Source organism: Paramormyrops kingsleyae, chromosome 11 (assembly GCF_048594095.1).
Source record: "Paramormyrops kingsleyae isolate MSU_618 chromosome 11, PKINGS_0.4, whole genome shotgun sequence".
NCBI classification, from domain to species: Eukaryota; Metazoa; Chordata; class Actinopteri; order Osteoglossiformes; family Mormyridae; genus Paramormyrops; species Paramormyrops kingsleyae.
In genome coordinates this window covers 6,498,546-6,620,441 of record NC_132807.1, presented here as the reverse complement: position 1 = coordinate 6,620,441, position 121,896 = coordinate 6,498,546, and the positions used below count along the sequence as shown (strand labels likewise).

General features: G+C 44.8%; 5 protein-coding genes across 15 annotated transcripts in view; 3 read left to right on the top strand and 2 right to left on the bottom strand.

Moving 5' to 3' along the window:
• Nucleotides 1-14,934: 14,934 nt before the first annotated feature.
• On the top strand, nucleotides 14,935-42,758 carry sh3gl3a (SH3-domain GRB2-like 3a). 3 transcript variants are annotated; one of them, XM_023813891.2, is made up of 11 exons: nucleotides 14,936-15,208; nucleotides 36,001-36,069; nucleotides 36,201-36,273; nucleotides 36,680-36,823; nucleotides 37,411-37,544; nucleotides 37,908-38,066; nucleotides 39,192-39,295; nucleotides 39,400-39,524; nucleotides 40,064-40,096; nucleotides 40,616-40,669; nucleotides 40,886-42,758. In XM_023813891.2, exons 1-11 carry the CDS (start codon nucleotides 15,164-15,166, stop codon nucleotides 41,089-41,091), a joined length of 1,146 nt encoding a protein of 381 aa, XP_023669659.1. In that variant the 5' UTR covers nucleotides 14,936-15,163; the 3' UTR covers nucleotides 41,092-42,758. The 3 variants fall into 3 exon arrangements, with proteins under 3 accessions (XP_023669660.1, XP_023669659.1, XP_023669662.1); XM_023813894.2 differs by lacking the exon at nucleotides 14,936-15,208 and adding an exon at nucleotides 22,452-22,523; XM_023813892.2 differs by lacking the exons at nucleotides 40,064-40,096; nucleotides 40,616-40,669 and having other exon boundaries at nucleotides 14,935-15,208.
• A 254-nt stretch (nucleotides 42,759-43,012) lies between these two features.
• On the bottom strand, nucleotides 43,013-44,080 carry gjd6 (gap junction protein delta 6). The gene has a single exon (XM_023814059.1). The coding sequence runs from the start codon at nucleotides 44,078-44,080 to the stop codon at nucleotides 43,013-43,015; it is 1,068 nt and encodes a 355-aa protein (XP_023669827.1).
• Nucleotides 44,081-49,645: 5,565 nt separating this feature from the next.
• On the top strand, nucleotides 49,646-52,997 carry LOC111845021 (E3 ubiquitin-protein ligase MARCHF3). The gene is made up of 4 exons (XM_023814057.2): nucleotides 49,646-49,818; nucleotides 50,640-50,838; nucleotides 51,416-51,622; nucleotides 52,839-52,997. The coding sequence occupies exons 1-4, from the start codon at nucleotides 49,646-49,648 to the stop codon at nucleotides 52,995-52,997; spliced, it is 738 nt and encodes a 245-aa protein (XP_023669825.2).
• Nucleotides 52,998-53,304: 307 nt separating this feature from the next.
• On the bottom strand, nucleotides 53,305-60,472 carry lmnl3 (lamin L3). Of its 4 annotated transcripts, none has more exons than XM_023813865.2 (12): nucleotides 59,661-60,472; nucleotides 59,149-59,305; nucleotides 58,681-58,806; nucleotides 57,795-57,965; nucleotides 57,181-57,306; nucleotides 56,325-56,545; nucleotides 56,001-56,220; nucleotides 55,809-55,916; nucleotides 55,423-55,542; nucleotides 55,228-55,344; nucleotides 55,007-55,081; nucleotides 53,305-54,723 (listed from the first exon to the last, which is right to left on the bottom strand). In XM_023813865.2, the coding sequence occupies exons 1-11, from the start codon at nucleotides 60,062-60,064 to the stop codon at nucleotides 55,043-55,045; spliced, it is 1,809 nt and encodes a 602-aa protein (XP_023669633.1). In that variant the 5' UTR covers nucleotides 60,065-60,472; the 3' UTR covers nucleotides 53,305-54,723; nucleotides 55,007-55,042. The 4 variants fall into 4 exon arrangements, with proteins under 4 accessions (XP_023669633.1, XP_023669635.1, XP_023669632.1 ...); XM_023813867.2 differs by having other exon boundaries at nucleotides 55,228-55,341; XM_023813864.2 differs by lacking the exon at nucleotides 55,007-55,081.
• Nucleotides 60,473-64,557: 4,085 nt separating this feature from the next.
• The window catches only part of LOC111844921 (ADAMTS-like protein 3), a 76,514-nt gene continuing 19,175 nt past the window's right edge, over nucleotides 64,558-121,896 (top strand). The window contains exons 1-16 of one of the 6 annotated variants that reach the window (XM_072717922.1): nucleotides 64,558-64,808; nucleotides 65,824-65,868; nucleotides 66,763-66,878; nucleotides 74,255-74,374; nucleotides 103,607-103,734; nucleotides 106,033-106,078; nucleotides 107,346-107,582; nucleotides 112,018-112,144; nucleotides 115,052-115,126; nucleotides 117,299-117,456; nucleotides 118,179-118,290; nucleotides 118,384-118,522; nucleotides 118,833-118,883; nucleotides 119,442-119,646; nucleotides 119,798-119,945; nucleotides 120,240-120,324. In XM_072717922.1, the coding sequence (XP_072574023.1) occupies nucleotides 66,774-66,878; nucleotides 74,255-74,374; nucleotides 103,607-103,734; nucleotides 106,033-106,078; nucleotides 107,346-107,582; nucleotides 112,018-112,144; nucleotides 115,052-115,126; nucleotides 117,299-117,456; nucleotides 118,179-118,290; nucleotides 118,384-118,522; nucleotides 118,833-118,883; nucleotides 119,442-119,646; nucleotides 119,798-119,945; nucleotides 120,240-120,324 (1,736 nt within the window). In that variant the 5' untranslated portion in view covers nucleotides 64,558-64,808; nucleotides 65,824-65,868; nucleotides 66,763-66,773. Of the gene's footprint in view, nucleotides 64,809-65,073; nucleotides 65,130-65,823; nucleotides 65,869-66,762; nucleotides 66,879-72,371; nucleotides 72,393-74,254; nucleotides 74,375-103,606; nucleotides 103,735-106,032; nucleotides 106,079-107,345; nucleotides 107,583-112,017; nucleotides 112,145-112,705; nucleotides 114,881-115,051; nucleotides 115,127-117,298; nucleotides 117,457-118,178; nucleotides 118,291-118,383; nucleotides 118,523-118,832; nucleotides 118,884-119,441; nucleotides 119,647-119,797; nucleotides 119,946-120,239; nucleotides 120,325-121,896 lie in introns of those variants that run through there. The other 5 variants (XM_072717918.1, XM_072717917.1, XM_072717919.1 and 2 more) reach the window with 5 other exon arrangements.

Here is a 121,896-nt window from a genome sequence, read left to right as displayed (position 1 = left end):
CAGAAATGACGCCTGATCGGGTCACTAAATAATGCATTACTGGGGTTTTTGTTATGTAAAAAAGGGCAGGTTTTAGTTGCGGAGTTGGGGCACTAATACCACCTGACAGCCTCCCCCCTAGAATCCCCACAGTGTCGCCGTGACAACCGTGTAGCGCCCGTGATTGACAAGGACAAAAAGGAGAGTAATCTCATTTATGTTTTTGAATTGTCAACCATGGCAATGGGATTTGAAAATGAAAGGCAAACCTATGACTTTGAATGCAAGAGGTAAGGACTTTAACATGGCAACAGTGATTAAAAAACCAGGGGATGTCGCTGGCGGAGGGCGTCATGGTAGGGGATGCGCTCAATCAAACATTTAATTATTTACAATATGAAACAGTTGCTTTCAAGGCTCCTGAAAGTGTTTGAGGGGCAGCCTGTTAGCAGTTACTAAGCTACTTCCCATCAACTCTCACAAGTCAAGATGTATTAATAAGCTGCAGGGGGGTGGGGGGGGCTGCTTTTGTTCAAATGACACGTTACTGGAAGTGGGTGATTTTAAAAGGGGTGATTGAAAGCCTGAGCCCTGGAAGATGCTGACGCTGGAATTAAAGTTACCGCTCGTGTAATTAACCCGGACATCGTCAGCCCGGCTCGGGGCACTGCTGCTCCAAATCCCTCGCTCGGTGGGACGGGTAGCCGGTGACATTGCCCAGATGCAGCCGTACAGAGCCGGTCCACCAGAATGCCAGCAGAGGCCGAAGGAGATCATTCTGAACTCAATGTCGGAGTGCGGCTGTCGCTTACGAGTGCGTAAATACTAATGAGTGCATAAACACTAATGAGTGTGTAAGCACACAGAGGGATTGAGAAGGCTTGCTGTGGGTATCACAAGTTGGGAGCTTTGATGAGGAGACCCATGTTCCCAGAGCTGATCCAGACTCAACCTCAAAGCTGACTTCATCTGTTCATTCCCGACAAGGTAGCGAACATTCCAGAGAGACAGTAAATATACATATAATCACGAGGGGCGTTTCCTGTGTCTTCATGGTAAATCGAAATAAAATCACACAGAAATTAGTCTTTAAACACTCCTCCCCTCCGTATGAATGCAGGATCTTTTTTGTCCGTTCCTTAATTCTGCCGTGTCGTGGGTTTGGCATGGCCTGGACAGCTGGGTCTGGGCTCCCTGCTCTGTAAGTCTACTGGAGGGTCTTCACTTGCCGTCTGGGGAATGTTATAAGCCCCCACCTGGACGGAAAAACAGGCAAAGGTGGAGGAGCGGCAGTGCGCGACAGTGAAGGTACATGGGTCTTTTGATATTTGTTTGAGAATCAGTTCCACGACCTCCTTCTATAGGGACATCCTGAAAATTCTCTCACAAGTTTCTTTCATTAAACAAACACACTAAATACCTAACCTAACACCAGCTTGCCTTAAAAAAAATAGAAGCTTCTAAAGGTCTGCACAAAGTAATCATCAAACCGATTAAATAAAAACCTTTTGGATGGTTAGCATCTCAATGAGGGCGGCTGAAATCCCAGCAGTTATGTTTCCGCGTACGAACAGGGCCGATAATTTAAACGTACGTTGCGCACGAAAATGAGATCAGAGATGCTGCTTTGGCCCCAGATGCAAAAAAAAAGGCATTCAGTCAAATTCAACGAAGACACATTCCAGCAGAATTTGCGGAATTAGGGGAGGGGGCGGGGGGTCTGGTGTGGGAATTACGTCTTTGTCCACCAGCATCTGTTCCCAACAGTTTAAAATGCTCACCTACAGTTTCACTTTCTCTCTTTTTTTTTTTTCCTTTGACACAGCCACCCCAACAGAAATAGCCCCTGCTTCTCTGCCGTGAGTACGCTTTCATAGGTGTAATATAGCGGGGATTGAAGAACCTGACACGAGGACCCCTGCAGGAGCTTGATGGCGCCGCGAGTCGGCGAGCAGGTCAGCTGTGCCACAGTTCACTGGGGCTTCATTTCAGGTCCACAGCGGCTGGAGCTCGTGCTGTCTTCTCCATCGCCATCCCGGCAGGATCGGCCTGCGTAAAACGGTTTGCCGTGCAGGACCCATGCCCGCAGCTGCGGGAATAAAAATTCTAACTGGACTCCAACTAAGAGGAGTAACTCATGAGGAGTAAGTAAGGAGTGATCCGTGTGCCAAAAGTCCACCCAGAGAAACCGGCAATCACTTCACTTCGGCCCGACCTTGAGGTCTCGACCGGTGCACAAAGGCTCTGGAAGGTTCCCCTGGAGCTCTTAGTGCGGAAAACAAGAAGGGATACCTGGGAATTGAGCTGGGGGAAAAAAACAATCTGTGCTTATTAGCATGCAGCTTTTCTGACACCGTTTCCAACATGAGAAGAAGAACGGTCATTAAAACAGAAAAAAATGCATGATGTGGGGATATATAAATATCACGTATCCAAACTCACGAACCGGGGACAAGCCAGCGTGCACACTTTAAAAAGGCACTTAAATTACTTACGCTGCTCGCTACTGGGCAAAAATCAGGAGTGTTTTTCAGAGTGCGTGAATCGTGTCACCCCCCACCCCCCACCGCCACTCACTGCTTTTTAAAAAATGCAAAGGTTCAATATGGGCACTCAGCTACTCAATTACTCCCTGCACATTATTGTGGAAGACGATTTCAGAGATGGGGGGGGGGGAGCGGAGAGAGGAAGTGATGATACGTAACCACCACGGGTGGGTGACACCCGCGCACTGGCGTCCAAAGGCAACATGGGGGGGTCAGCAATCCAGAAGATCAAACACCTCACTGTGGAAGTTTTATTTTTGCCACTGTTCGGAAAAGTATTAATGCCATAATTAAGCTGGGGCTGGTGGGCGGGGGGGGGGGCGGGGGGATGTGCCCATTATGACGTGTACACAGAAGCAGATGTTGCATGTTTTATTATATTATTATATTTTAAAAAAAAAGAAGGGTCCACCAGTATGGGTCCACCAGTATGGGTTCACCAGTATGGGTCCACCAGTATGGGTCCACCAGTATGGGTCCACCAGTATGGGCAAATAAGCACCTGTCATGAGCCAAGTGGAGTGTTAAGTGTACAAATTGTGGAGGCAGAGGTAATGTTTCCACAGGGGTGACAGCTTTTGGTCTGGGATACGGTGTGGTCATGCCGCCATGGCCGGGGGGGCGGGAGCTACGGCAACGATTATTTACTGCCTGTCTGCCTCATTTCCCCAAATCCGTCCTGGCATTATGGGTCGATTTCCCCTCGTGCCGCCGCTGAGGGGGGCCGGCGTGGTGAAACAATGTGGGCCGCGGCCTTTTAGATCATCCCTCTGCTGCGCCAGCCTCCCGCCGCCCGCGGTCCGCCACGTCACGCTGCCTCGCCGCTGCCGTACATTAATATCGCAGGAAGAGCCGGGTCCCTGCGACACTATGATGAAAAATGCATCGCAAACTGGCTGCCCCAAGCTACTATGGCCGGGAACGATTTCCCGCTAATCTCAAACTCCGCTGAAGGAATGCTGATTCCGGAATATTAAGTTAACAGCTGAACAGAAATTGAACATTGTGACCTCGAGACTGTAGAGTGAGACTGATACAGACTATGTTCGTTCTCCATGTCCTCTCCTTGCCCAGCTAATGCAGTGATTGTGCATATCTGGCCTACAAGATTAATTATTTACTGAAATCACCTCTACAGGCCACACATAACATCGGTACAGACCTACGGCTGCCCTAATGGAACGCATTTTACTCCACGAGTCGGGACAGATGGTTAATATGCATCTCTGCTGATGGCTCGCATGTCCATGACAGCACTGTGTTCCAAAATACTGCAAAAATGTATTTTTTAGTTGAAGACATTTGCACAGCATGCTGTGTCAAATGAGAATGATCAGTGTTGCCTTTCTCTATCTCATGCTGGCCCGCTTGTGCATTTTTCATTTATTTTGACAAGTGGGTTTGTATGATTTAGCATATTTAGTGTGATTTGTGATTAACCTGAGGAGGACGATTAAGGTAGAACACTCAGGTAAGTGTACACAGATTTTTTTGTTTCATGTGACGTACATAAGGTGCTAATTAGTCAATTTTGATTACAAAATTTTAGTTTCACATTGTAAAAACTGTTGAACATGTTTAATAGGTATGATTGAATTTTACGAATGAAGAGGATATCATACTATTTTTTTCATTATGACCAATGTTGGCGTACCTATCTAAATGGGGACTTTCAATTCATTTCTATGGAAAAAAACGTAATCCCAGTCACGACACCCTTAACCCCTACCCAGTTCTAACCTTAACCAGAAGTAACGAAACATTTGGCATCTGGCATTTTAACTTTTTTGATTGCATTCACAAATATTTTATAAAATTTGTTATAAAAATGGCCACCTGAAAAATGTCCCCAACAGTAAGAAAGTTTCAGCTTTCACCACATTTTGGGGACATTTTGGTCACCAGACGTGATCTACAGTATGCAAACCCACACACACACACACACACACACACAAACCAGTCAGAAAGCTTTCCTTTAAACAAATAAATTTGAGCATAAATACAATTTTTGTGTAGAAGTATATTAATACTATTAGCAATTCAAGTGCCTAACTCAGTAAATGAACAAACGAATTTCATTTCGTTGCGGTACAGACGACAATAAATTGCTTGAATCTTGAATGCACGGTCAAAACGGCCCGAAAAATGCCGAGTTTAGCTGAATACGCTTTATGACATTTAAGAGGGTGTATCGCCATCTGCTGGTTACATGAGGTTAAATGATGTTTTAAATGGTCGGGATCTTTTGATAAATTTTTGTAAATTTTATGTACAAAAATTACCTCTGTTTGTCAATAAAAAGCAAGGACGTATGGACTGGGGGAAGGGGGGGGGGGGGGTGTCAACCATAATGTTTAAGTTAACTTCACCCCCCACCCCCAATAAAAAACTGTTACTTTGAAATTATTTTCTTTAGCGGAATAAATAATGTGTTTACTACTCTTCTGTAGCAAATACACGTAACATTCAACAATTTTGAAGTCCTCACATGACAAGGGACCTAGTCTATCGAGATGGATAGCTCATAATTTCTAAATAAATTTAAGTCTTAAGTGTATTTTCAGAACATAAATGCAGTAATTCATGAATCACACATCAATCAATTTTTCAGTTATCTAGATAATTTATTATCTGGCTACCTACATAACACCAGCCACGAAATCTTTCCAAAAATCACTCATGTATTATGGTGGTCAACTTTTAAAAATGCCATTAAATGTAAGGCTATTTAACTCACAATGAGAGAGAGAGTATGAATTACCCTAGATTACAGATTGTTATAGTTATGATGTGTACAAGTATCTTGATTCATTATATTAAACATATTAAATATGTGTGTATGTGTGTGTTTTTTTGTTCTAATTGATTTCAAACGTAATGTCAAGCTATTTCTTGTATAAAATTTGACCTAGTAATACCGTCAACACTTATTCATACATACAGTTTTAAGGGCTGGAATATTTTGTCAGCTAGTACCCTACCAAGTTGTGTCCTCCTGTATCAAACTCTCTCCTACACCCTTGAATAAGAGTACAGAGTCCCTTGGGAATAATTTTAACACTGCATGAACTGTTGAAACAATTTCCTCAAAAGTTTTCTTAGAACACAAACAGGATTTTAAAAAGATTTTTTTCTTTTAACCCTATGGAATGAACCAGGAAACACACAACCAAAAAGCAGGCCTGCCGCGGGGCAGCAGATTGCTGTGCCCATGCAGTCTCCACAGCAGCATGATGAAAAGGAACAAAAGTGAAGCTGACATGATTCTCATCAGCTGAGGTGCGGCTTTCCAGAGAGCAGATTTGAACACAGACAGCATCACAAGACGCCAAACTTGCTCTCGTTTCAGAGGCGCCCAAAAGAAACTCGCCTGAGCTCTGTGGGGGGGCGGCTGTAGATAAAATCATCCATACCCAAGTGATAATGACATATAGATTGTCTCCGCACAGCGTGTCGACAGGCCTGCTGCATGGCTCCAGTGTGAACCGGCTTCTCGCTCGGCAATCAATCTTTTATGGATGTAAATACTGCAAATTTCATTGGTCGGTACTGGATTTTATTGTCCATGGACTAATTATCTGTCTGACCTTGCCAGTGTACCATTTATTGAAATAAAGCACAGGCGTGGTATAGCTGATTATGAGCTGAGTACTAAAGAATTGCTTGAATGATTCAGTACACGATGTGTGCTTCATTTGACTACCTGCGATGAATAGTGTGTATCGGTTGTTTTTTAATACCCATGTGATGTTTCCTCAAGCAAATGAAGCCTTAAACATATGTCTCATGAAAACTAGGCCATAAAAAGGTGTTTGAGATCTTAGACTTTCTATTAATCAATATTTAGTGTCTTAAAAATCACACATTTATGTCTATAATTCGGCCTAACACTGGATATGAATAAATGCATGCAAACATTATTTGTACAGTGTTTACTAAGTAGCACAGTTCTTACTGTTCATCATAAGATTTTTCAGAGTTGACACAAATATAAATGCTCATGTTGAAATCATGTTGTATATTTTATAGCACTATGCGGTGGAAATCACATGACATGTATGTCTACTCTAAATATATGTTACACTTCCTTTACTGAAGTCATTATTTAGAAAGTTAATCATCGCAGCAGCGTTTCATTTGTCCATGTTAATTCTCAGGCCCGACGTTATAACACACAAAATAATTGACATTTTATGGTTATGGGCATTATTTAGAACTAAGTCTGCGTTGCTGATCGCACTATAGTGTGCTTCCAAGTCTGTCTTAAAGTTTCAGCAATAAATTGGCCACATTCATAAATAGAAACAAATGTGAGAGTAATTCTCCTTCAATTACACACAAAATCTTGGCCTGAAGTAAGGATGCACCGATCAGTACTGAAATAGGCTGTCAATCTGAATGTTTAATTTTGAGAATCGAGTCTAGCAGGGAAATAGGCCAATCAGCTAATTCAAATGTTTAAATTATTATAGGGAGCAGGAGATGAACTCCTATCAGGCAGGGTCATCCATAAGGAGTAAGGAAGTCTTTCAGGGGCTACTAGTGAGTGAGGAAATTAAATGATCAATCCACCCCCCCCCAAACCCCCTTGCTTGGCAAATTTACCATCAGGGTTGGGTGAGCACCAAAAATAAGTATTGGGACCGATAATTGGATTGAATCGGCTTGAAAAGAAAGCCAGTGGTATCACTCGTCCTTAGTTTGAAAGGTCCATCACCATCACTCTTAATCACTGGTGGACTCAGGGGGGACAAAGGGGGTCAAAACATTGCAAAAGTGCCCTTTAGAGTGGAAAAAATGCGGCCCTTCTCATGACCTATGGTGATGATCTAAGGTGTCCCCTTCATGTGAGAAGAGGTGCCCAAAGACGCCAAAAAATGTGATGAAATGTCTTGATGCGTGCCCTTCTAGAGCAGAAACCGTGATGCGGTGCCCTATACCATGCCTTTACCATGGTCTAAAGGGCCCCTATGGATTCCCTTCCAATGGAAATTAAGTGCCCTCGATTCCACCCCAGCAAAGTGTCCCAAAAGGTACCCTTTCCAGAGGAGGAAAGGAGACGCAGTGCTGTAACGGGTATTCCTAAGCTGCGAGAAAACATGAAGAAGTGCCCAAATAGGTGCCCTTTCCAGTGGAGGAAAGGAGACGCAGTGCTGTAACGGGTATTCCTAAGCTGCGAGAAAACATGAAGAAGTGCCCAAATAGGTGCCCTTTCCAGTGGAGGAAAGGAGACGCAGTGCTGTAACGGGTATTCCTAAGCTGCGAGAAAACATGAAGAAGTGCCCAAATAGGTGCCCTTTCCAGTGGAGGAAACGTGATGCATTGCTGGGTGTCTGTCCGAGTGTGAAAATCTATAGAGTTGTCCTAATGAATGTCCCTCCAGTGGAGACAGCGTGATGTAGGGCTGTATAAGGTGCCTTTACAATTGGGTGAACTTCAGGTGAGCCTCTTCATTTTTCCTTAACTGTTGAAGCTTGCTCACCTCAATACACTTTTTTCAGTGCCAATGAATGCTGCTGAATTTGGCTAAAGCAAACATGAAATAATCTAACGACTAAATCAGATCACAATACTTAGTAATGTTGTTAGCCCTGCTTACGAATCACATTTTTTGTTTTCAAAACAAAACATACAATACATACAATTTGGGATTTTGTTAAGAGTTTTATCGGTTTGCATTTAATTAATTGTATGAAATTTTTTCGTGATTGTCCATCATCGCATCAAACTCCAAATCCAGGTATGAGCCAGGAAACACCAGTGAATGTCTTGATGCATAAATGAAAGCAGTAATACACACATTTTCATAAAGAAGCACACATTTGTACCTTTGAGGGTACAATTACTTGTCACATGGGCTGTACTCTCAAGGGTCTGCTAACTGTACCCTAGCTGTAGGTAACTGTACCTCTTAGTCTAATTCAAGGTATGGAAATTGACTCTCAGAAACATTTTTGTACCATTGGGGGGACATTAATGTTGTTTGTACCTTAGGCAAGGTAAGGCAAGATTATATACGTAGCACAATTCAGACGCAAGGTTATTCAAAGTGCTTCACAAAGGCAGAAGTATACAAGACTGTACCAGCATGTACCCTTTTTCTGACAGTATCTGAAGGTGTCTAACCTATTAAATTGACTTTTTGCAAAGAGTATTTGCACGAATACTAAATAGGAAGTCTGGGTTTCCCTGCTTAGACTGCTGCCCCCGCGACCCGACCCGGAAAAGTGGTAGGAGATGGATGGATGAATGGATTAAATACCTGCAACAATATTTTACTGAATGTGAAAGCAGGTATTAAGCATATCAAGACAGTAGTTACTGGTTTTCCGGATAACTTAAGGTTTTCCAAAGAAAATATAAGATTTTTTTCATCCTATTTATTAGATTAAGACACGATAAGTTGACTGCTTCGGTTGTCGAAACGTGGTTGTTAAAATTGTTCACTGTTCTGCACGACGCCGTTTTGACCTGTGATTGTTTACCCACGCGAATATTCGCTGTTCAACACGCGAATGTTTTAATGGCCACCAGGGGGAAGTAATCTTACCCTCCCAAATACGCATACAGGAATATGTTGTGAATGTTGCCTATGCTTAGTATAAACACCAAAATTAAATTTTACACAATCTTCAAATTCAAATATTACATTGATTTAAAATGACCAGGATCTCATTACACCTGGCATGATAGATTAAGGAATATAAATTTTAAGAACATCGTTTACCAAACATTCAGAAAGAGGTCATGTTTACTGTAAATAATTCAACACTGGGTTTATCATTTTCAGGGTGGGATATTTTTATAGAGTGCCTGATGTTCCCATTTGAAAATACAGCAGTACCAATAAAAACAAACACTGTAAGTTGTCTTCTGAGGTTATAAAGTCAAGGGTGTGTTCCACCAAAATGAAAACAACTGACATCTCATCTGTGAGCATGAAGTAGACAACAAACCAAACTTTGACTGCATCTGCAGTTTTCATGTTTGCCTCGAAGTTACTGTATATGATCAAATGCCCTGCAGTGGGTGGATGTTTGGTTCTCTTGCATTAATATGCAAACTGATAACAAGCCTTGAGCCTACAGTCAAGTCAAGTCAAGAGTCAAGCCAAGTAGGTTTATTGTCTTCTCAGCCATATACACAGGACACAGTGAAACGAAACATTGTTCCTCCAGGACGAACACAAAGAACAAAAACAGAAAAAAAACACAAGAGTACCCAAATGCAGGCAGGGCAAAGTGTTGGACGCAGCGAGGCGGTGGGGACTTAGCGCACCACCATCTAGCTAGAAACTTTATTTGATGAAACCATCTGACCCTCGGTGGATTAGTAATGTGAGGAATCCCTGGTCATAATATCTGTTTATAAGAAACATAAGATCTTGTTCATTGTGGACCAGTGAACAGGACAGGAAACAGCAGCATGTGATCTTATTAAACAGGGTTAGGATGCATGTCACCAGGGGGTGCTGCATGCTTCATGGCATTACTGCAAATTTTAGGGTGTTTTCCCCTTGTGATCAATTTGCTTTTCTTAATGTTTTTTATGTGGTTTGATTAAGTCCAACTATCCAGAACATTTGCAACTAACGTTTTTTTTCAGAAACACCTGATTAGAGAAAGTGGATAGATAGAATCGTTTTGCATTACACTGAAACATGCAAGCTTCTTGTGATGTACTGTAGTAATCACTGATGCATCAGCTGTAGTTGTTTGTTCTCAAACGCCTCTCACATGTAGTGGGGACAGGATTTGATTCCACACCCCCAGAGGCATGAGAAACTAGTGCGCAGCCATCATGCCACCCAGAATTTGTGATATTAATGTCAAACTCTGTAACATTGTAAAAAATCTACATAAATAAAAATTACATGACTGTCATCAAAACAAAAAAAATGATACAGAATGAAGAAAAATATTTTCCCAGGAAAGAATCTTGTGTCAAAATATTTTACATGCACTAGCATAATTTGTGCCTAGAGCCATCTGACTACAAGCCAGTAATTTGTCATCATCACGGTGGTATTTTCTTTGTGTGACTTGCGCCATGTTTACTGGTATGTCTCTAGCATTTCTGTGTGCATTCAGCATTAGAAAGCAAAACAGATGGTCATAGTAATGTCCAGGCCTGTGCAATATCTCTCCGCTGCTATTTTCAATTTGATTAGAAACATCTTGCGCATTGGGGACCATTGAACAGGATAGGAAGTGGGAGCATGTGATCTGAGTTTGAAAGAAGAATTTTGTCATCATAATGAAAAACAATACAATAATTATGCTCAGCAAAGCTATCCATGCATTTTCCAGTTTGCCTCTACGTACAGATAAGATGTCCAGATAGTGTCCACCTTGTAAGGTCCTCCGAACTCTCTGTAAACTGCGACATCTATAAATCCTGCATTTCAGCCATATTTTCAGCCATATTTGACCCCATCAGTATTGATGTCTGCTCCATCCCAGCCTTACTGCTCCACCCGCATGCATCAGTGTATAATAAGACATATTGCTTTACTTTCCCATCATGCATAGCGCTCTTCCACAACATAGCATTTAACACCACCACACCTCAGCTTTAATCTTCGTACTGATGGCCCCTCCCACTTCTATTCTGGCTGAATTACTTTTTCATTATGAATGTTTTCTCCCTAAATCTACTATGGGAATTCTGCTTTATTTAAATACATTCTGCATTTGATAGGATAATGCCTGAGGAAATAAATAAAATAAAAAGTAGCACGGTATTTCGTGAGAGCACTAAGCTGTCCTGACACTGGGAGATGGAAGTGCATAAGCTTATGGGGATGTCAGAAGTCAGAGCATAGCAGGAATGACCAGTTTTACTTTTTGGATTGGGTTTTGAATTAAGCAATTTCTGTTGATGGCACTATCCACACCACTACCACAGGGTTTGGACAAGCCAGTGATTTTGCAAGCTGTATAATAAAGTGAATTATTCTTTCAGGAATACATTTATAGTGATAACATTAGCCATCATTGTTGTATCTGCCAAACCTGATTAAATAATATTTTTCACATATAATCTGTATTTTTGGATGTACATGTTCTCATTGCGTTGGGTGGGTCCCTCCCACAATCCAAAAACATGTGGCTAGGTGACCTGACATCCCTAAATTGCCCATATCATGCGACTGTGTGCTGTGTGTTTGTTAGTGTTGTAGTCAAGACTGCCTAAACCGAGACCAAGACATTGCCGAGACCGGAGGGTATCAAGACCAAGACACTGCCGAGACTTGAGGGTACCAAGACCAAGACCAAGACCAAGTCCAAGACCAAGACCAAGACACACTAAGGCGAGACCAAGACCAAGACTGGTCGAGACCAAGACCAAGACCAAGACCGAAAACAGACTAGGGCTAGAATCGACATCACATTACCCAGATCAACTGTAGAGAAAAAAGGCATTGCTGTAAAGTGTCATTACTCGTTAAATCAAATTCATGTTATCTTTTCAATTATATTGTCCGTATGTCCATATGTCTCTCATTTAAAATCTCCCAGATTTGTCGTAGTTACGAGATCTGATGGAAAATAATATTCTCAGCAATCCTCTCCTATAACCATTTTATCAGACCTCGTCAAGGGAAAGAGATGGGATGTACCAGAAAGATGTTCATATTACGTCTCTTATACCAGGGACAGAGGCCTCGGGTAAGCTATGAATACAGCTATGTAATGATCCTTTGCTTTGAATTGAAGAGAATGAGCCTCCAGATTGACTTGCACCTCCAAGACCGTGCTTTCTAATCAATGTAAAATACCTAATTTATTTGAATTATAACTATGCTATAGACTTCGCGGACATTTTCTGACATTTTTTTGCCGATGTATGATACGATGTGTATGATGTTTGTGGACTGTGAAGCACTGGCAGTGTCCGTGGAGAAAATGTATAAAATGTAACGTTTTTGAAATGGATGCATCTGACTGGTTGCATTTGAATTGAGGCGCGTAATAAATAATGATACTGTTCTGTGAGGATGTGCAGTTTTCTCTTTTTTTCCCCATCCCATCGAGACCGCTATGTCCGAGACCAAGACAAGACCGAGACCAAATAGAGTCGAGACCAAGACAAGACCGAGACCACAAAAAATTGGTCTCGAGACCAAGACCGGTCTCGAGAACTACAACACTAGTGTTTGTACCCTAAGATGAACTGACTTTCCATTGTCAGGGATTCCCTGCATTTTGCCCCATCCTGGAGAGGAGACCCCAGACCCTCCTGTGACCTTATACTGAATAAGTGGTGGAAAGATGGATGTTCTTTCATTGCATATTAATCCATCGCACATTAAGCTCCTGTAGCTCAACAAGTAGAGCATTGTGCAAAGGTCATAGGTTCAAATCCCGAGAAGCACACATAAAAATTGTAACCCCTCCCTGTTGCTTTGGATACAAATATCAGATAAATGTATGGATAAAAGCCTCTACAATACACAGAAATGCTAATATAAAATCATATTTGTGAAACCTGCAACTGTGGAAAGCAGTGCTAATAACTCAGTAGCAAATGATAAAATACAAAAATAACTGTTACATAATCAGCAGCTTACAATTCATATTGACACCATATTCTGCCATGTGCAGGTGTGCTACACTGATGTTTTTATAGATCGTTTTTTATGTTATTTGTTTGGAAATATTTCCTTTGTTATGCACAATCTGGTGTTGTAAAGTATTTGAGAGAATTTAATAATTACAGTGGTACCTCAGAACTCGAACTTAATCCGTTCAGAACACTGGATCGAATCCTAAGAAGTTTGAGTTCTGATCGAATTTTCCCCATAAGAAATAATGGAATACCAATTAATTGATTCCCGGCCCCAAAAAATTACACCTAAATATGTTTTTTTTTTTTTTAGCATTTAAACACAAAATAAACAGGATAAAACAAGAGCATATACTGTACTAAACACATCTAAGAACATTTATCAAAACGGTAATTTGTAAAGTAAGAAAATAAATGTATCATGTATTGTATCATCAATGTGTAAAGTTAAAAAAAAAACAAAGTGTCCTGCCCCGATCGTCCGCTCCTTCCGTGTGCCACGCCCCCTCGTTAGGAATCCCCGTGTGATCACCTGTTTCTGGTTGTTGTCATTAGCCCTCTATTTCGTCCGCGTTTCAGTTTGTTTCCCCAGTCCAGTCATTGTATTGTCCGTCTGCGTTTTGCCTGCCTTACCTGTAATTAAATCCCGTATTCTCCGACACCCTGACGTCTGCGCCTTTGTCCATCCCCGATCAGCACGGCAATATTATTATAATTAAATGTATTAATGATTTATTATTAATATTAAAATAATTAATAAGAAATCTTTATTTTTAAATGTATTATATTATATAATAAATAATGTTACTGTCTATCATTGTCTAAATGTATTTTTACTGTCTAAATATATGTATTCAGCTAGTGTAAACATGCAGGATGCTATTACAAGGAATGCGAGGCTGAGACTGAAGCCTTACCCTTTGTTTTCACTGAGAGACGTGCTGTGTGACTCATTTAAATTTGTGTTCACGGTTCGACTTCTGAGATTCAGATCGAGTTCTAGGTCATTTTTTTCCGAACTGGTTGGTTCGACTTTTAAGAAATGTGAGAACTGAGGTACCACTGTATTTGTATTAGACCTGCACGTGTATAAGAACAATGTGTTTAGTATATGGGAGGTGAGGGATTAATGAAATATTGTAATCATTATAGTATAAAAATTGCATTTATATAATTGTTACTGTAACTGTGTATTATATAAATTACTTACAAAACGATGCAAGGACAAATAGTTTGTCTAGTTAATAAATATAAGTGTGGCTGGGATTTTGGAATTGGAACCTAGGTAATAAAACCATATAAATATATACTTTCATGGAGATTTACAGTGAGTACAAATTAATGACAAAACTGGTTGAATATGAAACTGTTACTTGATAGAATATGGATGACCGTATTCCTAAATGTTTACATTTCAAGGTTCCTCACAAGATCTAAGAATTTTCTGAATACAGCATGGGCTAACGTTGTGCAAAACGACAAGTCAATTCTTCAGTTGCAGAATGGGAAAGAAAACAATAAAAATGTCAGCTTTCTTCGAAGATCTCAACTTATTTGGCAATGGTAAACGATCGCTCTCTCTATCTCTCTCTGTTTTCTTTATTTAGAGAATAAAAACATCTTGTCGAAAATAACCCAGAATAGCCTGCCGTTTTTCGGGGGAAAAACGCTGCTTATTCTATCAGATTGGGTAAATCCGTTATTCCGCCCTATGAGGTCGCGCGGCCCATGCCCAACGTCGCCCTTTCCCTGGAGCCTTCATTTGCATCAGCGCGCCGCTCTCCGCCAATCGGCGTCCACGCAGGACCTGGGCCGGGATCGCGCCTCCCAACAACTAGCATTCAGCGTTTGGTACGTCGCGGAGCGGCACTCGTTCTGGGGGGGGTGTCTCGGACACGCAGAGAAAGCCTGCAAGCCGTCGCAGCAGCATCAACAACGCCCCCCAGCAAACCCCCCTCCCCTCCCGCTCCCCCTTTCCATTGTCCTCCAGTTCAGTTTTTTATTTTTGTTTTGTGCGTGTTTCTACTTCTCCTTCCCCAGTCTGGCTAGGTGTCGTAAAGATTTGAAGGATGTCGGTGGCCGGGCTGAAGAAGCAGTTTCACAAAGCGAGTCAGGTAAGCAGACGCCCCGTCGCTAGTTGGCAGCTTCCTCCGTCGCTCGCTTGACGTTTTTATCTCATTTCGCGTTTGTCGGGATGGAAGCCGACCGTCTGGGGCTTGTCGGGTTTAAAGTACGCGGTGTTTTGAGGGATCCCAATTGCCTGGCACGCGCGCTAACAGCGTAGCCCCGGCGGCCCCGGGGACGCGCCGCGCGCGCTGCTGCTGCTAAGCGGGACTGGGCTCGGTGATGCTGCCGCTTTATTACCAGTCATTTATTTAGCCTGTTATTCGCTTTTGCTAGAACAAAGCTCATAAACTTATATTTCTTATGTGCGGATGATAGTTACACTATTGACTAATTAACTTGTTGAAAGTTGGGCAGACAGTGTCTTGTTTGTGCTTATATGTGTGTATATATGTGAGGGGGAGCCGGGAAAGATACGCCGGACTTGTTATGGACTTTGTGCGGCTCATTCCAAAATACAGTAGATAATTAGTTTATACTTGGTGTCAGTTACAGTAAACAGCTGTGGACTGGCTGTTTTACTTGGTCGTATATCACAGGTGTACAGTTATTCGGCGGGCACTTAGATTGAAAGTGTTTTAGTTGTGGAGGTAATTTTATCATCGCGTTAATGCCCTATTTGAAATGAAATGATTTCTGATTTGTGTAGCTTGTTGAGGTTCGTTGGGATCTGGTACTGCGTCTGCGTATGTGTGTGAGAGAGAGAGAGACAGAAAGAGTGAGAGAGAGTGTGTATCTTACTCTGGGTGGAAGTTTGGCAGCCTCAGTCTTAGCTGAAGAGTTTCACTGTAATCATGATTTGGCGAAAGGATGGTATTTTGTAGCATTAATCAACAGGCTATAAGAGCAGATCTGTTTCCAACGTGGTTTTGTCCTTCTCACTTATGTAGATGGGCTAGACGCCCTTTTGTATCTTTGTGTTCATTTGTTTTCATTTTTTTTCTAGGTTTCTTGCTTTGCTGAGAGACAGCCAACATTTTGATATTGCTTAAGAGGGAATTGGTGCACAGTAGAAAAAAAAAAGCAAGAACTAAGTTGAAAGTGGCAGCCTTTTGAGGAGGAAAAACATGTTTTCCTCTTCTTTGAGGCTTGCTCTTAAAGCTGAGGTTCAGGAACCACACAAGGGTCAGTTGTGTGTAGTGTAATAATGGTGAAGCTGTCCTGACATGGAGCATGTCACTCAGAAGGTTATTGTAGCAAAACATTTTGTCCACAAAAACTTCAGAATTTACTGACATTCAAGAAATAAAAAGATAAGCTCTGTAAGGTCTTCACAAGGCGACTTGCTGAGTTTACATTATTATCCTGAACAAGGTCTAGATGAAATACACTCCCAAGTTCCACAGTAACGTAATACTTCTCCATAGATTTCTCATGGACTGAGAATAGTTTCTCCAGCATCTTGTAGATACTGCACATTTATGAATATGAAATGTGTTATTTTAAGAACTCTGCACCCACATAAAGCTGAATTTCAGACCTGTTGGGTGAAATAAATTACCAGTTCTATGCATTCATTTGCTTTGGCATTTTATTACAAGTGGTAAAGGATTAACCAAATATTGTTTTGATGAAAAGTTATTTCCCAGTGAACCTTAACTAATTAAACATAAACAGTTTGAATCATTGGTCCTTCACTGAATGTTGTGACCAGACTCATTAGTATTTCAATGCTATTGCGTGACATGACATTACAGTGGGACTTTTAACACACATTGCTATATGATATCAAATTACGTTTGGATTTACATATCCTGGTGAAAATCAGATGAATTTTATACCTATGGAAGGTTGATAATTTGCAGAGTGCTTCATTCAGTGTGAACTTACAGCTTTGAAAAAATATTTTTAGCAATCTTTGCCCAGGCCAATCGTAAGCATGGAAAAACACAGGCATGTAAAAGGTAAGGGAAGGTATCCAAGCAAAACATTTATGTCAGTAAAAGATGGAATCAAAAGAAGCTGCTGTTTTATCATTTCAGAGCATTATTATAAGACTTGTTCATGACAATTTTTTGTACAATACAAATTGTAACTCAGGTTTTGATTGAAGTTGTGTCATGAGCCATTACTTGTGAGATTGATTGATTTACTATCTATCTATATCTAAGTCTGTAACAGACTAAAATTTATATCATTTTTCTGTGGTGCAAGTTTAAACTTGTTTGTTGTGTAACTGGCCTATGGTGTGTCTTATTCATACTGAAAGCATCTTCAAATTGTAGTGACTCATCCAAGAAAAGAGCTCTAGGGGAAATCATTTTTCTCCTTTTAGAAATGGTGGTTTCTTTAGATCTTTTCCCCGTAAAGTGTGAGCTGTAACATTAGTTAGAAAATCTTTGTTCGTTGAAGGACTTTTAAATAATATTCTATTTTCATCACATTTCTCAGCGGAATGCAAATCATTTATGTTAAATATAGTTCATGTATAGTACTATATAGTTCATATATAGTAGATAATTCATATTAAGCAGCGCATGAGCTTTTGCTAATGATCATTCAGTTTGTTATAAAATAATTTTTTTTCCAGACAAAGGGTCAGCATTGGCCTTTCAAAATGACCTGTTGTGTTAACCACTTTGTAGTTTTCTTTGGAAATTTAAATGACAGCATTGCCTGTAATTTGATATGTAAGATTGGGCTTAGCTGGGAAACAAACAAAAGGAAAATGATCTAGAAGATGAATACAGTGGATTATTGAAAAACTGTGGGATGTCTAATTCAGTATAACATACAGCAAACCAGCATGCAGCGTCATATTAATTGTCCCAAATCCCAGTTCCCTGCTCTGTTTATGCTGAGCCTTAGCAACTGGGCTGGCCTTCATTTGTTCCCGCTGAGCTCTCTGTACTTGTGACCTTGATTTGTCTGGGCGAGAGCCGGCACATTGGCTGCACAATTATTGAGTCGTGTTTTCTTCTCATTCATTTTTTTAACTTTAAAAACATGAATACAAGTCTGTTCATGAATGGTGCCAAGTAACCAAATCTGTTAAACCCTAAATAGTTGGGTGACTTGCAGTACTGCATCACTAGGCGATAAGCTGTCTGTGAGGGGAAGGTACCTGGTGAAGTTCCAGAAGTTTCAACAGGATTTACGATAAAATAGTTGAAATACAATAAGTAGTTCCATAACAAAAATTTGTTTGGAAGGGGATCATCCCCACTGAGTGCTGCTAAACACAGATCTTGGTGGATTAGTGCTGTAGCACACAAACAAATGCTTAACAGAAGTTTCTTGCTTTCGTTCAGTTTGGTAATTTTCGTTCAGTTTGGTCATTTAAAACAGCTCTGAGTAAGGGTGCTTGTACATAAGATGTTGGAAACAACCGGTTGCACGGTACCATGAACAGGACCACACAAGGACAGGGCTGGACTCCTGAAAAATCCTCCTGAATGGGACCCCCTCAACCCAAGACTACAATTATCAACACACATACAGTACTCATACCCCCCCTATGTCTGGACTCCTGAAAGTCCTCCCTTTTCTCCCCCTTATAGCTTGCCCTGACTCGGAATGGTGTTTCTGAGCCATCGCCGTGGCCAGATGCATTGTGGGCTGTCTCTGCTAATGGACTGGCTGTCTCTGCTAATGGAGAAACTGATTTGTGCTGCTTGGCGATGCCGTTTAAACGTGAGCCATTTAGAGTTGGAATGAAAAGGGCAGAAGTGGGAATGAGAACCTAACTTTGGAGTTTCATACAGTATCCATGGTGTCAATGCTGCAGCTGTAAGGTGGCTAAAATTATGGGGTTGTTTTGGAAGTGTGCTTATATATAAATATATAAAAAGAAAAAAAAAATTTTAGGCTTACCAAGATGGCATTTAAATGGGCATTAAATAGACCACAGGACATTAAAAGGAAGTCTGGTTATAGGGTTATGGTTTGTGTGGTGGCTCAGTGGGTAGCACTGTATTCTGACACGTACAGGCCTGGAAGCTTAATTCCTGCTTGGACCTTCTGTGTAGAGTTTGCACATAATCTCCCTATTTTCCCCAAGGTTCTCTGGTTTCCTCTTGCGATCCAAAAACATGTGATTAAGTGAATTGGTGTCTTTAAATTGCCCGTACCATGTGATTTTGTGTGATCGCGTGGCCTTTGATGGGCTGGCATCCCGTCCATGAATTCTTTATGGCTGGGTGGATATATAATAGGCGATGGACTAGAGTGGCGAACTGTTTTGCAGTAAACCTGCACTACTGCTGAAATAAACTGCTCTCTTGGCAATTGAAGAGTTGGCTGTAAATGGCAGGAAGCAGATTTTAAAAGTTTAATGTGCAGGATTTGGTAATACTGACTGTAGTTTTTATAAGGAAGTTGGAACACCCAGGGTGTCTTACACCTGTCCACCCATGTGTGTTTATGTATGTGCAACACATGGTTAGAATGGTGCTTGAATGTGAAATCAGTAACTTGTATTGAGAACAGAAAAAAACATTTTGCTCTATCCTTGTTTTCACAGCCACCGGACAGATCTTATGAATTCCTGTTGTGCAGAACATTCATTTTTTCCATATGTGTCATGAAAAGGGAAGTGCAATGGGGGCTTTTGGTCCCCATTAAACATGGGGGGGGGGGAAGTGGATACATTCCACTGTAGGTGTGAAGCTCACTGTCAGATTTGATTTTACAGAAAGTCTTGTTTTGACACCATTTGCGAGCGACACCCACTTGGTTTATGATATCTGCCCATCTCTGATAAGTGGATTGGCACAATCATCCACGTTCATTACAGCTGCATGATATATTGGTTAACATATGGGTATTGGCCGATATTTGTTAAAAATGAAGTCGCCAGCATTGATCTTGGCCGGTATTACCGGCTGATGTTTGTACTTCGGTGAATATTCAAAGTTAGCTGCACCAGAACTAAAGACATTACTAAAATAATGGAGATGATTTCATTGGGCGATCAGCCATTTTTCCATAATGGACGATGGGAGATTTTTCTTTTCACTTATATATTCTCTACAGTGTCCCAAGTCGGCAATACTTTGCTGATGTTTCACTGCCTGTATTTTATGATGCGGTTGCTTAAGAAGTAACATTACTAACCTCAGTTTCATTACAAATTTCTGGAACTCAGGTTAGCCTGTTATTGTTATTGGTAATGTTAGACAAAAATACATTGGCTATTGGAATAGGCCAGAATTTCCCCACTCATATTTGTTTCCATCAGGCTGGATAGCAATCTCTTTCACTATGAAAATCAAGTGCTTTGTTTCCAGAATTGGACCGTGTATGAGGACACCCACTTGCAATGGAGTTGGAAGATTAAAAAAATCTTTGCTGTTTGCACACATCATCCTGAAGTCTGTTCAGGATATTATTTGCTTTATGTGCCCTCATCTGTTGATTCAAATCATAGTTTTCACATAACCAACTGACCTTTCTGCATGTTGGATAGAATGAACTGAAGCTTAAATGTTACAGTTATGCAGATGTGAATTGTAACAGTAAAAACACAAAAGAGGAATAATGGAAGTATCATGTAAATTGCTATTGATTTTAAATTCCATTGTGCTACATCAATTAAAAAATGTGTGTTAATGTTGGTATGAATTAGCCCAAATGTGTTTTTTTTTTTGTGGTGAAGCAAGTAGTTTAATGTGTGCTGGCTGTAATCCAGTGTTAACCCTGAGCAGTAACCCTTACCTCCATAGGTTGTCGTTTTCTTGTAATAAAGAGGCTACTCTAGAAAAAAGCCTCGGCAGGGTTCAGAAAGTGCTGTGTGTTATTAAGGCTGTTCTAGTTTCTAATTCTTTAAATCCCAGTACAGTATTGTAGTTTCTACAGGCTCCTCTTTGGGTGGCAGTTTGTGAACAGAAATGCTCAATGCTGTGTGAATTGTAGGTCCTTACTGGAAAAAAGTAATCACTCAAATTTTGTTTACGATTTAAATGAAACCGCTTATTGTTCCATCCACTTATCCAAACATGGTGAGCCTGGAACCAATTCCAGAAAGGACAGAACATGGGGTAGGGAACGCCCAGGATGAACTATTCCAGATGCTGTATTATGGCAACCTTTAAATATCAGTCTTAACAGTAAAATTACAATGCTGTGAAACCAGTCCCATTGCAGCAAGAATCCCTTAAGCAGAAAAGCCACTGGCTACCTTGCTGAAGGCAGCTGAAGTATGGAGTACCTTGTGAGAACTGTTACAGTTACCCAGATTTCAGGCGGGAATGCCAGTCATGATCCCAGATCACTGCAAAAGAAGTTCTCGCATTTAAAAAGATGTAAAGCCAGGAGTTCCTCTTCCATGGGTCACTCTCCTGCCTCATTAGACTTACAGACACAGTGTCGATGATGTTGCTGCTGCTCAGCTTAGAATGCTGAGGTAGAGATGTCCTTTGGGGTGCTGGGGGATAAAACAAATGCCAGAATGGAGAGCTGAACTGACTGGGAAAATGGAGAATAGAGAGCTGAACTGAGGAGAGACGTGCTCAAAGGATGTGTGATTTGTATTTCAAACTGGAGAATAGAGAGCTGAACTGAAGAGAGACGTGCTCAAAGGATGTGTGATTCTACAGTGGCACCATCACAAATAATCCCTCGTCACAGCTGTAATTCTGTGCTGCTTGAGTCGTACAGGCCTGATAATTGGGTCAGCTGTCAACATGTCATACAGTTGCTGCGTATCATGGTTATGTGGCTCCTCTGTACTTCTGGGCATGTTCAGAATGAAGATGAGTGGCTCACTGTAGTGTGTTTTTATCTATTTATGTGTTTCCCATTCATGGCTGTGATTGTGTTGTTTTAAATGTGCTCTTCAGTTCTGTTCTTCAGGCAGAAACATTCTGATTTGCACTCTGAGATTTGTCATGAATCTCTCTGTAGACCCAAACTGATGGTCTCTGGTTGCTCTCTCCATGTCTTTCCTCTTTTGGAAAAAGTTTAACATATGAATCTGTTGGTTAGAAACAAGACACCTATTTTGCGCTTTGAGTTTGTGTTTATCGTCAGTATAGTTCAAAATGCCCTCGAGGATGTGCCAAAACATGGATGTCCTTAGCTTCTAAAAGTTTGAAATGAAGCACAGCCAGTGCCTTAGAAATGCGCTTTTTGATGTGCTGGCTGTCATGGCTGTGTGTTGACCTACAGGTGTTACGCTCAGGCTTGTAAAAACAGGAAAACTGGTGGGAGGCTCTTGGCCGTAGATGGTGAAGCTGGCACTGCAATTCACTGAATATGTTTGGAAGTTTTTTTTCATGACAAGTCTTACCAAGCTTATTCAGTCTCCAGATTTCCAGTATCTAGTGGTTGATCTTGGAAGAGGGCTTGCGGTGGGTCATAAATAATGTGAGTACATGGGTCAGTGTGTCAGTGAATTACATAAGCTTATCAGATGTGATTTTGGTGTGTTTGTTGTGGTTTCAGCAGATGGTCCATTTCAACCTCATCTGTCTGTTATTCTCAACATATATTCCACAGTAAAAGGAACATGAATCCAGGAAGTGGTGTCAGTGCCCTGACACTGTTGTCATATTATTACAGCCAAAGTGATTTTAAAGGCAGGAACCTTAGCCACTGAGCAGCAGAGATCGTAATCTGGGATTTTAGTTGCTTTCTCGGGAAACAGAAGTCAGGTGACCAGACGCTGCTGAAAAAACGTTGTAAACGACAGTATTGGTTTCCTGATTTCTCTTGGCTGTTTGCTCAGGAATGATGCAACATTGTGTTGTCCTGTGAAATTAAGGTGAAGGATGGTGTGTCTTGCAGCCTGGTGGGCTGGGCATACAGGCACCGAGTTGCCTGCCGTGTAACACCTGCTGCCGAATTTGGCTGCTTCTATGATGTTGTTTGCTTGGAGTCCATACAAAGTTCAACAGAAACATTTGTTAGTGATTAGTGCTTAAAAATGAAAGCGTAGCTCTTAAGAAAAGGGAAACTGTGTGTCTTCAGAGGGGCTGGGGGGTGAATGTCGAGCACTTGATCTTTTGCTGTCTCTCTCAGTGATTCTCACCTTAAATCTGGGCTGCCCGTGGCTTAGAAATATCGTTAAATTTCCACACCCAGAAGTGGTTCTTGTAACCAGGCACTTTCAGTTTAACTGTCACATTCCTTGTAAATCTTAGTAAAACCAAACTACGCTTATGGTGTTCTGTTTTAAGTTAAGTCTCTAACCCTGTTACGGTGTGTTTATAAATGGTCTGTGGTTTTTCAGTTTGTATTTCAAACCCACAGGCTTCCTTCTACCAGCATAACAATGTCAGCTTTTATGTATTAGAAGGCATATACTGTACGTCACTATCAAGTAACACAGTGTAAAAATAAATACCTTATATGCTTTTGTACACACAAATTTTGCAGACTGTTTGGACATTATGTGCTGTACAGTTACCAAAGTACTGTTTACTGGAAGAGAAACACCCCCACCTTGTACCTATGATGTAGAATGAACTTAGAAGGCAAGTGCAGGTATTAAACTGTTAGAGAAATAAACGCCATGTGATTAGACATGATCAATGGGGTGTACTCCTGCCTCAGACCAGCAAGTACTGATCACACACAGCGTCAGTTGCGGCTAATGGCTTCTTTGATCTTTTGCACGTGTATAGATGCCGATTGGTGATGTAAGCTCTCAGTACTCAGTTGTAATAGAAAGGACTGATGCACATATTACTGCTTTGTGAGATTTGAATGATGGTGATGAAGTGCCCTTTCTGTTGCTTTCAGCGATAGGTTGCACCCCTGCAACCCTGCACTAGATGATGGGGGAATGAATGAATGTTGCTTTCTGGCTTTGGTATGTTTATCCAATAGCATGCAGACATTCAGGGCAAGACCATAAAATTGAATTCTTTTGTTAGTTTTTTATAATCGGCCTGGATTTGTAACTAGGGCTGTAATAGTGCCAGTACTGTTCAGTATTGTTTTTCTTAGGTCAGGGTGTGGAATCATAGGACAGCAGGAACATAGAAAAGAGAAGGACTCACTCCTGACGCAGATGCATAGTCTGTACAAATCCCCATAGGATATTCGCTGCTGTACGATTGCTGAACCTGCTGCCATAGAGCAGCACTCAGCTGACCCATGAGCTGAGGAGTGACATCAAAGCATCTGTTTGGATCTGATCAGCAGAGCTAACGAAGCGGGTTCTGCTTGACATCAGGGAGATTTCTTTAAAGTGTTATTATAAGGAGCCAACTGCATTTGGAAGACATAATCTTTTCAAATTCCATTCAGTGACCCTTTGTAGTTCTCAGTGTGTGTGCATGTCAGTGTGCTGTCTGCTGTGGTATGTGTTAAATGTACAAAATTAATGCAAACAGACCACTTCATCATGTGAGTATTGCCGCAGTAATTAGTATTTGTCATGTCCTCTCATTGTAGTAAGGATATGATGGCATAGAAAGAGCTTGCTTCTTTTCTCTGATGCTCTCTGCTTCTGTAGCAGTTGTTTTACGTGTTTGCCCAGGTCTGTGGCACACACAGGCTGGGGAATGACGCCCTTGGGACCCGAGGATGTTGATACTGCTGCATGAGGAAGGAAGGGCTGAACTGAAACAACAGCACAGCCAATCAGAGCTGGTCTCCTGCAGCAAGCACGGGTTTAAGCTGGACTGAAAGGGCCAAAAAGGGCCACACCTATGAGGGAAAAGCCCAGACGCCGAGGAGAGCTGTACACCATGCGAACTCATACACAATGTACAGGGATTGATTGATATAACCTGTAGGAGCTGCTGCATTTGGTAACATTGCAATTCTCACCTTTTCAGGAGCAATATCAAAGCACTTCATTGTCTCTGGTATCTTAAGTATGACTTTCTTTTACAGTTCACTTGTACTTGGGTCATTGATAAAAGCTTTTATCCGTATTTTTTTGCCACTGGGGTTCTGGTTTCCTGAGTGGCTTTGGTGCAGTTCTCATCTCTACTTGATGACAACATTTATCATGGAGCTGCAGAGAAATGCAATCTTCTGTCTTCAGTAACCACATTATAATGCTGACTCTCAGGCAGCAGAGTTACGATCTTTCAGTCACTGTAAATCTTACCCACCCAGTTGTGGCCAGGATCTGTAGGCTCAGAAATCAATGTAGGTCTTAAATGGTGTTTTCAGTATGCTTCTCAAGCTTTTCTCTGGAACACTGAATCTCTTGCTGTGCCCCTCCCCCCTTAATTTCCATCCTGGTTGTTTTATAGCAGACGTTTAGGACTGATAAATATCTAAAACCCTGGGCCTACTTGGATTCTTTGCCGGGCTTGAGATCTCATGGAAAAATCCATGAAAATGGTTTTTAAATACACGGAAGCTAAGCTGTCTCTTTTCACAAATGTTTTTTCTCCTCCTGCCGCTGGACCTCACTGGACATCTGACTGATCTTTTGGAGTCTAATGCCAATGAGTATTTTGAAAAAGTCTTGTAAACCTATTTGATAGGTAGAATATCTTCATTTAGAGTAGAGATGCATGATATAGCAGTTAACATATCGCTGTTGGCCGATGTTAGTTGAAAATCAAGACATCGACATTGGTCTGATGTGTCAGTCTTGCTTGATATAGCCAGCCGATATTTGGACTTTAGTCAGTATTCTAAGTTAGCGGCACCAGAGCTAAAGACATAACTATTAAAATAATAGAGATCATTGTCCAAAGCAATCACCCATTTTCTGTAATGGGGGATGTGGTATTTTGTTACTTATTGACCTTGCTTTATTGTGCCAAGTCTGCACTACTTCCTATTATGATATGATGTACTTGAGAGACACATTCATGGAATCTTAAGTAGCAATGTCACCTATATCAGTTTCACTACAGATTTGTGGAGATCACAGGTTAGCCGGTTATCCGTATTGGTTATTAGTCTTGGTAATATTGGACAAAAATATATTGGTTATTGGCCAAGTTTTACACGACTGTGCACTACTAATTTTAAGTATGTATTAAATCTGCATACCTCTGACACTTCTTCAGTGTTGGCAGCTGATTACATTGATGCCTGTATTTAAGCTGTAGGGCCCCCCTATTCAAATCTGGCCCTCGATTCCAAATCCAGGCCTTGTTTTCAAATCTCCCAGGTAGTTAGCTTAATAATTTCTGGCTCTTAATTGGCCAGAGGCTTCACAACTGGCTCTCAGGTAAAGGAAAGCTGGAAAAACAGCAGTGCTTGGCCCTTGAGGACCGTGATTTGAATAGCCCTGCTGTGGGGCTTGCGGTTTTAATGTAAATGCTTGAGTATTTCTTTGAGTAAAGGGCTTTTATCTTTTTGCCAAAATGTAGAGCTATTCTGTACAGATGAGGGGACTGTAAACTGTGAATAGAAAACATTAGCCTGTATTTTCTATTTTATTTATGCATACATTCAGTATCAGACACACATGCTGCCGATCCATTAATGAATCATCTCTAGTTGGGAGGTGGAGTGGGGACAATTACTGGTTTATAACAGGAACTTAATGATTTAGCATCTATTTGTAGCAGCTCTACAAACAGCAGATCTTTGATGTATTAATTGTATGTTTTATCCCATGTGTTTAATACTGTAAGTGATGATTGTAGGTGCTGTCTTGCATGGACACACTTGGTGTTGCTTGCAATGGTGAACCTTAACCCGTGAACCATGAACACAAGCATATAGGCTGTGAATGAGTGCCCTGTTGCTCATTCCGAGTGAAGTCATTGAATGAGTCAGTGAACAGTGTTGGGCAGAGATCCTTGGTCTGATTGCTATATATGTGATGGTATGCTTCTCTTAATGCTTTTGCTGCAAGAAAATGATTTAACTGCTGGCCAGCATGTTGAAAAACTGTTGCTATAGTTTCCTGAGAATGGAGATTGTGTTATCGTCCAACACATAAATTACATGCAAAATACAGGTCTTTATCAGCTTATTTTAAACGATTAAATTTTTAAATCGGATTAATCACAGGGTTGCTATGGATTAATTTCGATTAATCACGATTAAATATGATTCATTTTTAATCTATATTAATCACATTTCATTTTGCATGAGCGAACAGACTCAAGAAAAAAGGGAATATATATATGCACTTAACATGTTTTATTAAACATCTTGAACATGAGTTGGATGCATTCCATCTGCCACAGAAGTTCAATACCATGGACCCATATCAAAAAGCAAGATTTTTTGCTTAGTCGGACAACTTGTCGGATTTAAGATACCTCAGTTTAAATGGTCTTTATCTTCGTTCACTTACAATTAGCCCGAACTACCGTAAATCCGACAAATAATCCGACTAATCATGAAATCCAATTCTAGCCCGGTCAATTGCCATTGTTAGCAATATCAGTTGATAACACATTACGGGCGATGCTTTACGTATAAAACTCCGTAGCAACAGTCCACAGATAAGTTGGACGGTATAGTGTGTGCAACCGATTTAATGAGCCACAAATGAGAAGTAGTGCTTAAACAGTATAAAACTACAACTTTCCCTTCTGTTGATAAAAAGCGCAGCCATCTTGGATTCTGAACTCGGGATCCTCTGTGCTGCTCTGAGATATTTCTCAGATCTTCGAGAAACGGGAGCACGCATGCCGTCCCTTCCGGCTTCAAAACTTGGAATCCGACTCAGAATACGACTTCCCAGGGAAATGGAACGCACCAAAACTGCCCGAAATAGGTTGACAGAGACATTTCAGGGATTTTCAGTCATTCTGCGCTGCAGATGGGTTAATTGCGTTAAAAATTTTAATCAGACTAATCATGATGATGGATTAATCCGCGTTAACCCGTTAATTTTGACAGCCCTAATATATATATATATAATATATATATAAAATATTTGTGTTCAGACTGCTCCTCCAGGAAAAGTTGGGGGCGCGCCTGGAACCTCTCTGAGAGCAACGGGGCACAGGGGAGGGAAACACCCTGAAGGGATGCCAGTCCATCACAAGGGACACACATGGTCATACATAATGGGCATCTATCTGTCTTCATTTTTAATGAATGGAAATAGGCTAACACATGAATCTGTTAGTTAAAGGCAAGGCGGTGAGTTATTTTACACTTTTTTGTATTGTCAGTATAGTTCAGAATGCCTCCAAGGATGTATAAAACATAGATGTCCTCCTTCCTTAGAAGTCTGATCAGATGCACAGCCTCTGCCTTGGAAATCTGCTTTTTTTGATGTCCAGGCTCTCTTGGCTCTGTGTTGCTGCTGTTGTTTTTTTTTTTTTGCAAATAAAGGGTAGCTAAATTAAAAAAAAACACTTTAGCTTGTGTGCTTGTTGTAGCAATCTGTGCTTCTTAATTTCAGCATGTGGCTGTAAAATAAGTGCCCAGTTCACTTGATTTTTTTTCACGCAGTATTTTCCATCAACTTTGCAACACTGTATACAGCGTTTGTGATGGTCTCCTGCTACCCACCTAAGGATTCTTTCAAAAAACAAATAAAGAATTTGGCTGTGAGGAATGTGGACAATAAATCAGGGAATACAACCCCTTAAGAAACACTATCATACATAGTGTTTCGGGAATGGAGTCTAGCTTGGAAATGTACAGCAGCTGTATGTGTGATATCTGGTGGAGAGGCTACTATTAGCCATGTACATGTCCCGCCTCTGCCCAGCTGGCTCATGTATGTCTGACTCTTTCTTTATTCCACACAGAGCGAGCTGGGTGTCATTATTGGAGAGTGAAAAAATAAATGAGCATGTGAATTAGTTGCTATGACAACTGAAACCCCTGCGAATCCAGCCCCGTGCCCTCGCAACGCCTTTTACTGCCTGACAGCTAATTGATCAGTTGTGTGTGTACACTGAGAATGTCAAACATCAACAAAGCAAAGCCCAGTGAAGGTAAAGCCTGCTCTGTTTTACAACTGTCCAGATTGTTTAATGTGCAGGAAACAGTGATGCTGCATGTAAATCTGAGCTGCCTTTTTAAGATTCTTTGTTCATCTGCTGCCTTGCAGTAGTTATTGTCTTCAGTATCCTGGAAACTAGAACATTAAAGAAGAAAGAGCTGATATCTTCTCATTGTGCTCTGTAAGCCACTTATTCCAGAGTACTGAGAAACCATAAAACCCTTTGTTTTGTGTGCATTCCTTCATGCTGATAACACAATTTGTTTTTTTGACCAAATGAGAGTTTGTTCAGTCCTCAGTTCCCCATCATAATAACACATGCTGTCAGTCTGTTGTTGTTGGACCTTCTCTGAAAATGTGCTATGATGTAATTTGTCAAACTACCTACAAATCCAAGCATTTGGTTTTGGTTGTTTAAAAACCCCACCATCGTCCTCCGCTGTTCCGTCAGGGCGCTTATTTCTTCAGAAATGAGTCATATCAATGCCTGGAAGTCCACTTGTCATTCTGGTTAAAAATTGTGCTGAAATTAGGCCTGCTCCTCATATATCCCTTGAGAGATCGCTGAGATCTCTGAGCTAATTTCCCTTGGCTGGGCTTTTCTCTCTGACCCAGTTGGTCGGTGCTCCGTGAGTTCCAGCCACAAGCACAGATTTGAGCCGGCTGGCTGCGATTGCCAGGAGCTACTGGGAGCCACGAGCCATGGCCAGCTTGATCATGTTTGCTGTTGCTATGCCTGTACATCTTGAGTCCCTGGGGTACTGGCATAATTGGCCGAGGGAGCTGCTTAGCAGGGCACCTCAACGAAGGCGCGTTCGGGGCCTAACTGCAACAGTGTCCCAATATCTGTCCTCCCTCTGGTCCATTTGGATGAAATGAGAACGGGCCTGTAGTCTTTTGGACTCCAGCAGATTCACTCTAAAGTCTACAGCTGCTCTGCATGGGGCTTCAAGGGGAGAACAGCTGAAGAGGAGCTGGAGTTGGTTCTACCATCCTAGCTGCGTATTGATTATTTATCAGTCTTGTAAAAAGGCTGCAGCTGAGTCAGTTTCCCCTAGTGTCAAGGTTTTCGAATATTAAATCCATTTAGATTCGGAGCTACTAAACATTTATGGAATTGCCAATACTTATTGATGATTCAGTGTCATTGATAAACAGAATGTCCACATCCATATTCAGGGTGCATCCAGCAAGATTTGTGACTTAAACAGTGTGGCCTGACACTTATGCACCGAAGCTATAGCATGTCGGGTCATAATGAAGCAGCATCTCTGCAGTTTCTTGCTGTGCTGGAATGTAAATACAACACGTCTTCCAAGGAAGTGGTCACGGTTAAATAGGATTGTAACGGTGCAGAAAATTCATGGTTCAGTACAAGCCTTAGTTTTGGGTTCAAGGCTTGGGCAAGTTATTTTGAAATCATTAAAAGTGCACAGTTAGCAGTCGAAGATAATGAGCTGTCGACACGTCTGGATAACAAAGTCTGACATCATACTGAGTATGGTTGCATATCTGTAGTGAGTATCACCCTATCGCCTTGTCTGCTTGTTTGTTTACCTACTTGCTTTTGTTTAGCCTGTTCTGAATTTCCTCTAAAAACACCCTAAATGCCACTGAGAGACTAACTTGCAGAGGCTGTTTCTACCTTGCTCCAGTCGTCTCACACACTCCTCTCTAATGAGTTAGTGTGTTGGATGCGTTTCCAGTAGCATACACAAGTTTGGTGTAACGGAGGTGACAGGCAGTCTTGGTCTTATCGACTTATTAGCTGTGCTTCAAGTGTTGGTTTAATTGTCGATGATGACTGACCATGAACATCTGACATCTGCTTGTGAATTTAGGCTCCCCCCGTTAAGAAATGTATTTGTTTTATTGTGCGTTCCGAGCCGAAAATTATGTATTCAAATGGCACATGATGAATTTGTATACTGTTATAGCGATACAATACAACTTTTTTATGCTTATATGCAGGGTGTTGCCCCATTTTAGCTTGCCTCAGATTTTTATATTGCCAAAATTGACATTTTCCATTCAGTTCAACTGCACCTTCAATTTTAAAGTGTACTTGTGTGGTTAGGTATATGCCATATCTTTGTATAGGGGAGAGAATTCCTTAAGCAGGTGTGAGGTGCATTGTACCTGGTTTTTGCTAGGAGACTGACACAAGCACAGAAATCTTAACGTACAGAAACCTCAAAGACAGTGATCTTCCTCATATAATGACAAATGGGGATTTTTATTGTGTATTTTGTAGGGCTGCCACTAACGACTATTTTTCTATGGATTACTCTGTCGACTATTTTATCAATTGGTTGATTAATCTAAACGATCCATTTCCCTCCAGAAAAACAACTTGACTGTATAAATTCAGTTCATTTAATCGATGCCGGCTTTTTTGGGAGTATACTGACATTATTTTCGCCCACAGTTCAATTAGCAGATTAGTAGTATGTCTAAAATATTAATAAAATGTGTGTTGTGATGCCCAACAGTTAGTAATCTGTATAAATTTGGCGTATCGACTTGCTTAATAATTAAACTAGATTGGTGGAGGACACCACATCCGACACAAACGATAAGCTCTGAAGTCGTGATGAAAGAAGGGACAGATCAGCAGCCACGACATCTTTTAAAAGAGATACTGTGGTTAAACAAGGTAAAAACATGCTGGTGGTGTGGCGGTACTTTTTCCAGATTTAAATCTGACGGGTTTTTTTTTGTAAATATGGTTTGCGTTTGTATTTCAGTTCACAATTTTTTTTTCTTTTATGGAGTGTCCATTTTAGTTCCAGTTGTACTTTATGATAACGACACTGATCCTAACAAGTCCAACGTGCAGAAACGCACTCTGACACTGTCAGTCACCGTAGAATAAGCCCAGATTTTAGCCTAAACGTTCTCTCTGGAACACTTATCCTTAGTGATTCTAAGGTAGCAGGCAGATAATTTTGTCGTTTCAATAATAAGTGTATTTAGCAGTCACAAGGACAAAAGATATTAAAAAGCTATCAATTTAATGCTAATTTAATAAACATAAATAAACAGGACTAATGGAGGCTTTGCTCACCCTGGTGGTCCATGACACAGATTAAATAGCACCTCTGTGTTTCCTCTTCAGGTGCTCATGCATAGCTCTTATGCCGCTATGCAATGCCATCGCACTTTGCACAGTGTAAAACTACCTTTTTGTTTTGTGACAGTTTGAACTACTCCTATAATTATATAGTGATATTGAAGGAAAATATTTGTTATAATGAATTTAAGTGATTTAGAAAACATACAGGTAATTTTATTAAAAGATGCGTCGATTTGAAGTATTGATGTCAACCCATTTTCAGCATCGACATCATGGGCTACGTTGACTAATCGTGCCAGCCCTAGTATTTTGTGGGTTCTTAAGAGATCTTTTGTTTTCATAAAGCGTGTTCATATGCAGAGTGGGCCTGTGTTGTAAATGCTTCCCTTTTGAAAGAGAAATGGCTGTAACTATGTAGACTGACAGATCCATGTTGCGGCTGAACATGCTGGGGATTTGTGACATTAAGCATGACAATGAGTGTTTCAGTGTGTTTCTCTCCCTCATTTTCTCCCCATTGCATTATCATGCTTCAGCTGATGCATGATGTCAGCATTCCTCATTGTGGAGTGGTCTGTGGTGGGGGGGGGTTAAGCCACTGTTTTCTTGTTAATCCAGACTCTTTTCGCCGCAATGCCTCCCTGCTCAGGAATGTGGTGACATTGGCTTCTGGAGGCTGACCTCTGACGTTTTTTTCTTGTTAAAAGTCTTCTTTCTTGATTATTACTCATTGTTTCTTTGATTCAAATTAGGGCTGCCAATAACAACAATGTTTTTTATGGATTCATCTCTTGACTATTTTACAGATTGGTCGATTAATCTAAACGATCCATTTTCTGGAAGAAAATGAAATAGACCGTTTAAGTTAATTTTATTTTGACAGTCAGATAAACTTGCATGAGAAAGGAAGGCTTGCGTGTTGCTTTTCTGCTACAAAAAAATGACCTCGTCGTGGTGCAGGGTCTCGGTAGTAACAGAAGGAAAACCTTGAATAATGTCTGGTTCTTATTCTGACCTGACAGGACGTGATCGGAAAGCAGGGGCCATTTCTCTCTGCTGCATACCTCAGTTTGCGTAGGATGGAATGGCTTCCTGTTCGTAGCATAGTTCACATAGCAGTGCCGCAGGCACGGTGGCCTTCACATATACTTAGTCTTTGCAGGCATTGTTTCATAATAACGGCCTTTATTGCAGAGCCTAGCTGTAAAAATCTGTAAAAATTACAAGTGTTGCCTTAGAGAATTTTACTGTGGCATGTTAATACTGGTTTAGTAAATCAGTTCTAAATTAATGCCTTAGAGAATTTTTCTGTGGCATTTTAATACTGGTTTAGTAAATCAGTTCTAAATTAATGCCTTTATTATTATTTACTGTGGAGTTAAAATCAACAAACTTGAGCTCTGGAAAATTGCATATAAACCTATAAGATGTTATGTTTAGTGAGGGTGGTGATTGATTGTGGTGTGTGGCTCTAAATGAAATACCTGCTTATTGTTACTTACCATGGTTGTGCTGCATAGGAACCTGGGGTGTCCTATGGATGGGGCTTGTAATAGTCTCCTGGTCTGCTGGCCCTGCCCCTTTTAAAAAGCTGTGAATATTTACCTGGCGTCATTTTGGAACAGCAATGTTCTGTTCTACAAATCAGATCTTGTTTTTAACGCCTTGTGGGAGGTGGTCTTGGAAAACTTCCCCCTTGTAAAGTAACTTTTCCATAGAAAAATCTGAACATGTACGATAATATTATAAGGATTGTTAACTATATGGATAAGAACAGTTAAAACACTTCCAAGATAAACCTCAGTTTCTCCTGGGATTGAATCGCCCGCCTGTAGCAGTTATTAATTCTAGGACAAGTTCATCTCAGAAACAAAACCTGAGAGCTTTGCAAATATATGAGGGGAGAACATTGTAGAAGGTGCAGAAATTGTTTTTCAGCAGATGAAAATATTGTACGTTTTTCTGTTTTAGGGGGCCTGCCCCAGTGATTTACTGGTCAGATGTGGTTGTGTCCTTGAGCGTGTTGCGTTGACTTAGACAAGGAGGTCCAAAGAGTACACAATGGGTGTTTCATCAGGTGGCTTAGATGAATTGGCTTCTTTCACTCGTATCACCACGGTGATGGGTGCTGTTAGATGCATTCCTATAAGGCTGTGGGTGGAACTGACTGAACAATGCCTCCCTCCCTCCTAGTGTTTCACACCGCTTCATTTAGCCTGCGTAGGGTGGCTGACGGTGCACATGTCAGAACAGGGGTATACTGACACAGGCGGGACACCTGGGGGAATTCCTGGCCCTCATTTGAGAAAAATCAGGAGAGTGGGAATGATGGTGGCAGAGTGGCTGTACGCTGCAGGGCATTGAACAGGTATCCTCATGTGCTGCTGGAGCATACAGCCCTCTGTGGGCACGTGACTGTTCAGTCCACATCAAAGAGAAGTGGCTGCTGTTTGCCTTGCTGCAAAGGGACTGAACCTGGATGCTCTTTCATTTCTCTGCTCTGTACATAGCAGGGAGCATAACAATCAGGCTAAATTTAGCCTGCTTCTGACACTGGTATGCAGTTTCTGTCCCTACTCTGATGTGTGTTGGGTTGGTCTGGATTTTTATAAAAAAATTTCCCATTTTTCCTTTACTCCTCTGGTGCCTTTGTTATTAATTTAGTGGAGTTATATGCATTACTTTTTTGAGCTCTAATTATTTTTCTGGGAGTCCTGTAAACCCAGTTAGAAAGTACAGAATTCTTCCTGTGATAAAATACATTAAAATCCCATCTGAGTCTGATCTAGCCATCTCTGAGCTATGCGTTATCGTCTGCCTGACCCTACCTTAATCTTCCATCTGCTGTCCAGAGTTGTCTCGACTGCACTGATAGTTCACCTTAGAAGTGCTGTAAAATTAACCCACTGTATTAATCAGGAAGTTTGGCCAAATGCTGAGAACACAGGAGATATTCTGGTGATTCTGGTGATGTAGAGATTCAAGGAGCCTTGGAGGGAAGACAGTCCCTGTTCCCATGGCAGTTCTCTGTGCCAGTACCAAGGACATCGACAGTAGGATACAGAAAAGGAAGAGCAGGAAAGTCTACAATGTACAAATATTTTTGGAGATGAAAACTGACACCTGTGCTTGAAGGTTTGAGATGCCATCTCAGTGAGATTACTTGAGGCGGGACCAGAAGTTCAGCTCACAGTGTTGGGCAGGTCAAGTTTGACTTTTTTTGCATGAAGTAGATGAAGATTCTGTTGCAGTGTCAGAACTTCTATATTCTACATCATATTCTATATTCTCAAACGTCTATAAATTTCACTATTATCCTAGGTAGTCCACTGACCTTAGAGCATGACTTTAACTTGTCATTGCAGTATTTAACACATCATTATTAGATCACAGCATAGCGTAACACACCCTCTCGATACCTCTAACCTTCATGCCTTCTTTGCAGAGCACAGGCCTCCAACAGACACACATAGTGTTAGATGGAAGTGTTTGCTGCTTTGTAAGCATGCAAAGTTGCCCCAATGCAGTTTTGAATGTCATTATGCTTATACTGCCATGTTTTTCTCCATCAGTGATTTGATGGAGCTTCATTTTAATTTAATTTGGTGTCGACAGGAGCTTCTGTGTTAAAAGGCACAGTTTGAAGGCCATGTATGCATTTCACAAAGGAGGACCAAAGTCATTGTGGTTTTATGTATAAATCACTTGTGTTATTGCCACAGTGCGTGGCACAATGAAGGCATTGTTCCACTGTGCAACTATTAATTCATTCATTTGCTACTAAGTTAGCTCTCTGGTTGGCCAAGGCTTTGCTGGTCCTGATGTTTCTGACATCATGCTATTCAGGCTTCCCTGGAGCGTCTCACCCCCACCGTCGATGGCAGCCCGCTGGTCACCCCTCACGTCATTTCTTTACCTTTTGCTTGCAGCTGTTGAGCGAGAAGATAAGTGGTGCTGAAGGCACTAAGCTGGATGAAGACTTCCTTGAGATGGAGAGGGTAAGAAGACATTTCAAAATAAGCAACCGCTAGTTCACCGCAATCAAATGTTCTTCAAATTGTATATTAGGTCTGGTTCATGCTGTTTAATTGATTTCCAATGTTTGACTGGCACATTACTTCTCTTTTAGAAAATTGAGGTGACCAATAAATCAGTTGTTGACCTCTTGTCCAAAACCACAGAGTATCTCCAGCCAAACCCAGGTAGGCCAGATCCTGTAATGTTATTTTAGCCCAGTGTTTCCCATTCTGGTCCTTGGGAACCCACAGATGGTCCACGTTTTTCCTCCATTTTTTTTGGGAGCAAAAATGTTTACTGTCTGGCAGGGAGCTCGGAGGGAGTGAAAACATGGACCGACTGTGGATCCCCGAGGACTGGATTGGGAAACTGCTTTAGACAGTTTTAAAACACTGACACATGTCAAGTTCTTTTGCTAAGAGTTTAATTAATGCAAAAAGTGGAGTATCTTCATAGTAATGGATGAGACCCTTGTTATTTTAGTGTGTTATTTCTCATTCATTTGTCAACGGTGTCAGTCGATACCAAGCCTGCCTTTCGCCTGCAGGCAGTAATGCTGTGCTCACGCACCGAATGTGGATGGTTTGTCAGCCTACAGAGCCAAACTGGGCATGGTGAACACGGTGTCCAAAATCCGAGGGCAGGTGAAAAGCACAGGGTACCCGCAGACTGAGGGCCTCCTGGGGGACTGCATGCTGCGCCATGGGAGGGATCTGGGCGAGGAGTCCTCCTTCGGTGAGTCCCCTTCATGCTCCTCAGCAGGGGAGCGGGGGCCTCCTTTTGGAGCTGCCTTTGGGGCTCTGGCTTGCCATAATGCTTATCAGGCTTCGAGCTGAAATTCATCCTGGGTCTTTCTCTGAGGTCGCTGATGCCACCTTGTGGACAGAGCATTTATTACACAAAAGTGATTGGCAGCTTGTTTCTGACTGAATGTAGCCATCAGTCTGTACTTCTGAAATGACATGCAAGCTGGGCTCCATACGACCCACAGGTTATGCTCAAAAGGATTTGTGGATAGGTTTAATTTAATTGCTGAGCCTTTTTTCTGTGATTTATAATATAATGCCATTTATCTAATGTGATGTCTAAACGAAACTCAGGTCGCTAAAATCTTCTTGCTGTGTAATAAATATAGTTCTGATATTAATGAGGTGATGACATAATTGTGTATGTTCTTTTTTCATTTAGATAAATAGGTATGGCTGCAGTAAATGTCCATGTTCTGTGTCACTAAGTTGTGAGCCCTGGCATTCTGTCGGGGGGGGGGGGGGGGGTTTCTATGGGGAGACCCATCCCATTGTCTCCATTTGGTCTCCCATCAGGGTGTGCCTTGGTGGACATCGGTGAAGCCTTGAAGCAAATGGCCGAGATCAAGGACTCTCTGGACATTAATGTCAAACAGAACTTTATAGATCCACTGCAGAACCTACAAGACAAAGACCTGAAAGAGATTGGGGTGAGACTTAACAGCAGCTTGTATGTGAGCAGTAATAAGACCCTGTAATACCCCTCTGTTTGAAAAGCGGGTTCGGCAACTGAGAAACGCAGATAACAACTGTGAAAAATGTAGAGATTTATTGAGAAAAATGTTGAGATCTTTATTGTGGCATCTTAATTAAGCTGTGCATGTATTGTACATGCAAAAGGTGCGATTGTCATACCTTGCAAATATCCAAAGTGGCTTTGGGAACGGAAATGTATGATTGGTTTAGGAAGATGGAGAGGCATGTACTAAATCATCAGGCAGCCAATCACAAAGAACGGTTTCGAGAGAATGGTATAAATACAGGGACTCGGTGTGCTGTGTTTCATCACACAGCATCACTTAAAGAAACTGGAAGGTCGAAGGTTAGACTTTGATTACAAGAAGAAGCGCCAGGGGAAGATCCCAGATGAGGAGATCAAACAGGCTGTGGAGAAGTTTGAGGAGTCCAAGGAGCTGGCAGAGAGGAGCATGTTCAACTTCTTAGAAAACGACGTGAGTGCCGGCGGCCTATTGGCTGTCATCTTCCATTGTCTCTTATTGCACAGATTAACTTAATGGACTAAATCAGGGGTTCTTAACCTGTTGGCTGTGATCCCTTTGTGAGTGGCAACATAATTCCAGAGGGATTGTCAGAGTCGTAAAAGAGTCATAAAACACCTATTGGACAGGCCATGCATTCACGTAAATGTGGTCACCCTTTTCCTTTGGCATTATAAGGATGTATCGTTGTATAAGATTGAAATAATAAAATGAGGAACTTTGATAAAATGTCAATAAGGAACATTGCTTGATAGCACACACAAGCTTATCAGAGCACAGAAACAAACACGATTCCAGCCAATCATATGGTAGCCTTTTAATAACAGAAAACCTACAAATGAACTGCATGGTTGGCTAAGTTAGCGGCCATATGCTACTGCTTTGGTAATATCATGGAAGGGGTGAGCAAACTATATGTGCTGGTGAAGGAAGCGACAGCTCAGCAGTCACAGCATCATTTAAACAAGGAGATCTTGTGGATAAACACGGTAAAAAGACGTGGGTGGTGTGGTGATACTTTGGCAGTTTAAAGTCCGACACGCAACACACTGGTGTTGTGTACTGCAAACGTGCCAGTTAAAACTGGAAATACGACAAACTTATCTCACCATTTGGCATTGCCATCCGGACACATACAGGACGCAAGTACTCAAAGTCACAGACACCAGCAATTACAGTTAACATTTTCAATCACAAATATGGGACCCCCCCCCCACCCAAGTCCCTGGTGATGAAATGTGCTATGCTGTGGGGTAAGTTGAATTGGTTTACATTTCAATTTTTCCTTTTATTTGCAGATGAAATTTAGCTTTTAGGTAAATCTGGGACAGTTACTAACTGTCCACTCTAAAATAAAACAAACAAAATAAGATAAAATAAGTACAGGACGGGTTGCAACTCTAAACATGGGTGGCAATTAGACTTCAGCATCGAAAAATAATTTGATGGCCCATTTACGGCTGGACGCTGAAAATGCTTAAGAACCCCTGCACTAAAACATATCGGTTCTGTGTCTTTTCTCTCATACTGTGTGCCTACAGCAAATAGCTTCAGTCATGGCTCTCATTGTTCCTGCAGGTGGAACAAGTGAGCCAGCTGGCTGCCCTGATACAAGCTGCTTTTGAGTATCACAGGCAAACCCTAGAAATTCTGGAGGATCTGAACAGCAAGATACAAAGCAGGTAGGAGCCCCAGGCAGGCCCCCTTTCCCCTCTCGTTCTCAGGGCTCATGTAGATGACGATGTCGGTCTGTGTGTTTGTTAAATCGAGAGGTCCTGCTTTTCAGGATAGCTGCGGCAAGCAGCCGACCGAAGAGGGAGTTCAAGCCCAAGTCCATAATGACCAGCATAGAAGCCACTGAAAGCTCCCAGCAAAATGGGCTGTCATACAGCTCCTCAGTCAAGTCCTCAGGTACTGCATCCCACCCTCGTACCCAAACGAGCGGGAATTAAGCGCTGCCTCAAAGCCGCACACACATGGAGGACCAGCGTCACCTTCTGCTGCTTTCCGTGGCAGTGTAAGGCCCCGGTTATTGTGCAAATCTGTTAGGTGTAATTAGTTCCACACAGACCGGGGAAGGCTCTGCTTAGCTTGGGTCAGGCCCCGGTCCCTAGCGTTTGTTATGGAATACCAGGTAAAAGATGGAAATGTGAACACAAAGAAGGAACTGTGCTTTCTGGTAAGGATCGAGGGTGGGGCAGCCGGTAGGGGGTGAATCTGCTCTGTGAGAATAAAACGGCAGATAACACTTGGTGAGATGAACTGTAGAATATACCCTTAGATAAGTAGATTATAATGGCTTTAATTGTTATTGTATTAACCTTTTGGCTCAAAGTCTGCCAAGCAAATGAAAGACATCCAAGCTGTAAATCACTCAGGAGTCCGGAATGGCTGGTCATCATGAATTTTGTGTTTTTATGATTTATTAATGTGTCCATCCTTCATTGCAGATGTCCGTAACAACCACACTATAAATGGAAAAAGTAGGTATCTTCAAAGCCCAAAGATTAACCTGCTTTGTAATTAGTCTAATTACTCAATGACCTTATGGTCTGTAGAGTCCTTAAAGGACTTAAATTACATCCTGATTTATTCGGCTGTTATTTCCCTAAATGAAATGGATGAAATGAAGTTTAATGCACACTTACACACTGCTCTACACTGATTTTAATGCTTGTAACAGCATCTGCTGTATTACATTTCCAGCAAACACACATCTGTTTTAAAGGTTCTCTTTTTTGTGTCTGTGGTTGCACACCATACCAGTATAACTTGAGGGACACTAATTCCATGTGTTTGCATGTTTCTTCTGCCCCCTTGTGGTGATGGTGTGAAACTCCTACAAAATAACATTTGAGCGCTTTTGATCTAAAACTGGCATATTTAAGTGTTCCCATGAGAGATGCTGAGTGTTTTTTTTGTGTCAGTGGGAGATCATTAGCTCATGCATGTCTCTGTCCATCTACTCCATTCCACCATCTCGCTGTTTTGATCTCAACCAGCCGAACAGTTCATACCCAGGGCCCCGTCATGGTCTGAAAGCCCCCACAGTTGCCGTAAGTAGACCCCAGTGCAGTGGCACAGTACCCATAGCCTCAGTTTACCCCCCTCCCCCACCGCCGAGCCACACTCTCGTTTCTGATGTAGAATTTGCCGACTCGATTAGCTATGTGTCTGGTAACCCTAACTAACCAGAGTGAGACGGCTGTATCTCTCTGCCGGAGCCCGGTGCTCCCCTCGTTGACTCTGCTGCCACCCTCCTCCCCCCCCAGAGTCAGAAGCTCACATGGACCAGCCGTGCTGCCGGTCGCTGTACGACTTTGAGCCAGAGAATGAGGGCGAGCTGGGATTCAAGGAAGGCGACATCATCATTCTGACCAACCAAATAGACGAGAACTGGTACGAGGGCATGATCAACGGGGAGTCGGGCTTCTTCCCCATCAACTACGTGCAGGTCCTCGTGCCTTTGCCACAGTAAAGCGCAGCCGTGGACTCAAATGCACAGAGCCGGTTTGTGACGCTTCATCCGGCCAGAGCCCGGCATTTCCACAGGCTCTTAAATGTCCTATTTTTCAATATTTATTTTGTACATGGAACTACTTGTGGTATAAAATACTGTGTGTACAGTATACTTCAATTAATCTCATTTGCTTGTTATATCGCATATAATGGGTATTCTGTTGCCGTCTTTGTACATTTCCTTTGAAAATGTAGATTTGATTTACCTGCCTGCCGTGGTCTTAAGTGTTTTTTTGAAACACAATTTTAAACTGTGAGTATTTGAACTGAAATTTTATGAATGTCCTTACCGAGTCCTCTCTGTTTACATTGTACGACTTACTGTGTTGCAAGAAATCAAAGTAAGTATTATGAGCTCTTTGCTTAGGGTCTCTGACGTTATGGTGCCCTCCATTCAAGTGCTTTCTAAATGTCCCATGTGTTGCACTAAAGCGTCACACTTTACTCCCATCCATGCATGTTCTCCTTTTTCTTTTTCCCTTATCAAACATTGCACTTTCTTTTCTTGCCATAATAAGAAATACGTATGTATATTGGTCACATTTATGAGTCATCTATATGGTAAATATCAAAAATGGAGATGGTTATAGACTTTGAATTCTATGTTTCTGCTGAGAGAGTTTTGTCCCCCCCCCCCCCTAAACGTCAATGCCTGTCAGTCTGATAAAATTACAGACTGGAGATGTTAATAAGGTGTCAGTCGTCGTCTTGCCTTCACTCTGACAGCATGACATTTGCTGGTCTTTATGGTCGGACTATCTGGAAAAAATAGAAAAGTAAACACAAAAAAACGGAGAACATGAGGTTTCAGCATAGAATGTATTTTCTGTGGAGAAGTTTCTGGAAAGGCTCGCCGAAGGGGAAACTGTAATTCACCAAATGATAACACAGCCTTTTCATTAGCATTAATGTCATGTGTACGTTAAATACTGTAACTAAACAAGTTCGTTTTTTTTAGTCTAACATTCCCTCTAGATATATGCAGACATCCAGAATCGTCAGGATTAGATACTACAGTCTCTTTCACAGCTTTATTTTGTTTTTATCATAACTGGACCAATTAAACAAGATACCAAATAAGTTTTAATGACATTTTAATTACAGGGAAATTCATGCAGGTATTTTAATACTGTTTAGTGATCTGGTGTTTGAATTAGTAAACACAGTGCTGACTTTATACCAAACCCAGGTAAATGTTTTTAGCGACACGGTCTGGGAAGCCCAGGAGTGCAGAGAACCTCTGTTCATCCTGTGGGCTGGAACACACTTTTAAACCTCTGATGTTACAGACAGAGAGGGGGGAAAAAAACGTGATGAATAATGTTGCGTTACATTCCATTTACTGTATCTTTGACGTTCCTTGGTGGTTTAGTGACAGAGACTGGGAAGTGGTAACTGAGGCCACAGTTGACTTTGAAGTGCCAGGTTTAGATCCTCCAGTGTCACACAATAAACGTCTGGTTTTGTCCAGTCTGCCTGGTCCATCTCTGGTCGCTCTGTATTCATTTTCCTGCAGACTTGATTGAAAAGTGGCCACATTTTGTTAAAATGATAACTTTTTTTAGGTGTTTTTGATGACTACAATGATATGTATGTTACATAAATAAAGACACTTTGTTGGCTGCACTGCTGCTTCATTTCCTGTATCTCCGTTGGGTTTTCTTTGCTGCACTTTACTGCCGTTCAGGGCCTACAAATCTCACCACATGTCTGCAAATGAAATTACAAGGGAAACGCTGGAAGCGATGGTCTGTAAACTTGCCACAGGTTTACATTAAAGCAGAGGCACTGAGGTTTTCACTGGTTTAAGACTTACACATTGTGAAGTGGTGCTTCAGTTACAATACGTCCACACATATGTAGGCTGGAGAGGCACGGCTTTAAATCCAGACCTCGGTTCCCCGAAGCTTGGCGCTCCTGCCTTTGCTGGCCTTGCTCTTCAGACAGTTTGCTCCTTTGTGATCATCTTGGCTTGGAGGTTTGGCATCGGTCTCTCCTTTTAGGGGGGAGCAGTCTCCAGTGAAGGTCCAAGCTGGCCGGTGTTTCCCCGCAAGGTCCAGCGTGGGCAAAGATCCAGTGCTGGAGAGCTCCCTGTAAGTGAGGGATGCTGTAGAGTGGCTGTCCTGGGCTATAGATTCGTAGCCTTTCCAGGTGTCTGGGATGCGAGGTGACGTCTTCAGCCTTTTCCAGCCCAGGTGGTTGAGCTCCAGGAAGTTCAAGACGACGCAGAACACGCTGACGCAGAACATGAAGAGCAGGAATATGGTTTTCTCTGTAGGCCGCGAGACATAGCAGTCCACCTGCTGGGAGCAGGGTGACACCGAGCAGAGATAGTGGGGAGGAACCTGGAACCCAAACAGGAGCCACTGGGCCAAGACGAAGCTCAGCTCCAGGGTTGCCCGGAAGCATACGTGGATGACGTAGCATTTGGACAGGACTCGGGACTGGCCCGTGCCGTCCTGAGGTACTGCGTAGTTGGACAGGGCTGTTGGGCTTTGCCGGCCGCCTCGTGCAGCTGTACCGTCTAGCACATCCACCAGACTGTGACCCAGGTGCCTGTGCGATCTGACAGAGCAGCTGTCCGAGTCGCACATCCTGCCGTGCGTCTCCTTCGCCGCCTCCGCTCGCTCCCCCGCCGGTCGCTTGGACAGGCTGTGCCAGGTGTAGATGACGAAGCACAGCGAGGGCGTGGACACCGTGACGATTTGGAAGACCCAGAAGCGGGGCTGCGAGATAGGCGCGAAGCCGTCGTAGCAGACGTTCGGGCAGCCCGGTTGTGCCGTATTGCACACGAACATCTCCCGCTCGTCCGCGTACACGTCCTCTGCGGCCACGGCCACCACCAGCAGCCGGAAGACCACCATGACGGTGAGCCAGAGCCTCCCGATCATGGTGGAGTGTTGATGCACGGCATCCAGAAGTCTCTTCAGCAGAGTCCACTCCGTCATGCCTCCGGAAGGGCGCGACTCGAAACGGATCCACGGCTGGCCCCTGCAGCGCTGCGCTCAGGCGATAGAGTGCCGTAGCTCTGAGCACGCCGCTGTGGGACCATCGCTGTCATAGGACGCCCCTTTCTACCCTGGAGATAAGCACCCGTGTCCATCCCCCCCAGACTACTTGACCAACGTCACGTGGGAGACCCGCTTGTCTTTGGGGCTCCGGATTGAAATGGGGATGCTGCACTCCTATTTTAGAGGAGACTGATAACACCAGGTGATAACATTCTTCACAGATTACACCGTGCGGAGAAGCAAGATGGTCTCCCTTTACATGGAAATACTATTAAAGGAAAAGCTTGTTTTTTTTCAACATTGTCAGTGATCGCCAGAAACTTGCGTACAGGAACAATTACTGGCAGTTAATGTAAAATAAACATTTACATAAATATAATTCTCCAAGTTGCACTTACAATCTTAATTTTTTTCTTAGCTTACGACTGAATTATTCCATGCTGTGATGCTTCCGTAAATATATTTGATTTTAGTTAGAGTTTGGAAGGATGACGATGTTTGCATACTAAATTATGAGTTGTGGTGTCATAAAACATGAATGATTGTCCCTAAGCGAAGCAAAACTGTGCTTTTCAAGAGGGCTTGGAATGTGGATTATTCTGATGATTAATGATTGAGAATGTAACCTGTTATCCAGGAATTAGGTTTCTCTCAAAAAGTTCTCCTTGGTGTGTGAGACCGAATCCCAGAAGCCCTGCTCCCCCCGTCCCCTTCCTCCAGGTGATAAGACACAGACGAGACTCTGAGACTACCCCCACCCCAGCTGCACTTCCCTGACACTGGCAGACTGTCCCGGCCCCATGTTAATCTGCTCCCTGTTTAAGGCTGAGCCGTTTAGACCGCAGCTAAATATACTGTCAGCGCCTGAAAGGCTGCTACCCACCCAGCACACACAGCTGTCAGACGGCAGCCAGACCACCATCCCGGTGGAGACCGCTGATGGATACCGCTGATGCGTATTGGAAGGTGCCTCCAGAACGTTCCCTGCTTATCGGTTCCATAAGGCCGCACAGCTTGTGGTCACACGATAGTAGACTGAAATTCTTATTAGTGGCCATGTGCTCTTCACCTTCCTTTCCCCTGCCTATCAGATTAGGGTCATAAAGTCTTGGATCTCCATGGCCTTCCGTAGGTCGAACTGGGGAGGGAGTTGGATCCTCCTCAGGAAGACTGCGATTGTCGCTGCATAATTTTCTTCATCAGCCCTTATTCCTGATAACATAACTTGGAACTTGTTGTTGATCCCAGTAGCAGCAGAATTCCTCCTGATGTTTTTTTCCCACTTTTTTTTAAATCCTGTTCTTTTTCATATTTACTTTTTTGGACCTTGCCCCTATCTGAGCCCTTTTTCCCCTAAAAGGAAAACCTTGTCCTGTAGAAGGTGTAAATGTCAGGTGCCTCTGATTACTGTCCTGTATCACCATGCTTTCACTGAAAAGGTAGGAATCCTCATTTCCTACCAGGTCTCATCTCTCCCACCTGCTTGCATCCTCTCGCTCCGCTGTGCACGGGGGCTTTGTGCTTATGATCAGAAGGTTGCTGGTTCGAATCCCTGACTAGCAAGGTACCACTGAGGTATGCTGAGCAAGGAACAGCCCCCAGGTGCTGAATAACAGCTGCTCACTATGGTGTCATGTATGGGTTAAATGCAGAGGATGCGTTTTGTTGTTGTGTGCTGTGGTGTATCAACAATTTTAAAGCAAAAAAAAATTACCTAGACAAGTTTTGTGTGACTCTTTAAAGTGTAACTGCAAGTGTATCCAAGGCATAAAATGCATAAGTATGTGCTTAATATTCACGTATTGTTATATAATCAAAGACGTGTTTAGATATACTTCGACAATATTTCTACACATTTAATATTATTTTCCAGTCAATGAATATTGTGCACTGCATTTTGACATTAATCTCTAACAATATCTATCCTTGGGAGCGACTGCTGTCAGTTTGCAGACTTCCAGAAAAAAAAGGGGCATTTCTGTCTGACGGGGTTATGGGGTGTCTCCTTTGAATGAGTGTGGACTTTAACATTAAGTGCGCATTTGCGGTTCCCTCGGGAGACGATAAGGGGGTCCTTTCCTCCTCTAACAATAAAGGTCTTACTGAAGGGCAGGGGGACGGTGTTTGGGGTGCGACACAACACAAGCCGCAGCCCCAGCCGTCTCGACAAACCTCAGGGAGAAAGCAGCACCTCCTTTCATACGAGCTGAACACTTTGTCTATAGTCCTGTGATAATCTCCGGCGTCTGGGTCTCCGGCGCTGTCCCAGGCGTGTCAAAGAAATTATTCACCCCCTCTTTCTCTTCATGAAGGAATTTACAATGATGTCCATTCCCTCTCCGCCTTTGTCCAGAGCAGCTTGTGAATGAATAGCTGATAGGATTAGAGGAAATACAAAAAGCGAAAGAGGGAGAGAGGAGAGTGAGGAGCGAGTCGCTGTCCGGGGCTTTGCCGGTAAAAGAGTGCGACGCTCTCAGCGGCACTGGGACCCGCTTTAATCTCAGCTCAGAAAAATGCATAAAGACGAAACCCACCATAAATATGAATGGATGTTACTTTTATTAGTCCTGTCCCATAAGCTTTCATAGCCCATATAAGCAAATCTGATCTATTTCTCTTTTGTAATCTGCAAAAAATGTTGTGAAGCAACAGAGAAAAGCTGTGAAGCTTAGCGGCCGTATCTCTGATTTGATTCGTAACAACAAATCATGGTCTATGTGTAACCTGTGGTGTAGAGATCCATGAAGTGGAAGTGGCCCACTGTGTTCCCGTATAGGGCATGAGTGGTAAATAACCGTGATGAGGCCAAACCACCAAATTTCACCCCGTCAAACTTAGTGTTCATAATGATACTTTCATAAAATCGCGGCCATTGAAATCCTTCAAATCTGAGGCGATTGCAAGAATGCAGGTTTAAGTTTCAACACTCATGGGGACCAAATCAGCCCTAACCCCCCCTGCCCTCCAAACACACACGCTACTCCCACTACATTGCTAGGAACATATCCCTACTATCCGTACCCAAATCTACACGTCTGGACAGTCAATTCAGGTGTGTGCACCTTCAGGGTGCGACGGCAGTTGGGCTCGGACCTCGACTGGCACTGAGTCCCTCAAACTTCCAGACTGGTTGGGTCCCAGCTGGCCTGCGGAGATCAGGGAGTCTCCCATTGTCCACGAAGGAACCACTGGGTGAGCTCATCACTTGAGTTGCTAAAACATGAAAACCTCAACACTCAATGTATACCAAGTGTATTCCTGACAAAACAACCGTCTTCTAGTACTACGGCTGTCTGCCTCCATTTGAAAATGTTAGCTCAGATTTTACTGTAGAAAACGCGAAAGGTGAGTTCTATTTCAGAGATGAGAGTCCTCTCAGACAGGTGTCTAAAAATAGCACCTGACATCACGAGAAGCCCTGAGGTGCCCCTTGCTGACTGCAAAGTACATACATCGCCTTTCTTGTGCCAGATATTTATTGATCAATTTATACTTCTTTCCTGCACAGCCAGGTTGCCATTATGTCTGAAAGATTTGAAAGGCCGGCAACGGCGATGTCTAACTGGATTAGGGGGCTATAGTAAGTAGGTGTCCTTGGTGCGGCTTGCAGTGATGTGAAAAGGATTTCCATTCGTCTGGTCTGCGCCTGCTCTCCCTGTCTAATCCCCATCTATTCCCACCGCCGACCTTGAGCTGAATGTTAATATGAGCAGGCGTAGGGAGACCTTGCATCTTCAGAGGTCCACTGTCTGCATACCTCACTCGATATCCTCTGAGCACCTGGGATACGAAGAGTGTTTTCACTGGCATGGTAAGCTTTTCAAATATAGACCTTTCTTTAAAAAGTTGTGCGCTTGTTGTGATAGTTGGCATCAGGTTCGGTGCGTGATCATTCGGCTAAGGGCTCTGGAGCGCTTCTGATGCTCCGCAGATGAAAATTCTCCTCTGACTTCACGCTTCTATGAATGAGTGTTACCGGCTGCTGCAGACGGCTGAGATGGAGAGTTACAACGCATTTAAAAGTGCATTTCAACAGCAAAAAGGGCCTGCAAATAGCTGAAGGTCAGATGTCCACAAGCAGGTTATTTTATTCAGGTATTTATTCATGCACAGCTGTCCTGGTATCTGCTGCCTGCATCCTGTTGAAAACAGGACACTTTTGGTGTTGGGGGGGGGGGGGGGGGTCATTTGGTATCTGCTTAAATGTGTATCTAAGACCAAATCTTTAACTCATCGTATGCTGTAGTCTCCATGATTTACCACTGTTGCTAATTATTCTACAAATTGGTTTAGAATTAATTGTTATGTTATCGGTTGTATCTGATTGCAAGTGTTGTCAAGAAATGGTCAATGGAAAGAAAAGCCAGTGGTTTCCATGTTGTGATGTGTAGACAATGGTGTCTGCAGAAAAATTTCATTCATATTAATGGCTTGGCTTAGAAAATGAAATAATCCATATTTACTTTTTATCATGATTATGTGGAGTGGCCACATCTGGCAACCCCTTAGTTCTGCCCCTGCGTGTAGATTACCGGAGTAATACGCTCCATTTCCACAGAGCTGATTTTCCCTGAGTGACGTGAGTCACTTACTACACTCCACTCATAATGGAGAGATAAGCTCTTTTTGTCAGTGCCACAAGGAAATAATATCACCAAATATCTTCCTTTACGCTTAAAGATGTCTGATCCTGCACAGGACAAACAGTTAAAGAAAATGCATTTCTCTACATTTTTGAATGAGCAGGGTTGTAAAATTGGATCATGAATTTAGAATGTTTAATTTAGAATGAATTTAATGTTTTAAAACTTAATCAGAAATTAGAATTATGAGAAGTGGGTAGTTCAGTTCCAGACAGTAAAATTCCAGATGAAGATTTTATTTCAGCCAGCGAGTTGAGCATAAAGAGTCACAGTACTCAACTGGTTGGTTGAACCAAAATCTTGGTCTGGATTTGAACTCTCTGGACCTGAACTACCCACCTCTGATCAGGGGGAAGTACAATTAGAAGCGGATAGAAGAGTAATGCACTGCAGACATTTGCTTTGACGTCCTGCAGGAGGATGGTTTATGACTCAGCCGAGTGTCCTGATTATGTCTGATTATTCCTGGGTGTACTTTGATGATGCTTCATTTAGATCTCCTAAACACAGAATCATTGCCTGCCAATTAAAGGTCATTAAATTAAAAGCATGTGAGGGAATGGTTCTTAAAATCCAGAAGAAAGTAGAAATATATAAGTGTTCTGGTCTCGCAAAAACTCACTATAGATTGCATCAAATCAGGGTTCATGAAGTGTCACCCTACTTTGTACACAGAATTATGTTACTGTAGTTCATTGGCTGATGTCCTTAACCACGACACCCCCTGCAGTCTTTATTTTGAATCGTTTCAGGGATCGCTTCTGCCAGGTCTTCACCCGGTCTTTTATTTCCATGCCAGGTCTCACGCTCTTGTCCTGGACCACGTGGGGTCTGAGCGAGGAGGGGGGGTGGGGGACTCATGGCCCCTTTCCTGGCCGCCATGGTGTCTCACGAAGCTACAGGCTCAGCCCTGGGCAGCCCAGCGACGCTGCAGGTGAAAGCCGCAGTAGAGCAGGGCAGCGGCAGTGAGAGCCAGCCGGAGGTGATCATCGACAGCTTTGCTCCGCTGGTGGCCGTGAGCTCCAGTAGCAGGTAGGTCTGCACCAAAGATCATGCAAAATAGATCTGTCAGGGGAGGATTGTCCTCCTACTACTGGACATCTTGCTTTTGCTGAGTTTCACGAACATTGGTTTGTTTTCTTTTTTCATTTTCAAACTCAAGGCTTCTGGCCATCAAGGCATCAGTACAGGGGCAGTGTTTGTCTCAGCAGGCTAAACCTCTGTGCTTGTGATAATAAGATCGCCAGTTTGAGCCATGTTATTGTTGTTATTGTTATTATTATCATCATGAAGCAAAGACGCACCCATACATTGCTCTGTCCAGCCTCTGCAGGTGAGCAAATATGTTTTGTGTGTTTATCCATGACAATAAATAACACACAATAAAACACATACTTCAGAAATCTGTGCCCCTTGCAGCTTAACAGAAAACACTGGTTTTAATTAATGCGGCGATGTCATATGATGAAGACTGTGACGGGTTAAAGAAGTGAAATGCAAGCCACCTCCCTTGTTGACCAAGTGACACATCAAAGTTGGTAAAATCGGGACGTGCTCCTAACCCTACCTGTGGGTGGGTTTCTGACCGGTGCAGTTTTTCGAACTCACTGGGCTGAAGCCCAATAAATCCTGTTGGAATAAGACTGATCTAAGGGCCCCCCTACATGGGCTAAGGGGCCCCCTACATGGGCTAAGGGCCCCCCTACATGGGCTAAGGGGCCCCCCCTACATGCGCACGTTTTTAATGCCACACGTCAAACTGGCAGCATCCCGTCTGCAGTGTAAGATGACGTTGGAACGGTCATGTTTCCCTTGAGTGGCTCCTGATCGTGTCTTTTGCACGGACGTCTCCGCAGTGAGGAGCTCTTCTGCCGGATCTGTCACGAGGGCGGGGGGGCGGAGCAGCTGCTGTCCCCGTGCGAGTGCTCTGGCTCACTGGCGTCGGTGCACCGCAGCTGCTTGGAGCGCTGGCTCACTGCGTCCAGCACCGGCCGCTGTGAGCTGTGCCGCTTCGAGTTTGCGCTGGAGCGCCAGCCCAGGCCGCTGACTGAGGTAGGGGGGCACCACGCTCCCACCGTCCAGCTCGCCGCTTTTAACTTTCAAACCACTCAACGTGAAAATGAGATTAGATGCTGGCGGCAGCCGGTGAGGAAGCTTCTCGTATATTAATGGACATTATCTCATGTACACACTGGGCTGGGGGGTTGCATGGGACCAAGTAATCAGTCGATGGAATTCCAGGCCCAACAAGAGCAGAGGACTGTGGGTAATACATGCATAGCACAGAATCATGGAGTGGTAACAAGTAAAAGCAGATCTATATAACTTTTATTTTTAGGGGACATCTTCAGCAGTACTGGATATATTTTTACAAAGAGCCAGAGGTGGATAGTTCAGGTCCAAATGGTAAAAATCCAGACCAGGATTTTGTTTCAACCAACCAGTTGAGTATAAAGAGTCACAGAGCAGTCAGCTGATTGGACTGGATTTTTACTTTCTGGAACTGAACTATCCACCTCGGCAAAGAGTGAACAGATAAAGCCGCTCTAATTAACTACTAAATCTGCCAGCTGATGTCACTTGTTAACCACTGCCCCCCCCCCCCACCCCCACCCCCACTGGTCCCCAGTGGCTTCATGCCCCGTCTATGCGCTACCAGAGGCGAACGCTGTGTGGGGACGCCCTCTGCTTCACGTTCATCACGCCGCTGGCCTCACTGTCGGGGTGGCTCTGTGTACGCGGAGCCGTGGATCTTTACCACAGCAGCAGCATGGAGGCTGCGGGCCTGCTGGTCCTCACCGCCGCCCTGCTCGTCATCTACCTCTTCTGGACGACCGTAAGCGGCATCTGCCTGCCGACGAGCACGGGTCTCTCCGGAGAGCAGTGGGACGCAGCGTTCTTATGCAACCCGGCACAAATAGAAACAGAAACGGACACTCTCCCAAGCGAGCAATTTAGCTTAAACGCGATATTTTTGGCAGCGAAACACTTGCGAGTGGGCGGGTCAAAACTTCTGTTACAACCAAATATGGGAATGATGAATATATTTGCAACAATGGTACTAAAAAAAGGGAAGAAACAGAGCATTGAGGATATAACTGCTTTTTTTGAGGCTGCTGTCTTAGTAGTTCAGCTCACTGCAAAAAACAGCTTAGTGGTAACTGGACGAACCTTCAACTATCACCAAGTTGATCAAAATAACATTGTGACCTTAAAAGCACATGTAACCCATATATCAGCCGGTGACTACATCAGCCACCATTCCCATCTTCTGCCTATGTAGGGTGACCAGTAGTGAAGAACAAAATGATGCTTCATGAACCATTTGCTGTATTTTTTGACCCCACAAGATGGTGCTCTCTGTTCAAAAAAAGGGCACAACACATGCCCCGAAAGCAAACCAAGAGCGCCATCTAGTGGGGTCAGAAAATACAGGACATGGCTCATGAAGCTTCATTTTGTTCATCACTAGTGACCGAATAATCCATGTCAGAGAGGACACTGAGCTACTTCAGGCTTTGTACTTGGCTAAATAGTTCAGTTCTTCTTGTGCTTTGATTTGTTTCCTTGATTGAAAGACTCATCCTGCTGTTTCACATTAACATTTGTGACACACACATGATTATAGGAGACTGACCAATCAGCACACAGAAAGAAGTCAGTGCTCAAGTGAAATCCAGGTCCTTTTAATTGAAGTGGTAGTTTACAAATCTTGCCCTGGTTCAAAGTGACCTCCCTGACATTACCTGGTCACCCTAGTGTATGACATCCTAACCAGAGGGTCTACAGCCTTTGTCAAAAAACCCAGGTCTGATATCGTCACAATCCAGCTGAATATATATGTGAAAATTGTCATTACATCACGGGATTGACATAGACAATGACCAGCATTTTCTAGAGCATTGGTTTAAACCTTAATTCATGACCACTCAGATTTACACAGAATTGTCTTCTCTTGATGACACAATGACAGGAAAGATTACACAGAAAAGGATGTGATGTCAGACTGTTGCTTTGCTCAGTGGTAGATAGAAATGTGCCAATTTCGACAGGTTTCCCTGCGATACCACGTCCACCTGTTTGAGATGTGGAGGCAGACGAATCAGCAAGTGCGACTCCAGATCCCTCAGCCTGAGGGTCTCCCCTGCGGCCGGCTGGAACCACTGCCCCGCCCCTCCAGCAAGGACCCCAGCAAGGAGACCGTGGTGTAGCCTGAAGATTTAACATGGCCGCTTTACGGATGGACCTTGGAATATTTAAAACTATATACTATAGTTCAACTTTGTTTTAATTTTTAATGGCTCTTTGAAAAATTTTACAGGGAATAAGACTGATTTTAGAAAACGGGGCGTGGTATGCAAGGCACCCGCCAAATTCTAGACAAAGCTACGTCGGCCAAGACACCCGGAACCCCCCTGGGCGTGCCGGGCTGCTCGGGTCAGGAGCAAGCGGAAAATCCCTCATCCAGTCTGAAGTCCGGAGTGTTCTGTCAATAGGAATGAACAATCTGGAGTCTAATCAGTTTAACTAAAAACCTTTATTAAAGTGATACAAAATTGTGTTCTGTACATGTCAGTGCCTGACAATGGATAAACAGAAGCTGCCATTTCAGTAAAGCAACTGCCGAGAACTTCTGTGACTTTTCATGTTATTCATTGCAATCCTTGTACAGTCTGTCAAATATAGCTTTTAACTAAGTAAAGGCAAATTATTTCCAAAGCAGCATTTAGGCATTGCCAACAGTGTACAGTGGGAAGGGCAGAAAGGCTAACTTTCTGATAAAACGCTCCTCCGTCCACTAGGAGGCTGTGACGGAAGGAAGCGGGTTCAGGATTACGCCCTGGAAATCACAGTGCTGCAGATTTCACTGGTCAGCTCCTGCTGGGCTGTCAGGCAGTGATTGGACAGTGGGTGGCAGCCCCACCCACCACCTGCAGGGGTCTCATCTCTCCCATCACTACCTTGCACGCAACAAATCCTAGAGAACGCTGGCAGAATGTCACTGAATCGGCTCGTCTCAACCTTCACATTAAAAAGTATGTTTGGCTCATAGGCCAGGATGAGCTGCAAATATTCTGGAGTATGTTTACAAAGCAAAATACGAGTATACTACTAACAGCAAACTGGAAAAATTCAGTTTAAAGGTATTCTTTAATTTAAATAGGTAAGTTGGATAAGCAAGAGACACAGCATTCAAAAGGTTCCCATAGGACCCTCTAAAGTTGACAAAGGAAAATAAATAAACATTCAAATATTTATAGCCCAATTAAGGCACAGTCACATGTCTTTAGGTGCTGCTGGAGAGTCAGTAACCAAAGTGAAAAGTGCCAAAACCAGGACAAATTTGAGCAGCAAGGCTTTGGGAGGCTCACTGAAACTGAAAGCACATTACTGACTGTCACCTAGTGGGATGGCTCCCTCTGCTGGCAAGGAGGCAGCATGACAAAGTGAGTCATTTCCAGGATAACAAAACGGCTACGTTTAAGTGAGGTTATGAGCACGGGGGGGCTTAAAACCGGCTCAGGCTCATGGTAGACCACCCTGCATGGCACTTTAACTTCTTTTCATACCATAATGAACAGCAAGTTTCTCAAATGGTTTATAATCGGTACATTGAGAATGCCAAGTTTAGTACAAGCAACCCTACCAATGCATGTCAAAATCCTGCATAGAGGGTTTCCCCTCAAGAAGGTCAGGTGAAGGTCAGGTGTGGCCGAAAAAATACTTCAGAAACAATGACCGAAACAAGGACGGTTACATTTTGCTACAGATTTCATCAAAAATACCCAGAATACTGTTATGTTGTCACAGCACAGGATGGATTCAGAGGGAGCAGAGGCTGTCCCACACCCCTCTGCCGCCCAGATTTCGGGTTTCTAGGTCGACCCAGAGGTGCTACATTACTGCACAGCTGGCTTCATCCGGTCCCATCCGGCCCTGTTGGGAAAAGGGGGGGAGGGGCTTTATTCTCCAGCCCTCAGGACAGATAGAGGAACCACTGGCATAGCAAGGATGACACTCAGGCCTCAAAGCTGGGGAGGGCACTAAGCAGCCAGGGTTAGGGGGCAAACAGGTGAGTTCGGTAGGTTGTGGGACAGCAGAGCCGCTCGCGACTGGCGGCCTTTGATGTCATGGCAAACCACAAACTTCAATTCAGCTGCAGGCAAGCAGAGGGGGGGGGGGTGCAGCTAGGGGGCCATTGCCGTGACACACGCCTCACCTCCAGCAGGGGCCCCCGCACAGAGGGGGGTGTGGCTCACGACACCAAACAACATTTCTTTTTTCTTCTTTTGGGCTTAAACCCCAAAACCGCACCAGACGGACGGACCAGAGAACGAGAGAGAGAGTTAATATAAAGCCTTTCCGGAACCTTCTTCTGCGCACTATAAGCGCTCCTTCAGAATAATTTCAAAAGCATCTGTGGTTGTGATGGCGGTTTACCTGTCGCCGTAGATGCGCCTCACTTCCTGTTATCGCCTCCTCGTCCTCGAGCTCCGCCTCTGACTCGCCATCGCCGCCTCCTGGGACACGAGTCAGCCTCCGCTCTGCCACCTCCTGCTGGAAGCAGCCCTGCATTCAGCAGCTGCCCTCATCCTTGGGTGGTCCGGGGGAGGCAGAGGGGGGCCGCACACCTACCTCGCTGCGGGGGTTTACCAGGGCGATCCGCACATCGTCCATCGCCCCCCAGTTCCGCTGGGTTTTCCACACCAGGTCAGTGGGGGGATTGGAGTCCACACCAGCACCACCCCCCCAGATCTGGAGACAAGACACGTGACCACAGTTACTGTAATGCGATGTTTCCCAACCCGGCCCCTCAGGGACCCAAAGACGGTCCATGCGTTTGCTCCTTCCCAGCTCTTGGTAAAGTGTGGACTGGCTGGCAGGGGGCTGGGAGGGAGCAAAAACGTGGACTGGCTGCGGGTCCCCGAGGACCGGACTGGGAAACACTGCTGTAAAGGGACAAATACACCAACTGCATCCTCCGTCAGGCAGGATGCTCCAAAATCCTGGCCTCCACCCACCGTGACAGTACATCCTCCACCCAGGACGTATGACGGCGGCACCTGAAAGGCGACGTCGGGGGCGGCCGCGTGGCTCTTCCGGAGGACCCACCCCCCTAAAGGCTGGTCCTAAAAAGAGGAGCATCAGACTTAAATCCCCCCCCCACAAACATCTTCTCAAGGTGAAGAATGCTTCGTCAAAAAAGGCCCTACGATTTCAGAATTGTTGCGCAGCTTCACGTAGTTGCCCTCCGGGTCGATCTCGTCGATGGACACGCTGCCGCGGGCCGAGGCGTGCTGCGTGATCCGGTAGCCAGAGCCGCCGGAGGACCGGCTTCCCAATTTCCGCTTTTTGCCCCTGAGCCTGCGGGCGGCCTGCACGTGTGTACGTGACACGGCCCCATGCTGCGAGGGGCTGGGAGACAGGTTCAGCCTGGGGGACAGAGGGAAAGGCATAGAGGAACCATTACTGTGTCAAATATAACAGCAACTGAGGGCCCAGCAGGAAATGGTTCATATGACAGGAAGTGACATCACCTCTGCTCCTCCCCTTCCAGCATCTTCCTGTAGGCATTGATCTCCATGTCCAATGCCAGCTTCACATCCAGCAGGTTCTCGTACTCCTCCAGCTGGGCCTGCATCTTCTGCCGCACCTCCGCCATCTCCTGCTCCTTCTCGGTCAGCCGCCTCTGGCTGGCCCGCCGTTCCCGGTCCAGCAGCTCCTCCAGATCACGCAAGCGGCTCTCCAGGGCGGAGTTCTGTGATGGGTGCACACGTGCACATGCATACACACTCACATTTGGCAAAACCATCCTTCACATTTATTGTGGGAAACCTGTAGCCACTCATACTTCAAAGCCAGATAACAGTGAAATACTCTGGACAAACTTTATGATTTTCCCCTTTCCTTTAATGTGGAACATAGCTTTATGTGCATATGAATGATCGGCAGAGTCTTAAGGCCCAAAGTACATGGCAAATGGAGTGACTCTCATCACAGAAACCACTTCTCTAATTTGTCTGAAACACTTTGTTGGAATTCCAGCCCTTACTTCCATGACATGGTGAGGTCTGCCTATCTGCAAGAATCTGCCTGCAGACTGCAAGACGGGGGCAGAACGTGTAGGGCAAACTGACCAATGAGAGCACACTGGGGTCATCGGGGGTGGGGCTTAACACTAACAGGTTGTTTCAGACAGAGGGTTAATAGATATGTACAGTACGAAAAAAATGTTTTTCGGAACATTGGAGGATGCAAATCTATTCCAACAACAGAGAAAATGAGAATTGAAAAAAAGACAATTGTGTGATACAAGTGCGCCACCTTATGCCCATCTGGTGGTACTACAACACAATGTGAGTTTTGCGGCAGACCGTCTTATTAGAAAAGCACCTGCTTCTGAGACTGGGTGAGCTGCGATGACAGACTGTCGAGCCTCAGCTTGGTGCCGGCGAGCTCCTCCATCGTGGAGCTGACGAGGGCGCTGCCTTCCACCGCCGCCTGCTGTGCATTCTCCAACTGAGCGGGTGCGACAATCACGCATTAATTTACAGGTTCGTTAGTCATCGCAGAACAACGAACTGCAAACAGTTCAGCGCTAATCTAAATGGCTGAGACTTGCATCTGGCACAGGAGTTCCCATATCAAACCAGCCAGTGACACGCACTACATTCTCCTTCTACGCTCGCCCTCTCCTCCCTCCCCTCCTCCTCTCCCCTCCTCTCCTCTCCTCCTCTCCCCTCCTCGGTGCAGGTATCTGATCCAGGCCACCCCACTGCAGCCATGACCTTTGCAGACACATTTGCTCTTAAAAGGCAACATGCCACAGGTCATTACAGGGGAAACACCACTACTGAATCCTCTTTGGAACATTTATCTGAAGTTTGCATTCTGCTCCTACACAGATATCATCCTCCCACGAATCTCAGATCTCTTGCCAACAGTGCACGGAGTTACGGACCAGTATGGTCCTGAAACGCGTCATGCCCAGTGAGTGATGGGGCTACCTTAGCACAGAAGGTCTTCTCCAGCTCCTCCTTATACTGGAGGATCTGCACCTCGTGCTCCCTTCGCAGCTGCTGCAGCGCCTCCGCCAGCTTGCTCTCAAACTCCTTCTGTCTCCCGGAGTCGACCTCAACCAGCCTTGTCTCGTGGCGGCTCCTCATCTCCCTGATCTCCTGCGGGCAGTTAGAGGAGCGGCTCGAAAAGTCACAGATCCTGACCACACACCTGCCATCCTCGACTGCTTGGTGCTGGACCCCCCCCCCCCCCCATCCTGCTGGAGGAAGCAGCAGCTTCATCTGCCTGTCACAACATCAGCTGGACCTTCGCATTTATACCTGGGCTACAATATTTTATTTTAAATACAAAGACTTCGCTATTTTGGGCTTCCTCTGCTGCCCCCTGGAGGACGGGCTCCCCCTTTGCGTCTGGTTAGGGTTAGGGCTTCCTCTGTTGCCCCCTGGAGGACGGGCTCCCCCTTTGGGTCTGGTTAGGGTTAGGGCTTCCTCTGCTGCCCCCTGGAGGACGGGCTCCCCCTTTGCGTCTGGTTAGGGTTAGGGCTTCCTCTGCTGCCCCCTGGAGGACGGGCTCCCCCTTTGGGTCTGGTTAGGGTTAGGGCTTCCTCTGCTGCCCCCTGGAGGACAGGCTCCCCCTTTGCGTCTGGTTAGGGTTAGGGCTTGCTCACTGCTGGCTTTGGGCAGGGACAATGTAAAGTGCTTTGAGACAATGTAGTACTGTGAAAATGGCCTATATAAAGAAAGTTGAATTTAATCATTATGGCTAGATGTCCATACAATGTGTAAAGCTGACTGACTTCACAGACAGGAGGAGTCGCCCAAACTTCTAACACATCACCATCAACTAAGCTAGGAAGAGGAATCATCCGCATACCTCCTCACTGAGGTGCCTTTGGAAATCCATCTGCTCCCGCAACGTCTGAACCTGGTTCTCCAGGTCCACCCTCCGCAACATCTCTGCATGGAGTTGAGTCTTTGCGTCCTGCAAGGCTGATTCCAGCTGGTGGGTGAAACGTCGGTTTGCCAGCATGGGAAAGGCATTTTACGGGAATGAGCAGCGTTCCTTTTGGGCAACAAACACCAGCTCTTAAATATAATGCATGATCCATCTAGCATTCCTTTGCCTTAACTACATCTCCAGTGAAGGTTCATGGACAGGTGGCCCGTCACAAGGCCATCATGGCTCACACACTATGGGCTATTTAACGATACAAACTCATCTAAACGTGTCTTTGGACTGCGAGGAAAGTCAGACATTCTAGGGAAAATCCACGAGGCGGGGAAAAGGCACAGCGCCCATACAGAGCATGAGCAGCTATCATACACCAAAAATAAGACCTACAGTGGAAACCTGTGTCTTCAGCTCAGAGATCTCATTCTCTAAGCTCCGGTTTCCAGCCAGTACATTTGCAAACTCCGCCTCCTTGGAGTTGAGAGCGGCTTCCAGGTTTCTCCACCGGCTGACAGCGGTAGTCAGTTCCGACTCCTTCTTGTTATTCCTGATGAGAGAGGATCCACACAGACGTCACCATTATCACAGAAAGCTTCTCAAACATCTTCACTGTGATCGGTTTGAGGTAAAGACTAGTTATACCAAGTCACGCTGTGAGGCACCAGACAGATTAGTGAAAAGTGTCCTGTATGATAATCGCATCAGTTAACGTGCAAAACGCACAAAAACATGTGGAACTCACTAAACATTAAATACATGTATAAATTTTAATGAGATGTGCTGTGAAAGATGCTGAAACTAATAGGCCAGCAAACAATTGCTGGGCCTTTGATTAATGATCGATTAAAAAACCCCGGTCCGGGAGATGCACGGACAGACGGCGGCGGATACTGGACCGGTACCTCGCCTGCAATCGCGCATGGTCCTCGGAGAGCTGGCTCAGCTCGATCTGAAGCCGGGCCCTCTCGTTGGCAGTGGTATCCAGGATCTTCCTGGCATCGGCGAGCTCGGTCTCGTACAGCAGCCGCATACTGCCCACCTCCCGGGCGCTGGACTCCTCTTTCTCCTCCAGCAGAATTTGCATGGAGGACTTCTCGTTCTCCAGCTGCCGGACCCGCTCTATATAAGCGGCCAAGCGATCGTTTAGCTGCCGGAGCTCCTCTTTCTCCTGAATGCGGGTGATACGTGTGGGACTGGAGCCGGTACCGGTAGCGGCACCGGACGGGGACACCGCAGCCATGCTCCGCCTAGTCGTGCGGGATGCGCGGCCGGTAGAAGTGGACGGCGTAGAAGTTACAGAAGCCATCGGAGCCCAATGCACCTGCTCGTCCTACGCTTATATCGCCTTTATAACAGTTCAATGGTATCTGATAAAAACTGGTCTACCAGCGATTCCACCACTTTGTAAACTACGCCATCAACCTTGATAGAGCAGTAATAAAATCCAGAAAGGCGTGTATCAGTAAGTTATACACCCAAATTCACAGCTGGGAAGCCAAACGGCAAGAAAACTTCCAAAACATTAAAGCTCTAGTAATGCGGCGCTACTTCAATGCATACTGAAGTTCATTCCTGGTTCACAGGAGTATTACTTGCCACCAAGCTCCAACGTGGAGCCCCTCCGCCGCCAGCAGCTGTTCGGAGCGAAACGGAGTAAAATTAGGGTGAGCGATGACATCACACCGTCACAAGGTCTCGAGCACGGCGTGCGCGGTGCCGGTCTATTTAAAGGGGTGCGGCGTGCGCGGCGCCGGTATACTTAAAGGGGTGCGGCGGGGACGCGCAGCTGATAAGCACAACAGTGGATGCCGTTTCGGGCTTTAGGTGAGGAATGCGATGTCGAAGCTCGACTTCCATTTATAGTAGAGAGGCTACTGCGGTAAACGCCAAAGAAAGTGGTGCAGTTTCATGGACATTTGCGTACAGTAGTGCCCATAAACTAGTATAACGCAACACAAAAACGTATTGACAACGTCCTGAAAAAAATATTTTTGTGTTACATCGGGTATTTGACAGTACTTTGGAGGGTTCTTCATTAAATCTACGGAGACACTATTTTATTAATTTGAAGTAAACCATTGTTCATGCAAAGTGGTGATGTGAGTTTGGAATCAGCTTCTTCCTGATGTAGAGGATACTCAGACCTTGAATCATATCGGTGCTAGATTCAGTTTTACCATCACTTACCGTCAGGGGCGTTGCTAGAGATTTTGGGCCCCATGAAAGCATATCATATTAGGCCCCCCAGTCCAAACCAATCCAGTTATTTTCCTAATTTTTTAGGGCCCCTGTCACTCAGGGGCCCTTGGAATCATCCTAGCTTTCCTCTCCCTTACGGCGCCCCTGCTTACCGTTACCATCGTAAACAGACACAACCTGGTGTCGATGTGCGGTACCACTAATTTTCTTTGCTCCTTACACAAAAATGTTCTGAGTGCAGAATGAAAAATGATTGGTTCAGAGAGATAACCATTCAGACTGTAGAGGAGGTGGGTCTACGCAACTAGAGGAGGCGGGACCAAGACATCTGATTGGCTGTTCCCACCTCTACTAGCTGCTTGGTGAAACTTAAAATTCTTGATTGGGCCGTGCAGCCCAGTTCTGACGTGACCTACAGGCATGTTATGTTTGCTCTGGTCAAGTGAGATCTGAGTAACAGGGAAAGGCCCATAGACCAAACCTGTCTATGGGGGCTGAGCCTTGTTGGGCTGTGTTGCTGTTCTGCTATCCAGATAAAGGTGCAGATGAGGGTAAGAGGAAACAGTGAGGCCCACTCTCTCGCTCAAACACACACAGACTGGGTCACAGCAGTAAAAACAAAGAACTGTACCTGAGCTGCTGTCCTGGTTCTCTTCAGTCTGCCAGTAGGACTGCCCTCATAAAGGTGCAGGGCAACATGAGATCAAGCTGACTGGGCCTGAGGCATCATAGTCAGCAGGATCCAATCAAGATTCAGCATGCCCAAATCACAGCCAATCATGCCAGGGCAACGCCGCCGGGGCCAGGGGTGCCCCACGCCAACCGGTACAACTGCACACCATTGGCCACCAGGCATCCAAAGCACAGACAGCACAGCACCCCCTAGAGGGCACACTGGGCCATGCAAAGATGCTCCTAGCCCTCAATAAGGAAGGTGTGTCTGTTTAGTTTTATAGATATCATTTATTCTGTCCTTTGCACTTAGGATGGGGACAGTTTAATCAGAATCTTTGTTCACACATGACCAAGGCAGGTTGAAATTATTTGTTGGTACAGCTTATTAATGTTAGGGCTGTAACAATAGAACATTAACAATTACAGACAGAGAATACTATACATATAGGACACAAAATACACAACGGAGAGGAATGAATACAAGGTATGTAAGGTCAATATTAATACATATGTATAGACAAGCAGTGTGCATTGTGCTCTTGTGTGGAGAAAACATTACTAAGCATTTTTATCGCATTTAGTTTTAATCTTATTGGCCTGTTAATTTGTTCCATTGCACTATTACACTATTAGTGCATATATGTTTATTAATAATTAAACTGTGTTCATTCAAAGTGCAAAGTGTAGAATAAATGGCCTACTAACTATAAAGCTAAATTAGACAGATGTGCTCAGTAAAATGTTTTAAACAATGGACTGTGCGGGACATTGTCAGAAAAAAGTACCAATTTGTACCTCAAGGGTCTGCCAACCGTACCCTAGCTGTAGGTAAATGGGCTTTTTTAGTTTAAAGGTACAGAAATTGACTCTGAGGAGCATTTTTGTACTATCGGGGCTACGGTATTGTTGTTTGTATCTTGGGGAACAAAATTGTACCAGTTTATTTCTATACATATGTATTAATAGTTGCACTGTTTCCATGCACCCGCGGTGACTGTATTCGAGCGACAGCCATTGAACTTGTACATTCAAACATCCACCTGTCCATTTTCTGTACCTGATTGTCCTGTTCAGCATTGCAGGGGGTCTGTCCCAGAAGCTATAGGAGAAAGGCAGGGAACAACCCAGGATGGGGCACCAACCCATCACAGGGCACACACACACACACACACACCTATAGACAATTTGGTGACTCCAGTTAATCTCAACATGTTTTTTAGACTATGGGGGGAAAACTGGAGTATCGGGAGGAAGCCCTATAACGACATGGGGAGAACATGCAAACTCCACACACATGGAGCCATGGCTGTTCTTTAGCACCCCACAATTAAATGTAGTGTGTTCTCTTCCATTTTTATTAAAATTAGATCCCCCCAGCAAAGGTCCCCCTTTTCATGAATCTCTACTGATTAGAAGTGACAGCTGAAAAAAAGACCGATATCTTGTGAATGCCGGTTGAGCGCAGTGTTATGCCGTTTGACGAGCAGTAGAGGGCGCAATATCTCCATTTGTGGCTTATAGCAAACTGCTCCAATGTGGAAACCTCTCTGTTTAATTGGACTTTTTATGAGTCAGCATTTGCCACGATAGAAGTAGTTCGTTTGGTATTAACGGAATCAAAGTGAAATTCTGTGTTTAAAAAGATTATTTGGACTTTTTTAATCAAAACAGAAATGCAGAAAAAGGTGGTATGTTGTGTTAAATCACTGTTACAGTGATAAGAAGGTTGTTGGTTCAAATAGGGTCAGCAGAGTGGTTTCACCATTGGGCCCCAGAGCAAGGCCCCCAACCCCCTACCGTTCCATGGACTGCCTGACCCTGAGAGTTGCTTTGGGAAAAAACAACCGGTAAGTAGATTAAAAATATAAGCAAAACTGATTTAAAGTCCTCAATCACCTGTAAAATAGGAGGATATTGTGTGGAAATCTTACTGTAAAAGGGCGCTATCCCGAGTCTGCGGTCTGCATATACCACATAGGGCGTATGCTGCATACACTATCAGGCTGCGCTGTTATGAATTTAACTTAAAACTTAAGTGGCTCCCTGCTGTGATCTGGCACATGTCCACATGTCAAGAGCTGCCCCAGAGTGTCATTAAAAAGTTATCTCCATGATTAAATGCAACCTAAAAGTGCGTAATATTGTGACGCCTGGTATAAATACTAATGACTGCCCTTTAATAAAGAGAAACAACGACAGGAGGATCGGTCAAAAGGCCGACGGTTCCCCATCTGGCGGCCCTCGTGCTCACCACCAACAGGTACTGTACTTCTGTTTATTGGATAAACGGTCCTGGAAGATGGGTCGATGGATGGGTGGCTTTTGCGTGGCCATTTCAAACTGCTTGGGCTGTAGATTTTAAGCTTTCTCAGTTATTCAAATAAAACGCAACCATTTCTTTTTTTATTTTAGATAAACCTGCAAGCTTTTCTTTGTAATGTAAGCCATTAATTGCTTTGAGTGTAATAAATGGCAATAGGAGCACATCCATCCATCCATCCATCCATCCATCCATCCATCATTGGTCAGGGTTTTGGCAGTCCTGTTTCTACCAGGCAACACTGGATCCCAGTCTACTGCAGATGCGCAAACTAAAGAACACTATTATAAACTTCTGTCAATTTAAAGACGCCATGCAGTTACCCTAAATGTACGACTTTGGACTGTGATAGGATACCAGAGTAGAGGGACACCTGCGGAATACGGGATCATTTAAACTCCACACACACGGACTGAGACACCTTGCAACCCCAAAGTAGTACTTCTCACTTCATAATGATGGCAACAAATCAGTAACAATACGTAAAGACATTTTTCCTAAATTTTTGAGAATGTCCCCCCCCCCTCCCTCGCAGCTCTCCGATTCCCTCAGTGAGGCGCTGCAGCCGCCTGGCGGAGCCGCGCGGCTCATGAACCGCATCCTCTATCACTTCATTAGTTTTAATTCCGCCTCGAGTCTCGCAGCGCTGTCGGGATGAGACATATGCCGGGGAATGCTCTGCATGCGAGGTGCATTTAGGAGGAACACCAAGATTCAGCTCCCGGCCGTCACCGCTTGCTTTTATTGGTACATCATTTATGCGTGTTAGTGCGCTGGGATAATATAGTTTTGTATCCTAGTAATAAAGAGATGACGTAGATATCTTCCTGAAATATTAGTCTACATTCAACCAAAGGTAAGAATGATATTTTTAACATGTTAAACTCGCTATAATACACATAAACATGATGCATCGTAAGTGCATCAAATCGCGTCGAGGGTTTTACCCAGCTGACAGCTAAATTTACTGTTTATTATTTTAAGAGCAATATATATCTTATTCCCATAACTTGGTAGGCTAATTCAATTTAAGGAACCGTATCCTTTTTTCCCCGCCAGCCGGTTATATCAGAGGACCTTAGTAGAACGACTTTAGCACTGGAATGTAAATTCACTGCGCAAATCTAATCTAATCTCACTGCTCCCGGCTCTTATTGCAATTGCATTTGGAAAACAGGTGTATGTCCATAACAACCTATGGAGTGTTACTTTATAACGTAAATGTAAAGTATACGAAATATAATGTTTAAATATGAACACGTCTTGCTTTTCCCTGGCGGTATGTTTTAGGGAGGTCCGATTCGTCTTTTAATAGCGTCTGGTCGTTTTGATCGCCGAGACTCAGGCTCCGTCGCTCGGCGTGAGAAGCGCTTTCAGACGGCTACGGTCTACCAAAGTTAATCTTCGCTTTTACACTACAGAAACCAAATTCTAACCTGTCTCTGGATTCATCTAAATATAAGGCAGCTTTAATCAAATTATTTACGGATTCTTCACATCAATGTTAGGGGCTTATAAGGTGTCTTGAAGTGGGTAAAGCATTTAAAATACCAGGTGTCTTATAATGTGACTCCCTTTCAGTTACTTGTATCTTATCACATAAGTGTGAAATGTATGTCGTGCTGCTGATACTTAATTAGACTAGTAATACTAGTTCTGTAGCTTACTAGTTCTAATTACCGTATTATGCTGAAGGGTGTTTTATTCCCTATTTATTCTTTTAAAGTATTTTAGTTGCAGTCCCGATTTTATAATGCCTGTGAGTTCTGTGAATATTCTCAGGTAGTGCTATTTACTGGAGGTGACACTGGAAATTTACGATGAGCAGTAAGACGCATTTAGCAAACCTGTTACTTTTCCTTTTTCTCCAGCCTATAGCACTCACATCATCACAGACACTTGAGGTTACCATAAGGGTAAGTGGACAGTTTGCTTTCTTTAATTTGATCTAATTTCTCCGCAGATGATGTAAGAACTGTTTTCCTTTGGTTTAATGATTTAAAAAGTGATGCGCGTGAGGTTAAAAAATACTCAGATTTAGCCCGAAGCCCTCAGGCTTTAAATTCAGTTTTCATAGTTAATCTTTAATTTTATTAAGTGAAATTAAAGCAACGGATTAAAAAGGGAGTAATTTCTGTGGCGAATTATGACGGGTAAATAGATCAAAATGGCATTATTATTATTATTACTATTATTATTATTTTACCGCGGACATGGTATTTTAAAACATGACTTACATAGGCCGAAGGTTTTTTCTTAATCAAAACATTTTCAAAGACCAGTCTTGCCAGGGACACGTCTGTCCGTGCACGGACAGGTTGACGATCTCTAGGTTAAATCAAAGCCTCCCAGCACAGAAATGAAATCAGTTGGGTTGCAATGTCTGGTAAGGGTGTCTATAGTTTTATTTTCACAGCTAATGATTTAACGATCTCTTGGTCTGAATAAGTAAGTGGAAAGTCAGCGGCAGAAATACAGGCCAGTACAAAAGTGAGGGAAACTTTAATGTGACGTGAGCGACCAAACGCATATACCAGGCAAAGCTTATTATAATGCGGGGGTAATTTGTCTCAGTTTTAGATAGTCACTTAACAGTTCAAATTTTGTAGAAAATTGCTTGATTTATATTATAATGGAAACTTTTGGCTTTTCTGCACGTTGCTGCCAATTTTCTGCACGTTTCTGCACAATTCTGACTTGAGAAAAGTTCTTTAGCGCTATACATTTCAGGACTTCATTTTATCTGCTGTCGATCCAGAGGAGCTTTGTGAGCCGGCCTATTTGGACGGAGATACTTTCTTCTTTCTCAGACAGAAGTGAAATGTGCCCCGGACGCCGCAATCCGAGAAGCGCGGTGGTGATGAAGGTCGCTCTGCTCTCCTGGGAGCTCAGCCTGGCCATCTTCCTCATCTCTTCTCGTGCGCAGGTATCAACATTTAATTAAACCGGAGACTTCAGATGTAAGTAGAATAAATAAAACGGCTTGTGGGACCTTGAAAAGACGTCCCCGAGGAGCCAGAATGAAAGTTTTTGACTTTTTAATGACGTCTCCTCTACGTCCAGTAGGCATACTGGGTTCTGGACCGACCGACGCTCGTGTTTGTTGGCATTATATCTATGGATTGCGGAACGGGTGACAACTTTTGGAGCGTCATTAAACACAAGGTTATATTTGTGATTTTCAAGTGGGTATGACTTAGCAGCCACCTCGACCGCGGATTCTGATAGCCTTTTAATACTCCACACTGCGCTCAAGAATGATGATGACTTATGTGGACATTAATGTAGTATTTCCATAAATGCTTTCAGATTAATCCATGAAATAGATATGAATTTAAAAAAGCCTTAATGAAATGCTCTTTGAAAATACAATTTCCTTTGTTTTTTTTTTTTTTTTGCAAAAGGGATGTCTGTTTAATGGATTTATAAAGTAAAAAAAACTGGTGTGTCCCACATGTGACCGTGGCTAATGTCAACCGAAAGGTTTGAAAATAATACTGTAGTAGTCTGCAGCGGTATATTGCAGTGCAGTGTGTCATATGGTCACATGACCTCACCATCTGGTCACTCCAGATCAAACGCTCAAGTGACGTAGCAGGATGCTTGTGCAGCAGTGAGATGTCAGGTTGTCTAAAAACGTATCCATTTTCCTACTTTAAAAAGTATTTGCCCCCAGGTCCCAACAATCTACTTTGAATCTCTCAACTGTTTTCATTCAGATTTTTAAATCAAGGGTGTGTGAGACTGATCATTAATTTGCAACGATATTAATAGAAATACCTTAACGGAAAAGTAATGGCTTCCGTGCAATCAGGGTTCTCATGCGTGTTTAAATTGCCTGTTTGGACTATATCTCATTAAGAGATTTTAAAATGGTAATTTGTCTCATCGCTATGACAACAGTAGCCGATTGGTCCCTGCAGTGCTCATAATGTTTTAATTTGTCTCACGCAATCTGCCAGAAATACCACTGGTACTAAGCTTCCTTTATGGGAATGTTGCAGAAAAACAGCTTCTCTACGCCAGTCTGATGGTGACCCTTGGTGGGGGTGGATAGGGGGACCCTAGCTAGATGTGTGTGGTGTGTAACCTGTCACTGTTAGGCCCTTGATCAAGGCACTTAACCTTCTACTCAGGCCCTTAACCCTAATCTGCTCTAAGGTTACTGGCTGAACTTACCCCTGACCTCAAGTTTTCCTCACTTGTGTCACATGGACTAAATCTTATTTCTGCTAAATAAAGGAATATTATATTTAACAGAAAGGGAGTCAGAGTGGCTCAGTGGGCTTAGACTCTGGTTCAAGCCCCCATCTCAGCAGAACAGCCACATGCTTGTGGGTCCTTGAGATAGGCCATTAACCCCCACCTAAAGGTCCCCACATGTTGGCTGACCCTGTGCTGTGAAGGCAAGATGAGGTCAGCGAAGAGAAGCATTCCAATGTACTTGTGCAAATGGCAAATAAAGGGTTATTGTTATTGTAAATGAAGAGTAAACATGGAAATGAGTATATTGGGGTGAAATGACCTGCTCCATGATGCTGTGATGTCATCAAGGTGCCTCTGCTGCGACGGCGTTAGAGGGCCGACGGGGATGTGCTTTCAGTCCCTGCGGTTTGCAGGATGGCCGCATGTCCTCTGTGTATTTGCACAGCTGGAGTCTGATTCAATAATGAAGATGGGGGGGGGGGGGGGTGTTTTATCTTCCATTTTCCACTCGGGGAGGGGGTTAGGGATGTGGTGGACTTTAAGGCAAGATCTGGCAAAACAGTAGGGCTTAGATGCGATGAACCATGGAGGGAAGAGAATTTGGAATAAGATTCTTCTGGAAGGGTGTCACAGTGGTGCAGTGCTTAGCTTTGGTGCCTTACATCTGTGGGACCAGGGTTCACATATCTGCCATGGGGTTTGTATCTTCTCCCCGTGTCATTGTGAGGTTTTCTCTGGGCACTCCAGTGTATCACCCCCCCCCCCCCCCCAGTCCAAAAACATACTGAGGTGAAGTGGCATTGCCAAATCTCCCATAGGTATGCCTGCCTTAGTGAATTGTATGTGTGTGTGACCTGCAATGGTTTGGCGGCCTATTCTGGGCTGTTCCCTGCATGTGTGCTCATAGGGTCTGGACCTCCTGTGACCCTGAACAGAAGAAGTGGTTACAGAAGATGGATGGATGGATTCTGCAGGAATATTGGGAATATCAGTCACATTGCAGGCTGTCTGGATGGCCCCCATCCTCTGGGTGTTGTGTCTTTTTGCTGTATTTTTTAAATATCATGCCCTTTTGTCTGTCTGAGAGGGACATTTCGTTTCACAACTCGGAGCAAAATCACATGCCAGGCCCAGCAGAAACAGACGTTTTTTTTTTCAGTGAGCTTTTGCAGATTTTTCATCCATTAGATTTTAAAATCTGATAGTGTTAATATGAGACCTGCAGCTCTGATGTCAGCCACATGACCGTACAGGGGGGAATATTTTCCAAAATGAAACATAAGGAATAGACTTAAGACTCCACAGATCATATCTAATATAATGAAATTTTTATTCCCTGAATATGCCTTGTCCGACTGGGTGCTACCTAATCTGTATACTTACCATTCGGTCATGAATTTCATCTTTCTGAGTTTGTTTTTAAAGGGTTACTGATGTGAGGTTCCACAGTCCATGTTTTGGCAACTGGAATGACTTTGTATGTGGTTCTTATTAACTTGAATTTAATTCTTTACTTTTACTATTAACTCCGTAACCTGCGATGTCTCCTGGCTGCTGTAAAGCCCCACATCCCTGATTCTGATCTATTTCAGGAGAACTGAATGAGTAGCTGCTTGTGTTCTCAGTCTAGTAGATCAAACCCCGACTCAATGCAACGCAAATATTTTTCTTTAAAGCTGGGGAGGGACTCTGAATGAAACGTATGTGGGGTGGGGAGGCTGGGTTACTCCACAGGCACAATGGGGCATCACGCCTCTGGCTGCCGTTCCGTATCCTGGGGCGAGGACCCCTGCAGCCCAAAATGCTATCTGCTGCCTGGCTCTGATTAGGTTAGATGGTTGGTAGAAAAATCCAGGAGATCTCCTAATAGTCGCTGCTGTTCCAGTTCTGGAAGAATGGAAGCAGCCCCCAGCTGTCCTCTCTGCAGGCAGCACTTGGCGTCAGTTGATAGGGAGAAAACTTGAAGCTTAGATCTACAGCTAAGGCTGAAGCTTTGAGCAGGAACTTCTACGGAGGACGTCTCTGAGTTACCCCCTCAAGTAGTCTGAATGACTTGGGTTCAGTACTTCATGGCTGCCCCCATTGCCTTCTCTCTGCCAGGCTGTCAGCGTGGGTGACACCTTCCATGCTCTTGGCCACTAAGACTATAGTTAGGTCCTCAGGAGAGTACGTCTGGTTTCTGATTGTAATTTTAAAATGGCACCCCGGGTTCCCGCCAAGGTTTGGAGCCTCCCGCCCCCTGGCTGGGCCCTGTGCTCATCAGCTAGAGAGACGGGCAAGGTTGGGCCCGGTAAGACTCTGTAGAAACTTGCTCATCAGCTTTGTTTTGTTGCTGAGGACCGGATGCCAAAAGCCCAGCAGCTAACGATAATCCGCCTTCCAACTGTTGATCCAGCACTAGATGCTCACGGGAGTTTTACTTACACGAAAGTGTTCTGAGGGCAGAATGAAAAATGATTGGTTCAGAGAGATAACCAATCAGATTGTAGAGGAGGTGGGTCTAAGCAGCTAAATGAGGTGGAAACAACCAATCACTCTGAATCAATTCATTCTGTCCTCAGAACACTTTTGAGTAAGTAAAATTCCCATGAGCGCCCCGGGTCACTCAGGCCTGTAGTCTGTTCCGGGCAGCAATGGGGAGTCTCTGTCACCCTGTAAAAAGCCATTTATCACCAGCTTTTCCCTTAATATGGTCAAGCTGAAGTCTTCACTTTCCTGGTGGTGGTAGACCATCAGATGTACCTCTGGGATAGACTAAGGCTATGTTCACATTACAATGTTTGTCCAATTCCGATATTTTTTCTCAGATCGGATTTGCCTATCATGACGGTTCACATTCATAATTACAAGTGACCTATATCTAACTGTAATATGAACGCATTTGTCTTCCGAAACGGTTGGCATGTGCTCGTTCATACATTTTTGCACGTGTCATCTGTGTTACTAATAACAAAAAAAAAACCACTCAACACATGAGTATTGGCAAAAAACCACACGAATTTCGATCTGCCCGTTCATGTAGCATGTAGCATGTAGCATGGTCATAAATCGGATACGTTTTTAGGACCGCATATGAAAGTGACTCAAATCTGACTTGAAAAGATCTGATTTGCGTTTTCACATAGTCCTGAAAAAATGGATCTGAGTCACATCCTGGCAAAAAATCAGATTTGAGTCACTTAAACTTGTGAATGTAGTGTGAACATAGCCCAAGGGTGACGATACACAGGGCAACTTTGTGAGCAATGTTGTCTGCACTTTTCCATTGATATTGGGTACAAATTTATATTTGAAAAACTATGATCAGCAGTGGGCAACTTTTCGCAGTCATCCAGACCCAGAAGAGTTTCTCTTTGTCTCACCTGGTTGGCAGTTGCCTGGTAACATAGCTCAAAAAATTGCCCTGTGTATCATCACCTTCAGCCCTGACCTCCAGTGTCTCTGGGTGCCCAGGTGAGGCTGTTTCGTCATTGGCACCCTCCCTCCCGTCTCTGTGTTGGTGAGTGAGATCTGACCCGACACACTGTATTTACCGTGAGTAGCCTTTTCTGTGATATTTGTCTTTTTTTTTTCTGGGAGTGGGATTTGCCCATTTGGGTCTGGCTGTGTGCTAATGTGTGCTAGTTTGAGGTTTCAGAACCACACCAGATCACTCGATTTACTGCTGTGTTCCTTACAGTATTTCACTGTGAATCCCACACAGAGTATCACAGTCTAGGTTGTCAGTTTTCGACACATTGTAAAACAGGGAGGTCCTTGCACAGTTATTATTGAGTGACATTTAGGGCCGATGCACGGTGAGCGCCTGCTCTGGGGGCTGGGGGCTGGGGGCTGGGGGCTGACCCTGGAATACATCTACAATACAATACAATACATCTACAATACAATACAATACATCTACAATAAATAGGCAAAAAAAAGCAAAACATCAATAAATAAGCAAATAATATTCCCAGTATAATATTATGGTTATTTCAATAAACCAGTGAGGTAAAGAGAAAATGAATAACATAGGTAAGTACTGTAATACAATAATGATTAAAGAGAAACGGGAAATGAAGTGAAAATAATCAAACACTATGAACAGCTTAAAAAGCCAATCTTATAATAATATGTTTTTAATAACTTTTTAAAAGTGTGAAGTGACTGTTAACGCTTCTCCGATGTCTTCTGGCAGTGTGTTCCGTAGAAGCTGGGAGTGATAGATGTCAGCACTCTAGTGGGAGCTAAGAAGGTCAGTAATGTATGGAGGTGCTTGACCATTTAGTGCTTTAGAAGTCAGTAAAACTTCAGCGCACTAAAAGAATTTGAGAAAGAGCCTGCTGTATGTGTATTAACAACATAGTACCCAGTCAATAAATAAAGAAAATATGTACTAAGTTATGTAGATGGCAGTTTCATTCTGTTTCTTTGCTGCCTAACTTTGTACTCTCAAATCCTTGCTTGGGGGGGTGTGGAGGGCATTACTGATCCCATGCAAGGTTTGGAAGACAAAGGCGGTCTCTCCTGTGGGTAGAGGATCCCGTTGTTGGTCCCTGTGTCTCCTACAGCCACTTTGGGCCTGCGTTTGTGGGCTGCCGTTCCTCCGCCACTCGCGTGGCTCTCTTTCCTACAGGTTGGTGGGATATCGCTACTCAGGCTGTCTCTGCTGCTGCTCCTTTCCGGAACTCATAAATCACTGGAATGTACTGTTTGGGCACTTCTACCAGGAAGCTTTTCAGTCCTGAATTCTGCTCATTAACATATTGCTCAGCTTGGTATTGTCCTAGACTAGACTTATTGTCTTGGCCTAACTGAAAGGCATTTGGGTTGGTTTGAAAATTTATATGGAAGATACCACGAGGTTAGGGTTAGTCTTCAAGGCTTTTGTTGACTGCTGCTTATTGTGTAGGGGAAAAACCAACAAATCCACCTGATAACTGAAACATCCTGGTCGCTGGATGTCAGTACAGGGATTCATAGAATGCCTTTTGTCTAGTTTATTGAGTATACATTCAAGAACAATAGCAGGGGTGGAAAACAGATTTTGCCGGATCATTCTAGAACACAAGCCCATGGTTTGGTTTTTGGCTCCGCTAATGAATATCGGAGCGATTAACATTGTGATTTATGTCCTGTGGCTGTGGGCTGATTTGTACAATAAGATCTTGGACAGTATGTCTGTGCAGCTGAACAGCGTAATGTCTGTCAGCACATGCGTTTAGCGTGTGTGTATGTGTGTGCAGACACCGCATTTAAAGTTCACCCACGCATGACGCACCCCCAACGATTTTCTGCGCATGTAAATCCAGCTACACAATGCTTAACACACTCAAACGCACTCTAAAAGCCGCTAAAAGTAATTTAAGAGCAATCAAGGGTGATTGTAATAGACCATGATATATCGTTAACATGCTAAACTCATTACCGATATCGCAATGTTTATAGTCTCTGTTGCGATTAGTGTATGTTACTTGAAAAATATAGTTTGGTCCCTAACTCAGACTCCATTTGCTGCACATTTCCTGGGCTGGTCTGTTTTAAGGAGTTCACTTAAGAGGCCTTGTGGGGGTTTTGTACAAGATATTTTGTTTAATTTCTTCCCTGCCCTTACAAGACGCCGTAAAAAACATGGCTTAGTAACTACCTGTTCATGCACCATCGCAAGCCTGACATGTCACAGGATAAAGGAAAATGGCATTATAGAAAATAAAATTCAATTGAGTTGTGCTTGTGTGCTGAGAGTGCCTAACTAACATCTAATAAAATCTATTCATGATGTATCGGATGTAAAAACTGTAGAAGAAAGAGACCCGTAATTCTATAACTAATTTGAACACAGTGGTTAATGTTTGGTGGCTTACAGGTGAAGCGTGAAACTGTAAGAGGTTGTCAGTCTCCTGAAATCGATTTAGCTAGACTACATCTACCACCAGAAGGTAAAGGCCTGTAAATGTACATAATGCCCTTGATTACCCACAAATATTCACAGATGACGTGTCTTTGCTGGCTCACCCCCCCCTTACTACCACGTGTAGACTGTGACTGTCAGAGCATCTCATCCCTGTGACTGGTCCTGTGTGCATTTACGCATTTGCTGTCTTCTTTAATTTACAGATGTGTGCAGGCCAGTTGGAAAATGCCTACTTCCTTCCGGAATTTGCGCTCTCCCCCCAGGGGAGTATCCTGGAAGACACGATCGGCGAGGAGCTCGTGACGTATCGCTATGACGATCAGGTCAGTTTGCCTTCGCAGTCCGCTGGGGCTTTGCCGTCGAGCACCCACTGGGAAATCCTCGTTAACTGAACACACAAGCTCACAGGGAGTATCTGCAGTTGCTTTCAGAACAACTTCTACAGACCCAAAGAAATGTCTGTACTCATTCAACATAAAGAGAAATAGGTTACTTTCTGCACGATTTTGCTTTTTAATCCTGCTAGGTTTGGATGTCAGAAGTGATTTACATGAGTTTACATAGTGATTTGCGCATATATTACTTTGTATTCATAATTTGTCCCAGTGAATATTAGAATGGATTTAAGGGCTTTGTGCTGTTTACTTGACAGAAGCCAAAATCCCCAGAAGGGGTTTAGTGTTTAGTTGGTTCTAGAATGGAGTGGACAGAAAGTGTGTGTGGTGCAGACACAAGCTCTCATGAACACACACTGATTGTGAGGGGTTCTTATGGTTCGTAACAGACATCTCCATCTCCAGTCCTTAGCTGGTTGGAAAAAATGGGAAAAAGTTATAGATATTTAACTTATATTTAGATTTATTTATACTTTTGTCAAAAGTCATGCCACTTTAGTGTGTGTGTGTTCTTTTATGCTGTATAAGTTGTTAAAACAGAAGTGCCTCACCCCCGCAGTGCTGTTCTAAAAGTGCTCATCTTTCCACAACATGCATACGGACACTCACACCGAAGCCAGCGCGATCCTGTGGATTGCAGGAATGGTGAATGACGGCCGAGAGAGGAGAAAAGAACAATTTCCTGTTTTTCGGGCCCTGTGTGTAGACAATGGATTGGACACAGATGTCAGGGCGAGGCGGCGGACGGTTAGCGATGTGGAGGATTGGCCTGGTCTGTGGTGCTCTGTTCTCAGTGGCTCGGCACCGGGATAGTCACGTATCATGTGAATGCTTTCTGCGCTCCCAAGCTACCGCCGTCGTATGGGGTCGGGCTGCACGGTTTGAGGTATCCATCTGGGTCTCTGTTGTGACATAGAAGGATTTTGTTTCTTTTTGGGGGGTTGGAAAGTAGCCAAGTTTAATCCCCTAAGCTCAGTATGTATAATGCGGGTCTCAGAAAGTGCCTTGTAAATGCTTCTAAGCACATAGTACTATATACTGTATATACTATGCTTAGTACTATGTGCTTAGAAGCATTTACAAGGCACTTTCTGAGACCCGCATATACACTCACCTAAAGGATTATTAGGAACACCATACTAATACGGTGTTTGACCCCCTTTCGCCTTCAGAACTGCCTTAATTCTACGTGGCATTGATTCAACAAGGTGCTGAAAGCATTCTTTAGAAATGTTGGCCCATATTGATAGGATAGCATCTTGCAGTTGATGGAGATTTGTGGGATGCACATCCAGGGCACGAAGCTCCCGTTCCACCACATCCCAAAGATGCTCTATTGGGTTGAGATCTGGTGACTGTGGGGGCCATTTTAGTACAGTGAACTCATTGTCATGTTCAAGAAACCAATTTGAAATGATTCGAGCTTTGTGACATGGTGCATTATCCTGCTGGAAGTAGCCATCAGAGGATGGGTACGTGGTGGTCATAAAGGGATGGACATGGTCAGAAACAATGCTCAGGTAGGCCGTGGCATTTAAACGATGCCCAATTGGCACTAAGGGGACTAAAGTGTGCCAAGAAAACATCCCCCACACCATTACACCACCACCACCAGCCTGCACAGTGGTAACAAGGCATGATGGATCCATGCTCTCATTCTGTTTACGCCAAATTCTGACTCATGAATGTCTCAACAGAAATTTGAATGTCTCAACAGAAATCGAGACTCATCAGACCAGGCAACATTTTTCCAGTCTTCAACTGTCCAATTTTGGTGAGCTCGTGCAAATTGTAGCCTCTTTTTCCTATTTGTAGTGGAGATGAGTGGTACCCGGTGGGGTCTTCTGCTGTTGTAGCCCATCCGCCTCAAGGTTGTGCGTGTTGCGGCTTCACAAATGCTTTGCTGCATACCTCGGTTGTAACGAGTGGTTATTTCAGTCAAAGCTGCTCTTCTATCAGCTTGAATCAGTCGGCCCATTCTCCTCTGACCTCTAGCATCAACAAGGCATTTTCGCCCACAGGACTGCCGTATACTGGTTGTTTTTCCCTTTGCACACCATTCTTTGTAAACCCTAGAAATGGTTGTGCGTGAAAATCCCAGTAACTGAGCAGATTGTGAAATACTCAGGCCGGCCCGTCTGGCACCAACAACCATGCCACGCTCAAAATTGCTTAAATCACCTTTCTTTCCCATTCTGACATTCAGTTTGGAGTCTTGACCAGGACCACACCCCTAAATGCATTGAAGCAACTGCCATGTGATTGGTTGATTAGATAATTGCATTAATGAGAAATTGAATAGGTGTTCCTAATAATCCTTTAGGTGAGTGTACATATATATATATATATATATACTGTATATACACACACCATATATTTTATAAAAGTAAAATGTTTAACAGTATAGTTTCTACGACATGTTCGGAATCCATTAGCCGCATCTTAGCACTGATGCTAACACCTCTCGCCACTGTGTGTTTGTAAAGTGACCTTTTAGGGTTCCTGTTCTGGCACGTTCAGGTGTTTTACAAGGACGAAATGGTGCAGGTGGAATTTTGATGATTTAACGACTGTCTTGTGGTCTAGGGCAAAGGGGTGGTTGATGCGGATATTGCCATAGAGTGACCTGTGGTTGAAGCTCTGTGTTGTATTACCAACAGCCTGCTTGATGGAGCAGTTGTTTAACTACCCCGAGTAAAGCCTGAACTTTTTTCTCCTGAAATATTGTGAAGGGGGGGGGGGGGGGGGGAGTCAGGTGATTGTATGCCGAGGTGGGTAATTCAGGTCCAAAAAGTAAAAGTCCAATCCAAGATTTTGTTTCAACCAACCAGTTGAGTATAAAGAGTCACAGTCACAGAGTACTCAACTGGTTGGTTGAAACAAATTCTTGGTCTTTACTCTCTGGAACTGAATTACCCAACTGTGATCATTTGATAATACAGGTCACCTGCTCTCTCTCCAAGGGAGTTTTTCAATACTTGACCATGCCTGTGTTCTTGCAGACCCAACAATCCCATGATTCACTATGTCCTAAGTCCGTTCTTGGGAGACAAGTTAGCAAGACTGCTCTGGTGAAGAACACAAGTAGGTTCTTTGTGTTCTTGGTATTGATAAACAACCCAGGTGTCTGCCACTTGCTGAGTGTGGGGTTAATGAATTTTGATATTTCTTTTGTTTCCATGTTTAGGTTCTGAGAAAGGCACTTATGTTTCCTGTTCTCACTGTGTCTGCACTTGTTTTGGCCCTCTACCTGATTCCCACCACCTCTGCAAAGCGAACCCCTCTCTCCACACAAACGGCCCTTTGCTGCTTTACCCCACGCTGTTCTGTTCACCATCCCGACCCAGCGTGACCTGCCGTTGGCGTCAGTCGTCTTTGTGATGTCTTTTCCTGCGTACTGTTGGTTCCTTGTTTTTAAAATTGAATAATAGGTATCCCGCCCCAAAGCTATATCTACAAGCCAGCAACCGTCATAATTTACAAACTAGCCCTGGATACAGCTCCACATACATGATCTGACAGCCGCATTTGGCGTTGTCTGCGACCAGGTCCCTCCATGAGACTGTGTCCCGTCAGAAGCAGCTCGAGAGCGAGTCCAGAGATGGGTCACATTCCTGGGGCTTAAACCAGGGAGTTCAGACCGAGATGCGATCGGGGAATATGTGAAATTACTGTTGAAAAATGCAAGATCCAGAAATGAAGAAAAATGATTTATTTTCCCTGTGTAGTAAGACCGGCCAACTTATTTATTTTCCCTGTGCTTTCTTTTTTTTTGCGAGAATTAAGTTATTTGTACAGGGAATACAGTAATGATAATATTTTACCTGTTCGGTACATGCCTGTCACATCATGGCTAGCAATTCAGTTCCTCAAAGGCAAGCGGGTAATCTCTTTACCCCTGAGACAGGGTGTGTCTGTGTGTGTGTTCAGTGTGACAGAAAATATTTAAAGAAATCCATAGTGCGCTGTAGTGATTCAAGTTATGAAATTCATGGGCACAACAGCAGGGCCCGACTTGAGACCCAGAATCCTTCTATTAACATCACCTTGACCTCAAGCTACCCCTTGCCTGTTATATTCATTTCAAATCTTTATTGTCATGGGAACGTGGTGCTTCCTGCCAAAAAACACAAAACAATAATAACAGCAATAAATAACAAATAGGGTCACGGGGGAGACCAGGGCCTGTCCCAAGCAGCACAGGGCAGGGGAACATTCCGGATAGGGTGCCAGGTCATCACCAAACCGTATGTCTCCGGTTTGGAGGAGGAATCTGGAGACACCGTGGAAAACCTGAGCAGAAAAGGGGAGAACATGCAAACTCCATGTGCACAGGATGGGGGCTGCAGCGCCTCTGCACTGCACATAAATAATTGCATCACTCCTGTAGGCCAGACTCCACACAGAGACATGCAGACCAAGAGTGAGAACTGTTGGATTTCTTTGCGGTGGGTCACGGTTGTCTCTGTGATAATCATTTTATTTGATAATGCTCACAAAACGTGCTAATGTGTTTAAATCCTCAGAATAATTCTAGCAGCTGTGCACTACTGGCTCAGGGATGCAAGTCATGCATTAAGAGCAAGGCGGTTTCAGAACCCCGTGGCACACCAGCCTCCAAGAAAGGATGGGCCTAGCTGTCCGGAGCACTGGGGGGCGCCCTGGGGGGGCCTGGAGTCACGCCACGGGGGTAGATTAGCACGAGCTCCTTCTCCTTGGCACACTGCAGCTGAGGTCTGTGTGACTCATTAATAGGTGACTGCAGGTATTTTCTGTCCATCAGCCTCCTGAAGGCAACTTCTCAATTATGTTTGAAGGCGGTGCTGGGAGTTTTTAGCTTGGATCATTTCAGGTCTTGCGGTAAGTGGTTTTCTGGCTGGGAGCTTGGGGGCTTTTTTTCCCAAGTGTTCCATCTCTGGTTCTGCCTGGGAGTCAGCAGGGCCTGGTCCTGTTATTAGGGCACTGCAATTGCTGCCTTTGCCAGAATGCCCCGTAAACCAGTTTGGCGCGAGAGCCGGCCCACGCCTTCTGGAGCGAGAGGACGGTCACAGAAGCAGAGGCATGGAATCCTGTAGCTTTGGGGCTTCGGAAAGGTGGGGTCACTTCCGAGGGCGATGATCAGCGGCCACGTGCAACTCTTCGTCTTAATCCAGATGACTATGTTGTCCCCTCTCTGGCCCCACAGCTGCCCTTCTCTGGGGATCTAGGCTGGGGAGAAGCTGGGAAGTCCTCCTGGAATGCGAAACAGGTCACTAAGGGATCCAGCCCATCTGTTACTACGGAAACTATGTGTGCGGCAGCCTCCTTCCTTTTCAGGCATGTCCGCTGTAGACGTCCTGCTGAGAAGGACAGACGCCAGGGGCCTCCTGCGTGATGACAGGCTTCTGTCAGGCGTGTGAGGAACATGCACACCGTCAGGCCTAAGCTCCATCAGGGTGGCAAAGGGTGAGGCTCTTTGAAGGGGCTGTAGTATGACACTTGCTGAAAGATGCTTCAGTGGTAGATTAAACACCTTCATGGCTCCCCCTGGAGATTGATGTTGTTGGTTGTGAGTTAATGAAGCTCGTATTTTTATAATTCTGTTCTGGTTGCTGCTCATCCCCATAATTGGTCAGGGAGGAGGACTGTGAGATGTTGATGTTTCTTGTGATGTCTCCTTGGTGCTCCTCTGAGGCTGATGTTGGCTTTGGTCCTCAGATTGGGTGTGAGGTTTAGGCTGGGTTTAGAGCTCTCCATTATGAACGGGAACATCAGACAGTCTACAAGGGTGAAGTTGAGTAGGTGCCAAGGCTTTGATGTCATCCAATCAGCGAAATGGATATCCCGTAATTGAGCTGACATTCTTGGCCGTGACGCACGTGACCATGTCCTGACATGTCAGTTTTTAAATCGCTCTTTTCCTTGCTGAACACTTGATTGACTCCCCCCTATTCAGGCACTGTTTTTTCTTTAGAGTTTTGGTTCTCTGTTGAGGCACTGCCTATGACTGTGGCTTCATGCAGAGCTCCTATTTGACATTTGTCAAGGCCAGTGTTTCCCAACCCAGTTCTTGGGGACCTACATTTTTCTCTTCCAGCTTCCTGCCAAACGGTCCAGGTTTTTGCTCCCACCCTGCCCCCTGCCAGACAGTCCCAGACAGTCCTAGTCCTGAATAGTCCAGTAGGAAGCTGGGAGGGAGCAAAAACATGGACTGTCTGTGGGTCCCAGAGGACCGGGTTGGGAAACACTGGTCAAGGCTGTTTAGCCAATAACTTATTTGGTCTCCATGGGGCAGAACCCTACTTTACCTCCTTTCTGATATCTCACATTAAACTAAGATAGTTGTTCTGGGGACATGAGTTGTCAAGTGATGTATGAATCATCTGTGTAAGGGGTGACAGGCTGCAGTTCTAATGAGAAGGGTCTTGGAAGCTTAAGGGTGGGGTGAGGCGGGTGCAGGGCTCTCTGGTATGTCCAAGTAAAGCTTGGTTCCTTGTTTATCCTTTTCTCAAGAAGTAAAACAATCTCGCTTTTAGTTACAGCATGTTAAGAATTCATATTTTGTTTTGCCGGCCTTCAGTCAACCTGATAATCCCATAGTACAACCTTGCATCGACTTGCGTTTGGGACCAGGACTACTGGGTACAAGTCAGTTTGGGCGTATCTTGATATTGTAGCTGTCCATTACTTACTGTATACGTTACTGTGGCTATTAAGTTCCTTTTCTGCTGAAACTGCTCTCGCCATCCATCTTCTGTCTTCTTGCATTTTTTTTTTGTTGAGAACATCTGTGTGCGACGTTCCTTTTAGAAGTGAGGGGTATTAAGTACTCCTGCCATCATGCATGCACTGTTCCGCCATGGTTGTGGCGTCAAATCTGTTCTACCCGGTTCAGGGGCACCGGTTTGCTCAAACAGAGCGTAACATTGGGCTGATCCTCTGGAATGTACGATGAGAAATGGCCAGGGATCGGCCCGCTCTGTGGTCAACGCCTGCCGTTAACAGCTGCAGAGACACTCTCACTGATCTGTTGTGGCCTTCGGAAGGGACCAGCCTCAGCCTCCTGAGGTCCCAGGTGCCCACAGGTCATGTGACTGTAGCATGTGATGGGGGTGTGTTACAGGTGACACCACCAATACACATTCACTCTTGTTACCTACCAGTCCTGCTGCATCACCAGTGCTTCATAAAGAATATTCAATGATCATTAAAAGTACAGGCTTAAATATTGAGCTCATTCTATGCTTTCCTTCAGTCCAGTCCAAGCCAGCAGGATAAAGTATTGTAAGTTGTCAGAAATATTCATCCATTCTCCAACAGTTAATTCAGAACAAGGAGCGGAGCTGGAGAGTGTCCCAGGCAGCCTGGGGTACAGGGACACCCCATGAGCTCACTGAGCAACACAATCAGACTCGAAAGGCACGTTAGGGGTGCCAGTGAGCTTGGCTGCATGTCTCTGGGCTGTGGCAGGGGACCCACACAACATAAACAAACTCCATACAACATGGGGAGGACATGCAAACTCCACACAACATGGGGAGGACATGCAAACTCCACACAACATGGGGAGGACATGCAAACTCCACACAACATGGGGAGGACATGCAAACTCCACACAACATGGGGAGGACATGCAAGCTCCACACAACATGGGGAGGACATGCAAACTCCACACAACATGGGGAAGACATGCAAACTCCACACAACATGGGGAGGACATGCAAACTCCACACAACATGGGGAGGACATGCAAGCTCCACACAACATGGGGAGGACATGCAAATTCCACACAACATGGGGAGGACATGCAAACTCCATACAACATGGAGAGGACATGCAAACTCCATACAACATGGGGAGGACATGCAAACTCCACACAACATGGGAAGGACATGCAAACTCCATAGAACATGGGGAGGACATGCAAACTCCACACAACATGGGGCGGACATGCAAACTCCACACAACACCAGGAGACATGTCCTAAGAAGAGTGGGAAGAATAATTTTTATGCAAAAAAAACATTTGACATCATCAGGTGGTGTTTTGGGTTTTGATTTGTATTTGGAGTTTTTTGAGATTTAAATATCCATTGATTTTTCTAGCCATGTAATTGAGAGTGACAGTGGTTACTTGATATTATTTCCGGTGGGACTGTGGTTGTAATCATTCATGTTCAGTTTACCAATGTATTTAACTACTTTAAGCATGTACATCTCATATCTTTCCCTGCCTGATGTGTCCCTGGGGAGGTCACTGTAACGTAAAAAACACTTCTGCTGATGGCACAAGTCTCCCCTGCTCTCTTCAGATTCAGAGTTTTACAGAAGAACCGTCATTGCTGCCAAACAGCCGATCTACGGGCCAAGACACAAAAAGCAAAAAAATGGAATTTTTATTACTTATGAAAACAAAATAAAGTTCTGTTTGTTGCACATTCTCTTCATAATCATTGCGACAAATAATGCAAAGCCCCCTTAAATGTCAGTGCCGCTTGTTGCTTGTGCTAGCGGCGCACCCGGCCAGATACAAAATGATTAGCTGGGACATCTGTTTTTAACACGTTCCCCCTCGTGTTTATTTGGATGCCTGCCCTGTATTGAGCTGTAAAGTGACTGGGAGAGGGTCTCGCCCCGGGCTGCTGCCGCGCTCGTGGTGTGGAGAATGAGGAATGCGGCATGTGTTCGAATAAACTCCGAGATGAAGTTTCACAGCCCTGACGCACACTCGCATATGCTGTGTGTGTGTGTGTGGTACATCTCTGGTGTATTAAACCACTACTTGTCACATAAGCACTCGCACACGTACGCACGCCCCTCAGGTCTGGTTCCTGCTGATTGGTCACACAAGCTTGGTGCTGCCCGCTGTTCCCGATCCTCTGTTCGCAGTAGCTCGCACCACAGACGTGTGCCGATAAGCTTTTTAACCTGTCTGCTGAGCCCGGGAACCTGCTGAGCAGAGCGGAGGGTGGCAAGGCTCTCACAGTGCCGTTCTTGTCACCACGGTCACACACTCAGTACCATGAGTTTAATCACATTACCTAGTTACCATTTTCTCATGACTCCCTGGTAAATGCACAAATAATTGCTCAGTAATAGTACGCATTTTAATTCTAGTTAAAGTATGTCCATAAGTTGCAGAATCTATTAAAAATCTGCCTAAGAAGAAGATTCTTGCCTAAGAAGTTTGTCATTCATGATTTGTCAGTTTCATTCTTGAAAAGAATAATTGTCCATTTTTATTAGTGTTATGTACTGTGCTACATAAAGAATACCGATAATTCTTTCTATATTCTATATAGAATTCTATATTTTTCATGCGGGCCTAAGTGTTCTTTTTTCTGGGGAACAGCATTTGAAACCATTCTCTCTGAAAAGCAGAGCAGGTGGTAGCAACCCCGACGGCTAGGCACCAAAGGGCGCAGGGAATCCACCAGCTTAACGAGCGCAGAGAAGAAGGCGCGGTCTAATGAGTTCCTGACAGCACTGAGCGGGATCATAAAATCCCCCTTTAATTCGTTCCCCTCAGTAAGACGGCGCAGTAAATAGCCAGTGTGCCAGAGAGCCAAATTCTGGCCGACAGAAGCTTTAATCTACCGGGGATGCGAAAAGGCACAAAATGGGGGTGTCCGCTCTGGATCTGCCAAGGAGTTTTAAGGGAACGCTTTCAGGTTTAATTATCCATAAAGTATTCTGAGCAGTAGCATAATGTACCGATTGTTTCCTATGCTCCTAGAGGAAGAGGGCGGGGGTAAGGAGCTGATCGCAGCTCGCCTCTTAAACTCCGCCCACACGCGAGGGGCGGGACCTCAGATACTGGCCAGCAAATCACGGTGTCCTTGGCTTGTGCATCTTCTGCAGATTTGTGGGGTCACTAAGTCCTGGGCTTGGCCATGGTGTCGATGACATGCATGCAGCCCCACCCTGTTTCAAACCTTTTGAGTTGATTTTTTTTTTCTGGCACAAATGAAGAAATTTGTCCTCAAATTTTTCAGTTATTTGCAGTTTATTTTAATTTGATTTTTACAAACTGCATAAACCGAGTGACACGATCCTTTCGTTACTTTTGCATAAAGTTAAGCCAGCAGTATTTTAGTAAATACAAAAGGTGAAATAAGGTGTCTGAAGCAGAGGCCCCAGTTCGGCTGGTCTGTAGTGCCAATGATGTCCCTGTCGACATGAATCCTAAATACCCCCCCGCTACTGACCCTGAAATCTAACTTCAGCACTTTGGCTTCGCTAATAAAATGCAATAAAATGCAAAATCACTGTGCACCCCCACCAGGTCCCAGCCTCAGTCGCTGCTCAGTGTGATTTTGGCCCCCTGTGGTATTTCATAGCCACACTGCCCCAGTCCCTCAGGTCCAGCTCATGCCACCAGTTGCTACCTTTATTATCCAGACGTAAATGGGTCACTATCGCACTGTATCAACGAGACCCAAGCCCAGAATTTTCCACCGCATTACCCCATCCTGGGAAGAGGCACCGGGCATGTCGGTTAGGTGACTGGAAACTGTGGTGTCTCTGCTGGTCCCAGTCTGACCCCTTCTTTCCCTCCATTTACTCCATTGACAAAATGACACAAAAGCACCGGTGTATAACATGGTAATGGTTTGTAAAATCCCATAAAAAGGCTCTTTGATTCTTATTCAATGCTAAATTAAGCGCCTGAATTGTATCACAGAGGCCTTGATTTGAATTTGGCAAGCGCTCTTAAAAATAAAAGCTAAATTAGGTCTCTAGAGAGGCTAAGAAAATGCTGGACTGATGAATAGAGTAGATAGCTTGAAACACCTTTGGATGGAGCCTTTTAAAGTTTCAAGTGCTTGGGCTTCAGTACTGAGAAAAGCAGCAATTAGTAGCAGTTAAAGGATCCCCCTGCCCCGACCGCAGCTTTGCATTTTACGTCATGCGTTTGCGTGCGAAGGTCCGACTCTGCGTCAGATTGTGTTTTGCTGTGCTGAGGACCGCAGTGGCCCAGGCGGTCGAGACACACACATGCGTTCCAGCAGAATCTCCATGTGTGGGTCAGGGCCGCCTCACAGGCTGCAGGGGACGTCCGATCGCTCACTCGGCTTCCCTCTCTATGCAGGAATATAACTCTGGTAACTTTTAGCGTTAATTAAAGAAGTATATTACTGAGTGATCAGTGTTTAGCAAAGGGTGCTCGTGTTCCTTTGATACTTGTTTTGGGCACCCTAATCGTCTGGCAGTGCTGTTCAGCCTCGTTTACGATGTGATCCCTACATTTTAGATGACGCTCACCTGGAAGGCTTCCTTCCATCTCCGAGCAGAGGAGAACGGGGTGAACAGTGACTTTTACATCCACATGTCTGAATTGTGAGGTTGCTGGGTTTGGGTCCAACAGAGGGCTGATGGAAACGTCCAAAATCTACACCATACCATGGATGGTTATCTTCCAAGTTTCCTCTAGCTTGGGGTTCAGGTCTGAGGTTTCTGGTCCTCTGCTTAAAAGATTCTCACACCCAACTGGGCCAGTCATTACACTTCCACACCCTTTTTCACAATTAAATCACCACTGTTTGTAAATTTCAGTATGGAGCTTTCATGCTCAGAGATGCCCTGGGCCCAGTCTGCCGGTGGAGATGTTCACTATACATGGTGATCTGCACTTTCCCGGTGGAGATGTTCACTATAAATGGTGATCTGCACTTTCCCGGTGGAGATGTTCACTATAAATGGTAATCTGGACTTTCCCGGTGGAGATGTTCACTATACATGGTCATCTGGTCTTTCCCAGTGAAGATGTTCACTATACATGGTGATCTGCACTTTCCCGGTGGAGATGTTCACTATACATGGTGATCTGCACTTTCCCGGTGGTGATTTGCAGCCACATCACACAAAATTGGGCAGGGGGCCTGTTGCCACCATGGGGTCGTCTTCCGACTCTTCGTGTGTTTAGGAAATCTGATAAATCTGATTTCCTGACACACAAAAGCTGTTTAGGGGAATGGTTACCTGAGTAACGGCCCTCAGAGGCGAAGGTCAGCAGTTATTGATGGTCTTGTTTGGGAAAGCTGTGCGGTTTGAACGGGATTCTGGGAACACTTTGGCAGATGGTTCATTCTGGATCCAGCAGTCTTCTCCAGCTGACCTGCTCACCTTCTGTGTGTGTGTTCAGCATGATGTTCTCTCAAAATCAAAGTATGGAAATATCAGTTTATTTAGACCTAACATTTCCGGGACTAATCCTGTATCTCTTAATGTGTTTTACACTAGGGTATCCTTATAATTTGGTGTTGCCAGTTTTATTAAAGATTAACACAATATTTACTCAGTATCAGTTGAACAATATCAGCTAAGAGTACTCGTGCCAGGTGACCTGATGGGGGCAGTAGGTACTTCTAACAATAGCTTTGATGTCACCAAACTTTAACGTTACCAGGATTCAGTCACTGGGAGCTTTGACCGGGAACCATGTCCTCAGAGATATGTTGTTTAATTATTTATATATATATTTTTTTTACTAATGGAGAACTACTTACAGTCACGGTGCTGTTTCTTCAACCTTGAAAAAAGAATAGCATCCTTGGCTTGGAAAGACCGGCTTGAGCTTCTGGGGTCAAACCCGTCCCCACGCCGAAGCTATCTTACCAGCAGACAAACGAGCTGCGATTTCTGGCCCTCTGCCCAGATTCTTATCTACGACGCCGCTTATCTCGGTTTCGTGGTATCCGTCCCACTTTGGGGACGCTCTGGTGTTCGTGACGACCCCGCGCGGCTCGGCACGTCTCACTCACGGGGTGAGAGCAGCGTGCGGTGATGGTAGCGGCCGTCCGGGGAAGCTCTGCGGAGTGACTTGCTGCTGCTGGTTTGCGCTCCTGCATTTCCCCCCGTGTGTCTTGCTAAGGCATGCAGCCCCAAGCGTGTGGCCGCTCTGCACGTGTGGAGGTCACGCCTTCGAAGTATTTATCACTGTCCATGTAAAGGCAGACGGTTATGTGGCAATAAGAGAATGATTTTCAGTCAAAATGAGTCATTCACTTTGGGTAAATAACTTTGGAACTTGAATTTTCTGCTGTGGCTCGTCACAACACAGGGTTTCCATGGGTATTTAAAAGGTCTTAAGAAATCAAAAATCTGAATTTAAGGCCTTAAAAATGTTTTAAAATGTCTTAAATATGATTTTGACAGGTCTTAAAAATTTGATTGGATCATGAAGTCTACGTTACTTTTATAAAGTTGCATAAATGTCTGTCCCGCTGTTGAATGTGCGCTTGGGAAAAATTTGTTTTCATCACGCTGTAACAAAACTACAAAATGAAACTGACATGGACCCAATGACCACTAATTGCCAACCGCAAACTGTGTAGCCTGGTCAGAGCCTTTTGGACGACACTCCACTAGTGTGTCACGGTGCGCGGTGTGGGCTGACGTGGCGTCTCCTCTCATCAGTGAAAAAATAAATAAACAACTGAATGTTGGTGTTGAATGCGATTAATTTATTTTGCAAGTAATTCTGGGAATTTCCTCCATATCGTTATGGTCTTACAAAGTCTTAAATTTAGCTTGTTGAAAAGTGTGGAGGAGCTCATAGAAGGACAATGACCAGAGCCATCAACTGTAGAACACCCTCCAGCAGAGCTGCCCCCTGAGCGGCCGGCGCCTGTCTGAGCGCTTATATAACCAGCAGGATGGGATGGGAACTTCTGCATCCTACCAATTTCCCGTAGCTATAAATCGGAGAGCTTTCCTGGACGGTGCTATTTCCATAAACCTGGATTTGTTTTATTGCTAATCTGATGAGGACCGATTACCAGTAAGGTTATTTAAATCAAGTGGTTAGTATTTATCTAATGCTCATCGTCAAAAAAAATAGTTATTAAAAGGAAATTGTATATATGGCCGTCTTTCAGCACCCAATAGATACACATGCTGTCATAGAAATATTTTATGAAATTTCTCCACTTTTCCTCTTTTATTACCCGAAACAGCAAATTCAGTGTAACGGCAGGACAGTATATCATTTAAATAAATCGGCACAGGTTATAAGAGTAGCTAGAAACAGAGACCATAGCCATCGATGGTGCTTTAACTCTGGATGCGATATGAAATGTGATACAGGTATAAAGACGTCATATTTTTGAAGGAATTCCTATCTGCCCACAAATCTGCAAAAAGGGATCGATTTGAGCCTTGAAAGTGTCGGATCCCGTTTGATTTTCCAGTAGTGCAAAGTTTTTGTTTAGTCAGCGGTCCTGAAATGTTTATTGTAAATAATCATCCTGCCCAAATGTTTCTTACGCTGAATGGAATACTGCAGCATAATTTGAGTTTCATAACAGCTTTTAACCCCGATGTTATAAACTCCCCTGGAAGTTTTCTCTTCTGTAATTAGTTTTGATAAAGTTTCCTTTACTGCTTTTATTTGTCTCCAAATGCAGTATGAAAAGAAGCTGGACTGCATTACTTCATTACTTTTTCATTCTTTGCAGTTATATAAGGGGCTACTAATGTAATATTATGGTCTGTCTCATGGACATTATTAGAGTGTTTTCAGTCCAGCTCTCGACTTCAAAGCTGCAAGCTTTCTCTGGTCTGGATAATTGCAGTTAATTTTGTAATATTAGCCTTTAGTCTGACGACCTAGTAATGGCACCAAATCGGCCAAGATCAAATATGCAGCAAAACCAGTGGTAAAGAGTGCATAGTGAAGAGTGCATAGTGAAGAGTGCATAGTGAAGAGTCCATAGTGAAGCTATAAACAACCTTCTCCTGGGAAATGCTACCTTAAAATATAATAACTATATTTTTGTAGTGTTGCTAGTTCAATTAATGTTTTGGTTACTATTAACATGAATATGTGACTTTTGCTGAACAGAGTTACATTGACTATACCCATGGTTGCCAAATTTGGTCAGCTGGCTGGAGTGAAATTTTCAATTTGAGACAAGTCTGCACACACATGTACATGTATGTAAGAGTTTTATTACCTTGTAAACAGTCTGTAGCGTTTCCAAGATACCCCAATGCTTTTGATGTAGCTAATTTTAGGTTTATAATGGAATAATATAGATTTGCCGTAAGATTTCTTGCATGAGCGTGAGAGTCTGAAAGCATGAGTGTCATGCCAGATGTGTGAGAGTTGGCAACTCTGGTAGACCTTTGGGGGGGGGGGGGGGTTCCACAAAGCAGGGGGGTTTTCCACAAAGCAGGATTTGTCAGTTAGCTGGGTTAACTTAAGCCATGATTGTCCAATAAGAGTTTTGGCAAGGAGCATTCCTATTGGACAATCATGACTACTAGCTTAAGTTAACCAAGCTGGAACACCCTGTAGATCAGTGTTGTGTGGATGGAGCTCTGGAGTTCCTGCCTATTGTGGCCCCTCCCCCATCCCTGTTTAATATGTCCACACACCACCCTGATGAATGGGTGTTAAGCTGTACAATGACGCAGCTGAAACTTGATCAAAGTGTTTCACATAGACAGCCCGCTGTCTCTGGGAATCGTATTTCTGTGTTTTCAGTGATTAGTTTCAGTTAAACTTCATTCAGCATGGGTTTTGGGAACAGGTGAAAATATAAAAAAATAGGTTCTAAGCTTTTACTGATGCTTTTTGGACTAGTGTACACCATTTCTAAAATAAAATAATTTTATGACTACATGGCAAATTCATCATCTAGAGATGTGGACCTGTGTCTTGCCAAAACACACCACGGCAATTTTCCCTGCTGCAGATTTTATTATATGACTTTATTAATCATCATATTTATTATCACGAAATGTGCAAGTTGCATTTTTTATACGACATCTTATAGGACTAGTGTTATAGTCAGTGGGATCTTTATTTCGGGTCACCAGAATTGTCCCAGTCCATTTATTTAACAGTGTCCAATCTGGATATCCTCAGTGGTTGCCGTAGCGACTGGCAAAGGCCTTAAGGTTTACATGAAGGGGCTCCTGTACTGTAATTCAGTGTCTGAAGCTGTATGGGAGAATGGCCTGTTAACCTGTCATATTTAACACCAGCGTCATCATTAAAACCACTTAGCCCATTTCTTGTGAAATTCATGGTATCCACTAATTTCCCTAAACGTGAAACCCATGCCCCATGGATTAACCTAAATCTGCTTTTTCCTTGGGGGAGGGGGGAGGCAGCAAGTTTGGTACCTGTTTAAAAGAATGATGAATGTTCAGGCTCAGGCTAATTGGTTTTTGAAAACTACAACATACATCTATGTATCTGGTCATGCGCCCCCTACAGGTAGAGGTGAACCCTCCCTCTCCTGTACTTTGGGTCTTGAGCCGACTCTCGACCCAGCAGTACAGTCTGTGTGCTTACGGAGCTGTATGATCACCGTTGTGTTTGCATTCAAACTTCATTTTCCTGTTTTTATTGGAACCTACAATCTGCCTCTTTTTACTTAAACAGGAATAAGTTATGGTTCAATCAAAATGGACGTTAGCTTACATTTTTGCCAAAAAATACTTTTTTATGTTTGGGTTACTATAATATTGCACAAATAAAAAACACAAACAATGTTTTGCGTCAACTTTTCCATGAAAAACATTAATCAAGAAATTATTTTTATGCCAGTTGCTCATCATAATGTGGACGAGGAGCTGGTTTAGACCTCAGTATTAAATGTGGGAATGATTCTGGTCTCGTTTGATTTGCTAACAGAAATTTGTAGCCAGTGTCAGCCATCTGGCACTGACTAAGAAACCTAAGTCTTCTGAGCTTATCGCTTTGTGGGACTTGTGAGTTCACAGAGTACATGAGCGCGTTAAATCTCTGTGTGGGTGTAATAGCCAGCGGATGTTATTTGTTAAGAAACAAGCAGAGAAGCTGATGAATCTGCATGTTTTTCGTAAAAATAATGGTGCAGCCCAACTGCTGCAGAAAAAAAGGCAGCTATTTCGACTCCTTCCTTGGCTTGCTCTCGCATTTCAGCCACAGGACGTGTGAGGATGTATCATGTCCTGTGAGCATGTGTGAAGATGTGCAATGTCCTGTGAGCACGTGTGAAGACGTGTCATGTCCTGTGAGGACATGTTGTGTCCTGTGAAGACATGTGAGGATGTGGTGTATCCCATGAGAACGTGACCTGTCCCATGAAGACCTGAGGACATGACGTATCCCATTCAAATCGTGGCTCCTACCTTTCTGCTCCTGCCCGTCTGAGGCCTGTCAGGGAGCCGTGTGCTCCTCGCCCCGCTGGCTAGGCTGCCCCCATTTCCCCCTTTTTTCTAGGGGGGTACATTACTCCCTGGAGCCCTCCTGGGTTATTTCCCACTGTTTTGATCACCACAGTAGGACCATTATTCATCGGGCCAGTGACTTCGTGGAAATTCTAGACCTTTTCAGTGTTTCGAGTGGCTCATTTCATTTTTAATATTCTGTCATTGCCAGAGTGCCCCCCCCAAAACCCAAACCCCCCCCCACCCCAATCGCCCACTCAGTTTGCTGAAATGTCAAATGAGAGGAAACACGGTGTACTTTAGCAGCTCTTTATTAATTTTCAGGAATTTTTCATTCTCTCCTCATTTGAAAGACCTTATGTTTGCCAACACCCTTAAATATGCCCAGAACCCCCCCAAACCCCCCTCCCCAACCCTGTGGCGATCTTGGTTGAGGAGTCAGGTTAAGTAGTGTTTGGTATTTTTAAAGTTTTTAAGGAAATGTTGGCGATGGCAGAAATATACCAGAGAGATCTGTACACCCTCACATGGGTGACCCCATTGGCACCATGAGTTACATTTACCTGCCCCGAACCTTTTCCGTTGGGCGTGTCACATCTCCATGGCTCTCCCTGGATTTGTTGATATCCATTCCCCTGGTAGTGGCCTCCTTCATGTCAGCTGTCACAGCACCGATGCGAGACTGACTGGAGGCCCGTCTGGCTGGCTGATAAAACACCACGACGCTGACCATGTGTATCGAGCCTGATTCAGCTTCACAAAACCCAGTCAGCCTGGATGTGACTCAGGATCGCATGGCCAACAGCTAAATAAAATCACGTTTTTCTGTTTAAGTATATTATAAGCTATTCCCAAGTAATGAAAAAGGAAAAAAAACATGTAATTTGCCATTACTGATAACATAATTCATCTTCCTTTTCAAAATTGGTAATTGGGAGATGCTCCAAGAAAAGTGTGTCTGAAAAAATAATGCATCAGAAAATCAGTTGTAAATAATGTAAAAATGTCTCTTTATGGCTGATACTACTCAGCCAGTCATAGGGTGTGGCTTAACTGTGATGACTGAGTCTGGCTTTTTTTTAAACAAATTGCCATATATTTAATTCAGCCACATTCATAATCCATGTGCTAACTCGTGTAATCAAGTAAGACTGCGTGACTGTTCTTTGTGTCCAGCTGTTATGTCCCATGAGGGCTGGTCTCGGGTAGGTGGGGAGCAAGGCCTTCACTATGGTCCCGCGGTCTTTCTGCCTTGCCGTTGAAGAAGAGACCAACTAGACAACGAATCACTTGCAGATGTGAATTAGTGGGAAAATGGATTTGATTGGTCTGCTTTTATTTCTTGCCTCATCTTGCAGTTTCGTTCTGAGCACGCTGTCCTGCTTTAGTGTCAGCGCTGGGTAGCATTTTGATGCCACGACAGGAAAGGAAAGAAGAAAATGAGCAGTTTAAGCTGAACGTGCACTGAGAAATATGGCTGCCGCTTTGTCTCGTATTTAAAGTCAGCGTGCGTAACAAATGCAGCACTTAGAGAAAGGTTAAGAGTATTAAGTCACATAAGAGTTTGGTCGCTATCTTTTAGTCTCAAAACAAAAGCATTATTTTTAGCTCTGTGGGGATTTGTGCTGTTACTGTGAACTCTTGATTGCTCAATCTTAGATGGTTAGGTCATTTTGTGGGTAAAGTATGCAGCATTAACGTGAAATTAAGTGGAGGTGGGTGTCCTGTATGTCCAGTTATTAAAGAATATTAACTCTTCATATATACAAAATGTAACGTGGTAGTATTTCACACAAGCAGTGTTGATTAGACTCACATGTAAAGAATGACTGTGAATGTATTTAGCATTAAATCCTCTTCTTGAGTTGCTGTAAGCTAATCCGTTGACCAAATGGCACATTGCAGAAATCCTGTAAGCTGATACTTATTCTGTGATGGTGATACAATAGGCTGGGATGTTTAAAATGGGCTGTAGGGAGTCTGAGGGGAACCACAGTCTGATTTAAGATGATTTAGATTTAATTGACCGCTTGGCTGTGGTTAGTGATAATTGGTTGTTCTCAGGGTGGTTTGAACATGTTCCAAACCTGTGGGTGCTCATGAAGGATTCCAGTGCCCCCCCCCCTCCCTTTCCAGAAAAAACACACGAGTGTGTGATGATTGTTCTGGAAGCAGGGCTTTAGATAAGGGGTGTACCGATCTGTCCGGACGCCGGCGTTTCGGTACTCTACGGGCATTTTCTTACAGCGACGATTTAATAAGCCGATTAGTAATATGCCTGAAAAAGTACCGTCACAGCACCAACATCTTTTTACTTTGTTTCTCCTCTTTTAAAAGCAGTCGTGGCTGTTGAGCTGTCCCTTCCTTCACCGCCACTTCAGTGCTTCCATTATTAACCAGAACAGTATCGTCTGGCTAACTGAATTTAATTAACATAAGGAAATTTATTCAGACTATTGACTTTTTGATGTCACCATGCAGCTACAGCAATATTTTAGGTGCACTACAGGCTACTGACAAAACAGTTTTTTTCCCCCTCACAAAAAGACGTAAATGGCCGGGCAGGTGATTTTTATTTTCTTTGAGCAGGCTTGTATCAAACGAGGACTTGCCAGAGAACGCAGGCTAACCGTACCGATGGTGGGCTTTACCGTTAAGTACCCAGCTGCTGACCGTTTACCTCCTTTAGTGCTTTAAAGGACGCAACATTAAAACCATCTATAACAAGAAGGACAAGCAAGGTTTCCAAAGGTAAAATGCTGTTCGTCACTTAAGTTCACACTTACTTTTTTTTTTTTTCATCGCACAAATCCGTGAAGCTCCGCCCAGCTCGCAGTGCACCTTTGCAAGTGGACAGCATCCATGTTTCTATGCACTTAGCTCCATTTGGTAAATGTTATGTAGTTTGGTCTCTATGTTTATAGATGATCCTGCTTTGCTTGGCCGGAGCCGCCCGAGTCCTCCGGAGCGTCTCATCGATCACCCCACCGCCTTCAGGAATTATTCTCTTTATGCCGAGGTTGAGCGGTAATATAGAGCGGGCGTCTGTCCTATTTATCAGCGCGAGCTTACAGATCCTCCTCTACATGTAGAACGACCACTGATAAATTAGCGCCCTATAAATAAGGCTGCAGAACAGCGCTGAGCTCAGCTGGCTTAATGTTGCGCTTGTGCGCGTGTTTGGATCTGGAGGGTTTGTGAATTCTTGTACTTACACCGTTTGGGGAGGGGGGGTAGTTGCAGGAACAGTGAGATGTGTGCACTTTTTGTTGCACGCTGTACAGGTCTTGTTTAAAATGACAGCTTAGATTAGTACCTGATAGGTATGTGATTTGTCATTTTTAGCGTGTCGTCAACTGTTTGTATTAACAGAAACATGTTCATGTTATGGGTTTATGGGGTCAGGAGGCATATATCGATTTTTGTTTGCTTCTCATATCTGCTTATGAGCAGCTGCAGTGTAACAGATGCCAGTATTAATATATGCAAATGAGCACACACTGTTCCTCTCAGAATTGCATGGGCAACAACAAAGCATCACATTTATCTGGCATGAAAGACAAAACCTTCTTGCGCCCTTTTGATTATGGAATCCACTGTTATGAGTGAGTCTTTGTTTGTGAGGCCGCTTTGGTAAACAGCCCGTGTGGAACACAGGCGTTAAAGACGGGAGACTTGAATGTTCGAGGAAACATCCTTCTTACTTAATGACAGAATCATTCTTACCATAAAGCACACAGGACTAACCAGTCTATGATTTCACTAAAATGAATTTACAGGTGATATTTCTGACTCTTAACCTTTTATCTTATGAGTCTAAAATGACTTTTGTCAATAAGTTAAAAAGGCAAAAAGATTATAATTAGCATATACTAAAAAGTATATTTTTCTCACAGTTCTGCTTATCATAAGTGCTGGTAAAGGCTAATTTAAATGTTGATGATTCAGAAAATGTAGGGAAAAGTACATTTAAAAAGTTTAAAAAATATATGTCTCCCTTGGCTGTGAGATTTTGTCCCTGAATTTCAGTTAAAGTTCTGTTTTTGTCTTCTCTTGTGACCACTTAACTTTTAAAATGGAATTTCATAACCAACTAATTAGATATTTCCATTATAAACATAGTTGTTAATGAAGACCTGCCGTCTGATCACCAGAAGCGTGGGTGCGTTGGGGTGAGCGGCGACCCCATCAGCCTGTGCTTCTTTTGGCTGCAGGTTGGTAGGCCAGGCTTACTGCTCTGCTGTATTGCTTTGCTCCAAGAATAGAGAGCTTCTTGCCTGTGGAAGCGGGACTGTAGGAAGGATGAACTGAACAAGAGCACCTTCCAACGTAAACATTTACAGGCAGTATGTTTCAGATTAGCAGAGAGGATGAGTTTAGTAGTTTGATGGATTCCGAACCCTGAGTCAGCACTGGGACCTGGACAGAGGAGGTTACATTAAGCTCTAGCATCTCTAAATCTGCTATAAATCTAGTTGCACAAACACACAGTCTACTTAAAAATGAATTCTAATGCTGTTCTTAAACATTTTAAGTGTGTGTATTTTTCCTTCTTTACACTATGAAATGCTGATTACGTAATCAAAAGGTTACTCTCTAGTCATATCTCAGGGCTCTGACCAGGTCATTAATTTGCCTAATTTTGGATAATTAGTATAATTTTGAGATATTTTGTTCAACAATCATATGTCACATGGTGTATTGTCTGATAAGCTAACCTGGTCAGCTTTGCTAATGTCCAGGATACTGAACCATGATCCTAAACAGTTCTGTCATCTCATTCTGCAAGTTTGTTCTGGTGTCTGGTCCTGAGGCCTGTTTTGTCACCTTAATATTAGTCACAGTGTTTCAGACAACCACTGATTTAACATGTCGGCCCTTAATGCTGAAGAAAGCTGCTCCTCATCACTTGTTTTCCTGAATTCCTGAGGTATCCACATGTAACTGTGATTTTTGCATTTTGGCAACATGGACCCGAGTTGCCTTCACCCAGCAGACTGACTCTGAGGGTTTTGCCATGAAGAATGGTAACGGAGAAATTGTCCCCCCAAAGTCATGCCTGAAGTTGAAATAGGGACATACAGCTCAAAACCAGAAAATGATAAATGACAAAAACATTCTTCTTCTGTTTTGTTGAAAAGCGGATTGGACTTATTGGTAAGGAATAATTAATTGCATTACAGTTAAAAGTCAATGGGAATTCCCTGTAAAGAAATACAGATGTGTGTATGTGTTAAACTAATTATTAAATGATTTTCTCAGCTGCAGGGAAGCATAACTTCACCAGCTTTCAGTGACTGTCAGACACTGACTGTGACGTCATGCATCACGTGATGCCAAGTATCTAATATTACAGAAGTTGCACTGAGCACATTCAAGTCAGCGGTGTGGTAACATTTTGGTTATCTAGTGGACTATAGGGATGACAGTTGTGTTGTAGGCAAAACATGATTTTGTCATAAAAACAGAAGACATCATCCCGACATTGATCTCAGCGGCGCATGAAAGATTCATATAACCCAGAATTTCCCCCCATGTTTTATTATTCAACCCCCCCCCCCCCGCCAAAAAAAAAGAACCAAAAAACTCAGGTATGAACTTGAACCTTGTCTTGAATCAAGGTCTGAACCAAACTGCAGATTTGAAGAACCGTTACACCCTTAATAGGTATATATAAGTAACAGTTCATCTGGCTAGGTAACCTATATCTTGTCTTTTTGGTCTATGAATGAAAAACCATAAACAATACACGTGTCATAGTCCTGTGGCCAAAGCAAAGCCAAAAATCAGCCACTACGGCAGGAAGAGAGGGCAAAACAAGAGGTCTTTATTAGAGAATGACTCAAGCATAAATCACACTAGCCCTGACACATGTGTTCATGCTCTGCTTTCACTGCCCTTCCTCTCCCCTCTTGCCGCCTTCCCAGCCGGCTTTCTTCTTGTCCACTCTCATTACTCCGATGACTGCCAGCTTGGCGTCATTAGCACTTGCAGGCACCGGAGCTGGACCTTCTCTCAACGGCTCCTCGGAAGTGTCAGAAGTCAGGCCGGCGTCTGCAAACTCCTCCTCCTGTGCAGTTGAAGGCTGCCATGTTTGGTTTGTGTTTCAAGCGCACATTTCTATTCCCCATTACACGTCTGTCCTGAACTTTCAATTTTGGGCTAATAAGGCATTCTGGATGGCATGGCTTACTGTCTCGTCGAGATCACCTTGGAGGTTTTAGGAAAACATATAATGGTGCAATCTTCATTGAAGTGTACAAGACTATTACTTGAGATGTCACCAAGAAAATGACATCAGTTCCAGAACTTACAGCTAAACTAAAGGCCAAGACTCCTTATGTTATGGACAGACATGATGAAAGACGGATGATCTACATTGGGTTTCACGACAATGGGACTTCAAAAACTAGGGCTGGGAACAACAAGACACAGGTGAGGATCATAATCATGAAGGACTCAAACACTAGATAAGGGGCAACCAGTGACACCTGCTGGCCAGGCAGGGACTGATTCTGAAACCTTACTGAAAAAGCTTGCTTAAGTTCGGCATATTTTTTAGTTAGACTGAAACATTCCATGGTTCTTCCCTGTTTTTCATACAGGCTGCATGTTAATTGAGTCCATTTGTCCACAGTGGTCTTCCAACCTGAGCTTTCAGTAGTAATGTGTATTATATGTCTAGATGTATTTTGTATCCAACTGTTTCATTCTTTTTACTAGAAGTTTATGAGCAAATCATGCATATTCCCTATATTTTTTTGTATCATCAAACTCCATGGAATTTTCTTGTGATTTTAGTTTTTTTTCCACGCTAAAGGAAATACTTCAGTAATTAGAAAAAGATCACTTTGCCTTTGTACTGATGGGTGTATGTTACTTCTTTTGCAATCTATTTGTAGTTACATAAACCAGATTTTGAATTGCTTTGTGTTTTTTATTTTTGAGAGCCTCTTATTTGGAAAGGGGTGGAGGTTGCCTTGTAATTGTCATTCTGCTGGATTGTATGTACAATGCACGCACAGCTATCGCGTCAGAAGCACACAGTCACAGAGGGAGGACTGGGCGCTCACACAGCTATCTTGCAGATGAGGTTTCTGACTTTGCTGGCCCATAAAACCAAATCTGAGATGGATTTCTGTTCGAAATGGCTGACTTACTATGCCGGTCTAACGTATGGCCTGCCAGTAGGTCTCAGGGTTCTGGGCAATAGCTCTGTGAAAGCTCGCCTTGTAGAGGCTGTATTCGGGCCATTCCCCTACAGTGTGTTGGTGTCAAACCCACCAGCTCAGAAGACCATGGTATCCTGATTTGGCAGCTTATTGTGGTGAGGTACAAATCATCTGGAGATCTAACCCTGCGAGATCCTTCTCACTTCCTTGGATCCATCCGGTGGTGGATCCATCCGGTAAAGCTTGTCAAACCATTCTCTCCTGGATCCAGACACACACTGGCCATTGGGAATCTCTGGAATTTTCCCAGTGGGCTGGTCTTCCTTTCTTCCCTAACCTTGACATTATATAGCCTATTTACCAGGGGTGCCCAACCCGTTGGTCAGTCTCAGCGTATTCCCAGTCCAGCCAGTTGATAATGATTGGCAAAATATACTAAGAGCCCCCATCTCTTCAGCCGGTGGCAAAATATACCAAGGAGACGCCCTTCAGCGGTAAACTCCCAGGCTTTTTGTTGTCAGTGCTGTTTCCCAATCGGTGTCAGGGTGAATATGTAGCCCACGCCAGGTAGCAGTGGCCATGACATAAGGGAAATCCGGGAGAGATCGCCAGCCCATCACAGGGCGATGGAAAGATGATGACACACCTAAACCATGTTTATTTTCTGGGCCAGGAAGCTGGAGTGTCCAGAGGGAACCCCTCGCCAATACAGGGAGAATGTGCTGACTTTACACTCATAACAGTTGGAACTGAATTCACGGCGCTTGAGGTGTGAGGCCGCAGCAAGACCCTCTAAGGCAGTGATTCTCAACCTTTTTGCACTGCGACCCAATTTTTTCCATGCCAGTTCAGTCGCGATGCTATACAAGTATAGGTCTAAATTAACACTATGATCAAGCACGCAGTGCACTCTATACAATTTGTGCCAGTCTATCATATAAATCTGATTGGATGTGCCACTGAATTTCAAATTAATCATCTGTGGTTTGGCGTCTTGGATTGGTTGAGTGTTCACTAGTTTTACACTAAGCAGTTGCAGACCCAACACCCATTTATATAGGTTAATTCTAGCATTAGGGCTGGGAAATCTGATCACGGATCAGCATGGGAGCTTGCAGGTTTTAAAATGCTTACATTTCCAACTCTGCCTCGCAACCCTTTCAGAACTTTGGGCCAATTTTGGGTCGCAGCCCACGGGTTGAGGATCTCTGCTCTAAGGCACCATGCCGTTTCGCAAACATATGTACTCCCCCAGTTGTGTTATTAAAAACATCTGAAGCTATACATTAGTGCATGTTTCTTAAAGAACAAACATATCAGTCTCCCCTTGCTATATTTCAAGTGAATGCTTAGCTCGGGGCTGTTAGAAATGTACTGGAGTTTAAAAGATTGGTTTCACTAGTCATGATACCTTTTAAGTGTGACAGCAGGCAGTGCCGCTCTGACCTGGGAGTGTCAATTTACAGAAATGTTCTCGTTAGGTCAATGTCACTTTTCAGCAAGAATTTTGCATTTATCATCTCTGTAGACCCCCCCCCCCCCCCCCCAGAAACCACAAGCAGAACTCTTAGTACCTTAAGTTATCGACCACATTTTAGATGTGTCTGTTTCTGAATATTTTAGTGTTTTATGGTCAAGCACCGTGGAGGTTGACAGATATCCAGTGCAATGAGGCAAAAACATTGAGGATTCTGTTGTCTTAAGTGCACTGAGGTGACGTGCTGTGTAGATGGGGAGGACGCTTGTGTGTAGGGCTTCCACAAGCCCCTTTTTCTAGCAGAAGTGGTGCCTGTTTCCTGAGAAGTGAGACGGTGTGCCGGCTGAACCTGTGTGCCGACCGCATGTTGGAGAAATGTCAGCTTGGCACGTGGTTACAGCGTGGAAGCCACCTGGGCAGCTGCAGGAGCTGCAGAATCTGTCCATTCTGCGGGGCTTCCAGCCCACGTGTGACAGAGCAGGGATCCATGAGGAGATCTGGCTGCTGAAGAATTGTTTTCATTGGCAGGTATCAGCCCAGACGTTTAACTATGCTGGAGAAGGCTGCGCAGATCAGTATCAAATTGCAACAGAGGTCCTCCAAGATGAGGACCTGGATCCACACAGACACACGTACGCTGACACATGTACAGTTTGTGTTAGATAGCAATTTTTTATGCTTATTTTAAAACTTATGTAACGCTCAGTTTTAATAGCAGGAGTACGGGTTCGGTAGACGTGTGAGTCACTGGAAAGGCATAGCATAAAGAAACAGAAGATGAGACACACTTGAAAACCAGGACCCACTGAGAGATACTTGCTGAGAAGGATGAATGTTGTTTTTTTTAACGTGATCTCCAGTGGCTGGGGTTAAGAGCCAGGTCCATCCACTCAGCAATTCCAGGGTTCCCTGTGAAAACAAGCCAGTGATTTCAGGGCTGTCGTGGAGTGTGGCATGCATGTCATTGCTCTGCGGTGTGGTGACGATCGGTGGGTTGGGATGGGCACAGGAGGCTAGTAGGGGCAGAGTATGACTCTGTGGATTAGAAGTATGTGCCCGTGACTGGATGGTTGCTGGTTTGAATCCCGTGGCTGACAGAGTAATCATGCATATCACTAGAGCAAGGTCCTTGACCTTCTTTAAGGATGCTGATCTTGTGCCCTGACCCCCATTTTCATTTTCACTCATGTGTGTGTCTCACAGAAAGCAGGAAGGGCCATGAAAAAAACCAAGCAATTCCTGTACAGTGGTACTCATACAAATAACAAATACTAAATACTGTACAGCAATACTCCCACTCATTCAAATGCCAAGTACTAAGTACTGTATAATAGTACTCATACAAATGGCAAATACTAAATGTGTAACAGTACTCATACAAATGGCAAATACTACTAAATACGGTGTAGCAGTACTCATACTCATACAAATGGCAAATACTGAAGAGTACAGAACGTGTGGAATGTGCTTTCCTTAGCTATACAACGGCACCGACTTTCCTCCTTCATCTGCTTGCTGTGGACTCCAGCTCCAAACAGGACTGTATTCCAGAAGAGCTGCCTGGATTTTCTTTTTCCAAAGAGTTTTTGCCTCGGACCCAACACCCATCGCCATTTTCAGACTCTGTCCAGTGAAACTTGAATCTCCCGGAACGTGCCCTTGTCCACATGGGCAGTGCCAGGTCAGGTGGGCTTTGCTGGGCAGGGAGCCCATGTATTCTGTCCCGTGGAAGGCACTGCTATGAATGAGCTTCGGGGTGCAGAGACTCTGCAGATGCTCTTTTGCTTGCTGGGATTTTCCCTAAAAAAAAACTTGTACTGTGCTTCAGCTTCTGGCACCGTGGAGGTTGCTGATATAATGGCCTCTGTGGAGCCAACTTTCCTCTTATTGGTGCAAAGTGTGCCAGGAAAACCCAGCTCTTGCTTGGCTTGTAAATACAAACAAGATATCTCTGAGGAGATAAGGCCCGGAAGGTTCTGGAAGTGGCTCCCTGTTCATGGTGGAAAGTGCCTTTTTCTGTGCTTGTCCGGCGACGGTGGGGAGGCACTCTGGTGGCCTTGCCGTCGTCCTCCCCTCACCCCTCCCCCCCCAGGCCACGTGGAATGAGATGCTGTTTACAGGATTCCAGCCCCACCTTGTTAAGGCCCGGAACCGTGACTTCGCCTGGAATGTGGGCCACCGTCAGCACAGACAGGACCTCTTTGTTATCGTGTCCAAAGCCCCAGCCGTCTGTTCCTCCCTCTTCAGACGGGCTCCAATGCTGCCTCGCAGAAGGGAAAAAAATACCCCCATCCAAATGCGACCGCAAATATGTTTTTTTTAAGCTTCCTGCCATTAAAAGTTTGAGACGCTTGGTACTAGCATATGCTGTGATGTAAATTTAATTTTGAACCTGAACCTGTTTAAGTGCCAGTTGAAAGACATTTGGCTGCTTGAATATTTGTGTACCATGCTTAATAAATGTTGTCCTTTTCTCTTTTCGCATGAATAGAGTTGCGTTTTAGCGGAGCAGGGGCTGCCCTGTGAACTGTGGCCCCCGGCTCCGAGCCGCACTGTGCGTCCCGAGAAAATAACACTCAGTTGCGGTGGAACTGGATGCCGTGGAAGATAAAACCGAATTATTTCCAGACCCCGGCAGAGAAAATGTACCTACTGTAAGACGGTCACCCTCGTGCCACGATGCGTTTGGGGGGCCTGGGCGAGAGAGGCCCAGCGTAAACGGAGGCGACCTGAACGCGCCCAGAGCACTTAACAGCCACCGCCCCATGCCACCTGCTGTCATTTCTGCCCTTTTCCATCCTTGATTAAAAATGCCCCTTGACGTAGCACTGTATTAAATTGCTAGCTTAGTAAATGCAGACAGAAAGCCTGTCCACTGTTGCTTCATGGTTGTATTTTCCTCTGGCCTTGGATTGATGGTGTTTCCTTGAGTGACTTGCTTGAATAGCTGGTTGATGATGTGATGGGTTTTTGTAACCTGCTGATAAACGTGATTTTCCAAGCTAGCCCCCCCCCACTGTGGCCCCGGTGCTTCCTGCTACCTGCTAAAACCTCGATGGTTATTGGTGGTATATAGAATATGTATGGATGTGTTCTGGGGCGCTGTGAATGGGGGGAACCTTAGGGCGATTCCAAGTGGCCCTGAATGACAGGTCCCCAAAAGAAATATGGAACATAATTGGGTTGGTCTGGGTTGGGGGCCCAATCTGATGGCACCCCTGGATGTAGTAATTACATTATAGTCTCAGTATAACAGTGTAGACTTAAGGCTTCGCCTGGAATGCCTGATAATGATGATCTGCAGTTTTTGGTCACCAATGATTTGGTGGAGATTGTAACATCCTGTATGACACTGTCTCCTCTGCAGGCCTCAAGGATGACACGCTCAGATGAGGACGGCGATGGCGGCTGGGACGCCTGGGGAGGCTGGAGCGAGTGCTCCCGGACCTGCGGGGGCGGAGCCTCCTATTCCCTGCGCCGGTGCCTCAATGGAGAGTGAGTGTGTCCACAGGCCCGGCCCGCGCGCCTTACTGTCACTCGCCGATGTCCGCAGCTTCTCTTTCCATCTGAACGGGTCTGAACCTCTGTGGACCAGAGCCCGAGCGTCTTTGAATGCTTGGCGAGGCAGCGATGCTGCTGGCTTTATGGCAGAAATAGTAAATAAAGTTTTCCATCAGGCACGATGACATTTATCAAGGCCAAAGTCGGGCCGCTTCTCTGTCCGTTACCTGCCTGAGCGTCTCACAGAGTCAGGGACTTTTTTACAGCACAGGAAGAAGTGTAACAGAGTGGATAGAGAAGTCGTTCGCTGAGAGGCTGTCCTGCCGTGTCCCCCCCCCCCCCCCATCTCTCCGTCATGGGCAGAGGCCTCTTCCATCTGAGTACCCATGACGGGACCGATTCCTAACCTCCCCAGGGTAGGACAGCAGGGAGACATACCGTGGAATTCCCCAAAACTTTGACAGGATACGAGTGCATGCTGACCTGAGAGATCTCAGACTGGCTGTAACAGAAATGTAGCTGTTTACTTCTCAGTGTCTGATTTATTTCTGAGTTTATGACCCTTTATATAAACCGTCTTGTTTGAATGTTTTTGCCGGGAGGCTCAAAAATGGATCCGACGCTAATCAGGTTAAAAAATCAGTAGTTTGTTTTGCTTGCCTTTTGGCCCGGCTTGTATGTGTAACACACCCTGTTTTTAAAGTATTTAATTTTCACTGATTTGATTTACTGTACGGAGAGAAATTTCTCCATGCCGTCACTAAAAAATAAAGTTAGGACATAGCTTCCAGGGCAGGTTGCTGGAAAATGTGTCGCCGTGTGTTGCTTGTCTTCCTGCTTTGACGAGGGGATGAGCAGCATATTATCCCCATGTGCTAAGAGAGCTGTACCCTATAGGCCAGAGCTCAGTCACGCCCTCCACCAGTGTAAGGCATAAATAAAGCCTAATTGTTTCATCAGATAAATCACAGTGGATGCGTGTCACTGTTAAACAGCACTTAATTAGGGTGATTCAGCTCCCCAGACTGATGTAGGTTCTTAAAGTGCAATGTTTTTGTAACCTGTTTCTTTAAAAGATTTTACTGTTTTTTTTTTTTTTTTAGCATAATAGCATAATTGAGGGCAGGAATTCAGTTCTTTTGGATTATTTTTGGCAAAACATTTTGGTGGTGTAAAGATTTCTTTTGTGGGTGGACATATTTAAAGTAAGGGGGGGGGGGTGAAATATTGTGTGCAGACTCAGGGACGTAAGAGCACATGCCCGCATGCCACTGCATGTCAGATTGGAAAATCCTATTAAATGTTTCCTGTGTGTGAAAGCAGTTCCCTTAGGGGGCGCCGGGATGCTAACAAGCGCCAGATGTTTGATGCTTAGAAGCATCCTTGTTTGATTTACCCATGCAGAGTGTGTACTGGGGACCTGGGACTCGACAGAGGAGACGTGGGGAGGGGTAATCATTAGCTGGAAGAAGAAGTGTTAATTATTAACCCGTAAGGTGGTTTGGAATAGTTTTAGTATTTGTGCTTTAATTGCTGCGGAGTCTTTTGTCTCCGGCGTTAACCGGCAGGGGTCTGTGGTAAGTGGATTACCAAACACCGTCGGCCTGGTTTAGTGCAGTGTCAAGTGGTATAAGGCAACTGGTGACTGACAGCCTAACATGACCAGCCAGCCTCTGTCTCATTAGTTGTAGTGAATCTCATTGAATGACGATGCCCATCTTTGTGCCCTGGTACCTGCCCTCAGATGGCATAGGGGAGATTGCAGTGCGGGGTGGGGGGCATGGGACGGGGCGGGGGGGTTGTGGCCCATTTGCAGGAGCAATGCCGCAGTGTGGATCTTCACAGGCAGGCTGAGCTGGGCTTTGGCTCGCGGTGATCTTAGAGCAGTGTTTTAATCACACACACCGCTGCACACAGACCCCCCCAGCTCATACACAGACCACCCCATCCTATACACAGACCCCCCCAGCCCATACCCATTTGTGTCTGTCCCACATCACACTCCTCGTTTCCCATCATAGTCCACGAAATTAGGGCCGATTAACACAACAGGCTCTAATTAAGTCTGCAGCTGCTTGGCTGCATTACGTTCCCACATGGGCTGTAAGGGCCCCCCCGGGTGCTGCCGTTTCCCGCCGCTGGGGGAGAGAGTGACGTTCGTGTTCCTGCTAAGGTCCTTGAGCGCTGTGCTGTCAACGTGCTGCCGATGGCCGTTTGCCCAGCCCTCTGTTTGTGTCACCGCCGCCCCTCAGTCCTCACTGTGTCTTTTCCCTGTTTTGCTTGTTTTTCTAGAAGCTGTGATGGGAGGAACATCAGGTACCAGACGTGCAGCAACACTGTAAGTCACTTAAATTTTTATTACTATTATTTTTGTTTTTTTGGGGCCGTAAAACCTGCACTGCTCTCCTTAAGCGATACGTACACCCTTCTGGTAGATTCCACAGCTTTACATTAGGAGGCGCTATTCAGACAACAATCTGTCCTTTCTCTGGCATAAAAACCGTCAGTGTGCAGTAAGGTTTAGCCCCTACAGGTTCAGATTTCTTGTGGGGATTTTTCTAACTGCTAGTGTTGTATTGGAGCGAAAATCCATATAAATATTATCTCTTTCGATATACTTTTGACTTTTACCGTCTCCAGTATCGACCTAAAGTGATCTCAGTCCAGCAAACAACTAGTCAAGAGGAAAAGTGTTGACCTCCTATTTAAGTAATTTCATCTGCATTTAATGTAGACTCGTATTGTATTTTAGACAATGATTTTAATCAGAATCGGTTGGCAGTGACGTTTCGGGGAAGATGGCCAATCGGAAAGGGCAGCCGTCATACGTCGCAGGAGGTCTGGGCTTTTATCTGCTGGCCTGGAACCTTAGCGTAATTTTACTGATTAAATATCGGTTTTGCTTTGACACAGAGACCAGAAGGTATCATTAGTTATTACTTTAGGTTGTTCAGTCAAGGACTAAAGATTCCTCTTATGTTTCCAAGTGCATTTGGCTCGTTGGGCTTGGGGTAGCTGATTTGGCGCTGACCCTGGGGGCTTGAGGGGGGGGTGGTTGTGTACTGAGCCGGCAGATGTGCGGCTGACTTGGTGGGTGGGTGCAGATTGACCCTCCTGGATTCCTCACCTTCTCTAGAAGAATCTGTCAATTTTTTTTTGTAGCGGGGTGGAGACAGAGACAAAGACAGATGCTGGGTTTCAGCTTGCCCTCCAGCTTGCCGGCCGTGCGCCGCGTTCCTTGCGGCTGCGTTACCTTCAGCTCCAGTTTGAGTTGCAGATGGTTTCCTGACTGTGGGCTTCACACTCTGTCCCTGTGGCTTGGCCTCCTCAGTCCGTGTCAGTAACTCGTCTGAGGTCTGATTTAGTTTAAAAAATAGCAGACTGTCGATGCAAACCATGTGGATTATGAATCATTTCCTTGGTAAACAGCAAAATACAAGATAATATTCTGGGGTCTTATTTATATGAAGATTCTCCATTCCATGGCCAAACTGACTTTTACTTCTTGCCTGTTTATTAAACTCTGTATTTTACCTGTGTCAGCTTCAGGACCTTGTCGAAGGGTACGACTTTAGGACAGCCCTGATAGGCATGCCTCTCTGCAGGACTGTCCCGCCGAGTCCGGGGACTTCCGAGCCCAGCAGTGCTCCGCCCACAACGACCTGAAGTACCAGGGCCACACCTATGAGTGGGTCCCGGTGACCGACGACCCCCATGCCCCCTGTGCCCTCAGGTGTCAGGCACAGGGTACAGCCCTGGTGGTGGAACTGGCCCCCAAAGTCCTGGACGGGACCCGCTGCACGGCAAGCTCACTGGACATGTGCCTCAGCGGGGTCTGCCAGGTCAGTGTGCTTTAGCGTGTGCCAGTGTATCTGCAGTGTGCTTTAGCGTGTGCCAGTGTATCTGCAGTGTGCTTTAGCGTGTGCCAGTGTATCTGCAGTGTGCTTTAGCGTGTGCCAGTGTATCTGCCCTGTGTGTAACCTACATACAGTACCGGTCAATGTTACACATGTCAAGCCAACTACAAAGTAGAGTGTCGCATCACATGACCTGGCCACCTGACCTAGACACAGTAGAGATGGTTTTGGAGGAGTTTGACCAGAGAGTGAAGGAGCAGCGGCCAATGAGAACTCAGCATATATGTGGGACCTCCTTCAGGACAGCTGGGAAAGCATCCCAGGAGGCACCTCAGGACACTGGTGTAGAGGAGACAGGAGGGGCAGCCAGTCCCTGGAGCCATTGGGGATAAGGGTCTTGCTCAAGGGCATACTTTTATAGTTATGATGTCTTTTTAATTATTCTAAAATGTAGAGAATAGTACAAATAAACCTTTCTGTGGGTTTATGAGTCCAAACTTTTGACTGGTACTGACTGTGTAAATATCTTCACATTTTCTAGCATATGTTTGGGTGCAGGTTTTCCAGGACTGCATAAACAATTTTTTTCATATCTGCCAACAGTTTTTTACATAAAAAAATCCCAAAGCTTTCTGAAAGCAAGTTTCTAAAAATATAAGCATATTAGTCATAATTTGATTGATTGTGTTTCGACTCTACTGTCTCTGTGTGTTTTCATTGCCCTAAATCCCACTGTGAACTTGCCCAGTTTCACCCATGGGACCTCTATGGTCATATGACACGTATTGACCACTGTCGTGCCACCGCTCTGTCCTCCACATGGCAGAGGGCGGGGATAACTTTCAGGGACCCGGCCACTGGCCGGTTGCCTCTCAGCCGCCCCTTATATTAAGAGATCCAAACTCTTGTGGGCGTTTAGTCATGCGGTGTTGATTTAAACAGACAAAATAGCGGACTGGAGGTTATTTCATTCTTATCGGGTGTAGAATGCGGTGTGAGGGTCAACAGTGCTTAGATGTTTCTGTGGACTGGACAGAGGAGTCAAATACTGGGGACAGGCGAGGGAGGCAGGACTGCGAGGGAGGCAGGGATCAGACCTAGTCACCCATAATTTCTATGTTCAGAATTATTAGCAGGGAAGAGGTGAGTTTTTGAAATAAAATTTAATGGTTCAATAGCCAAAAAATGTTACAGGTTTATCCTTCAGGGAGTAACTTATAATATACAGAGAACTAATCTCCAGAATCCCCCTCAACCCGCTGCTTTTTTATGTTGTTTTTGAAGTAGAATATTCATCTTTAAAATCTGGCCGCCGCCCACTGTAATTTCTGTGATGTAATTACGCCCATTTGAGCCCATCTATCGACGCCCGTTTGATTCTGCTGTTCTTTCTGGATCAACGTCAGATCAGATTTCTTCTCCGATAATCCCACGTGTGGCTGACTGTCAAACAAAGCTGCTTTTGTGGTATAAATATCCACTCCTATTTTTTTTCCTGTTATTTTTTTCTGTTTCATTACTGCTCTCTTGAAGTATGAATGCTGACAGTTCTTTTTTTAAAATAACCAGAACATGCATGGTGCATAAGGAGAGAAATCTCTGCAATAGAATGACTACGATTTTTCACGTACCTCCAGATTTAATGAGTAAATCATTCTCCTGGGTTTGAGATATGAACCTGAAACCTTCTGATTCACATTTACATTTATTTTATTTTGTTTTATTTTATCCCAAGCGACATGCCTTTCTGGTTTCTTTGCGTGTGGACAGGATAAGGCATCTTCTGTGCAGTGATTCGATTGCTTTGGATAGTAACACCATGTTCATTCATTATGAAAAATCGCAGTTCACTAACTAAACTAGGAAGGAGAGAAGATAAATTGACCAGATCCTGATCTGCCCTTTTGTTTTTTGCTGCTGCGGGTTTTCTGGAGGGGGGACCTGAGTGAGCTTGTAACACAGACCAACATGGCTACAGGGTAAAGCAGCTTTGAAAAGACACGTCTGTGGTTCCTTTAATATTGCAGGTGAGATACGACTCCTGCATGAATTTCGGCTTTGGTGGCTTAGCGTTGAGGGCGGTTTGCTGACCACAGGAGACCCGAGGCTTTATTTACATCTGTCTGCTGTGTCTGTGCTCTCTGACCTGTGTCTGACCTGTGTTCATATCCCATGTTGTACAGTCACTTCATAACCAGTCAGTTAACTGTTCGGAGAGTGATTAAGGAAACTGAAAGAATTTTAACAAGTAACCTCAGGGCTGCCAGCTGTCACTCACGCTTTCAGACTCTCACGATCACGCAAGAAATCTTAAGGCTAATCTTTGTTGTTCCATTATAACCCTAAAATTAAAGCGTTGGGGTAGTTTGCAAACCCTACAGACTATTTACGAGGTAATAAAACTGTTACATACATCTACATGTGTGCGCAGACTTGTCTGGAATCGAAAATCTCACTCCAGCCAGCTGACCGAAGTTGGCAGCCCTGTAACCTGGAAATGAACATGATGCTGGTAGCTGTAGGGCAGTAATAGAGATCGAGGACAGACAGTGACCTCGCAGGGTGATGTCATAGATATCGAGGGCAGACAGTGACCTCGCAGGGTGATGTCATAGAGATTGAGGGCAGACAGTGACCTCTCAGGGTGATGTCATAGATATCGAGGGCAGACAGTGACCTCGCAGGGTGATGTCATAGATATCGAGGGCAGACAGTGACCTCGCAGGGTGATGTCATAGAGATTGAGGGCAGACAGTGACCTCTCAGGTTGATGTCATAGAGATTGAGGGCAGACAGTGACCTCTCAGGTTGATGTCATAGAGATTGAGGGCAGACAGTGACCTCTCAGGGTGATGTCATAGAGATTGAGGGCAGACAGTGACCTCTCAGGTTGATGTCATAGAGATCGAGGGCAGACAGTGACCTCGCAGGGTGATGTCATAGATATCGAGGGCAGACAGTGACCTCGCAGGGTGATGTCATAGAGATTGAGGGCAGACAGTGACCTCTCAGGGTGATGTCATAGAGATTGAGGGCAGACAGTGACCTCGCAGGGTGATGTCATAGAGATTGAGGGCAGACAGTGACCTCTCAGGTTGATGTCATAGATATCGAGGGCAGACAGTGACCTCGCAGGGTGATGTCATAGAGATTGAGGGCAGACAGTGACCTCTCAGGTTGATGTCATAGAGATTGAGGGCAGACAGTGACCTCTCAGGTTGATGTCATAGAGATTGAGGGCAGACAGTGACCTCTCAGGTTGATGTCATAGAGATTGAGGGCAGACAGTGACCTCTCAGGTTGATGTCATAGAGATTGAGGGCAGACAGTGACCTCGCAGGGTGATGTCATAGAGATTGAGGGCAGACAGTGACCTCTCAGGTTGATGTCATAGCCCTCGCCGGCTCCCACATCCTGCCTGTGACAGACCGAATGTGATGGGGAGAACAAAAATGCGTTTTGACTGTGAGGCGTATGGTATTTTCAGAAGCTGTAATGGAAAATTGAAGGAGATGCAAAATAGCACAGCGTTCGGGCCTTAGTCCTGAGTTTAGCTTAGCATGAAGGAGCAGGCCGTGTCTGCGTGGATGAGCGTTTGAGAGACCCCTTCTCAAGTCGTCTTTGAAGAGAACAGGAAGCTCTGATGGTTTCTGGTCCATGGGCCTCATAGATGAAGAATATGGCCGTGGAATGTGAGGACTGTCACTGGAAGGTTACTCTGTGGCTGGGATTGTGGTGATGGGGTGGGATTGGGGGGCAGGGGTTGGCTTGAAAGAGGCTCTGCTGACAGCCGCTTGGTGACGTCTTGATAAGAGCCAGCAGTAAATGGAGGACAGGAAGTCTGCCTGCTGGACAAGCCGGCGTGTCGTGCTCTTAAACGCCAAGCCTGTCTTTTCTCTGGCCTGGTGACGAGTGACTGGAGGTGTCACGATGAGGTCACTGTAGGGATGGCAAGCGATCCGGAATGTTCCAGCGGAGCGTGTCAGGTTTTCTCTCAAAAGCGTGGCAAGGCAACTTTGGGGAGGGTGATACAAACCAAATGGACACCTCACATGAAACGGGGGGGGGGGGGGGGACAGGCATGCCATGGAATGCTGGCCTCAGCGTGGAGAGCCATTGGTGGTGGTATCTTCTGGTGTAGGATCAGGCTGGCATTGGCGGAGCATCTGTGGTTGTGACTGCTGGTCTGATCTCCCCGCCGGCCTGATCTCCCCGCCGGCCTGATATCCCCGCCGGCCTGATCTCCACGCCGGTCTGATCTCCCCGCCGGTCTGATCTCCCCGCCGGCCTGATCTCCCCGCCGGCCTGATATCCCCGCCGGTCTGATATCCCCGCCGGCCTGATATCCCCGCCGGTCTGATATCCCCGCCGGTCTGATCTCCCCGCCGGGCTGATCTCCCCGCCGGTCTGCCCTCTGCAGGAGGTGGGCTGTGACCGCCAGCTCTGGAGCGACGCCAAAGAAGATGGCTGCGGGGTGTGCGGGGGCGACGGCTCCACGTGCCGGCTGGTGAGCGGGCAGGCCTCCCTGCACATCACGGCGGATGAACGTAGGTGCATGAGGGACCCGCCGGTGCCCTCCAGCCTGCTTGCCACAGTCTGACACCTGCCTCGAGCATTCGGATCTGGCCCAACGGGCTCTAGGCCGGACCTCTCTGATTCTGCTTCACTTCTAGGCCCGGTGCTGTTTTCTTCCCTCCAATCTACACCGGGTCCAGACAGAACCAAGGAATCAAACACATTCCTCTGTTTTTCCTTAAACCTAGTGTGAAAAAAAAACTCCTAACATAGTTGCATCGTTCATTTATATATATTAAATGCATTTTTGTTTTGACGACCAGGGCAGAGACTCTGTAAATTTCCATCAGTAAATGTAAAAAAATTAGATTTCCTGTAATTTCTTTGTGTATTTTTAAGTTATATATCATGCATTTTTTTGCAACCAATACCACACAAAACTGACCCGGCTTCGTAAACAATCGCAAATGGGCCATAATTACAGCCAATCAGTTTGGTGCCCTTGCTTGTGTGGACGGCCCGCAATGGCTGGGGTTATGAATGTCGGTGTAATGTGAATTCACTGTGGTTTTTAATCGTGGGGGCAGGCAGGGAGGGGGGGGGGGGCAGCAGGGCTTACAGCTTGTCGTTCTAAAGGAACTACAAGTGACTATTAGATGACACTTTACCATGACTGTAACCGCGAAGAGAATGTGTCCCGATACCGTCTGCCTACTCGAGTTACTCGAACGCCTTTTGTTTCTGCTCGTCCCGAGAGACGTGCACGGTGGGTTTCCCAGCAATCTGCTGCCTGTCCCGCCGTGTTGGACGTGAGGCTGCCCTTGTCCCGGCCCACGTCCGCGGACCTGTTCCGATGTTATAAGTGGATTTCTCAGCTTCAGTCTGCGGTTCTGGACCCTTCACAGCTGCCAGCCGCCCCAGTCCAAAATTCCTACTCGGAAGATCGGCATCGGCGACTGGAATGGGCTCCGCGGCGGCCCGTTTGGGTTTCACGGCACTGTGCCATTCATTTTACAAGCCCCTTTTTAAAAAAAGGAAAAAAATACTGTAATTGCCTAGGGAGCTGGTGCAGGTGCGCTGCACCACCTGTGATGGTGACGGCCGCCTGCTGCGTCACCCTGGGCTCCGACGCCACATCCCAAAGCTCCCTGCTCTGCTCTCCTCCAGCGCGGCCATCAGCAGACGCTGCTGTTCTGGGGCGTGGTGTGTCTCAGGTCACAGTCTCCCTTCCACAGCCGTCCCCAAAGCCTGATCATCACCATTATTATTGTCATTATTATTGTCATTATTACTGTCTGTTTGTCTGTCTGGGAGGTTCACCTAGAACCTAGAATATGTGCCTATTCCTGAGGGACAGAGGAGCCACGGCCTGTACATCCACAGCCGCCACTTTGTGGGAGGAAGCCCATTGGCTTCCATACACCGGCGGTATCTCACGCTTCCAGCTCGCTAATCACTCAGTGATGCCTGTCATATTAAAATGGCCATTTTCTTTTAAGGCTTATAACCACAGGGGACAGTGGAGACCCCCACTTACCCTGGGGTAGTGTGTCAAGTTGGGGTCTTTGCTTGTGTTAAGGCCTTATTATTGAAAGCTTCTAAAGAATGTCCCTTGGAGTGCCTTAGGGTATCTTTTAAACTGCATCTTTTAAACCTTTTCAAAATGTATTGGTGCTTTTAAAGGCTTGCAGGCACATTTCCATAGTTATTTCTGGGGTACTGCTTAATCACTGGCAGTCTATCGCCCCATAAGGGCACAAAACCGGTTTCTCGCACTGGAAAATAGCATTAGCATTTATCCCGCTTGTAAACCTAACGCCTCGTTTAAGAATGATATTCTTTCATGTGCATTCAGTGCCGAGGGTCGTAAAGCTTTTAGCCAGGCGCGAGTTGCGGATCCATTTAGCAGAGTCGCACGAAGTCGTTCGAGGCCCTGCTGTGATGAAAAAGCCATTTCACAGATGTGTTGCTGTTTTTGTATGAGCATGTGCCCTTTTTACTGAGTATGGTGCATTGAGAGTCCCCCCCCCCAGTTATGATGGGCGTCACCTACTGATGACATCATAATCGCACACCTTCCCCCAGAATTCAGTCCAGTTCATTGCATTACAGCAGAGATTTTCCCCAAACTGCTCAAAAGTCTAAGATACACAATTATGTTGAGCACAGACATGCATCCAGAGATGCATGCAGGTTTCTCCGGCTTTTTAGGTGCATAACAATGCAGTTATCGTGAGATTTCCCTGTTAGGACCTTCCTGGCATTCCACAGGTTTGCACCAAATCAGTCTTTTAAAATTTCAATGTCGTGATTATCTCTAATGCTAAAATAGCTCATAATGAAGGCTGATACTGTGGTTTATTTGTTCCTTCCAAAGAACTCTGAAGCTCCTGAAAGACTCTGATCACTATGATTGGTTAGATCTGTGTCCCTTTGGCACACGTGAGCATTTTTGCCCGTGATCATCCTATTGTAGGTTTGAGCCCCAGCATTGGCAGGATAGTCACATATCTGTGCCCCCACCCCCCACCCCCAAACTAACTCTCACCTGCATATGTGTCTGTAGGGTAGGCTAAGTAAGAATTTTCTCTGTGGGCATTCACCAAACATCACTATTTTATTGGGAGGTCCATATGAATCTGTCCCATCGATTGGGTGTTAGCAGCTTGTGAATAATTCTGTTGTAGATTTCCCTTCATCCCATAATTCTCATAATCTCCCTTCCCACAATGCACTGCGGCTGTTGGAATTAGTGGACTGAGAATGGGGTAAGTATGAGGCTGAGATGGAAACATCATTCACAGCCCGCATGAGGGCGATTGCATGTGCCTTAAATGCCTTATATGTGTGGCTGCGCTGTCTCGGCACGCGGTCAGCCCGCGTGTGTGCGTGCAAGAGCTGTTGGGAAACTCTCCTTCATTTGCATTCATGCTTTGCAGCGCTGAAGACTGCGGTTGAGGTTCCTCTGGGCAGCCGTGGTGTGGGGATCACAGCCAAAGGAGCAGGCCTCGTTAGTAAGTACTCCTCACCGCCGTCGCCGGCTCCGACAGGCCGGCCGGAGGGAGAGGTAGCCGACCTCTGCTCCGCGCCGACATCCGAGATGTTATTTTAGTTTTGTTCAAATGAGGTGTTAAGAAAACACAGCATCGAGCCGCGCTTTTAGGAATCAGAGGTGTTTTGGCAACGCTGCCTGGTGAAATTTAATAATAAAATATTCTGAAATACAGCTAAAGTGGTACGGAGGTAACAAATGTGTTAGCTGCCATTCAGACATAAATCATGCACCACTTTAAAACAATTTTTTCTAATATAATGGGCTGTTTATCTGGTCTTCTGGAGGGATCTGTCTGCCCCTTTACCCTGATGTCCGGAGCTGTTTTTTCAGATAGAGGGTCATAAATGCTAGCTTGTTATCCTCAGGTTTTAGTTAAGCTTCAGGTTTAAATACCAGATGATCGTGCAGCTGCGTCGCTTTGAGGCGTCATTCGGCACCTCCGTCAGCTGGGCGTGTCACTGAGAATCAGTGCAGCAGCTGTGAGGAATCTGTCTGCCAGGGGCAGGCTTTCTAATGCAGGCCACTTCTGTGGACGTGTCACTGTAGAAAGCGTTGGGAATGGGGATTATATAGGGGGGCAGATTCGGCTCCACCAGTGTTCTGGAAGCTCCCTGACGTTCCGGAAACTCCCCAGGGATCCATCTACGTGCTCAGTCTCCCGCGGACATCAGTGTTCAGGAGCTCCTGCGGGAGGGGCTGTGGAAGCATGTCATGGGGCCAGCTATCTAACTGTCACAGGGGGGTTCTTTACACCCCCATCGGCATCTCCCTGGTGTTCTAGCATTCTCTGGAAGCCAGCAGCCCAACAAAAGGCTGGCCGGTCAGTTTCCACTGATGTTTGTTTTGTCAGACGTTCCAAAAGTGGATTTTGACTGACTTAAAATGACTTTAGCAGACTGATCTGCTATCTGGAAAGCCGGCCTCCTTCTGCTTTTCCATTAAATCATTACATCGACAAAAGCCACAGTGGGACCCCGAGGCTGTCGCTCCATGAGCTTCGGCAGAAAATCACCAGGAAGTCATTGATAAATCTGTGATCGTATTTCCCGCTATTGTAAGTTTCTGGATTATTCATAAACCCTTTCGGGATTCGGTGATACAGTAATGACCAACGCTAAGAATTTTGTGTCTTGTTAAAGAGAAATCGCACAGACTGAATAATGGTTTGGGGCCTCAGTGAATTTGACAAAACTTAATAATAAAATCCTTTTGGTAATGTACCCTGCTCACAATCACCACTGTGAGAGAACTCTGTGCGTTTATTTTAAAAATACAATAAATTACTCTTTAAATGTTTGTTCAGTGGCATGTGTAATGTTGCAATACTGAAAATCTGCACATAATTATTAGTTACCCGAGAATCCTATGGATGTCTGATTTGTTTTTACATGCTCTCTGTGATTGATTTTATTTCTTGTTATTTCTTCAGTATCTCGGCTAGTTAAAATTTCTACTTAGTAAACTTTCCCATGTCCTTAAAAGATATAGCCTCGCATCTTTGTTATTGAGCGTGAACTTCATCTACCCAGAATGCCTTTGTCCTCCCGTGAGGCGCCTTATAGGCACACAGGAAGTGAGCGCTGGGCTTTTCCCCTGACACCCCAGGCCGCGTGCCAGGACTCGGTGCGAGGTGCTGATGGATCTGGGCTTCTGCTTTGGTCAGCAGCTGTTCCCCTCTCCCTGCCTTGGATATGTTTCGTGGCCGATGAAGATGTTTGAATGTCTGTCATTAACAAGATGCCCAGCAATGGAGGAGCCTTTTGCAGTCACATGTTTCTCACCACTTGAAAACAAAATCACACCTGAGCTCCTGTGATGGGTCGGCAGCTATGTAAAATCCTGCCACGCGCACATGTGTGTTTGTGTGTGTGTGTGTGTGTGTGTGTGTGTGTGTGTGTGTGTGTGTGTGTGTGCGTGTGTGTGTTATGTTAATATTAAATCATGGGGACCAAATATGCCCACAACATGATTTTTATAAAAATCTGCAACTGCAATCCAAAAACTAACAATGCCAAAAGGCTTGTGTTTTGTTTGGTTATTTATGGTAAAGGTTGTCATTGTCGGGATAGGAATGAATGAACAGTCCCTACAAAGGATTGAATACAAACGTGTATGTGTGTGTGTATTTCAGTAATCGAGTCGCACAGCCTCTCAGGGCACAGAGAGCTGCACAGTTTCAGCTCCCCGGGATGGTACACCATAGAGAACACTGCCGTGGACTTCCAGAGAGACGCCGACAAGCAGACGATAATGGCCCACGGACCCCTGATGGTAGACTTCATTGTTAAGGCAAGGATGAAAGGAAGGCGCCAGCTTATCTGGGAATGTCATATAGCCTCCAGGGGAGAAAAAAATCATATTGATTTAAAAATATTGATTTGACAGGACGAGGAGGTTGGCAAGGTCACACCTGCAAACATGTAGCGTCACCTTAAACCTCTAACTGTCCTCTTTAAGAAACAACAGGCATTTACAGAGTGGCATGTGCAGTATGAGAGATATGAGCAAAAACATAATGTCCTCTGCAGGGGGCAAAGATGAATTGCTGGACCTCAGGAGCATATGAAAGGTATAATTAGTGAATGTGTGATTTTTTTTTCCCCTGAATAAATACACATAAATATTTATTCTTATTTATACACTGTAAAATGGCATTTTCTTCTGTTATATCTGAAAGGTTAATTTATGTTCTCCTTTGAATGTGCCATTATTGTGATTGGAGTTGTTTGGATGAGTTTGGAGGAGACTCTCCCAGCAGTTATGCTCAGGAACATTATAGCGCCCCCTGTCAGGCTGACTGACCTGTGTCTGTTACTAATTCACAACCAGAGCTATAGTTCAGGTCTAGAGAGCGAAACTCCGGACCAAGATTTTGTTGCAACCAACCAGTTGAGTACTCTGTGACTGTGCCTCCTTATACTCAACTGGTTGGTTGCAACAAAATCTTGGTCTGGACTTTCACTATCTGGACCTGAATTGCCCACCCTGCGCTTAACCACTCTTCTCTTCAGGTCAAGTCCACGGCCCCTAGTGACACACTGGTCCAGTTCATGTTCTACCAGCCCATCCGATACCAGTGGAGAGAGACTGGCTTCTTCCCCTGCTCCGTCACATGCGGCGGAGGTCAGCCCCAGAAGCCCCCCTTCGTCCCGACTCTGTGACTGTGGCTTTCTCCCTCCCCCTGCCCCGCGGTGACCTTGTCCTGCCGGCCCCCAGGTTATCAGCTCAATTCGGCTGAGTGCACGGACATCCGGCACAACCGCACTGTGCCAGAGCAGCGCTGCCGCAGTCACCCTGAGAACAGGAAGCCGAAAGCTAAGCTGCGGGAGTGTAACATGGACGCCTGCCCAGAAAGGCCAGTCTGCTTATGGGGGGGGGGGGGGGTCTTATCAGCTGACCCAGTACCCGTCTGATGTCATCATCTGCCCATCATCATATTTCTAAATCAGAGTTTCTCAAACCTCCCCCAGATGCACCACATTTTTGCTCCCTCCCAATTCCCTTAGAGATCTGGGGTCCCCAAGGAGTGCTTTGAGAAACACTGTTCTAAATCATTCAGTACATTTCTGTTTATGCTGTTTAATCTTCCTGGGTTTTTTTTTGATAAAATGTTGTGACCTGGGGCCTTACTTCCTCTGATACACCTCCTCCCCCCCCCCCCACAGTGATGGCTTCAAGGAGGTGATGCCCTACGACCACTTCCAGCCCTTACCGCGGTGAGCTGCCCAGTGTAAATCCCATGACATGGTTTTTCTTTCCGTCAGGTGAGCGCTTCTCTTGCTGGTACATCTGGAGTAGATTACACTCTCCAGGCTGCAGCAATATGGCTCTCCTGCCCGGTGTAGTTTCGATGTGATGATTATGATCTCTCCTCAACTGAGGCATTGGGTTTGACACCACATCAGCTGTAGTTATCTCTGCCAGAGTGTCCGTCTTCTTTTTCTACCCAGCCTTCAGGATATCTGTTCTCTTTGCCCAAAACGGCACATGCTTAGCTAGCCTGCCCTTCGCACGTGATTAGCGTGAGCTGGAGAGCGTGCGGGGCACTTCCGCTCATACCGATTAGGGGTCCCCGTGGCTATTTTCCGGCTGGCTTGAAAGCCGAGACCGTCTCCACTGTGTCGTGGATTGAAGGCCGCTTGAGACTCCTGGGGTGGGGGCTGGTGGGGGTCGATCCTTGCTGGGTGAGGTGTAACTGTGGAGCCACATGCTTCGGCGGAGGTCTGGTTGGGGCTGCCTTGACGACGAGCCAGCTGTGCACCTTGTCCCTGCAGCTGGGAGCACAGCCCCTGGACGGTGTGCTCAGTGTCCTGCGGCGGCGGAACCCAGGAAAGGGGCGTGGCCTGCGTGGAGGAGGATGTGCATGGCCAGGCGACCCAGGTGGAGGAGTGGAAGTGCATGTACTCGCCGCGGCTGCCTGTGCAGCAGCACTGCAACATTTTTGACTGTCCCCAATGGACGGCCTTGGACTGGTCTCAGGTGAGGCTGCCGTCGCCGGGGATCCCAGTACACGTGTAACTGGCCCGGCCTGTTAGCAGGGCATTGCATTTCCAGCGTGTTGTGTTGAATGCTGCATTCATGCCGGCCGCGGGCCACACTGTGGTGCTGTAATGGCTTGTTAATTTTCCAGTGCACGGTTACCTGTGGGCGTGGCTTGCGTTACAGAGTGGTTCTGTGCATTGATCACAGAGGGCAGCACGCCGGGGGGTGCAGCGCCGGGCTGAAGCCTCCCGTTAAAGAAGACTGCCTGGTTCCCGTTGCGTGCTACAAGCCCCAAGGTATGGCGTCAGGTCGGCCCCTGGCTGGCGGCCCCCGGGGGCCCGCATTAGCCGTGCCATTCGCCGACCTGGAACCGGGGCAGCGGTTTGACGTCCTCCTCAAGGGGGGAGACTGTCCAGTCCTGTGCGTTATGCAGATGGGTGGCGGTCATGCCCACATGATGGCACAGATGTTTCCTGGCATGTGGACAGAGGGCCCGTTATCAGGGAGCGCTGTTTAGCTGCCGCTATTCTGCCTGCAGAGACTTCTGCCCCCCCGCCCCCAGTGTGACGTTGTGTGGTCTGGTCTTCCAGAACAGCTTCCTGTGGAAGCCAAGCTGCCTTGGGTGAAAGAGGCTCAGGACCTTGAGGAGCCACGGTCCGCTTGGGAAGAGCCCATGTGAGTTGTTGGGCCATGACTGATGTACCTGTGTATCAGCGTGTCATTCCTACACCCGTACCTGTGTATCAGCGTGTCATTCCTACACCCGTACCTGTGTATCAGCGAGTCATTTCTACACCCGTACCTGTGTATCAGAGAGTCAGCCCTACACCCGTACCTGTGAATCAGCGAGTCAGCCCTACACCCATTCCTGTGTATCAGCGTGTCATTCCTACACCCGTACCTGTGTATCAGCGTGTCATTCCTACACCCGTACCTGTGTATCAGCGAGTCATTCCTACACCGGTACCTGTGTATCAGCGAGTCATTCCTACACCCGTACCTGTGTATCAGCGAGTCATTCCTACACCCGTACCTGTGTATCAGCGAGTCATTCCTACACCCGTACCTGTGTATCAGCGTGTCAGCCCTACACCCGTACCTGTGTATCAGCGTGTCATTCCTACACCCGTACCTGTGTATCAGTGAGTCATTCCTACACCTGTACCTGTGTATCAGCGTGTCAGTCCTACACCCGTACCTGTGTATCAGCGTGTCATTCCTACACCCGTACCTGTGTATCAGCGTGTCATTCCTACACCCGTACCTGTGTATCAGCGTGTCAGCCCTACACCCCTACCTGTGCATCAGCGTGTCAGCCCTACACCCCTACCTGTGTATAAGTGAGTCAACCCTACACCCGTACCTGTATATCAACGTGTCAGTCCTACACGCGTATCTGTGAATCAGCATGTCAGCCCTACACCCGTACCTGTGCATGAGTGAGTCAGCCCTACACCTGTACCTGTGTATCTGTGTCAGCCCTACACCTGTACCTGTGTGTCTGTGTGTCAGCCCTACACCTGTATCTGTGTATCAGCCCAATACCTGTACCTGTATATCAACGTGTCAGTCCTACACGCGTATCTGTGAATCAGCGTGTCAGCCCTACACCCGTACCTGGGTATCAGTGTGTCAGCCCTACACCTGTACCTGTGTATCTGTGTCAGCCCTACACCTGTACCTGTGTGTCTGTGTGTCAGCCCTACACCTGTATCTGTGTATCAGCCCAATATCTGTACCTGTATGTCAGCCTTACACCTCTTCCTGTGTATCCATGTTTGGTGCCTCAGAAAATGCTACGAAAATGTTCATGAACCCAGGGAGCCTCCCAGCTCCCTGATAATTGTGTGTTTCAGAAAGATGCTGTTCTATCCTCCTACACACGTGTCATGTAACAGTTAAGGGAAAGACAGACATTATGACCAGAATTATATATGCAGAAAGTATTAGCTAACAAGTCTCCTAGGAATACATCGCAAGCACCATGCATAAATTGTACAAAAGATTAATTTCAAAATATATTTAAGTAGCTGCAAATATTTTACATTTAATGAAATGTATATTATGCTGTGCTGTGATTCATTACATCTTGGATTGTAGTCCTCCTCTTTCATTGTTTACTCTGCTTTTTTTTAAAGACCATTGGCACAGGATAGCGATTAATTCACAGCATGACGCAGAGATAATTATTTCAAGCAGTGCCTTGTTTTGAAAACCTGACATAAGTATCTGTCTCTTTGCCTGTCA

Bases quoted from the DNA above. Each gene is read 5' to 3' on its own strand.
- gjd6 (XM_023814059.1), bottom strand. From the start codon at position 44,080: ATGACGGAGTGGACTCTGCTGAAGAGACTTCTGGATGCCGTGCATCAA.
- lmnl3 (XM_023813864.2), bottom strand. From the start codon at position 60,064: ATGGCTTCTGTAACTTCTACGCCGTCCACTTCTACCGGCCGCGCATCC. The intron at 58,807-59,148 runs GTAGGTCTTATT...TTCACCCACCAG, and splicing joins TGAAGACACAGGTTTCCACT to CTGGAATCAGCCTTGCAGGA. The intron at 56,546-57,180 runs GTGCTTTTCTAA...CACCCATCACAG, and splicing joins TCACCCAGTCTCAGAAGCAG to AACTCCGCCCTGGAGAGCCG.
- sh3gl3a (XM_023813891.2), top strand. From the start codon at position 15,164: ATGTCGGTGGCCGGGCTGAAGAAGCAGTTTCACAAAGCGAGTCAG. The intron at 36,824-37,410 runs GTGAGTCCCCTT...GTCTCCCATCAG, and splicing joins GGGCGAGGAGTCCTCCTTCG to GGTGTGCCTTGGTGGACATC. The intron at 40,670-40,885 runs GTAAGTAGACCC...CTCCCCCCCCAG, and splicing joins TGAAAGCCCCCACAGTTGCC to AGTCAGAAGCTCACATGGAC.
- LOC111845021 (XM_023814057.2), top strand. From the start codon at position 49,646: ATGGCCCCTTTCCTGGCCGCCATGGTGTCTCACGAAGCTACAGGCTCA. The intron at 49,819-50,639 runs GTAGGTCTGCAC...CGGACGTCTCCG, and splicing joins GCCGTGAGCTCCAGTAGCAG to CAGTGAGGAGCTCTTCTGCC. The intron at 50,839-51,415 runs GTAGGGGGGCAC...ACTGGTCCCCAG, and splicing joins AGCCCAGGCCGCTGACTGAG to TGGCTTCATGCCCCGTCTAT.